Source organism: Chenopodium quinoa, unplaced genomic scaffold, assembly GCF_001683475.1.
Source record: "Chenopodium quinoa cultivar QQ74 unplaced genomic scaffold, ASM168347v1, whole genome shotgun sequence".
Classification (NCBI taxonomy): Eukaryota; Viridiplantae; Streptophyta; class Magnoliopsida; order Caryophyllales; family Amaranthaceae; genus Chenopodium; species Chenopodium quinoa.
In genome coordinates this window covers 1512079-1656257 of record NW_018745286.1, presented here as the reverse complement: position 1 = coordinate 1656257, position 144179 = coordinate 1512079, and the positions used below count along the sequence as shown (strand labels likewise).

Sequence of the window (144179 nt, the reverse complement as noted above, 5' to 3'; positions counted from 1 at the left end):
TAACATAAGCGAGATCGAAGGAGACCTACCGAAGACCCTGAAACTTCAAGCGCAGCGTTAACTATTTAATGGCGAGGATTACGGATATCAATGAGGGCTAGGAAATTGGATCGAGTGTTGCTGCAAATTGACTACAACAAAGAAACTAGGAGATGAAGAGACTCCGACCCCTGACTACAAAGAAACTAGGAGATGAAGAGTAGAACCTCGTATGTATTAGATGTGAGGGTCAAGGGTAATAGTCAGTCAAAAGTAAGAAATTCTTGCTTAAGTTCATTCATATAAAATGAACAAGTTATAAGTATGTCATTTGAGAAATTATAAGTACTTTGGATCTAAATTACGGAGTAAATTTCACGGGGGAACAAAATGAAGAACAAACCCGGCCAAACTTCGATAAAGAAGTTGTCATACTTGAGGAGATGAATGAACGGTGATGGATCTAACTGGTGGTGACAGAGCTAAAAACAGAAACTCGCAACAAATAATAGACTGATATTTATGGTCAGAGTAATGTGTTAATAAACGTGTACAATTAATGTGAGAAGATCATTTTGAAACGGATAGAATATAATTGAAGGAAAGAACAAAACTATTAAATGCATGGCAAATATTCATCTTTCATTAGGAAACATTAGCCAATGATGTGATATAGAAATAGTAGTTAAATCTTGTTTTCTCTTTGATTGGTCATATGTTCAATTCCTAGAAACAACTAGGTTTATTTATAAATTGAAGAGTTGCTCAATCAACAAAAATGGGCATACAATAATTACTAAAGAAATTCTTAATTGTTAAAGCAAATGAACATTTAAAAAAAACCAAAAAAAAAAAAAAAAATCTTATGAAATTTACTAAGAAATGTGAAACATCAAACCATTAAAATAACAGAGAACTTTATAATTATATGGTGAATTGTCAAATTAGTGCTCCCAAGTGTGGCAGAATAATAATTAACAGAGACCTAGGTCGAATAATATTTGTAATAATTTTTCCATGCAAAGTAGCATCATGTCCCATGTATTTGAAAATATTAATATAACCATGAACAAAGAGACATTTTAGAGAATCAACTTATCTTCCCACTCCTTTCAAAAATCTACTTGTATAGTTGGACTGTCGGATATGCGAGAGAGATGTTGGTTGGGTAAGGTACTTATCCTTACCAAAAGAAGAAGAAATCAAGACAGAAAGTTTATAATATGTATCCGAAAACTAAGCTTAAAACAACAATTATTAAAAATGAACAAATGTTATTTAGCAACTATTTTGGGTAAAAATACCCAGGCCACATGGCCCAATCAGAGGGTGACACGTGTCATCTTAGGAGAGGTTCAACATGAACCAATTCCCAGCTGACACGTGGCACTCCGAATCAGCAGGGAAAAAGACGGTCTTCAGGGTCCAATTCTCGAGGAAGCCGTAAAAACAGCGCAACCCACCAAACCTAGGTCATTCTGACCTAGTTAAGGGCACATTTACTAACGACCCTATAAATAGGGAGATTTCCCCCATTTTAGGGACACGTTCAATTTACTACACAATCAATTCTCTCGAAAACAGAGAAAATATTTGATCTCGAAATCCGAGAAGATCTACTTTTACTTTCCTCACTTTTACATCACTCCGAATACTTTCTAACTTGATCGTCGGAGACGGAACTCCGAACACCCGGAGCTTCCGTTGTTTTGCAGGTACATCCGACCGGAAATCAGTCTTGGTGATGTAACTCTCCCGAGGGACAAAAAAACCCCGAAACATTTGGCGCAAGCTGTGGGGAGAGTGTCTTTAAGATGGTTTCTCAAGAGATTGTACCGCCTTTTGAGAATAAGCAGCCTACGGCTGAGGTTTATTCAGACCATGATACGGAACCAGAGGTCGAAACATATACGGCTGCAGATGGATCCCTCATTACAAGGCGCATCCGTTCTAAAGACAACAAGGAACGGGGCGATAGTCAGGCAGGTCCGAGCAAGTCATCCGGCCAGCCCCAGGCGGCAGGACAACCTGCTCACATCACCCGAGATGAGTTCATGAAATTCATGACAAGTTTCAAGGGAGAGATGAAGGACTTGATCTCCAAGAGGACGACTGGTCCTAGCAAGGGTCAGTCGGCCAAGAAGCCCTATCGCTTTGAGAAGGCTAAATCGATCAAGGATAGGGAGCCCACTCCGCACCCAAAGACAAAGGAGGAGACCCGACCTTTGATTGATTGGACCAAGTTTTGCCTACCCGAGTCGGGGAAGAGGAAGGCCATCCGACAAACACAGCCGGATGGCAACAAGAAGACTTACTCTGATGCTCGATTCTTCATTGAGCAGAAGAAAAACCAGCAACTTTCTGACTCGGCTACAACGTCGACGTTCCCAGACAGCTTCAAGAATACCTCGATGAGGTATTCTCAATCTGTTCAGGAGAGCCTGTCAGGAGGCCCGTCCGTCCATACAGGTCCTCAGATTATCGGCTCGGCCCCGTATGTGCCCCAGCAGCCATGCATATCGTATGCCCAGCCTTACATGCAACCTGCTCTCTTCGGGAGTCAGGCGACATATAATGTCTAGCCACTGGATTGGCAGCTCCATCTGCTGAAACTTGGGGAACAACCTTCTGTGTTCTCCAAGTAGATAACCAAGGCGGCACAGCTGGCCAAGGTTAAGAATGTTATGGTGGGTACTTACGATGGTACCACCAACCCAGAAGACCAATTGTTGGCATACACCCACCTCATGTATTTGCAGGTGCTGGATGACACTGCATGGTGCAAGTGTTTTTCAGCTACACTAAAGGGCATTACCCAGAAGTGGTTCGGCAGTTTGCCGGCTAGGTGCATCAACAACTTTAGGACGCTTGCGTTATTGTTTGCCTCAAACTTCTCCATGAACATACCCGGCAAAAAGACAAGCCTTGACTTAGGCGCAGTACAACATGGAGACAGGGAGGGGCTCCGCTCATACGTCAGGCAGTTCAATCTGGTGAGAATCCATATCCGGACTGTTTGACGATGTTGCTTACACAAACTTCTTCAAGGGTCTGAAAGACGGGTCGGCCTTCAAGTTCGACCTCGTCCGGAAGAGAATCTCCACTCTTCATGAAGCGCTAATGGAGGCGTAAGCCTATATACAGGCGACCGAGCTATGCTCCACCAGCAAGTAGTCGGAGTCAAAAAAGTTCGACAAACAAAAAGGGAGTTGGCAAGAATAGTCGGCTCACAAGGCTGAAGAGAGCAAGAAGAGAAAAGAAATCTGGGCGGTTGACGATTCTGATCAGCTGTCTTAGAAGAAAAAGAAAGAGTTTAAACCGTACGTCCCAAAGTATGAGTTTAACAAAGACTGCTACTCCCTCCTCATGGAGATTAAAGATCGGGTGACTATTGAGAAGCCCGCAGCTATGAAAGGTCCGGCCAAAAACCGGAATAAAGACAAGTACTGCCACTTTCATGAGGGTATTGGCCATGACACCAACGACTGCTTTAGCCTTAAGCAGTTTTTGGGATAGATTGGCTGATAAGGGGGTGTTGAAATCTTACATCCTCAAATCTAAGATGACTCTAAAGACGGACCCTAAGCAGCCGTAAAAAAAGCAAGCAAAGCCTGCTAGTAGTTCGGACACCGATAAGGAGTCGATCTACACCATAGCAGGCGGCTTTGCCGGAGGGGGCCCGACAATCAGGGGCACCAAGGACCATGTTAGATGGTTAGATGTCAGCTGCGTCGATGAGGGCCAGGTGTTTAATGACACATTCCCTAAGGTCATCATCACTGAAAAAGACCGAGGCAAAGTCCGCCAGCCGCATGATGACCCCATTGTCATTGAATGAAAGGTGGCTAACTAGAAGGTCGGCCGGATCCTCATTGATACCGACAGCTCGTATGACATTATCAGCTACAAGTGCCTGTCCAAGCTGAAGTACAGGCCCGACAGCATGCATAAGGTCACTCACCCCTTAGTTGGTTTTGGGGGTGGAGTTGTGCACCCAGTCGGCTGCATTGATCTACCCATCCTGCTGGGAGAGAAAGGAGAGGGGCGCCACATGATTGTCCAGTTCTTGGTTGTGGAAGAGCTGACCGCCTATAATCTGATTTCAGGGCCGTTCGACTCTGAACGAATCTAAGACCGTCATCATCCCATCCCTCATGCTGTTGACATTTGAGAAAGATGACGGTTCTGTTGGCTCCCTAAGCGTGGACCAAAAGACGGCTACAGAGTGCTACCTCTCAGACGTAAAGCCCACAGTGTCCGCAGCCGGCCAGGGTGAGGAGCCAATAGATCTTAGCGATGTCAAGGAGCAAGAGCCTGCTCCACCAGCAGTCGGTAAGAAAAGAAAGGCCGACCAGCTAGGGGCTATCAAAAAAGAAAAGCAGTAGCAATCACTGACCGGGGAGCGATCAGATGTCCACCGTCCCCAACTGGCTGGAGAACATGTGGACATCGTTTTGGATGACACACGTCCAGAGCGTACCGTAAAGGTTGGGACGGTTGCTTTTGCAAAACTGGGTGCAGACTTATACCATGTAATGAAAGAATTCAAGGACATTTTTGCCTTTGAAGTGGAAGAGATGCCAGGCATCACCCCGGTTCTCGCTGTCCACAAACTCGTCGTGGATCCAAAAAAGAAGCGTGTTAGGAAAAAGAAAAGAAATCACGGCGAGGAGAGGTCTCAGGTGGCGGCCGGCGAGGTCAAGAAGTTGTTAGACGCCGAGTTCATTCGGCAATGTCACTTCCCAGAGTGGGTTGCGAATGTTGTCCTTGTAAAAAAGCTGAATGGTACCTGGCGCATGTGTGTTGATTACAGTGATCTGAACAAGGCATGTCCGAAGGACAGTTACCCGCTTCCAAAAATCGACAGTCTGGTCGATTGACAGCCGGACATGCTCTGATGAGTTTTATGGATGCCTATTCCGGAATCCATCAGATACCCCTGTGGGATAAAGATCAAGAGAAGACGACATTCGTCAATGATCAGGGGTTATTCTGCTATATTGTGATGCCGTTTGGCTTGAAGAATGCGCTTGCTACTTTCCAACGTATGACTAACTCGGTCTTCATTAATCAGATTGGAAGGAATGTAGAGGCGTACAATAATGACATGATAGTCAAATCCAAGCTACAGATGGACCATCTAGCTGACCTCCGAGAAACCTTCACCACACTCAGGCGGCACAAGGTCATGCTCAATCCCAAGAAATGTGTCTTTGGTGTTGAGTCTGGGAAGTTTCTCGGATTTTTGATTGATCAAAGGGGGATAGAGGCCAACCCAGAGAAGATACAAACGGTCATTGACATGAAGTCTCCCCTCATTGTAAAGGAAGTTCAGAAAATAATCGATTGCCTGGCGGCATTGGGGAGATTCCTTAGCCGGTCAGGTGATAAGTGCCTCTATTTTTTCCAAGCAACTAGAAAGAAGACCACGTTTGAATGGGGGGATGATGCTGAGGCAGCCTTTCAAAAATTAAAAGAGCATTTACGCTCTTTTCCAGGGCTTGTTAGCCCTCTGCCCAAGGAGACGCTTTACATGTACTTAGCCGTCTCAGATCATTCTCTCAGTGCTGTTCTCCTTGCTGAGAGAGACGACAATCAGCTCCCGGTTTATTTCATTAGCCATGTGCTTCAAAATGCAGAACTTCGGTACTCTATGTTTGAAAAATTCGGCCTCGCCTTGTTCATGGCAGTCAAGAAGTTGAAACCTTACTTCTTGACACATCCGCTGGTAGTCTACACAGACCAACCCCTTAAGCGGCCAATGACAACTTTAGAGTAATCCGACTGAATGCTCAAATGGGCTATTGAAATGCAAAGTCTTGAAATCACTTTCGAACCGAGGAAGGCAGTGAAGGGTCAGGCGTTTGCCGACTTCATTGTGGAAATGACAAGGTTGATTGAGCCGAAAAATCTTGATTAGGTTTGGAAAGTGTATGTAGACGAGAGCTTTACTATTAACGGCTGTGGTGCAGGGATTTTATGTCAATCTTCTGAGGTGGACAAGTATGAATATGCACTACAGTTCAAGTTTCAAGCCTCAAACAATGAGGCTGAGTATGAAGCCCTGCTAGCCGGTATACGCATTTGTAAGGCAACAGAGGCAAGAAAAATTGACGCCTGCTCTGATTCTCAGTTGGTTGTTAGCCAATACCATGGTGACTATGAGGCCACCCATCAGGCTATAGTCAAATACTTGCAGGCGGTCAGGACGGAAGCTGGAACACTTAACGAATTCCATTTAAGTCAAGTACCCAGGTCAGAGAACAATCAGGCGGATGCTCTGTCAAAGCTGGCATCATCCGCCTCCTGTGATACGCCTCGGTCCGTCTTCTGGGAAGAGATGGAAAAACGAAGTATTGAAGAAGATCCCATTGCAGTCTTGGACTGAAGCTCAACCAGGATGGATGGAATCCGGGCCTATCTGCTAGACGGCACTTTGCCGGATACATATCTAAAAATGGCTGCAATGAAGAAACGTGCAACCAACTTTGAGATCCACAATGGAGAACTTTTAAAAAAGGGTTTTTTGCAACCTCTTTTGAAATGCATCACCTCAGAAAGGGGGCAAGAGATTCTAGAAGATCTGCACTCGCGCTTTTGTGCCTCACACATAGGCGGGAGGTCTCTAGCAGAAAAGGTCAGGAGGTAAAGCTACTTCTGGCCCACTCTTGAGGTAAACGCCATGGAAATGGTGAAAAGGTGTGACAAGTGTCAAAGATTTGGCAGACTTATACACCGTCGGGCCACGGATCTGACGGCCATTCATAGACCAGTACCATTTTCCAAATGGGGCATGGACAATTAGGGTCTGTATACGCCTGTGCCAGGCGGACAACGGTATATTCTAGTCGCCGTTGATTACTTCACCAAGTGGGTAGAAGCAGAGGCGGTAAAAAACATTAAGACAAAGGATGTCATTTCCTTCATCAGGAAGAATATCATCACCCGGTTCGGGGTACCTATGTATATGGTTTTTCACAATGACCCTCAATTCGAGACGCCTACCCTCGCGAATTGGCTAGGAGACCAAGGGATCTCCCACTGTTTTGCATCAGTCGATCATCCCCAAGCAAACGGCCAGGTTGAAGCCTTCAACAAGCTAATCTTAGACAACATTAAGAAGAAAATTGAAAGGGCTGGCGGTCTATGGGCAGAAGAGTTAACTCACGTTCTATGGACCATCTGAACAACAGCAAAAGGGGCAACAGACGAAACCCCATTTCTCATGGTGTACGGTGCTAAAGCTGTTTTGCCTATTGAACATGATGAGCCGACTCTTCGAGCCATGTTGTATGATGAAGAGGCAAACTGGGAGGTCATGCGGCTGGCATTGGACTCACTTCCAGAACGCAGGGGAAATGCCAAGAGCCTATAAAAAAAGAGTGCACAAACGACCCTTGAAAGTAGGGGACTTTGTGTTACAGAAAATGGAGGCAACCGGTAGAGCCAATGAGCAAGGCAAGTTGACGCCCAATTGGGAAGGTCCCTACCGGATCTATGAGGAAGTAAGAGGCAGCACCTACCGCCTGGAAACTCCAGACGGCTGGAAACTAGCTAGAACTTGGATGTAGACAATCTAAAAATCTATTACTTCTAAGACTTGTAAATTTTTTGTAAATGAAAAGCCTATCAATGAAAAATTGCTTTTTGTTTTCATTTTGATTACTTATGCTTTATTAGATATGTCTCCCAATGGGAACACCGCCTGTGCAATGTGCAGGCGGCTAAATCTAAACCAACCATCTATTCCAACATGAGTACGACATCTGGCGACATCCATACGGGTGACTTCGTCGCAGAGAGCATCTCCCATTTGGGTGGCACATTGCTCTATAAACTCAAAAAACAAGCGGCCAAAATTGATGACCCAATAAGGGCTAACTCATAGCCGTTTGACTAGAACAATCTAAGGTGGAATCTAAACGGCATAATATAATCGCATGTCTTATTGACACCAGCCGGTAACCGATCGTCATTTCAACTTAGATTAAAACATAATGTTTTCATAACTCAAGAAATCCCCCCAATGGGGAAAAAGGATGTAAGAGTATTTTCATTACAGACAACCCAAACGGGGAAGATTGTTTTTCCTAGCTTAGCAAACTAGGTAATCTTTAGCACCGTCTGGGCGCTAAAATTTATACCGCCTGAATCTTGGACGGCTGTGTACTTGGTTTGGGGCAATCACAGTAGTGATTGATTGACTAAGGAAAAACAATATCGAAGCATGATTGACTAACGGCCTTTAGGAACTTGTCATACTCTTAAAAGTATCAAAAGTTCCAAAGCCATCAACATTTTGAAACCAACCACACAGCCGCCTAGGGGCAAAAGGCCAGTCGGTTTCTTAGTTGCCGCATGCAATTAATAAGTTAGGCAATATCGAAGCATGTATATAGAAAAATCAAAATAAAGAATTTTTGCAAGAGAAAAAATTGTCAAAACCGACTCAGTCGGCTACTTCATTAATAACACCCGATCCACATTCGGAGAAGATTGTCATACCGGATCCACATTTAAGAGAGAAAAAAATTGTTGAAAGTACATTCAAATACTTGGCTCACAGGCCGGAAGTACAGACGGCTCAAAGCCGAAAGAGAAATGCTTAACTCTGCTGATTATGTTGAGGTGGGGGCACCGACTGGTCTTGGCAGGGGGGAAGCTCATCTTCAGTTTATCTTGGATGACCTTTGTTAGGGTCAGTCGACACTTAGTCTTCCTGCTGTTCATTGACCTCGTCCTCCTCCCGCTCCTCATCAGACGACTCAATGCCAGCCTATTCATTAAATGGAGCCGACTTTGGCAGGCCTAGGGTCCGGGCATCATATACCTCAGTGGTACACTTATACCTCACACCGAAGTAGTCCTAGTTGGAGTCCGGATAGATGAGGTTCCACGCCATCTTCATGCGCTTGTCGCAATCTTTTTCATTCTCATCCACTAGCCGCTCTTGTTCCGCCTCGAGCTCAGCCTTGTATTCGCCCCGCATTCTGGTTATCTCGTCCTTGAGCCGGCCAACGTTTGCTCGGACCTCGGTATTTTCTTTGTCGGCATCCTCCAAAGCCTTGAGATCCGACTGAGCATTTTTAAGCTCGAGCTCGAGGTCAGAAGTCTTCTTGTTGGCCGTCTTCAGGGCAGCTGTCAGCTCCTTAATGATCTCCTCCTGTTTCATCTCCCTTGCTTTAGACTTAATATCATTCAAGGTAGATCGATATTGAGCAGAGTTAAGGGCTTCAGTCGCCCGTTTATTGGCGTCTCTTACCTCCTCCTGTTTTTTGTTAAATGGGGTTTTGAGCCTGTCTACTATAAGCATTGTCTGCAAAACACAGTCGGCAAAAAGATAACTTAGCTGGCATACTGATGAAAAACAGACATTTGAAAATAGCGAAGTTACCTCAGCTAGCAAGGCGGAGATGCGATCCAGGTTGACTTGATGCAACCCAGGAACAAAGTCCTTCTCTGATCGGGTGAGACACCTCAGCATCCGTTTAGAGTATTGCTGGAGGTCCGGCCATCTTGGAGAGGCATCTGCACCATAAGAAGGATGTGGTGAGATAGCTGCATAGGCGGCACCTATATTGTGTCGACTGCTGGACGAATCCCCTGACTGGGTAGCCTGAGATTTGACTCGCATATGCCCAAGCAGCCACGGGAGTTCAAAGCAGTTAGTCATACCTTGAGATTCTGGCTGAGGGGTCTCGCCACCCCCAGCCGCTGCAGAACCGGATGCAGCGTCGAGTGGCACGCCAATCTTCGGCGTCTTTAGGGACGCCCGACTCTTTGTCGACCAAGTCGGCGTCTAGGCCAAGACCTTTTAGGCTTTTGCCTCCAGAGGTTGGTCGGTCTTGTCCAGATGGCAAGGAAGATGCCGTTTGGGTTGGCTGAGCCTTCCTGACTTTGGAAGCAGTTTTAGCAGATTCCTCAGGCTTCCTCTTGAGCATCTTTGTGATGGACCTTGGAATGTTCTTGCTTCCACCCTGAAAGTGGAACACATGGGTTACAGCCAATGAAATGTCGTTTGAAGACTATGAATATGTTTACATAAGTTGAAGGATACAATCGGAGCTTACCCCATGATTTTTGGCCGCCAGCTGGGCCTTTTTCTTTTCAAGCTGATCTTTCCGAATCAGGGCTGCCGATCTAGCAGGCGTCTTTTCAGTGTCAACCATTTTTAAAGCTTTTTCTACAAAAAGGAACTGATTGGTTAGACACAATACAAATCACAAAACAATAGAGGCGGCATCAAAACGCCGGTTAAGTGGTCAACGTACGTCTCTCAAACATGGTACTAAGACCACATGCCGAGAGGAACGCCTCGTCTTTGAGCCAATCCGGATGAGGTACCCAATTTTTAGGTACAATTATTTCTGTGCCATCATCCAGAGGCATGGAGGTTGTTTTAAAGAACTCCGGCTTCATTATCTGTGACCAAGCCTCCTCAGGGATATGCGGAAGGGCGCACCTCTTCCTCAAGAGAGCCGGCTTCTTATTATACCGGCAGAGGAAATGATTTTGACGTCTGGATGGAGAAGAAACCAAGTAGAACTTTCTCTTCCAGTTGCTCCACTTAGACGGTTTATCCAGCGTCATCATATACTCCAGATGCGCGGTCAAAGTATACCACGCCCTCCAACCGCCTGGGGTACGACTTAAGTAATGCATGTGTGCAAACGCCTCCCAGTTAAAAGTTATGTTTTGCATCTCGTAGGCGGCGATATAGCAAAGAATGTTCACCCACGAATTGGGGGTGAGTTGCCATACTCCTATCTCACAGCCCCTTAAAATGGCTTAAATTCCTTCATGAAGGGGAAAGCGGAGGTCGGCTCTGAATAATGCCTCATAGCAGCCGAAATAATTATCAACATGTTCAATCTCATCCTCCCAACAACTGTTGCCTCTATAAGCGGCACAATTATTTCCCACCTATCCCCAATTGTGCATTTGTCTACAAAGGCGGGAAAGCTTGCTTCCAGGGTAATTCTATCCCTGGCGGACATATGCGCCTCAGTCGGGTTGTTCCTAGATGGCCATGAGGACGCCTTATCCTCTTGAATATCGGCATCTACTTGCAGTGAGATCGATTCCTCTGAGTCGGATCGTTGGACGACCTCTTCAACGTCTTCGTAATCAGATTCATCAAAAATGTCGTCACTCAGAGTGTTGGGTGCACCCGGAGGATGGTCATGTTCTCTATCAGCCGGTGCCTCAGCTGAGTCTTTTGACCTATACTCTAGGTCAGGTACCGTCCACATCGTCCAAGCCATATTGTCCTGCACATTCACAGAGACGGTCGAATTCAGGGAAGAGCAATGGTGGTCCATACAACCATAGACGACACCCACAGTCAGACTTAGCCGTACCAGGAGACTGGCTGAATACTGTTCTAGACTGTGCCGTGTGTGTTTTGGGTGAATCCATTATTAAATGCAATTTATACAAACGGTAAAAAGCTTTAAAGAGGTGAGAAGAGGAAAGATGGTTACCTTGTTGATTGCTGGAACAAAGAGGTCTCAAGCGGTGACCGGCTGTGTCAAACGGAAATAGCAGACGAAAATTTTGTGAAAGCAAAAACAGATGGTTATCAGAGTCTCTCTCTCTAAAAATTTCTCTCTTTCTCTCTCTAGACTTTTCAAAAGGATCAAAGATGAGGGGGAAGAGGGGTAAAACCCTATTTATAGAGGGGTAAAAATCAGGGGCATCTAATATGTTCATTTTATAAAGTGTTTTACCCCCGTTCCTTAGTTATATTTTGGAGTATTTTTGGCTCTACAGAGCCACTTTTATTACTAGTATGCGTTTTCTAGTGTTTTCGTAGTTTTGGTATTGTTTTATAGGAAATTCCGGATTTGGAGTATTTTCCTGGACTTATTTGAGCCACTACGAGCATTAGAGTAGGATTGCATTCATATGACCACATTTTGAAGCCCAAGGCCGCGTTGGAGCAATCAAACTGGTGATTAAGGGCTCGACGAAGAAGAAGAGTTCGAGGCATTGGACTGAGTATTAAATACCCAAAGAGGGAATCCGGATTTGGGCCAAGAAAATAGCCCAAATCGAAAGTCCATGTTGCCCGACCAGGGAGTGTCCTCGCCTTGAATTAAAGCGCGCCCGGCCGGACGAGGCAGATAGGATGTATTAGCACTTCGCCCTGAAGCGCGCCCGACCGGGTGCGAGAAGAGGAAGATGTCAGCTGGAGGCGGGCCCGACCGGACGAGCATTTGCCCGACCGGGCGCGTGTTTTTGAGGGTGTTTTGCGACTTTTAATCTTCGTTTAATTTAGGATTTCTAGCTTGAGTATAAATACGTTTTTCTAAGCAAGTGACAATTACGTCTTCCATTAGTTAATTTCTCAGATTTAGCTTTAAGCTTTAAGCTTTGGATTATTACTATTGTTCTCTCTCTCTACACTTTTAGTTTATGCAATTCATTATTTCCGTTTATTTTGGTAACGATTTCTTCCCCTTTTATTTTTAGTAATTAATTGCTTTGATTAATTATGTCTTGTTTATGTGCTTTGCTTAGTTTAGATTTAAATATGTGTGAGTAGTTTTATTTCTAGGGTTGTGGGGATCAATAAATAATATAAATGGGTAATTTATTATTGTTGATTGTCAATGCTTTGGTTGATTTCCTATTGATTGATTTAATGCTATGCAATTAATTAAACCTGGTTTAATTGTATGAGTTATGCAATATTGATTAGAGATTCGAGAGATGAGAATTGATGTTTAGGCTTAGTTTCAATAGGCAGGTTGATTTATAAATGGTTAAGTCAAGATTCGAGAGATGCGATTTAATCTCGATAGATTAATTCTGTGATTATAATACGTAGCGAAAGCCCTTTATAATCTGGTTAATGCATTGATAATTGATTGTTATGTTTTATCCCGGAGTATTAATTATTGGTGAACCTATGACCCTAGATCTTTTTGTTATTGCTTATTCCCTTATTTTATTTATTGTCATAGTATAATTCTCACAATTCTTCCTTGTTTCTTGATAATTTAGATTATAATAATTTATTAGTAATAAAAGAACATTGTTTCCCTGTGAATTCGACCCTACTTCCCTATCTATTTTAGTTAGTGGTTTTAGGAATTACTTTTGATTAGGTGATACAACTTTAGCCTGTCAAAATTTGGCGTCGTTGCCGGGGAAACAGTTTTATTATTTCTGATTATTTTTGTAGTCTAGATTATTTTCTTTCGTCTCAGAGAACGCAAGTTCTTTGAGACAATTTCTCATATTTGTTTGATTAGTTCAAATTAAGAATTAGAGATGATTGTTCCTCCACCTCGCAAGCTCAGCAATTATTCACAGCCATCCCAGACAGATTTTCCACACCTTGCTCCCACACCAAATCTCGATGAGGAAGTATAATTCGAGATTAAACCCCAGTTTATTACTATGATCGAAAGGAAGCAAGTCAGCGGAGCTAAGGGTGAAGATCCAAATCTTCATATTTTGGATTTTTGTCAATATTGCAATACTATTAGACAAGCTAGGGTCACGCAGGACCAAATCAGGGAGATTCTTTTTCCCTTTTCTTCATGTGGTAAAGCTAAATTGTGGTACAATGGATTGAATAGGACTGCCCTTGGTATTACTGACTGGAGTACTCTTACTAATTTCTATAATAAATATTACCCTACAGAGAGGACCGCTTTATTACGAAGCTCAATCCTTAATTTTTCCCAAGATGCAAACGAGTCTTTATATGAAGTTTGGGAAAGATTTAAGGATTTGCAGAGAGAATGCCCCCATCATGGGCTAGCAAAATGGCAAATAATCCAAGCCTTCTACAACAGGCTTGGATATAATTTAAGAATGATTTTGGACTCTGCAGCTAACGGAAGATTTATGAATTTTGATGAGAATATAGCGAGCAATGTTGTCGAAGAGATGGCTATTCATAATTCCCAATATGGGAATCTTAGAGGATTTGCAAATAAGGGAAAACACCAAGTCAATTCTATATCCTTTTTGCAAGCACAATTAACTTCTATTAGCCATAAACTAGACAATATTAATAATTCTAATTCATCTTCCGTTGCTAATATTTCTGCTATTGGGACTAACTCTGCAATAATTTGTGAAAATTGTGGTCTTATAGGTCATTGGGTGTAGGAATGTAGGATTTCACTTGAGAAGATTAATGCTTTTCAGACCTATAAGCAAATTATTCCATACTCTAACACCTACAATGCAGGGTTGAAAAATAACCAAAATATGTCGTACAATAGTACGAATGTTCTTAACCCTCCACCATAGGTACAACAACCACAACAAAGGTACTACCAACCTCCACATCAGAGACCACAACAGGTTGTTACTCCTCCTTCTGATTCTGGCCTATAAGAAATCAAAACTATGTTAGACAATATGCAGAAGCACATGCATAGTAGGAATGCGCAAATTGATTCGATGCTAGCTCATAATAAAATTATAGATAATCAAATCGCGCAGATATCCTCTACTCTACAAACTCTCCAGCAGGGAGCCCTGCCAGCACAGCCAGTACAACCTACAGATCACGTGAATGCAATTACCCTGAGAAGTGGTTCAATATACGATGGGCCTTCTATGCCCAAAGATGATGAACCTATCATTACAAATACTGCTAATCCTGATTCTGTTATACCAAATATCGTTGTTACTAGCCCTACAGGGCCCCAGAGTAAAACTTACTCTTCTAATAATAAATTGCAGGGTAAAAATCAAGATATGAGCAGAGATGTGCAGAATCCTGCTATCAAACTTCCATTCCAAATAGACATCTTAAGAGTAAGTTAGATAAGCAGTTTGGTAAGTTTTTGGAGGTTGTCAAAAATTTGCAGGTAACGGTTCTTTTCACAGAATTAATTACTCAAGTTCCTGCATATTCTAAATTTATGAAAGAAATTTTGACTAGAAAAAGATCTATTAGTGAGATAGAGACGGTTGCTTTTACTGCAGAATGTAGTTCTATATTACAGAATAAATCTCCACCTAAACTAAAAGATCCGGGTAGTTTTTCTATTCCTTGTCATATTGGTAATCTGATGATTGATAAATTTTATGTGATTTGGGTGCTAGTGTAAGTGTTATGCCATTATATGTAAGCTCTAAATTAAATATGGGTAAATTAAAAACTACCAATATTACTCTGCAAATAGCCGATCGTTCTGTTAAATACCCTTTAGGTATTTTAGAGGATGTTCCTGTTTGAGTAGGTAAATTTTATATACCTGTTGATTTTGTTGTTGCAATAATAGATGTGAAAATTGGTAAACTTACATTATGTGTAGGGGATGATAATATTACTTTTAATCTAAATAATGTCCCTAAAAGCCCCATGTTAGAAGAAAAGTGCTTTAGTATTGGTGTGATCGATGTAAATAATTTTTCTAATAAGCCCCAAGCTCTTGTTAGAGATCCCTTGGAGCCGGTATTTCGTGTTGCATCTTCCGCAGGAAAAAATACTACATGGAAAGATGAAGTGGATGCTATAGAAAGAGCTCTAAACTGTGTAGGCCTTGGGTTTGAAGATGAACAAGTGGAGAAAAATGAGCAAGTTACGAAAATCGAGCCCGTAATGAAAGTCCCACTTGATCAAGTGACATTTGCTCAATCAAGTGAAAAACCGAAGCAAATTAAGGCCAAAAAGGAGTCTCGTGCAAGCAGCAGCGAAGAACCGCCAGTTCGGACCTTGAAGGCGGGCCCGGTCGGGCTAAGCTCGCCCGGTCGGGCGCGGAGCGCGATAGCAAAACTGGTCAACTTCAAAACGCCATAACTTTTGCGTTCCTTAACGAAATTTTGCGTGTGACCTATAGTTGGAAAGATTTTCAAGTCTACTTTCCAATGCAATTAGAATCACTGTATTATCATTTATATAAAAAAAATTATGATCAAAATAGTGAACCTGACTCGTTTTTGCTTCTTTTCCTACTAACATTTTGTTTCTTTCTTGCTCAAAATTGTACCAAAGTGATGAATTGTGATGCTTGGGATGGTGGTGGCTACGAGTTTGATGATGAGGGGTAGTCACTTGGATTACTACCTTCCCTTTAAGCCAATGAGGACATTGTCTGATTTAGCTTGGGGGGGATTTCTTGTATATATAGGTACTCTTTCTTTCGCTTTTATTTTTATTTCTTTTGTGTGCTTAATTTAGTTTGTTTTGCTTTCTTAGTATAGTTTTTATTGCTTTCTTATATTAGATCTAATGCTTTTTTTAAAAAAAAAATTAAAAAAATACAAAAATACGATCCAATGAATGATAAATCATGCTTCCCTATGCTCTATACTTGAAAATTGTTTTGATTCTTGGTATATGATGATGAGTATTGTGGATTGGTCAGCCACGATTTGATGTTTGATTGCTTGGATGCCCTAACATGAGTCAATTTTGTCTAACTATTTGTGGATTTGGTGCTTGACTAGATTTGGTGAGGAATGTGTGTTAATTCCTGGTATGTCATTGAAGTTGAGTTTTGGTTTTTAACTTTGAGTAATGTTTGTATGATTCATTATTATCCACATTGAGGAGGACGAAGGCATTTGTTCTCTTAGGTAGCCTTCAGACGATATTAGATACATTTGTTCCCTTCTTGCTACCCATGTTGTTGCCTTGACTTTTTATTTATTAGCCACATTACAAGCCGATTTTGCCCCATTGGTTACTAGTCTCAAGCTTGGCTTGGGGGAGCTATTAGTGAGTGAGAGGTGAGGGAGTTTGTAGTATGCTTATCATTTATACAATTTGGGTAGTTGAGAAGTTGTGTTGTTCTTTATTGTAGTTTATTTTTGATGATTTTGAAAGTTGAATTTTCTTGAGAAAAAATAAAGCATGATGATATGAAAAAAAAAAAATCAAGAAAAAAAAGAGCAAAATAAAAAAAATTGTTTAGTGTTCAAGTGCTCTAATTGAACGTTGCTCAAGAAAAATTCAAGTTGAAAAGAAAGACTTCAAGGTTTGTTCGATTCACTCAAATTCTACATTATTATATTTATATGAGTAAAATTGTAAGTGTTGAAAAATTTGTGAAATATTGGATTGGTTGTTTGGTGAATTTTTGTAGTGTTGAGTTATGTTGGAGATTTATGGTCATTATTTATTTTTGACCGTGGTTTATTAGGATTGGCTCCCTAAAGCATGGCTTTACTTCACATTTTCCCAAATTTATCCTACCTTTTACCCTAACCTTACGTTATAAGCTTTAAAGACCTTCCGACCTTTGTGCATAGATTGTATGGATGTGAAATGAGTTGTTTATCAATGCAAAGAATGATTGATATATTCCGAGTCGACTACTAGGTTGAGTGCTTGTTCTCTTAAACACACAAGTGTTGTGAGTTTGGGAGAGCATTGTTCACATTAAAGGGGTTGGATGGAGAGCGATCAGATACATCGTATATCCGCCACATAAAGAGTGAAGAGTGCGTGAGCACTAGTTTTGAAATCCATATACACTTGTGGTTGGCTCTACTTGACAACTATTAGGGAGGATGAGTAGTTGGATGGATTTGATTGGTTGATTTTGATGCATATTTGTTGGATTTGCCTTGAATTGATTATGCTTGGTTTTAATTGATTTTTGGGGTGAAGTATGTTTTATTTGTTCATTGATGAGCTCTTTGCTTTGGAACAAACAACATCCCTGTAATTTCCCCAGAAGGTAAACAGTTATAACTATTCACCAATGCCTGAGCGCCAAGTGTCACAGGCGCCAAGTGGCACGCCAAGTCACCCCTGTGAGGGGCAAATGTTTTAGGTCAAAATACCCAGGCCACATGGCCCAATCAGGGGGTGACACGTGTCACCTTAGGAGAGGTTCAACAAGAATCAATCCCCAACTGACATGTGGCACTCCCAATCAGCAGGGAAAAAGACGGCCTTCAGGGCCTAATTCCCGAGGAAGCCGCAAAAACAGCGCAGCCCACCAAACGTCATTCTGACCTAGCTAAGGGCACATTTACTAACGACCCTATAAATAGGGAGATTTCCCCATTTTGGGGACACATTCATTTTATTACACAATCAATTCTCTCGAAAACAGAGAAAACACCTGATCTCGAAATCCGAGAAGATCTACTTTTATTTCCGCACTTTTTCATCACTCAGAACACTTTCTACTTGATCGTCAGAGGTGGAACTCCAAACACCCGGAGCTTCCGTTGTTTTGCAAGTACAGCCGGCGAAAAATCAGTCTTGGTGACATAACTTTCCCGAGGGACAAAAAACCCCGAAACAACAGCCATTAAAAATCAAGATCAAGCTGATGTGAACAAAACCTTGAGGAACTAATGGTATTATGGTAGGGCTTCTTGACAACAATCGAAATCAAAGGTGAATACTAAAACTCTTAACAGATTGACCACTTTCTTAATTATCTTCGATTCACCATTAAAAAAATTACTCCGTAGTCCGCAGCATAGTTGGACCAAAATGAATAGAACTTAGATTATATTAATGCAGCTAAACTGAAATGAAATCCTTAAAAAAATTCGAATGACAAGGCTTAAATGAGCACCATATAAACATTCTAGAGCCACATAAGTAAATAAAATTAGCACCATATAAACATCTATTCAAAACTAACAAATGAGATGATTGAGTAACTGATTAAGGAAATAGTTAAAAATGATAGAGCAACACAAGTTAACAATAATAGAGATTTATCCTTTTAGGAGAATAAAACCCATTCTATAAGAGTACAAATTGTCGGATTGTCAGATTAAAAACCGCACATTGCACGAGCTAACTCTGAAAATATATACAGAGAAGAAGACCAGATTCTGTCAAACAAAAAAAAAAAGAAGACCAGATTCAATTAATCCTTTGTTATTCAAACACATATCTAGAAAGGCAAAATTACGTCCATCACAGCAACAATCTGCTCCTAAGAGAGGAGGGGCAAAGAAGGTAGTCAAAACAGACCTAGATTAGCATAATCATATGATCACACCAATATTTGCAATTATCTTACTAACAAGAAGACCCAACGTACGGTCCCCTAAAGAAATAGGTCAGATGTAAACCCCATAATCATCTTATCACAATAATTAGCAATTATCATACTAACTAGAAGGCCCAAAGTACGATCCCCTAATGAACTAGGTCAGATGTAAACCAGTCGTTTTACAATAATGTGGCCTAGGGCAAAGAATAGCCCCAAAAGCAACAATCATGCAGTCTAGTGCCTGCTCAAAACAACTCTCACTACAATGCCTAAACTACTCCATCAGTTAGATGTAAAACAATGTAAACATTAGGGAGAGGGGCTTCATAATGTATTGAACAAAGGCCGTAACAAAATTCAATCATCGTCTTCTGATTCCAGAAGTGGCAGGATGTTTAGTGCAGTAGAGCCAAGATGTACACCACGAACAAGCCCACCATACGCAACCTTTATCCTGTGACAAAGAAGCAAGATAGAATCCCATAGTGCGGTTCTCCCCTGAAAGTAATAAAAAACTAAAGCTGAGACTTATAAAAGAATTTTAAGACGTGCAATATTCAATGTCCAAAAAAGTAGACTTAGCAGAAGACAAACACAAATGGAACATGCATTACAAGAAGTGTTATAAATAAAGTGTAAGGATTAGGGAATATACCCTACACACACTAAATTTGAATTAACAATATAAATTATGTTGTAGTATTTGTATATGGTGGAGACAAAGGGAGGAGAAAGAAAGGGGAGGGAAGAAAGAGGAGGGAGAAGTGAGCTTGTTTTCCCTCCGAATTCTTCAAACCATTTAGAAGTATTTGAATTCTTTAAAAAAAAAAAAAGACCCTTTCATGTCTCTCCCTTCTCTTCCCACGATTTACATTGAAATCAGGGAAATTAGATCCATTAACCTCCCTGTTGTTTTTCTTCAAGTATTCTCATCTAACACATTGTTAAGGAAGTTTAAAATTTTAACTAATGAAGGCCTTAATTACTACTTCCTCTATTTTTTTTACAGACAACACAACCTTATGGCACACACTTTGAGGTCGAGATTATATACTGTAAACGAACAAATTAATCAACATAATTTTAACACATGGTACCTAACTCTTCCCTGGTGCTAAAATTTTTTGACAAAATCATTCGTTTACCTCCAATAATCACCTCCTAAAAATTACGAGCCTAAAAGTTGTGTTGCAAGTAAAAGAAAACAGAGAAAGTACATTTTTTATTCTATTCACCCTAAAAAGGCCCAATATAAAAAAAAAAACGGCAACTATTTCTCTCCTCCATGAACTTGCTCTTGCTAGTTGCTAAAGTAGTCCACATCTTACATTGTTACAGTATACTCCTTCCGTATTTTATTACTTGCTCCACTTTCCTTTTGTGGCCGTATTTTATTACTTGGTTCGTTTCCTTTTTTGGAAACTTTTAACAATATTTTACTATTTTCCTCCCCGCTAGTGGTCCCTTCATATCATATTCTAATATTTTTCATATTCTCTCTCCTCCCCACTTATACTCAATTTTGCTTTTTCACATTTTTTTTATTATTCAACCAACCCCACTTCCATCATTAATAATACTTTCTACTATTCCTCCTTAAACTCCGTGTCCGGAGAAATGGAGCAAGTAATAAAATACGGAGGGAGTAACTAATTAGCTTATGCAATTGGAGATAAGCATCAACTTGAAATTCGTTGCTGAACAAATCTCTGTCGACCTATCAGTTTGACCAACATCCCCACACCAAAAAGAATTAAGAACCCTAAGTCTGCCAAAAAAATCACGAGGACAATCAAAGAAAAGAATCAATTACACAAGGAACACATCCTTCCCACACACACATATGCAGCCTTAAGCAGAATGAGCACATAAAGCAATTAGGAAATTCTACCAGCCAAGCAAGCTGACTCTGATCCATACGAATCAGCATTGCTTTGATAGGAGAAAACAACCAAGTAAACACGGTACATATAATGGCTTATCTCTTACAAATCCCATAGAGGTTCCTTGACTCAGGATCTCAGAATACCATAAAAGCAAAAGAGAAGAACCAATCAGATCATCTATCAGCCAGCAGATCCATATAGACTGAACTGACATATATAAAGTGCAAACATTACCTGAAGACAGAACTGCAACTTCTTATCCCAATACATCACAAATACTGGAGGGCATTGTCTTCCAATAACTAGGACACAGGATCCAGGATGGAGTATTGAGGGGACAACTGATAATACAGCTACATACTTCTCTGGAAACCTTTCTTTAGGAGGCAGAACTCCCAGGAATAAAGGATTTTTGCTAGACAGAGCTCCAGAATAGGATGATGGATCAACATGTAACATCCATTTTGGATACTCCAGGAAAGCACAAAATAGATATAACAGCAAATGTGAGTCAGATGGAAGCTCAATAGTCCATTTCTTTGCTTTATCAGATGCCTCTTCTTTTCGCATGTACTCGTAATTCCTCAAGCAAGTTCCTTCAGCTAGTTCTGTAAAAATGCCAACAAGTTAAAACTGTTGCCAACAAGTAAAAACTGACAATTAAGGTTTGGATTCCTTCAACATATGATTTAAGATGATCTGTGCAAGGGCATCCATACAAATATTAGATGATAAATATACAAGTACCCTTAATTCTTCGCACTGTATATTCAGCTGGAACACTACTTTGCGGTAGCAAACCTTTGATTAACTCTCCCTTTGTCAAAGCAAGCAGCCTTTGGTGCTCGGTGATGGCATCCACACACTCCTGTATGGTAGGAAGAAATGCATTCTGCTGTGGGATTTGTAGCTGATTGGCAGTACCCACATTCTCTGAAGAAAGTTAGAATAAAACAAAAACAAAAATTGTAATCACCAGCATCAACTTATACGAAGAAATATAAAGATCGATATAGGGTAAATCTGGGGAAGGGGTGCTCACGAGTAGATGAATCTAAAGCTTGCACAAGGTAAGCTCGTAGCTGGTGAAGAAGCCCATCTTCATCTGTAGAAAATGCAGGCTGCCATTCCTTAGCACGATCTAACGGAGACATCCTAGGAGCTTCAGCACCAGAAGAATCACTACCTACTGAAGTCACTGTGATTGATATTCCTAATTTAGCAGCTGCTTGCATTACCTAAAAACAACAGATGCTGTATTAGAAGCCAAATCAGAGACACCAACATCAAGTTCATTTCAAGTCCATGTTTACAAACACAGCACATTCCATTCTTGTTAGACCAAATTGAACAATAAATCAGAATTAAACATATGAATAATACTGGTGAAGTTAGAATTAAGACCATAGACAACTCCAAATGAATCAACTATTACAATCCGTTAGAAAGGAAATATTTATCCATAACTATTAACTTGGATTTTCCATAAAATTCAATGACCACCCACAGTACATTGCTTTCAAACCCACAAGCCTCACATATAGACAACATAGCCCTTTTGAATGTCATCATTATACATATTCGCAAAAACTCATAATTAAATCAGTACGGTATTTCTTATGTGAAGATATTGCCAATATCAGGAAATGTCAAGTTAATTGGAGCAGTACACTTAATGTAGCTTTGTTAACACTGAATGGCATAGACGTACCCCCAAGAAAGACAATTGAAAGCAAGACCGCATGAACACCGGGCATGATGCATACAATCTCTGCAGGAGGGAAATCTCATAAAAGCAGCAATATATGTACATTGAGGAGTGAGCAAGTGAGCACAAACCTTGTTGTGACTATTTTCAATTTTACTCAGTAGAGGGGTTAGTAAAACAGAAGAAAACCATTGCCGCAGATGGTCTCTCCACCCCTCAATCTGCGGATAGATGCCTAGATGCTCAAAAGCTTCAGTCATCTCTTCCATTGATAAAGGAGTAGGTATATCAGCCTCTCCTTTTTTCGGAGGAGTATTAAACTTCTGTGAACTGGGTGACATCCGAACAGGTCTCAAGGGTGTTGTTCTCGTTGTTCCAGATGTATTAGCTGAACCAGAAATTGTACTAGGACTGCTTATACTGAAACCACTCCTAGTAGGAGGAGGAGTTGCCAGTTTTTCGGCTGATTCAGTGATTTTCTTGTCCACGTCTGCTAGAAAGTGTTCAAGTTCGTCTTCAGTTAAAATTTCTCTAGCGGGAGAAGCTCGCTTGTTTGACCAAGGTGTTGAAACCAACTGATCCAAACCAGTTGAAGTCTTAGCTGATGACAGCTGGGGTGAGGAAGGAGAAACAGCATGAGTAGGAGAATTGGATTGCTTTGAAGGGACAACAAAAATTTTACTTTTAAGAGCAGTACTGCTAGACTTTTCAGAACCAACTCGAGATAAACGACTAGAGCTAAACGATGACTGGTGAAGAGGGATGAGTGGATCTAAAGCAGCTCGTGGTTTGGACACAGGTGGTTTTTTGGACTGCTCTGGTACAGCCGTATCCAATTTTTTTACTCCTAAAAGCCGCAATTGATGACCTGAAAGGCAAGTTTCAACCTTGGTCCCATTAGAGGAAGATGTGACTACAACACCAGCTCCAACTTTAGCTGTTGAAAAGGCAATAGCTTTGGCAAGGGCAGCAGAAGCTCCTATGAAAGTTAAACCCATCACAATCTTCGCTAACTTGATTAATAGATCTGAGGCATAAATATATAAAGTTAACACTGTAAGTCTGTAACACAATACAGGATGCCTTATATCAGCCACAATTTGAAAGAAAACATGCAATTCTTATATGACTTACAAGCTATCTCTTCAGAAACATTGCTGACTTTAAATTTGTCAATGACCCTATGTTCCCTTCAGTGGCCACCAAAAGAGAAAAAAGGAAGTGTCAGCTAAACAAGTTAAACACTTATGATAAGGCGATATATATTAATGCATGGCAAGATTTTGTAAGTGCCCTGTGAGTACTTTGCACCTGACAAACAGTGTCTGTGTGTACACGCCCACCCAAAGGGGTGGTGTACAAGTGTGCTGTGTCCTTTTTCTAGGGGAGTGGGATACTTCCATTAAAACAGAAAAACAATGTCACAGCTTCAGAGGATAAGGCATCTTGAATCAACCAACTGCTTAATCAATCAAATAATGTGCCAAACCTCTACCAACAAGACCATTCCTATTTTTATGCCCGGCAAAAAATGTTTACTCATTCTTTACAGCCATAGATAAATATGAATATAACATGTGATAGCAATTGATATATTGGTAACAGTCACAGAAACAGCATCTCAGAGTCATTTAATGTCACTGCTGTCATGGGGGAATTGACAAGTAAAGAAATCAAACAAATTTTTTTATCTATCTAGAACTGATTTTTTTTTTTCTGAAAAACAACTAAAAGAAAAAGGCCTTCTTTTTCTTCTTCTTCTTCTTCTTCTTTTTGAACGCCTTAATCCCATAAGTGGGGTTGGCTATATGAACCAACATGAGGACATCCCAGGAGGTCACCCTTCCTAGTACTACTCTCAATCATTGAGGCTCATGTCAAGCGATGTGACAAATTTTACACTAACTGTCATTGGCCAACTGTAACCGTCCTCCTTTATCCAGGCTTGGGTATGGCAGCGAGAAACCCATTGGCGGAGTTTAATAGAACAAGGCCTAAAGCTCTATTTTTTTTTTTTTTCCTGAAAACAACTAATAGAACAAGGCCTAAAGCTTAGTTTCACGCCGGAAAACAACTGATACATCCAAAGAAGCTTCAAATGATGATAACTTCACTACATAAATTTGTCTACCACCAACTTACCCCATTCCTTTACTTCAGGTTCCACCAAAAGAAAAAAAACTTAATGCTCCATCTTAATTATAAGATGGAATTTTACATTAAGTCGTGTTTCATGCATTCCATAGTTCCATACTTAAAGAAACTTCACATAAATTCTTTAATACATATTTAGTTCTCTCTATCCTTATTTTTTAGGATCCCATAAATTGTTTTGACATGATTGTGGAAAAAGGATTCCAGCCAAAACAGTGTAACCATGATATCGGATAAACTGAAACAGATAGTTTTCTCTTGGATAGCTTGGTTGCTACATTCCAGAAGTGCATTGAAAAACAGCCACAAAATTCATCCTAATTACTCAAACATATCAACAATCAACAATTAAACATTTAAAATAGTGGTACAAATAAAATCAATCAAAAACTTAAATGATGCCAAAGTAACCCTGAAATTTTAGCTTCAATAAACTCTACTCTAGAACAACCATCAAAATTGTTCGAAAATTCACGTTCAACAAAGACATTCAAATTCCTGAACTAAAATCAAATGGAACCCATCCAAATTGAGAAACCAAGCACAGGCAATAGTACAACACAAATAAAAAATCCCTAAAGGCAATTATCCTTAAAAAAAAAAAAAAAAAAAAAAAAAAAAAAAAAAAAAAGCAATAAATTCCCAATTAGAATTGTGAAAATTCAAACAAAACCCTAATTAAACCTCACAAAAGCATTAGAAATCCATAATTAGGGAAGAACAACAACAATCTATCAAATTTGACAAGCAAAAGAGAGAGAAGAAGAGGAGAATACCTAGAAGAGAAGGCGAAGAAAGCAAAGGCGGAAGCAGAGGAGATGAAGAAGAGAGTAAAGAAATAGGAGGAGGAAGGGCGGAGACTGGTGGAAGTAAGGGCGGCGGAAAGAGCTGGATTTTGATATACGGCGAACTTTGCAGGCTTTTGGAGCGGCGGTGATGGCGAAGAGGCGACAGCTCCGCCATTGTTGTTGTCTCTTCTGCTGGTTTCCATGGTGAGGATGATGGTGTTGAGTTTGAAGAGCTCAAATGGCGATTTCCATGGATTCCGACGCCATTGATAGGGGAGTTAAAGAGTTGGAGGTCTCTCGAGTGAGGAAGTAGTAGTATGAGCTATGAAATGTAAACAAGCAAATTATTCCCCTCAGGCCCCAACCGGCAAAATCTCAAAGTGTCTTGGTTTTCAAAATCGACCGGGTTGATACGTAGGAGGTTCCGGTTTCATAGTACTCTGTATTATACTCCCTCTATCCCTTTATTATAAACTAATATAGTATTTTGGGTGTCTCAAAATGTTCCTCTTATTACTAAAAATAACACACAATTATTACTTAATTTTAGCTTTTCCATACAAAATACACACATAACTTACAAATCATTACTTACTTTTTCTCTTTTTCATACAAAATACACACATACTAAAAAAAAAAAGCATTACTTACTTTTTAACTTTCCCATACAATATTCTCTACTTGTACTCTATCCATACTACATTCTTCACTTTTTTATCTTTTCCATACAATATTCCTTTACTTTTTCCATTCTCCTTAAAAACCGTACTTTTTAGGGAAATAGTCCTGTAATAAAGGGACAGAAGGAGTACTTTATTATTTTTTTTTTTGAATAGATACTTTATATTATACTTAAATACACTTTTTATTTTTTTGATACACCACATTTACTATGAATTTTTATATTAATTAATTGATAATACAAAAATTATGAAAATTACATTTTGAAACTTTACATTGACACCAATCCAAAAAATAATAACATAAATATCTAATTCTTACAAAACTTATATGTGCTTGAACATGGCTATTGGCTGGCCATAGTGTGGTCACTTCACTTATAAGATAATTAATTAAGTGATAGAGTCATACAGTCATACTGATGATAAGATGGGTTACCATGAAAGATATGGGGTTGCTCCAATGAAAATGCGGGGTTGCTTATCATATAAATCAATAAAATTATTCTTTTAGTAAACAAATCATAATAATAAGGGTTTACTCGAATGAACAAATGGAGTTTATTTTTAACTATGGCAGCTAATGCGCGTGCCGTAGCTAGTCCCGGGGAGCATTTTTAACTTGGTCTTATGACATAACTTTGATTGTTGCCAGCACTAATAAGGAAAATACATAAATAAATATTTTTAGCATGTGTAAATATGGAGTAAACATATTAGAGTTGATCAAAGGTGGCCTGGCCCCCGCCCAATAATGGGCAGATTTTATCTGCCTAAAATCAGGTCGGGCCTCGATTTTTCAAAAAAATTGGGTGGGCTTGAGAAGACGTTTTAATATTAATTTAGTTGATTTTTTTTTTTTGCCAGACCGGCCCGACCATTTTGGGCATGTTCGGGCACGAACTTTTTGACCTGAAGTTTGGCCCGACCCAAGGCATAGGCTGATTTTTTTGGCCTTGGCCCGCCCCGCCCAATGATCACCTCTACAACATATTAATTTAAGGGGCATAATTGTGTCAACAATATTCATAAAAATTTAACAAATATATTTAATAGTATTGTAGACAGTACACTTGATTGTGTCTCCCCAAAAACGAAACCCAGTGATGAATACCTTTGACGTTTTGATTGATGAGTTTGGTAAAGAGTTGAAGAGTCTCGCAAAGTTTCCTTAAGCCTTGACCATATTCCTAACCTTACCTAAAATGTTTTAACCCAAAATCATTCATTTCGTGTCCTTAGACCCAAAATCATTCATTTCGTGTCCTTAAAACTAAAATCATTCATTTTGTGTCCAAATTATAAAAATGCCCAAACCAGATTATTTTGGTCCTTGTTTTCAGTCCAATTATTGTTTGGATGGATGGGGCTTGAAAAGAGCTTTCCAACGATATATTATATGCCCAAATCCGACTTAAAAAGAATAAGTTATGGCCAAATACTAAACCGAGCCTAGGTCCATCCTTAGCTACGAGCCAATGATTATACAGAGTCCAAATATTTTATTTAGGCCCTATATGATCATATTCCTAATCGTAAATCAGTTAGGAACTTCTAGAATCCTTTAGAAGGTTCTAATCTATCATTTCCGAAAAGATAAAGATCGAAGAAGTTAGAGATTGAATAAAACTTCTCAAACGATAATCCTTGTTCTATTCGAATACAAAGACGTTCAGATATCTTTTACAAACATAATTCCATTAGAAATCAAACTCCGTACAACTTTGTTACCTTCAGAAACTGTCGCATAACGACAGGAATGTCGTTCCACGTCAGCCTTGTTGCGCCGCGACAGAGGCTTACGTGCCGCGATAATCCTATCGTCTCGCGACAGTGAAGTTCTATTTCGTCCAGAACTTCTGATCTTTTTTTTATCGTCTCGACTCACTTTTTCCTTATAAATATAGATCGTTTCCCCATTTTCAAATCAGCTTGAATTAGCCAAAATCAGTCACCACCATCAAGAATTAGCTACAATTAGCATCATCAATTCCCTAGAATTCGAGAGAATTCTTAAACCAACGCTTTAACCTAAACACCCCAAATCATCCACAATACTTCCTTTGCGTGATTCGAATACTCCAAACCATACTCGACGTTTCTTTCGACCTCAACGTGAAAGGTTGATAGTTCTGAGGGTTTGGTCCCAAATCTATATTTCAATTCTTATTTGATTTATTTACTGTATTGATTTAACTTTCTTGAAGTTTACTAACGTGTGTATTGTTTTAATAGCAAGAAGGTTGAGGCATCAAAGTGAGTAATTTAATCACCCTTCTTATTATTGTTTTGATTTTGGAGTAGAAATCATATTTAGGATGTTATTATGATTTCTAGCATCATGTTTAGGATAACGCTTTGATTTTGTTATTAGTGACATGCTAGGATCGTTATTTATCCGTTTAGTATCATGGCTACGATCTTACTACTAACGATGTTTTGATGATGATTGTTTCGGGGTTTTCTGATGTCCTGCGGGAGAGTTACAATTCCGAGACTGGAACCGGACGCCTGTACCTGCAAAACAAACGGATGCTCCGGATGATTGGAGATCCGCCTCCGACGGTCAAGTTAGTACTTGATTAAGGAGTAATTAATGCGGAAACAATCCTGGGCACCGTGTCGTGCCGGGCCGCCGCGGGCCGTGCCTGGCGGGCCACGGGCTGGTTCGTGCCGTGCCGGTCGTGCCGGCGGGCCCAGGATTTCGTGCCGTGCCGTGCCGGTCATTTTCACAGGCCAGCCCACGGCACGGCACGGCCCTCGTGCCTGGCGGGCTCGTGCCGTGCCGGCCACGTGCCGGCCTGCGGGCTGGTGCAGTTTTCAAATAATTTTTATTTTTATTTTTTATGACAACATTATAAATTAATAAGTTTATAATGTATATAAGTTAAAAAATTATAATTATAAGTTTTATAAGGTTATAACTTATAAGTTTATAACTTATAAGTTATAAGTTATTAAGTTATGAATTTTATAATTATAAGTTGAATATTTATGTTTTATAATTTGTATATTCAATATTTATATTTATATATTTACTTTATACTATTACTTTAAAATTTAATGTTTATGATATTATTAGTAATTGGTAAAAATTTTTTTTTTTAATATGAATTTACAAATTGTAACAAAACGGGGAAAAAAGGCAAATTGGACTTTGGATGTGAATAATGCGTACTTTATATTATTATTACTTGAGTTGAGAAAATTGTACAATGATAACAATGATAAAAATCATACAATGATGGTATTAAACAAAAATTGGAAAATGATAAAATTGATATTTTTAAAATCGTACAATATACAATAATTGTCTATTCTTCTTCTCCTTCTTCTTGCTTGTCTTCGTCTTCGTCTTCGCCTTCGCCTTCGCCTTCGCCTTCAAGGTCATCGGCTAGTTGCATAGATTGGGAACTAGCCGAACCCGAACCGGAAGCGGAGGTTCCTTCTTCGTTGTCGTTGTGGTCGTAAGAACGGTCTTGTGAGCGATTTTCCGCATCCAACCAATCTTTGAAACACACGCACATTTCTAGTGTTTCGGGTTTTAGACTTGTTCTTCTATCGTCTAAAACCCTTCCGGATGCGCTGAAATCTCGTTCGGAGGCGACGGAGGAAACTTGGATAGCAAGAATGTCTCGTGCCATTGCCGCCAAAGTTGGATGCTTCGAGCTTTGTTGTTTCCACCATGCAAGGAGGTCGAGGCTGTTTATCTCATCGTCGTCCATGCCTTTGGTGAAGTCGTAACTCAGGTACATCTGCAACTCCGAGACGTCGCTTTGCGTTCTCCTGATTGATGAATCACCTGAAAACCTTGAAATCAAGTTAGTAGCTTGTGAAAATAAATGTTTGGCCTTCTTACTTACGTTTTTGGATGGTTGGGAAGGCCCTGAGCGAGGAACGGTGCCATATTTGGCTTCATAGACTCTATATAAAGCAAAAAACTGATCCTTCACATTAGTCTTATAGTTTTCTACATCATCGTCAAGAAACATGCATTGAAAGTAAATGTCAACTAACATAAATGTGTTTTCATACTTTTGCCTAGGATCTAATATGGAAGCAAAAATATAAATCAAAGGAATCTCACTATAATATTTACGCCACTTTTTTTCCATTGCTGGAAGATACTGATCATAATCACTTTGATGGCGATGATCAGCGAAAAGTTGGGCGAGTAAGCATGCATTAGAAAGAAATTTTTGAGCACAAGGATTGTAAACAGTAGAAAAACAATACGTCATGTTATATAATAACTGTAAAAATTGCATATATCTTTCACAGTTTTTCCAATCATCATCATACAAAGCATTTTGTGGAAATTTTTGGTTGTAAAATAATGTTAACGGGCCCTTGTACTCAATTGCCTTTGTTAACATGTCATAGGTGGAATTCCACCTAGTTGGGCAATCGGTTCTAATTTTTATTACCCTTATCTTTTGTTGTTTTAGAAAACTCTTCCATTCTTGGTATCTCATGTTAGAGCTATTAATAGACATAATAGCATCTCTGATTTTGCTGTAGTATGGGCCAATTGCCCGAACTCCATCCTGTACACATAAGTTAAGTACATGGCAAACACATCTAGTATGAAGAGCTTCACCGTCTAATAGTACATCGGTTAAGTTTTGTTTGATAAGATTAGCTGTGTATGTCATAGAGGTTGCATTATCAAAAGTCATAGACATCATTTTATCTCGAAGGTTGTATTCGTCTATTGCTTGCATTAAATGGTGAGCAATGTTAATGCCGGTGTGTGGGTATTCCAGCATTTTGAAATGTATTATTCTTTTTTGTAACATCCATTGATCATCTACCCAATGGCAAGTCACACATAAATAGTGATATTTATAACCACTATCCCAAGAATCGGCTGTTAAAGATACTCTACAGTTAAGGTTACTCAATTTGGCTTGTAACCGGACTTTGTACTCTAGGAAATTTTTCATTGCGGCGGAACGAACGGTTTTCCTAGAGATTCTTTTATGTTGGGGTTGTAGTGCTTTGTTAATGTAGGTGTTGAATGCGTCACTTTCCGAGAAAAGAAAAGGTTGTTCGGCGTGTACTATCATTTTTCCTAGTTCATCCCTATCCCTCTCATAGTTGTATGTAAAGCCGTATGGATGGAATTGGGAAATTTTGGGCTGGGTTGGATCACTAGCTGGTTTTGCACAAGCTTTCATGTGTCTAGATAAGTGTCCCGTCCCGTTTTTGGTAACTGCCGTGAATACACTATTACATGTTTTACATTTTGCCCATTGTTCACCATCTTTACTTAGGACAAAATAACGCCATACCTTACTCCTTCGGTTTTTCAAAAGTAGCATCTCAGTTTCGGTTAACCATTCATGATGTGTGTGATGGTTAGTAGTGAGACTAGTGGGAGTGGCAGTAGAAGGGGTAGAACCGGAGGGAATTCAGGTACTTTCTTGGCTACCTTGGCTAGAACAATAGTTTTATTGATCACCGATATAATTAGGTGGAAATTGGTATGGTGGTAGTGGAAATTGGTTTAGTGGTGGTGCTGGAAATCCCGACGTATTATATGACTCATAGCCCGGGGGGAAGTAAATGGGGTCATTGGTTTGACTCGTAATTTGGGGGCTCGTTGTATTTGGTGGTTCCCTAGAACTACTACTACGGATAAGTCGGCCTTTCCCCCTAGACCTAGATGATGGGTTGTTCAATGCCATAATTAACAATTAATTTTTTAATAAAAAGTGGTTAACTATAATAATAATAATTAATAACAACAATTTTAACAATAAAAATATCAATAATATTAATTAATAACAACAACTATAACAATAACAATAACAACAAAAATAAATAATAACAACAATTGTAACAATAATAATAATTAATAACAACAATTATAACAACAACAATAACAATTAACAACAATAATAATTAAACAAGATTATTCTAATAATAACAATAAAACAATAATAAATTTAAGATTAGTTTAGATCTTACAACCGTGCTTCAACGCTCCACTAATTACGATTACGAACTTTTTAATTTTTTCCGATATTAGGAAAATAATTAGAGAATTTAAGAGAATAATTAGAGAATTTAAGAAAATAAGGATTATTAGAGATTTAGAGAATATAAGAGATAAGAAGAAGAGATTGTGATTTTTTGATTTGGGAATGAAATGGAGGTGAGTATTTATAGAATTTTTGGGGAGCAAATTGGCAAAAAACTAGCCGTTTTATAGTCGTTTTTTTGGCTTATTAGAGCTAGATGAAACGGTAACATTACCGTTGGCCCGCGGGCCGTGCCTGCGGGCCAGCACGGCGGGCCATGCCCGTGCTCGTGCCGGGCCGTGCCTGGGAATTCTCAACCCTGTCCGTGGCACGGCCCGTGGCACGGGAGTTGAACTTCGTGTCGTGCGGTGCTTGACTTCGGGCCGTGCCGGGCTGCGCCGAACGGCGGGCCGTGCCGGGCGGCACGCGGGCCAACCCGGCCCGTGCCCAGGTTTATGCGGTAATTAAAGTGATTGGGTCTCTCTAGGTGAGAGTGTTTAATGTGTGTAATCTGCGTTTTTAGCGTTATCTCCCTTAATGAGGATTAAGGGAGGTATTTATAACCTCGGGAAACGTGTCAATCTAGGTTTAGGTTAACCTTGGGCTGATTGGGCTTCCCTCGGATGTTGGGCCTAGGTGACCGGTTATCCCAGGTGTCATGGGAAGGACACGTGTCGTGTCGTAATTGGTCCATAGTGGACGAATCATTGCTTGACACGTGGCAGGCTCCTATTGGCCCATGTGACGGACACATGGCGGAACCTGATTGGTCCACTTGTCAGATGGTGATTGGTGGGGAAAAATCCCCTAATCATTTTCCCCTCACAGGTGGCACGTGACTGGTCACGTGTTACCTATGACAGGTATCGTCCTGTAACAGGCGACGACCTGCTACAGGTGTCACTCGGCGAGAGGCCGAGAGATTCTCCCGCCAAAATTTTGAATTCTGGAAGTGACCCTTCGCCTTCTCACTTCGCCTATATAAAGGAGTGTTGACTTCGGTCATTTTCACACTTGAAAACTTTGTGAGAGAACATTCGGACCCCTAAACTTGCTCTGACATTTTGGACCGTTTCTGCCTACCGCCTGCTCTGACAAGCCGACTGCAAAGGATTTTCAGAACTTCATCAATCGTCACTCGTTCAGGTAACCGTCAGTTCTCTTACTCTTAATTTTCTCTTTACTTTATTCTTTTTTGAAATGGCACCACGGAAGCACACGACACGACCTAGGTTAGTGATCAGCCGGTCACCGGGGACGGCTGAATCTAGGACTAGGAGTGCCGCCTGCCCTTTTCTGGATCCATCTTTGCCCTTTATACAAAGTCCGACTGTATCTGTGTCTATGCAGAGCATGATGGCCAGAACAAAAAAGACTGTCAGGATCTCAAACTCAGACGGCTCCTCCTACAGGGTGCCGATTAGTGAAACATCTGACCAGGCGCCAGATGTGGAAGTGAAACAAAGCGGCTTGAAAGCCGGCAGTTCTGAGGGAGGAGTCAAAGTGACCCCTTCCCACTTTACAGTTGACAATTCTACATTCTCTCCTGCTCCTTTTAAAGGAGAGGAGGTGGGCCCCTCCGGGAGAGGGGAGGAGTCGTCCTCTTCGGACTCGTCAGAGGACGATTCCGAGTCTAGCTCTTCTGGCCATGCTTCCCTGGACACAGAAGAGAAAAACAGTCGTCTACAAGAGGCGAGGCTTTCTCACGCAGTTGAGAAGGGGGACGATTGGGCGGAGCCATCCGTCTCTCACCGAGAGCAAAATACCCCCTACTACTGCACGTTACCTCGGGGCCGGATCACGGCCATGCAAGAGAAAGGGGAGAGCTTTATCGCAAACCACACAATGGGCCCCGACTTTTTAGTGTTCGTGCCGGATCAAGAAGACACAGTCGTATGGCCGGCTGGTACCAGTTATGATGGCGCCTGCTTTGGCTGCTACGAGGCGGCCATCAAGGCTGGGCTGCGCTTCCCATTACATCCAGCTGTTCAGCGGATCTTGGATGGGTATGAGTTGGGGTTATGGCAGTTAGCCCCGAACTCCTGGGTCAACGTACTCGGCTATGTGGCCGGGTGCGAACTGCACGGGGTGGAGCCGAGCTTCGAGGCTTTCGCCCACATGAACTACCTCAGCCGGACCCCTAAGGCAGGCGGTACCGGCTGGTATCAATTGACGAGCCACAGGGGCTACCTCATGACGAGAGGTAAAGCAAACAAATGGAAGGACTGGCGGAGCACCTTCCTCATCATTGAGAGTTCAGACACAGAGCTGAACAAGCGCTTTAACAGGTGGAACAGGAATCCGCCCCTTTATGCAGGCGGCCGCAGCATGCCGCCTGTTCCCCCCAAGGCTAAGAAAGAGATCCTAGATAAAGGACTCTTCAAAGTAGAGTCGAAGGTGAACTCTACTTCAGGGGTACGAGAGCAAGTACCCCTGCACTGCGTCCCGAGCTTCAAATGGCTTTACGACGAGTACTTTTTGGCCGCCTGTGGCCTCAGCAGTCGGTGCTCAAGAGGTAGCCGGCCTGTCGAATACTCTGTTGTTCCGTGCATTTCTTGTTATGACTTTTATTAACTTTGCTATTTGTTTTTGCAGCGGACGCCATGAGCAAAATTACCGCCTCCAAGACTGCGCGCGGCCATGTTGCGGGCCTCCATCATGCAACAGTCTTCAACCGACTCCCCCAACAAGGGGGCACCCTTGGTGGGCTTCGAACCTTTCACCCTCTTTTTGGAGTTGTGTTTATGCATATACTGACTCTTTTCTTCTTTTTTAGACGGGCGCTCCAAGAGCTTCTTCTTCCCAACAGCCGGACCCCAAGGCCCGGAGGACGACTGTTGCGAGCTCTCCTGGTTCTGCCAGGAAACATGCGGCGGCTGAGAAACAGCCGGCCACTTCTTCTAAAACTCCAGCTGGGCCACCTAGAAGTATGAAATTGTCCTTGTAAATTTTAGACCTGCTCCCTTCTTTACTAGGTCTAATCCGTTTGTTTATGCTTGATGCAGCCGGCCCTCAGGAGCCTGACTTGGTCGAGGTGGCCAAGTCTATGATCAAGGTCGTTCCTCCAGCTGAAAGGGAGGCGGTCAGGGGTGTCGGCACCCTTGACCTAGACGGGATTGCAGGGGTCCTTGCTGAGGTATACTTAGCATATTTTTGAGTATTTGAATTCCAGGACGCCTGTTTTCTTTTTGTTTGGAAACTGACGCATGTTCCCCTTTTTACTTAGGCCCTGCTCCGAGTGAACAGCCTTCGCAAGCCGCTTGACCGGAAGAACAAAGAGGTAAAGGCTGCAAAAGCTATGGCCGCCTCTGACTGTGATAAGGCAATGTTTCAAATTTCCCAAAATGAAGTTCTGACCATTGATATTCTTTATTATTAGGCGCAGGCTACCGCCGCTATCCGGGCTCAGTTAGAGGCGGCCCAGAAAAGGAATAGCGAGCTGGAGGCGACCATCAACAACCTCAAGGCCGAGCTGAGACCTTTTTGCCAAAAGATGTCCTCATACGAAACCTTGGAGAAATCCTTGGCGAGCGTAAAGGAACGCCTGGTGACCCAGGAGAAGAGTCTTACTCAGGAGCTCTCGGAAAAGGCCGAGCAAGAAAAGAAAGAGCTGGTCCAGGAGATGATGGAAGACTCTGCTCAAATCCAGCGCATGACTTGGGGCCGCCTCTTCCCCAATGCCGACTTTGCCTCATGGGAAAAAACGTACCGCCAGTGTTCTGATAGATATAATCAAGAGATCCTGGCGGCTGCTGAGGAAGAGGCGTTGGAGGAGGAGGAGGAGCCGGTAGTGGCGCTTGTGCCGCTTGGGGGTAATGCATCAAAGAAGGATGCAGCTGAAGCCGAGTCCAGCAAGAAGAGTGCTGACCAGGCGGCAGCTGCTGATATTGAAGATCTGCCCCCTTCTTAAGCTTTATGTCTTCTTCCCACGGCCTGCGTGCCGTTTGTTTGTGTTTACCCGGCTAGGGGGCCGGGGCTCTGAATATTTTGCCGGTCTTTGATGACCGGCTTCTTTTTAATGAATTTTTTTTGTTTTGCTTCAAATTTGTTTAAGTATTGAATATTCTGATATCCAATTGTACACTATACCGACTGTTTTACATGGCCGATAGTTGCAAACAGGTACGGATAGTTAGTCACGCCGCCTATGCCCCTGGACGACTGGTTGTCTGTTTCCAGGCTAGACGATCAGTCGGCCATTTATCCAATCGGTATTCGAACCATTTTAAAGGCTGGATCCCCTTTAGGCAGGCGGTCCTGTCATTTGTAAAATTTAACCAAGCAGAAAAGTTGTTTCCTACTTGTCATGCTTTTAGGCTAGAGACTTTAGGCCGTCTAGGCCAACTGTATGAACACCTTTTTAGTTTCAAATTAAAATTTTTAGGGAGTGACCAAGTAAACATGATTGTTACCTAGTCGCCAAGTAACTGAGTAGTAGAGGTATCAAGCGGTGGATACCGGTTGCTCCCCTTTATTCGCCAATGTTTGTTGGCTTTTAACTCATAAGTTGTTAACCTAGCAAGAGTAGTGGTTGAGAGCCCCTGTTTGCTAAAAACAGGCGGACGACTCATACCTTTTAGGCTCCATACTAAGTTTGAGAGAGTGACTATGAGTTAACTTTGGAGTTACTCAGTCGCCGTCACTCCTGCTTGAGTAGTAAAGGTACCAGGCGGCGGAGGTCGGCTGAACCTTTTGATTCGCCAATGTTTGTTGGCTATGAACTCAAGAGGTACCACCTGCATTTATCCCAAGTAATACAGGCGGTCATCTGACTCAGATGTCAACTGCTACCACTGGTTTGGTTAGTGATAGAGTTATCCTTGTCTCAAAAACGGCTACGTGGTTGCCCTTGGGGACAATCGTATAGGTGCCGTGTAATTAGTTTATAGAGCAATGTTCCACCCAAAAGGGAGCTGCTCTCTGCGACGAATTTCATCCGGAGGGATGCCGCCGGACGCCTGCTATGATGTTGGGACAGGTCGTATTAGTTTTGAAGATTGGATCAGTTGGCTTGGCGCCTGGTCTGATCATTCGGCCTGTGGCCTTGGTTAGTTCTTGGTGAACGTAGGTGCTAAGTAAAAGGAGGGTAGCCGCCTGTTAGGCACAGGGTCGGCCAGGCCCTGATCATTTTTAGTTAAGTATAAGGGGGGTGGCTGTGTGTTTGGAACCAGTCGGCCCTCTTCTATGGAGAGTAGCCGACTATATGTCCAGACGACGTACCCCTATGGTGATAGAGTAAAATATTCAATGGAGAGTAGCCGACTGTAAAGGTACAGGCGGCATGCCCCTCTGAAGATAGAGTAAAATACTCAATGGAGAGTAGCCGACTGTAAAGGTACAGACGGCATGCCCCTCTGAAGATAGAGTAAAATACTCACTCGAGAGTAGCCGACTGTAAATGTATAGGCGGCCTGCCCCTCTTAAGTAAGAATAAAAACTGAGTATGGAGAGTAGCCGACTGTTTGTTAGTAGGCGTGCCCCTCTTAGTACAAAATTGAATATTAAGTATGCAAACTTTTATTAAGTAGCCCTTGACTATTTACATCATTCAAAAGAAATATTTCTTAAGATTATCTACATTCCAAGTTCGAGGCAACGGTTGTCCGTCTGGTGTTCCCAGACGGTAGGTACCGTCCCTGACCTCTTTACAGATTCGGTAGGGTCCTTCCCAGTTGGGAGTTAGTTTGCCAGACTCATTAGCCCTACCAACTGCTTCCATTTTTCTAAGTACAAAGTCCCCCACTTTGAGTGGACGCCTGTGTACTTTTTTGTTGTATGATCTAGTCATTCTCAGGCGGTAAATTTCATGGCGCAAGACAGCATTGCCCCTCCTTTCAGGAAGTGAGTCTAATGCCAGGCGCATGGCTTCCCAGTTTGCCTCTTCGTCATATAGCATTACTCGAAGAGTCGGCTCGTAGTGTTCTATTGGAAGAACAGCTTCCGCACCATAAGTTAGGAGGAATGGAGTTTCTCCAGTCGCCCCTTTTTCAGTCGTCCTAATGGCCCAGAGAACATGTGGTAATTCATCCGCCCATAGGCCGCCTGCTCTTTCAATCTTTTTCTTGAGACCGTCTGAGATGATTTTATTAAAGGCTTCTACCTGGCCGTTTGCTTGTGGACGACCGACAGATGCAAAGTAGTGTGCAATTCCTTGGTCACCCAACCAGCTTTTGAGAACAGACGTCTCAAATTGGGGACCATTATCAAAAACCATAGACATGGGAACCCCGAACCGAGTGATGACATTTTTCCAAATGAATGAAATTACATCCTTCGTCTTGATTCCCTTTACAGCTTCCGCCTCTACCCATTTAGTGAAGTAGTCGACGGCAACAAGTATGTACCTCCTTCCGCCTGTAGCAGGCGTATATGGATCCAGAATATCCATGCCCCACTTAGCAAACGGTAGTGGGCTATGAATGGTAGTGAGGTCAGTAGCCGGACGGTGAATTAGCTTGCCAAACCTTTGGCACTTGTCACATTTTTTCACCATCTCCATTGCATCTGCTTCTAAAGTAGGCCAAAAGTAGCCCTGCCGCCTTGCCCGTTGAGTAAGCGTCCTACCGCCTATATGGGAAGCACAGTAACCAGAGTGAAGATCGTCCAGTATCTCTCGCCCCTTTTCTGGAGTAACACACTTTAAGAAGGGTTGAAGGTACCCCCTTTTGTGAAGTTCTCCCTTTATTATTTCAAAACTGGTTGCTCGTTTTTTCAGTGCTGCCGCCTGTTGATGATCATCCGGCAGGGTGCCGTTTGTCAGATATGCCCTGATTGGATCCATCCAGGTTGAGCTTCTGTCTAAGATTCCAATAGGTTCTTCCTCAATGCTTCTCCTCTCCATTACTTCCCAAAAAACAGTTCGAGGAGTATCACAGGAGGCGGATGATGCTAATTTTGAAAGTGCATCCGCCTGGTTGTTTTCTGATCTCGGCACTTGGGTCAGATGGAAATCCTGAAGGGAGCCGACTGCTTGTCGAACCGCCTGTAAATACTTGATCATGGCCGGATGGGTTGCTTCGTATTCGCCATTGTACTGACTCACTATCAATTGTGAATCGGAACAGGCGTCTATTTTTCTTGCCCCTGCCGCCTTGCACATGCGGATTCCGGCTAGTAAAGCTTCATATTCTGCCTCATTGTTTGAGGCCTGAAAACTGAAGCTGAGAGCATACTCGCACCTGTCGCCCTCTGGCGATTGACATATGACGCCTGCTCCACAACCATTTGAAGTAGAGCTTCCATCCACATATACCTTCCAGACTTGGTCTGGAACTTGAGAGTCAGGAGGACGAGTCATCTCAACAATAAAGTCAGCAAAGGCTTGCCCCTTCACTGCTTTTCTAGGCTCGAAGGTAACTTCGAGGCTCTGTATTTCTGTGGCCCATTTGATCATTCGGCCTGACGACTCCATGATGGTCAGTGGCCGCTTGATAGGTTGGTTTGTATACAGGACGACTGCATGTGCCAAAAAGTAGGGCTTCAATTTTTTTACAGCCATGAAGAGTGCAAGACCAAATTTCTCCACTAAGGGATACCTCAACTCGGCATTTTCAGTACATGACTGACAAAGTAGACCGGGAGCTGACAGCCGTCTCTTTCAGCAAGGAGAACAGCGCTTAAAGCATTATCAGAGACGGCCAGGTACATGTAGAGTACTTCTTTGGGCAAAGGGCTGACCAGCCTCGGCAAGGAATGCAAGTGAACTTTCAATTTCTGGAAGGCCGCCTCAGCATCCGGCCCCCATTCAAACCTTGCCTTTTTCTTAATTGCCTGGAAAAAGTATAGGCATTTGTCGCCTGATCAGCTTAGAAATCTTCCCAAGGCCGCCAGACAACCTGTTAACTTCTGAACCTCTCGGATGGTACGAGGCGACTGCATGTCAATGACCGCCTGCACCTTCTCAGGGTTCGCCTCTATTCCTCTATGATTGATAAGGAATCCGAGAAATTTCCCAGACTCAACTCCAAAGACACATTTCTTGGGATTGAGCATGACATGGTGCCGTCTGAGTGTGGCGAAAGTTTCTCGGAGGTCCGACAGATGATCTTTCGGAAGTTTAGACTTGACAATCATATCATCAATATATACCTCGACATTTCTCCCAATTTGATCAAAGAACACAGTGTTTATCATTCGCTGGAAAGTGGCCGGGGCATTCTTAAGACCAAACGGCATGACTGTGTAACAGTATAACCCCTGATCAGTGACGAAGGCCGTCTTCTCCTGATCTTTCTTCCATAAAGGAATTTGATGGAAACCAGAGTAGGCGTCCATAAAGCTCATCAAAGCATGGCCGGCTGTTGAGTCGACCAGGTTATCAATTTTAGGCAGAGGGTAACTGTCTTTGGGGCACGCCTTGTTTAAGTCTGTGTAGTCTACACACATTCGCCAGGTGCCATTCGGCTTTTTAACAAGCACCACATTTGCAACCCAGTCTGGGAAGTAACATTGCCGAATGAACCCTGCATCAAGTAATTTTTTAACTTCGGCGGCTGCCGCCTGACTTCTTTCTTCGCCATGGTTCCGCTTCTTCTGCCGTACCGGCTTCTTTTTCGAATCCACGACCAGTTTATGTACCGCCAGATCAGGACTAATGCCTGACATTTCATGGACTTCGAATGCAAAGATGTCCTTGTATTCTTTCAATAGTTTGTGAAAGTCGTCACCTAGGTCCCTCAGAGCAGCCGTCCCAACTTTGACTATTCGGTCAGGACGCGAGTCGTCTAAGATCAGGTCCGTATGCTCACCAGCCGGCTGAGGGCGGAATTCATCCGACCGCTCCTCTGCCAATGATTGCTATTTTCTGTCTTTTCTTGCGGCCCCTGTCTGGGATGCCTTTCTCTTCTTGCCGCCTGCTTCTTGAACAGGCGCACTCTCCTTGACATTGTCAAGGTCTATTTTTCCACCACTCGACCCAGTGGCCATAACAGTGGGCTTGACATCCGAGAGATAGCACTCTCGGGCCATCCTCTGATCTCCCCTTAGGGACCCGACTGTTCCATTATCCCTCTCAAACTTGAGCAACATAAGAGATGGGATAATAACAGCCTTGGAATTATTCAGGGTTGGTCGTCCCAGAATCATGTTGTAGGCCGAGAGTTCTTCTACTACCAGGAACCGGACTACCATGTGTTGTCCTTCCCCTTTTTCGCCCAGGCGGATGGGTAAATCCACTCGTTCCACTGGGTGGACGACTCCTCCTCCAAACCCTACTAAAGGGTGGGATGCCGGATGTATGCAATTAGTCTGATATTTTAGTTTTGACAGACATTTGCTACTGATGAGATCTGAGGAGCTTCCGGGTGAGGATTCGGCCAACTCTCTGGTTGGCCACTTTACATTCAATAACGATAGGGTCGTCATGCGGCCCTCTTACCCCTCCTAGATCTTCTGCAGTGATGACAATCTCAGGAAATGAATATTTGGAGGGTCGTTCTTGGTGAACGGAATTTACATCTAACCGCCTGATATTGTCTTTGTTGCCCCTAATAGTGGGGCCGCCTCCTGAGAAGCCGCCTGCAATGGTGTAGACGACTGCATCATCTATATCGGAGTTGTCGGCCTTTTGATTCTTTTTGGTCAACTGCTTTTTTGAGGAAGTGTTCCCCGTAGATTTCTTGACATAAGTGTCAAGATCACCTTGCTCAGCCAGGCGGTCCAGATACCGCATGAGACTGATGCATTCATTGGTGTGATGACCAACATCTTCATGATAATCACAGAATTTTTCTTGGTTCCGATTGTTTGCAGAACCCTTCATGGGGACCGGCTTCTCAATTGAGATCCGTCCCTTGATTTCCTTTAGGATAAATTGGCTATCCTTGTTAAACACATACTTTGGGGAGTATGGTTTGAATTCTTTTTTCTTCTTCTGGGACGGCTGTTTAAAGGAATCAGTTGCCCAGACCTCTTTTCTCTTCTCATCTTTGTTTGACGACTACTTCTGTCGTCCTTCTCTTTTGTCGGACCTTTTCCCGTCTGACTGTTTTACCGTACTACAAAGATCAGTCGCCTGTATATAGGCTTCCGCTTCAATCAAGGCCTCTTGAAGAGTCGCCACCCTCTTTCGGACCAAATCAAATTTGAAGGTCGACCCGTCTTTGAGACCTCTGAAAAAGTCAGTATAGGCTACTTCATCCGGTAACCCTTGAATCTGTATTCTCATCAGGTTGAACCGCCTGATGTAAGAACGAAGCCCCTCCTTCTCGCCCTGCTGAATTGTTCCTAAATCAAGGGTCGTCTTCTTCGCAGGGATGTTCATGGCGAAGTTGGAGGTGAATAAGTAAGCAAGCGTCTTGAAGTTATTTACACAACCAGTCGGCAGGTTGCCGAACCATTGTTGTGCGATTCCTTTGAGAGTCGCTGGGAAAAACTTGCACCAAGTGGGATCATCCAACCCTTGAAGGTACATCAGGTTGTAAATGCCATCAGATGGTCTTCTGGGTTAGTGGTGCCGTCATAGGCACCCACTAATACATTTTTCACTTTGGCCGGCTGAGCGGCTTCAGTAATTTCCTTGGAGAAGGCCGACGGCTGTTCACCAAGTCTAAGCAGCCGTAGCTGCCAGTCCATAGGTTGGACATTTTTTGCTACATGTCCACCAAACGGAGGTGGCTGTAAAAAATACTGTTGTTGCGGTACAAACGGTAAGTTTGGTACCGCCTGGTCGCTATGAAAGCCGGACTGACGGGAGGTGCCGCCTGACTGACTCTCATGATACGACTGAGTATGCCTCATCGAGGTATTTCGCAGACTGTCTTGGAAGTTTGAAGTAGAGGCCGACTCTGACAATCGGTCACTCTTCTTCTGCTCTAGCAGTAGCCGAGCGTCTGTGTATGTTTTCCTCGACCCGTCCGCCTGAATATGACGAACAGGTTTCCTATTTCCTGGAGTAGGAAAACGGTATTTTGTGAAATCAAGGGTTGATCAACTCTTGAATTTCTCCCTTGAAGTCCCTCATGAAGGTCATGAGTTTGTTCCTTGTGATGGGAGCAGACCCATCAGTCGGCTGCTGCCGAACAGGCGGTGCGCCTGTTGGCTCACTTCCAGTTTGAAGATGTTCCCGTTCCCTCCTTTCGGTATGACGGGTACGTCGGGCCCTTAGGGTCCCGTCTGAAGCTGTGTGAGCTTCAACTTCAAATTCATTCTCAGTATCGTGGTCCGACTGAACTTGAGGGTCGTCTAGGGGACGTCTCTCTTCAGGAGCCGGTACAAACGTGGATGCCATCTCAGAAGTACTCTCCCCACAGACGGCGCCAAGATGTTTCGGGGTTTTCTGATGTCCTGCGGGAGAGTTACAATTCCGAGACTGGAACCGGACGTCTGTACCTGCAAAACAAACGGATGCTCCGGATGATTGGAGATCCGCCTCCGACGGTCAAGTTAGTACTTGATTAAGGAGTAATTAATGCGGAAATTAAAGTGATTGGGTCTCTCTAGGTGAGAGTGTTTAATGTGTGTAATCTGCGTTTTTAGCGTTATCTCCCTTAATGAGGATTAAGGGACGTATTTATAACCTCGGGAAACGTGTCAATCTAGGTTTAGGTTAACCTTGGGCTGATTGGGCTTCCCTCGGATGTTGGGCCTAGGTGACCGGTTATCCCAGGTGTCATGGGAAGGGCACGTGTCGTGTCGTAATTGGTCCATAGTGGACGGATCATTTCTTGACACGTGGCAGGCTCCTATTGGCCCATGTGACGGACACATGGCGGAACCTGATTGGTCCACTTGTCAGATGGTGATTGGTGGGGAAAAATCCCCTAATCAATGATTGTTATAATAATCATATATTGCTTGATTATTCATGATTATTGTTATTGCTTGATCACACCCCTTTTTGCAGGTTTAAAGGGAATTTGTACTTGAAATCACGCCTAATAAGATAACTAATAATTTGATTTAGGTTTAATATGATTTTAATTCAAGCGATCACCAATATTAGATTTGATTTTGCATTAATAATCAACCAACGTAGATTAAACTGGTTTAGAGTTAATTTAATGTATGTATGTTGATCGAAAAGCGCGCATGAATATCAATAAGAATCAATTAGAGGCCTATTTAGGGCGAGTTCGGCTTCTCTTAGGTCAAATTCGTACCATCACCCCTGAACATCCAGTTATGGTTGCGGACCACAATGGAGTTAGCAATTTCTGTGATTGTGAATGGGGTGTAACCTTCACAATCGTGAACAGTTTACAAGTTCCTAAAACTTGTTGGTGACTCTTTTTCTCTAGCTTCTTTTCCTTGGAGCGCCACCATGCTTAAAAACATGACCCATAGTAGGGCAGTGAAAAATTCCCTACAAGTATATATGTAAATAAATATTTTAAGGACATAATTGTCTCAACAATATTCATAAAAATTGAACATATATATTTAATTAATAGTAAATATGTAAATAAATATTTTAAGGGACATAATTGTCTCAACACTATTCATTGATGTAACAAATATAAAATAAGGGTAAATATGTAAATAAACATTTTAAGAGGCATAATTGTCTCACCACTATTCATAAGTGTTTAGTCATACTTTTAAAAAAAGTAGGTTTTAATTAATATTACTCGTATAATGAATCTAGGTTACACTTAAGGATTAAGAGTCTAAGAGCATTATTACCAGCATTCGGGAGATTTTATCCCATGGGAAAAAATTAGATAAAAAAAATATTTCAAGCTCCACACTAATGGTCAAAAGCCAAAATGCCCAATGAATAACAATAACAAAGAATGAAATGCAAGCAAACAACGAAATAAGAAAGAGTTTAACGCGGGAACCCGAGTGCCGGGAGAAAACCCACCAATCCACTATGAAGTATCTTGATGATGATGATGATTACAAGCTCTCAAACCACCATGATGTTGGGTTTTTTATGGTGAGCGAACATTGCGCGGAACCAAAACCCGCTCAAGGACCACATGCATAAATTAAAGCGACTAAACTAAAACATGCATATAATTAATAAAACAATAAACACATAATAGAGAGAGAGGAGGGAAAAGACGTTCATACCCTTGAAGCGTGTTTTCCACCTAGCACGAATACGAACCCACAAACGGAGCTAGAGCCTCAAATACAAATCCTCCAACACTACTAGAAATAGGCCGTTTTCCGACGGATTTGTTCCGACGGACTTAAATTCCGTTGGAAAATTCGAATATTCCGACGGAATTTTGGTCTGTCAAAAAATCCGTTAGAAAATATAAGTTGTGACGGACAATCCCTCGGAAATATTCCGACGGATTTTTAATCCCTCGGAATTTACTGCTTCTGACGGAATATTCCCTCGGAAAATTTCTCCCGATGGAAAATTCCGTCGGAAGCTTTAAATTCCGAGGGAAAAAAATCCGTCGGAACATATTAATTTCCTACGGTTTTAAATCCGTAGGAAAAATTCCAACGGATTTTAATTCCGTCGGAAATTTATTAAAAAAAAAAATCAAAAATAAAACCCTAAATGAAATCCGGACCCCCTACCCCCTTCCCTTTTCATTTCTCTTTCTTTCTCCCCGCCCCTTTTCCATCTCCTCCTATTCATTTCTCTTATCTCTCCTCTCCTCCTCTCCTCCTCTCCTCCTCCTCTTTCTCTCTCCTCTCCTCCTCTCCTCCTCTTTCACCACAACCCATACGCAACCCCTCACTCACCGAAGCTTTAACACCCATAAACGGCTCCAGATTTCCGATCCCAACGACTTTTCAGGGGACGATTGAGGTTCGACGTCGAAACGAGGCTTGGAATCGTTGAGCTGGACTCGGTTTCATCAACAACAACCTAAACATCAATTGTAAATCTTGTAATTAGGTTTGTGTTTAGATCTAGTTTTTTTTTTTGAAACATAGATCTAGTTAATTGTATATGTAATTGTAATGTTAATTTATAAAATTTATTAGACAATTCTATATTTATATATTTCTATTAATTTTCCTTGTTTAAGTTTGGTTTTTTGAATTTTTTGGGGTTTTTTTGGGGTTATTTCCGGTTTTTTGGGGTTAATGGTGATGGTGTGGTGGTGTCGGTGGTGGTGGGGTGGGTTGTTGTGGTGGTGTCGGTTTGGTTTGGTGTGGGTGGGCTGTTGTGGTGGTGTCGGTGGTTATGGGGTGGCGTTGTGGTGGTGTCGGTTTGGTTTGGTGTGGGTGGGCTGTTGTGGTGGTGTCAGTGGTTATAGGGTGGGGTTGTGGTGGTGTCGGTTTGGTTTGGTGTGGGTGGGCTGTTGTGGTGGTGTCGGTGGTTATGGGGTGGGGTTGTGGTGGTGTCGGTTTGGTTTGGTGTGGGTGGGCTGTTGTGGTGGTGTCGGTGGTTATGGGGTGGGGTTGTGGTGGTGTCGGTTTGGTTTGGTGTGGGTGGGCTGTTGTGGTGGTGTCGGTGGTGTTGGGATGGGGTTGTGGTGGTGTTGGTTTGGTTTGGTATTGGGGTGGGAATGTGGTGGTGTCGGTGGTGTTAAGGGTTTGGGTTAAGGGTGGGTCTAGGGTTTGGGTGGGTAGGGGGGCAGGGGGTAGGTTGGTGGTGGGGGTGGTGGGTGGGGTTTTTTTTTATTTTTTATTTTTTTCTATTAAATTTTCCGACGTAAATGTCCGTCAGAAGGTAGTATATTCCGACGGAATTTTCCGTCGGAAGAGGTATATTTAGACGGAAAATTCCGTCGGAAGCTTGGCTTGTTGCGACGGAATTTTCTGTCGGAAACTTGCGACGGACTTCCCAATTAAGTCAAACTTGACTCTGACAGAATAAAATCCGTCGGAAATTCCGTCGGAATGGACCTTTCCGACGGAATTTCCCTCGGAATATCGCTAAAATTCCTACAAAGTGTAATGCGACGGTGCTTTCCGACAGAATTCCGTCGAAAATCGGCATTTCCGACGGAATTTCAGGGTTTTTCGACGGATTTTTTCCGTCGTTGATTGGTTGTTTTCTAGTAATGCAACGACATCCACCGTCGCGCCCAAACTTTGGTCAATATTACCGGGTAATATTAACACTACTAACAAGAGGATCTCTTTTTAAGGTTTTCTCAATGGAGATGCCTTTTATAGGGTTCAACTCTTACAATTTATTCCCAAGGTAAGCCTTGGGTATTTATAGGAGAAGCATCTCCATCCCCTTAATATTTCATCAATGTGGGACTTTTGCAAAGTTGAGAAATAATTGCATTTAATTTAATTCTTAAGTAAATTAAAATGCACAAAACAAATAATCAAATAACAAGTGGCAATCACATGGGAGGGTTAGGTGAGGACTACAAGGGAGGACCACTTGCCTCCTTGCTCCCCAAGCCACCAAACCCGCCAATAAGGTGTGACCTAGCTTGCGGCTGCCTTGGGTAACAAGGCCTGCCTCGCTGGCAGCCTTGTGCTCTCGGTTGAGCCAGCTAGCAAGGCCCACGCTGCTGCTCGCCTTGCCAGCAAGCCTCGCACACTTGCGGGCTGCTGTGCGCAGGCTAGCAGGCCTTGCGTGCTAGCACTAACAGCAGCTAGCGTGGCTTAGAAATTTTGCTAGCTATTGGCCTTGCTAGCGCTGCTAGCTTGCTACCGTAGCCCACACTCGGCCAACACCCCAAGCCAGCCCGCGCAAGCGCTTTCTGAGCTTGCGGCATGCACTTGGCTAGCAGCCCTAACTAGTGCGTGCGCGCATCAAGCTAGGCTTGCGGCCAGTGCTTACCTTGCGGTAGTCTATGCTAGCCTAGCCTTCGCATGGTAGCCAATGCGAGGCTAGGGCTACGCACTTTGACTTATTTATTGTTTTTTGACTTATTCGTACGTCTCCTTAATTCCTAGAATTTAAGTTGACATTCGGCTTCGACGCTCTAAGCTCGGAATCCGAAGTCGGAGCACGTATCCTCTTGTTTGACGTATTAAGACCTTTGGCTTAATTTGTTGCCTTAGTTCGGTTGCACGCTTGGGTGTGATCCATTGGGTTCAATTAAAAGGAAAGCTGTGAGATTAATATAATTAATCTCACTAATCGGAGATGCGACTTTTTGATCACTTGACTTCACTGAATAATTAACTCCGTAATTGATTCTGAACCCTCTATAGAAATAATACACTTATTCGAAGGACACCATTCCTTTCAATCTCCCACTTGTCCTTCTGGACAAGTGTGCAATGTGTGTATTGCCCTTTTCCTATGTCACTTAACGTCTCTTCGTGAACTATAAGGTAAGATTTATCATCATCCTTATTACGTTCAGAAGTGTTTCTCGAAATTCTGAGTTCGACTGTCAAGTACAGATGATTTCTAAAATCCATCTGAGCACGGCTATGCATTTTCACACTCAAGCTCTTCGAGAGGCCTTGTAAACAACAAAGACATGTTTCCTATTGTTAATAGGAGGACATTCCCATTCTTGCATTGATAAGTTTCTCTTACTAAGAGATAGTTGCCCAAGTGTCGCCTTTATAATCCCCTTTTACGGCAGACGTTTGACAACATCAAAACAGACTAGTGCTCAAATAAGAGAACTTACAGTACTCATGGTTGAGGAAAGAGGTACTGATAGCAACAATGAGAAAGATACTTATGACGATTTCAAATCTCTTAAAGTATTCTCATAGGTCGATCCGATATAGTTCCAACTAATACCTGTGCAAATGATTTATGGCATTCTTGTCCTTGTAGCACAAGAAACAGTGCTATAAATCATACTACACACTAATCTCGCTCGGTCATTAGTCGTCCAACTTTTAAATGACCTTGATCAGAGATAGTTTTGATATGACATTCAATGTTCACTTAATAGGTGTTTCTTAATTTATCCAAGACATTTTCTTGATAACCTATTTTGAATGTCATCAAATCGAATGGACTCATTATTTAATTCTAAACCACAATAATTAAATAGATATGGAATAATAATTTTTGTATAAAATAAAATTACTCCATATATGAATGGTTAACTTAGTGTTTTACATCAAGATGTCCAAAACTTAATTAAAACACATAAAATAGGAACTTTGAGCCAGTCTCCAATGTGCCTAATTCCCATTGCCTCAATGTGCTTGTTGTGTTTCACTTGAGGCAAAGGTTTAGTAAGTGGATTGGCTATGTTATCGTCCATTCCAACTTTACAAACCTTGACTTCACCTTCGGAAATCTATTCCCTTATGAGGTGAACTCGCTGCTCGACATGTTTGACCTTTTGGTGTTGCCTCGGTTCCTTGGCCTGAGCAATAGCCCCATTATTGCCATAAACAGGTTAATCGGTCTCTTGATTGAAGGCACAACACCAAGTTGACCAATAAAATTTTGAATCCAAATTGCCTCCTTAGCTGCTTCTAAGGCTGCTAAGTACTCGGCTTCAGTTGTAGAATATACAACCGTGCTTTGCTTAGCACTCTTCCAACTAAACGCTCCGCCATTTAGACAGAATATGTATCTAGATTGCGATTTGAAGTTGTCTCTGTCATTCTAGAAGCTTGCATCGGTATAACCTTCAACAATCAAATCCATACTCCCACCATAGACCAGGTTTTTATCCTTGTTCCTTTTCAGTTATTTTAGGATATTCTTGGCCGCATTCCAATACGCCTCTCCCAAGTCTGATTGGTATCGGCTCGTAGCACTCAATGCATACGATACATCTGGCCTTGTACATATCATGGCGTACATGATCGATCCTATTAGCGAAGCATGTGGGATCTGACTCATTCTTTCTCACTCATCAGGTGCCTTTGGACACTGACTCTTGCTGAGAGTTACACCATGAGACGATATAGCATAAGAAACAACAAGCAGCAACACCAACGATAGGCACTAGCAAATCAACGACCAACAGAAAGAACTTGTGCACACAAGGCAAAGCATTGGAAAATTAAGGAACTTTGTTTCCTTTGTAGAGAGAACACAAGCAACATCAGCATCATCCAGACACTAAGAACAGTAGCAGCAATACCAAGAGCAGTAGCAGCAACACCTTCAACTTAAGACCAAAGTTTGAATTCATTGTCGATTTACCAATCTTTAGTAAACTTGAAGTTATGCTTGTTCACTACAGCACTGCCACGATTAAAACAACCCATACAGCCCAAGTAGGAGGTAGGAAGAACAACCCTGGATAAGAATAGGGGTAAATGAACTAATCAATACCCTTAAGGATATAGCAACGGAAATAAAAAAAAAAAAAACAAGCAGCATGTAACTGAATGTTATATAGTGATTTTTTCCATCAATAAACACATGTAATCAAGTGACAATGGCAATAATTTTTAATCAGCTAGCTACAGATGTAGAAAGCGACAATTAAATGTGTAATAGCTCATAGACTAATGATGTAAACGCAATTCCAAAATTCAACATTTTTTGGCAACCTTACATTAGTTTGTCCGTTGAAGCCAATGTAGTGAAATGCTGTTTCCGGGTGATATGGAGGGGCTAGGACTCAGTGTGAAGGAAGTCAATGTGCGGAGTCCTCATGGGCAGTGATTAAAGAAGTGGGTGAGGTGCAGCGAGTTGCTGCTGTTTGGTAGCAACCCAAATCTCGTTTTCTTAGTGTCTTATAGAGCATTAGAAAACTTAGGCCAACTATATTCATAATGATTATTATAAATAACACAATAGGTTAGCTAAATAGATAACTGAACTCACTAATGCAGTGGCAACCTAAAAAAGTCCAGTTGCTTGGTAATTGAGTCTAACTTTGCAGCATCTAAAGTTCATATGACAGCCTTTTTTTCTTTCTGCTACACAAAAATGACATAATAAATAAACAAGTGTAAAAGGTTGTCTTTAAGGCAAAGTAATTTCCCTAATCGATAAGATGCAATTTTACTCTATGCTAAAATTGGACAGGATTGCAGTAAAAACAACCATTATTGCACACCCATGAATCCTCACAAAGAAAGAAAATATTTAAGTTGTTACATTCAGTATTTGAAAGGCTATAAGCAACGTAAGCATTGCAGAGGAGTTGTAGTGGGCAGCTACAACAACAATAGTAAAATAGCAGCAGGCACCAATTGTTGTCGAGTGGAGTAGTGCAGGCAACATAAATTATGGGTGGTGCCTTGGGCAAGACAAAAGTGCAGGGGTAATTCTACCAATTTTGCAAATCTCATTCCCAAATCCCGAGCCACTTTTAATTGATCCTAACATTAATCCTTAAAAAAAATTGTTCAATGGTTGAATTATATGTGCAAAATTAGAATTGTAAGTAATGTTTAGAGCCTTTTCAACCCTTTAGGATGGGACTTAGTTATGCTCCATTCATTCTCTCAAGCAGGACTTGGATAATTTGCCCTGTCACTGTAGGTTAATTAATTAATGGAGCTCATGTAGTATGACATATGTACATAGTTCCTAAAGCTCCTCGTCTTTGTAAAACTATAGAATGGGACACATTATATTGATGAGAGAATGTTCAAGAACCGTAACTAAATATGACATCCTACAAAGTAACAATGAGCAATACATGTTCTGAAGTTTAAGTCATTTACGACTTCATGTATTCATGCCAAATGCTTATTTCATAGATTTCATTCAACAAATGCAATCAGTTGTGAGAACATTCAATATATATCACTCATTACAGAAGGGAACCGCCTCCCCCACCTTTTTCCACCCATCCCTCTAAATCTCGAATCTTGGGTGGTAGATTTCTATACTCCAAACATAAAGTTAAAAATTATCGTGCAATGATGAACACTATCTTAGCGCTTATGATGAAGAAGCTCCAAAAGGATAACAAACAGTATTTAGAAAGCAGTCCAAAACAATTAACTAGTAAAAGAAATTTGGGTTCTAAGAAAATTCAACTATAGTTTTTAATATTTGGTCAAATAATTTCAGCAGAAGAACCAAATTGGAAGTCAGAAATCATGTTTACAAACCTGAGGTAGATTTGAGATTCTTTAGCAACATTGTATACATTGCCTTTTGGACTTCTTGCAAAAGATTGATGAATAATGCATAGCTTCTTACAAATCAGCCAATATTTATTCTGCAACTACAATCATTGCAGGCAAATCCTGTACATAGAGGATAAATATAAGACCACAAAGGAGTTAAACACATGCAAATTAGCCAATATTTAATTGAACATAAATTAAAAAGGCTCTGCAAATTCTTGATATTGGCCAAAATGATGTTTAAACACAAGCATGGAACCTTAAATTGATAGTGGATGATTATCCAGGAATCTATATGCAACTAAGTTCGTTTATATCCACTTACATGTAATCTTGATATATATGAAACAAGAATAAGCATGAGAAATCAAAATAGATATAAAAGGAGTAGCCTATATCAACTCTGTGATAATCATAGTGTCATCATGATCTAGAATAAATCTAGATATATATTCAACGTTAATAGTAGTTTTTTAGAGTGAAAATAATTATTAGGCTATATTTCATATCACATGAATTTGGTGTGGGGATCACCACCTTCCTATCTCTATTTATTGATCTAAAGTTTAGCTAAAAAGAGTTTTTCTCTAAGAATCAAGTGCTAAAAAGTAAGATTGTATATCAATGTGCAATATCTGCTCTAGAAAGCTAGATCATATGGTTGCCTTCCACAAACACATGTAGACTAAGAAGTTTAATAAAGTACTATATAATAGAAATGTAAGTTATGCCGAGAATAATGACAGCATAAATCAACTATGTCAAGATTAATCATAAAAAATCTCTGAATTTGAATCTCACACATCAAATTTCATCCACAAAACATCTATTCTTTCCATATAAGATATAGCCAAAGAGAATATAACAAATAAGAATGTTCAATTTACATAATCACAAAATTGGGAGTAACCCCACAAAATAATTATTGAAATTATTGAAATTTACCTCAATAAGAGAAAAAAATAAGATGTCCAGATCGAATAAAGTGGAGTTTCAATAAACTAAGAACAAAACCAAAGGGGGTACTTGAAAAAAACCGTACCATTACATTATTTCTTCGAAGAAATACCTAATACTAATAAAAATAAATTAAAATCAGAGAATTAGAGAGAGAACCTGTAATTAGAGGAAGGGCGGAGATTAGCAGCAGCGAGAGCTCGTCTTCATATTCGCTCTTAAATCTTAATAGACCAAGAATCACCGTCAACAGAGCAATCGTCGTCGGAAATGAGATTTGCGGTGGCCGGAGTTGTTGGTTGTTGAGAAAGCTCCGCCATAACTTCCGCATGTGGAAGCTTGACTCCAGCAATTTATGGGAATTACTGTAAGATGAATTGGGTTCTCGGGAGGAAGTATTAAATTAATTTGGTAAAAATTGAGTGGAAAAGAAATTGTAATAGCTAATGGCCGTGACATCTAAGGTTGACATTGGGAATGTACTAGTGAGATGAAGAAATGAAATCTGGGGTTAATAATAACTGATTCTTTTAGTGGGAAAATATTGGAGCCAAAAAATTTCACCATTTTTGGTGGTTTAGGAGATGAAAGATAATGAGTTATTTTCACTTTTTTGTGTTTTTTTTATTGGAATTATCTTTTGGAGATAAGTACTACATTTATTTTATAGGTAAATATAAGTCTTCTAAAATTGTCAAGATGATAATTTGGTAAGTATTTTAATAAAAACACAATGTATTTTATATTTTATCAAAAATTTTATTTTTTATAAGGTGTACAATATTAGTAGATTAGTCTCGTGCGATGCATGATTTGAACAAATAAAACATTTTAAATTTGTTACATAACCATTAAATCCAAACTATTTACAACATGCAACGCGTTCAACCCAAACCATTTCAACTTGTGACTCGTAAGACCCAAAATCAAGTCCTTTTATTTACTTTATTTAAGCTCTTATATAATTATATTTACCAATTACTAACAAGTTTACTTCATAAGGTTGCACGGCTAGAGTGACGCCCTATTCACTTCACCTTATTTTTGCTGAACTCAAACTATTTTTATCGAATTAAAATTATTTATGCTGAGCTTAAATTAAATTTACTGAAATGAAATTATTCATTTTAATATATTTTATATTACTTTTTAAAATTACTGATTTTTACTGAAATGAGATTATTTTTACCGAACTAAAGTTATAATTACTGAAATGAAATTATTTCTACTAAACTAAAATCATTTTTACTGAATATTCATTTTTGAGGTGAAGTGAACAGAGCCTAACTGTATGTGGATATGAATCTATCATTAGTTACTATAAGTATTATATCACGTATATAGTTAGTTATAGATATTTTGATAATAATGTGGTTTAAAAATAAAGCTAATACAAAAATTATATGACGAGAAGATGAATAAAAGTTAGCAAAATGATATAAAGAATGGCATATGAATTACTCGATATAATAACTCAATAATGTTAACTCTTTTAGTAAAAATGAGTTTGATCAGCCTAACCCAAATTTAGCCAAACTAGATTGAAAAGATCCAAATAGTAAACACAACCAAATATTGAATCAAAATTAGTCGAATTGGACCTAACCCAACCCAAATTCATTTGATCCATTAATGAATCCAACCCAAACCGATGTGGGTCAAAGGGATATTCTTGACCCATTATAACTTGACTTGTCATTGGTTACACCAGACTCCTTTCGATAAACCGATTTGATATAGTTACTTACACATGGATCTACTTATACATCTTTTCATTTAACCATGTCACTATTATATTTTAATAAATAGCCATTTCAATGTTACTCCTAACTCAAATACATTATAATCTTTTAAACATAGATTATAGTCTTAATTGATAACCTTCTCAATGTCACTTCTTATAAAAATATATTATTTTTATTTAAGCTTGATATCCAAAATTTGTTGTATACATAAAATATGCATATAATATTTCAGCTTACAAACATGTTCATTCATTTTAAGACAACTTACCTATATGAACATCCAATATAAATTATATGCACATAATCATGCATTCTCCCACATATTGTGGATAACATCATAATTTTATGTTGCCTTGTTTTAGTAAATTGTTGTCATAGAGTGCAACATAAATGTTAGTGTTACTATATTAGACAACAATCTTGTTTTCGTTGTTTTTTTTTAAGCAACATTTTTCATAAATGTTGTCTTAGATAATAAAATGGCAACACTTTAAGCAATCATTGTTTTACAAAGTCTACGATAACACTTTTACAAATGTTGCCTTTTAATCTAGTATAAATTGTTTTATTTAAAGTAACAAATATGAATTGTTGCCATAGACTATCATGGATAACGATTTTTCAAGTGTTGCAATTTTATGTGTTGCCTATTCTTCATTTTTTTGTAGTATAGCTCCATTGCCTACCCGAAGTTCAACTTCTCCCTTCGCTAGCTTTCTACTTTTCCTTAGTCCCTGAGAATTGGAACAAAGGTGTGAGCTACATCCGGTATCTAATACCCATGAAGCATTGCTAGCAAAGTTAAGGTCTATAACGTACAAACCTGATTTAGAAGCAACGGTGTCGTTCTTCTTATCCTCCTTGAGCTTGAGGCAGTCCCATTTACAATGCCCTTTCTTCTTGCAATAGAAGCATTTGGAGTCGGACGGAGAATAGGTTACCTTCTTTTGCTTGTCGCCTTTGGTAGCTTTTGGCTTAGGTGGAAAGGTCTTCTTACCCTTCCCCTTATAGCCCTTCTTCTTGCCTAATCTCTTGAATGACTTGCCCTTTTTTACCATAAGCATGTCATGCTTCCCCTCATCTTTGAGCGTTTGCTCGGCCTGCTTCAACATTCCGTGAAGCTCCGTGAGGGTTTTCTCCATGTTGTGCATGTTATAGTTCATCTTGAACTGATCATAACTTTTATGCAGCGAGTGGAGAATAATGTCAATTGCCATCTCATTCGAGTATCCCGCATCAAGCCTCTCCATGTTCTCGAATAATCTAATCATTTTGAGCACATGAGGGTTGACGGGCTCTCCTTTCTTGAGCTTGCTCGTCTCGAACCTTTCAGTCCTAGCCTGCTCTTGAAACATATTCTAAAGTTCAGATATGATCTCAAACGCCATCTCCTTCTCAAACAATGTCTTTTGAAGATCTGGAGACATTGTGGCTAACATGATGCATTTGACATCCCGGTTGGAAACAATCCACCGGTTTAGGGCAGCCTGTGTGACCTCCTCATTTGGAGTGTCAGGCATTTCCTCATCAAAGACATACTCCTTTTGTTCTTGAATAAGAACAATCCTCAAATTCCTTTGCCAATCGAGAAAGTTGGTTCCACTCAATTTCTCCTTGTCGAGAATTGAGTGGAGAAAGAACTGGTTGTTGTTGGTGTTAGTTGCAAACATTGTACTACAAATGAAAAGAATTTGCAATGAATAACCATTCATAAACCAATAAGTTTGAAATTTAAAGCATACTTGCAGCATTCAATCTTATTTACGTTTTATTCACACATTTATGAGTTTGTCCCATTTAGGCGAGAATAAAACGATTCCAAGATCCCAAAAATCAATAAGTAATTAAGCATGCTTTGGCTTTTCTTAACACTTATTATTTTAAGATAAGCAATCCAATTGCTAATAGTTCTAAACTATTCTTGGTTTGATAAGTCATTGCATCCAATGCATTCTTGACACTTATCTAGTTTACCACAATATCTAAGGACTCCTTATCGATATTGTTGAGTTTATCCAAAACTAACGCGTATACCTAGTATACCTTAATTTTCTAGAAAAGTGGTATTGCGTTGCTTTGGCATAGCCCATTACCTACTCTCAAAGTTTCGGTAAGTGTCATTTTGGAATGACAATTTTTTAACTCAATTTTATAAGGACTTAGGGTTTCTATGTTGGTTTGATTAAGTGAAATTAACTAATCATTCAACATTAAAATCCTAAACATGCATCTAAATATCAAAATATATAAGCAATATAAATCGACATATATAAAATGCATAGTGAACTAGCATGACCCTTGAAAGATATCTTGAAGCATCCAATCTTCAATCTTCAAGGTCATCTTGGCACCTTTAGACTCCAACTTTAAAGAAAACACTGTCTTTCTTGACTTCACCATCAAGCATGCAAGAACCAGATAATAAGAGTAATCTAAATTAACTAAGTACAATAATACTTAACGGCACGCAGTCCGTATTTAGATTTACAAAAATACGCAACAGAACGCAATCCGTATTTGCTATCCTAGTTGGGTCATACTAGTCACTTTTGTAAAACCCTGTATAAGAACATTTATAATATTCCATTAACCCATTCACTTCTAAAGTGAATGGCCCATGCAATTTTACAAACAATACAAGCAATAATACAAAACTTGTATCAAAAGGCGCGCACTAGTTACTAACTTAGGTCGTTAATCCGATTTACGTTACTATTTAAAACTAGTCAAGTGTTTATCCAATTATCTGAACTAACGCAATAAGGATAAGCATAATTAAAGCTTAACGAGCTCCAAATCGATTAATGAAGCTCCCACTAAATTCCACATCCAACTTAATTAAATTAATCCAATTAATTTTTAATTAAGCAAAACAAGTCATTTTGTCAAAAATATGCATATACGTGAAAAACCGAGGCCTAGCCTCGTTTTAATCAAAATCGCAAAACCGCACAACCAAGTCAAGTGTCTAGCTCCTAAGCCAAGGGCTAGAGGCTCCTAGGCACCTCAGCAAGGCTTGCGTGCGGGTGATGGCATGCACAGCTAGCAGCGCACCGAGGCACCTTCTAGCACTAATAGCCTCGCAGCATGCTTCGCATGCTTGCACGCTATTGCGCTGGCAGTGTGCTTATGTGCTTGCTAGTGCTCGCATTGTGCGCTGCCTAGCAGCCCTATCCTTACGAGCTACTGCTTGCCGCATTGCATGCCCCTTTGCACCTGCTCGCACACATGCACTCCTCGGCAGCACCTTAATGCGGGCTACGCGAACAGCCCCTACTGGTCGAGTGAGTTTCTCAAGGCTTCAAGCTTCGATATTTTGTGTTCTTTGGGAATTTTAATCCCAAATATTTGTGTGACATTAATTAATTCGAAATTGAATTTTAGAATTAACAATTGAGCAATTTTGAATTAATACCAAGTTTAACTTAATTAATCAAAGTTTAGTGCATAAACCAAAATTATTTCCAAGAACCATTCTTTAATAATTTTAGGTCAATTTGATACAATCAAAATTTAAGGGCTTGCTACATAATTAATTCATCCAGTGATTAAAATTAATTATGAATTTGACAAAACAAGTTGAATAAAGTGAAGGATTTATGTCTTCGTTAAGTGCAATTACTAGATATATCAAGGATCATTATTACGGAGATAATTAGTTCATTCTTTTGGGTCGTCATTGTGTATTGCTAGATATGATAAATGATATTTGGGCTAGTCAAATAGTCCAAAGCCCAATAGAATGGATCCTATAAGGTCACACACAAGGGTGATGGATTGAACAAAAGAAAAAAGCCCATTATTGGGCCTCATGGAGTAGCTGGTCATATGGGATTAAAGAGGGAGTAGTTTGGGCTTGGTTTGGACTCTAATTATACATGTGATGTATAAATAGAGGCCTTGCCTAGGGTTTGCAGATAACACTTAAGCAGTCAATTGAGAATTGACTAGCAAGCAACCAAACCCTAAAGCCTCACGCTCTTACTCTCTCTTCTCCCTTCACGTCTGCACATGCCGGTGGTGCGTGTGGTGCACGGGGATGGTCATGGTTGTTCGTGGATTGGTTTTCTCCTCCCCTCTCCGTAGAAGATGGCTTGAGGTGTTCGTGCTCGACTAACTAGCATTAGTGGAGGTTCAATCCTAGCCAATGGACCAAGTAAAGGAGCAACACTTGGGGCTCTTATCCTCCTAATCGTTCTTAGTCGATCGCTCATGGAAATCACGTATCAAAGGTATGAATTATGTGATTCTTTATGTGTTATGCTTGTAGATCCTTTTTAGATGCGAATGAATATGATTCGTGAAATTCCGCTTATAGCACCTAAAACTCTATAGTGGTATCAGTTAGCCTCTTGCTTTTACGCATATTGATCATAATTCTTTGATGTCCACAATTTTAATTCAATTAAGAGGGAGAATTCTAATTATAGTTCAATCTTTATTTTAAATGGAGATTTAAGGTTTGGAATTTGTTTAAATGCGATTTAAATTGCTCAATTATCCCTAGTAAAATCTGAATCAAGACCTAGCATGATTGAAAATTTCAAAATCGTAAGCCCTAGTTTTTAAAATTTTTTATTAAAATAAACCCTAAATTTTTTATTTTTGTACTTAATTTTGATAATTTTCGAATGTTTCATGCTTCATAAATTTAATTAGATTGCTTTGATACATAAATATGATATAATCAATAATTTGATCTAAGTGTTAGATTAAATTTGAATTAATTTTATGAAGAACCCTAATTGAAATTGAACTATGAATTTGATTCAAAGTTGAATTAGGCATAAATGTTATGTTTTAATTCAAAGGACCTAATTTAATTTAATTTTACAAAAGTTGCTAAATTAGATTAAAACTCATAAAAAAATTAAAAAAAAATGGTTTGAGTGGGAGCAGGCACGGTTGGGTGGCAGAACCCGCCTAGGCGGTACCATGATGGCTACCCCCTGCAGGTCCGAGAGGGAGGGTGGAGGGGCTAGGTGGTTCGGTGGCTGGCAGGGTGCTGGCGGGTGGTGTTTGCAGGAGTAGCAGTAGTGAGCAAGCGTTGCACCACTACTGCCAGTGTTGTGCGTGGGTGCCACGAGGCGCCCAGCCACCATGGCTGGCTTTGACTGGCCACACCAAGATGGCTGGCTGCACAGCAGCCCCAATTTTTTCAAAATAAAAAAAATTATTTTATTATAATTATTTATTTTATTTTAATTTTAGATAAAATCAGATTTTATCTAAGATAATTTCAAATTTTAATATTTGTTTTAATCTTTGAAAAATTTAAGGATTTTGAGCAAGATTCCAAAAAGATAAAGATTGATTTAATAATGTGATTATCCCATAATTATTTTAGGAGATAATTGATTTAAAATTTTGTGATTGGCTAGTAATTATGATAGAATCTCCTAAACTTGTTAGGATGATCTTTAAATATAAATAAGATTTATATTTTAAGATTAAAATAAGATTTGATTCTATCTCATGCCTAAATATAATATATGATATTTTATAAATGGTCATGAATAATATATGATATTATCTAATTACAGATTAAAATATGAGATATTTTGGTACCATGTTTCCTTAATTATGAACATTCGATGTTGTAGTATAGGCAAGCATGTTTACATGATATTTATTATGTGGCAATTTTATAACATATATGATATTATGTTTCTATATAATGACTAATATGGCCCAGTAGATTACTAAATACGATCCGCGCATCGTGATGTATTTTTGTAATCTAAATACGGTCTGCGTACCGATTAAGTATTTTTGTAATTTTATCTATTTTATTTAAGTATTAAATAGATTAGAGTAAAATTACATGTTGCAGTTAATCCAAGAAGTCCATGAAGTGAAGGCCCAAGGTGAATCAGGGATGGTGATCTATGAAGATTCAAGTGGGAGCATTTACTTTATTAGTTTTCTTAGGATTAGGGGCCATACTATGTCTTGTTTATGCATTCAGTAGATTATGCATGCTAATTTTTATTGATGTTGATGATGATGCACTAGAGCTCACTAAATTAATCACAACATATAAATCTAGGTCCCAGAAATATTGAGATTGTTTTTCCAATTAGATACCCAACAACCCTTCGATCGTGAGTGATGGGTCTGCCTCCGCAAGGTGTCACTTGTTATCTTAGGTAATTTGGGGTAGATCACGTTCTACACATTTAATTAGTTGTGCTCAACAAGGTTATGTAAAGCGTTTAGAACTTTGAAGCAAAGGGCAATAAATAAACATGAGATGGTTAATTATTCAACCAAGAGTTGCAGAAGTCGCAATTAGTAAAGAGTTTACTTACCTTAAAAATGTAATGCTTGATGGTAGGGCCTCAGTCGGTCTAATATTACACAAATAAAGGATCTTGGAATCATTTATTCAAATGGGACAATTATTTTGAATAAAGTGTTAAAGTTACCTATGTTTTTAGATTTAGGCGTTTTAAAGATAAACATAGTTGAATTTTGCGTTTATTAAGTAAGTAATATATATATATATATATATATATATATTCTAGTTTTATGATTATATAATCTCCTCGATTAAAAATAAAGTTGAGAAATGTTCTCAAAAGTTTAAAAGATAATCCGTAAACCTATATTCCAATTTTGCTAGGATGGTTCTAAAAGGCAAGTTTTAGAAACCCATGTCACATGTCTAAGGTTGGTTTCCTTCAACTCAAAACTTTTGAGTGAATCGCTAACACCATCTTCATTTTGAAAAGTGTTTCAAGGGTTAATGAGATGTGAGGTACGAACCCTCTAAAAGACAAGTATGGAATTTCAATAAAATCTCTTATTTCAATGTAATTGAATATAAGAAATTGATTGGAAGTCTCTATGATCAAAAGTTGATCAAATGACATTATTCTTCATCCATTTCATATAGAGTTAAATAGTTGATTAAACTCTACTATGAATGATGATTGAATAGATTTAGCAAAATTATGAAAAATGCTTAAAGCAGTTAAGCAAAATATCATTTTGAACCTAAAAGAAATGTTCTAAGTGACTCAAAGGAAGAGGTTTAAGAATATATGGGGATAACATTGAGGAGTTTTACGCTAAGAAATGCAAGCAAGTTGCTACTTCTAGAACGTAAACTACTTATATGCTAAAAGTTGTCATGAACAACAAATGTTTTCAATTGATTAGAAACTATCTTATACAGTTGGAAGGTAAAAGAATGGAAATGTTCCAATTTAAGAAATATATTATAGAAATTAATTTATCATATTACTACTTCTTGGACATATGATGTCACATTTAGTTCACTCATTGAAGAATGTGGTTGAATTAAAAGAAGAAATTTGGCTAAGGGAGAAGTAAATCTACAAATTTAGAAGTAAATGTTGCTACTTCACAAGTAGAATCTACAAGTTTAGAAGCAAAAGTTGTAACTTTACAAGTAGAACTTACATTTCACCTTACCTAGTTATTGGCTAGAATTAAATAAATGTTAATTATTCTTGTTATTATCAAAACACCAATCAATGTTAATAATGACTAAGCATTAAAGATTCAAAACATGGAATAAATGTTATTTAATGCTTATTTGAATCAAAGTGTGCTTTGATAGCTAAATAGGTCAACAGTTCTATGGCAGATATAGATAAACCATTTCTTTATATATAAGTTGTCTCTAAAATGTCAAATGGTTCAAATAAAAATGAACATTGCACACGGAAGATCCAAAGGGATGGACTTTCAATATCATTAGATTGTGAATCTGTTGATACATGTAAATATCATTCTAATTTGAAACTGACAAGATATCGTTTAGAGAAATGATAACATGAACTCGAGGTCCAATACATATCAATGTAATAAAACTTAAGGTTCAAAGGCTAGAGACGGAGAATGAAACTTCATTTGTGATATGATCACTTGTGCTTAGTTGAAGCATAAGTTTGAAAGTTTTGAAAAGTTCAAAAGTCCAGTATGAAGTTCAGAATTAATTTGACAATATAATAAAATACATTACAATATGATTGTAATGGTGAAAGTTTGAGTCAAGAAATTTACTTGGCAAGATATTCAAAGTATTGCGATACGATCGTAATAATGAGAATTTAAGCCAAGACCTTGATAAACATCCAAGAGTTGTGAAATTATTTTACAACTCACTCCGAAAGGAAACCATGTGAAGTGTCTATGAAAGGAGCTATCAATCTATATGAGATATATTGATAATGGATGAAAGTACCCTATCTTCCAACATTATTCAAGGGATATACTTTTAAGATGAGCTACAATACTAGACAAAACTACATACGTCAAATCAAAATGTAGCAAAGGCTTCATACCTGATATGGATAAGAAAAGTTCTTATAAAGTCTTTGTACAAAGCAAGGAATAAAAGTTGTATTAAATCGTTTGATACATGTTCAATTCCTATATAGAGCACGGGGTACTACTACACAGGTTATACTTAGCACAAAATGTTTATTGCTCAAGTAGATGCCCTTGTGGAAAAAATGTCATTTCCAAAAGGTCAAGTGGGAGTAATGTAAATCTCGAAAGAGTTTTGAGAAAAGCAACAAATAAACATGGTTCAAACCATGGTTGATTCACCCCATGCTAATGTGCCTTTTCAAAAAGGCAAGTGGGAGTATATGAATCTTGAAAGAGTTCGAGAGCCTTGAAAGAGCTCAAGAAAAGTTAGTTCGAAAATCTTGAATGAATTCGAGAAGTAATCGAATAAAAGCAACAATATGAGCATGATTCACCTCATGTCACAAATTACAACACGTGGTCTCATTAAAGTGTAATGGGAATAATAAACATGTTTCGAAGGTAGCACATTCCAAGTGCACACCCTCTATTGTTGTTTCTCATTGAAAATTAAACAAAGTTGTTGTATAAGTTTCAATTGTTGCATAAAGACTCACAATGATGACTAGCATATCTAAAACTTAGCCAAAGAAATATAATTTCATATTGACTAAGAGTTCTAAAATATTTATTTTGGAACATAATGATTATGCAAGTAATAAAGATGATTTGACAAGTTATAACTCCAAGTGGTTTAAAACCATGGAAATCTGAAATAGATTCCAAGTCTAAAAGCAAGTGTGTGACACTTGATTAATTTTCCAAATTGGGTAAGACCCATTGTAAACAATAATGGACAAGGAAGAAAAGCATTTTCTAATTAAGCAAAGACTAGTTATTAAAGGAATCAACTAATTCATAGTATGACTATGACTACGATGAAACCTTTACATTAGTCATGTTGCCAAGATCTATTAAAGAGATTTTTAGTGATTTCTACCTTATGAGATTTGGTAGATGGATTTCAAAACGTTTTCTTGAAATGGTTCATGAAAGAAGATTTGTATATGATACAATCATAATGATTTTGAAAATCCAATAATCCGAGGGATGCATAAAAGATCCTTTAATAATGGATTGAAGTTAGCATCATGGAGTTAATGTTTTTAATTGTTGTGAGTTAATCAAATTGTTTGATGTTCTCATAAAATGAAGAAAAGTCTTGTGTATACAAGATGTTTATTGGGAGCTATATAGTTTTCTTGGTCTATTACAAAGAGAGATTATTCCATGCTTGAAGGGTCAAGTGATGGTTAATGCGTTTTGTATGAAAAACCATGAAGAGGAAGATGAGTACATTTGGGAGTCAAGATCCATAGAGATAGGTCTTGAAGGATGTTTTAGCTTAGGTAAGAAACTTATATTGATAAGATTCTTATGAGGTTCAACATCATATTGAAAGGAGTTTCAATCCCATATAACATGGCACATTGCTTAAATATTCAATGCTTTAAGAAAGGTTGATGAAATTAAGGTTTTGAGTGATGCTCCTTGTGCATTTTGCAAAGGATGCATCATGCATGTCATGAACTATACTCGTCTATTGGGTTCACATGTTTTGAGAATATATGGTGATAGGTTTCAATCGAAAAAACCAATGTAACATTGGAATACAATTTAGAAATTCCTAAACTCCTTGCGGAAGGATGAAGGAAGATTCTTGGCGTATGGAGATGAATATTATTATAAATTTTAGAAGTTGCAAAATTCATGTTTATGAGAATGTCTCACGAATTGTATCAACTAAACTATTTCAATAGCCTAAAGACACAAAGGGCTCATTTGAAATAACATGATGGTGGATGGTTTTGATTATATGTTAAGGAGTCACAATTGCAAAATCATCAGCCATGTTGCCTTATGTTTATCAATTGAAACAAAGTTTCAATCTTATTTAATCATGGTTTAGTATTAAATAAAATGTCCAAAATAATTATGAATTGATGGGTTCATCAAATCGATGATTTGATGAATGAAACCCCACAGGTGAACTAAATTCATAAATTATTTAAGTTCCTAGTTCGAAATCATTAAATTGGACATAAATGATTTCAATAAATGGACTAGCATGTAAGATGGATTGGGTAGCGCAGTTTCATGGGCTATAGGGGCATAGAGATGCTCGGTCAACCAACATAGACATGCATGAATGATGCATGATCGAACTATAGACCTACTTTGAAGTTCAAGTATAGAGCTTCCAGATATATTAGTGGATTCCTTTGACATGAGTGGAACATTGATTTCATTCAATGATTGATTTACTGTGGTACATCCAAAAGTCATTCCGTAAAAGAGGACAATAAAAGGTGTTTCCTGGTTACTTCAAAAGTTGAGTGAGAGCTTTGGTTGCCATAAGATTGGATTGAGTCCCTATTTAATTAGGAATGCGTCATGGCCCCTTGAAGAGGGAGAATTCTAAAAAATGCATGGCCGTGCTCAAATGGATTACATTGATTAGACAAACAAGTTAATAATGTTAACGATACCGCCAAAAGAGCTAAGACCATTGAGTTGAATCAAACCTACTTGTGGCGTTGTCGTCTTGGCCATATTAACATCAAAAACATCAAGAAACTTCTTCACGAAGGTATTCTTAACTCATTCGACTTAGAGTGGTTTGAAAATTGCGAAGGATGTCTATTAGGCAAGATGATAAAGCAACCATTCTCGAAGTTAGGAGAAAGAGCTAGTAACTTATTGGGTCTTATACATACGGATGTATGTGGACCAATGAGTACACTTGCAAGGAAAGTTTATCAATATTTCATCACCTTCACCGACGACTATAGTAGATATGGTTATGTCTACCTTATGTCGAACAAATCTGAATCTTTTGAGAAATTCAAAGAGTTTCAGAGTGAAGTGGAAAATCAGCTTGGCAAGAAAATCAAAGCACTTCAATCGGATCTAGGTGGCGAGTATTTGAGCCACGAATTCGACGATCCCTTAAAAGAAAATGGTATTCTTTCAGAGTTATCACCTCCCGGAACTCCACATTGGAACGGAGTGCCCGAAAGGAGGAATCGAACCTTGTTAGACATGGTCCGATCAATGATGGGTCTTAGTGAACTTCCTATCTCTTTCTAGGGACATGCACTTCTAACCGCGACACTAACACTGAACCGAGCTCCGTCAAAAGCTGTCGAAAAGACTCCATATGAATTATGGACAAAGAAAACTCCATGGTTGTCTTTTCTTAAGATTTGGGGTTGCAAAGCATACGTCAAGAGATTAATTTCTGACAAACTTCACCCAAAATCAGACAAGTGTTTCTTTGTGGGATACCCAAAAGAAACCAAAGGGTATTACTTCTACAACAAATCCGAGAACAAAGTGTTTGTTGCTCTTGATGGTATCTTTTTGGAGAAGGAACACCTTTCCAAAATGACAAGTGGGAGGAAAATCGAACTCGATGAAGTTCGAGAGGATGAGCAACAAAGTCAACCTGACAGTCAAAGTGCTTTAGAAGCAGCTGTTGACATTGGTCAGAGTCAAACCGACAATGCAAATCCTCAACCTATTACCCTACGTAGGTCGCAACGGCCAAGATCTCAACCAGACATATACCTCGGTATTGTCTTAACCGAAGATCAAGACATCCTAGTTATGGATGGAGATGAGCTAGCGAAGTACAAACAAGCTATGACGAGCTCCGACTCTGCAAAATGGCAAGAGGCCATGAAATCCGAGATGGACTCCATGTTTGAAAATCAAGTCTGGGACTTGGTTGATTTGCCCTAAGGTTACACACCTATCGGTTGAAAATAGATTTTCAAGTTGAAAACTGACAAAGATGGAAATATATCTATATACAAAGCTAGACTGGTGGCAAAAGGTTACAGACAAATTCACGACGTTGATTATGATGAAACCTTTTCGCCAGTCGCCATGCTTAAGTCCGTCCGGATTATCCTAGCAATTGCCGCATATTATTATTATGAAATATGGCAAATGGATGTCAAAACCGCCTTCCTTAATGGGATTTTGGAAGAAACTTTGTACATGACACAGTCGGAAGGTTTTGTTGATCCAAGCAATGCTGGGAAGGTATGCAAGCTTAAGAAGTCCATTTATGGACTAAAGCAGGCAAGCAGAAGTTGGAATCTGCGATTCGATGAAGTCATTAGTAAGTTTGGTTTTATCAAGAATCTAGATAAGTCTTCTGTTTACAAAAAGGTCAGTGGGAGCGACATCGCATTCCTCGTCTTATATGTTGATGACATATTACTCATTGGAAACAACACTAAACTGTTAGAGTCCGTGAAGGGCTGGCTTGGAAAGTTCTTTTCAATGAAGGACTTGGGAGAGGAACGTTACATATTAGGCATCAAGATCTATAGGGATAGATCTAAAAGGATTATTGAAATGAGCCAAAGTACTTATATTGATAAGGTACTGGCAGGATTCAACATGGAAGGGGCCAAGAGAGGGCACCTACCCATGTCACATGTCATAACTCTCAGCAAGAAGCAGTGTCCGCAGACACCTGATGAGCGAGAGAGGATGAGTCAGATTCCATATGCTTCGCTTATTGGATTGATCATGTATGTCATGATATGTACTAGGCCGGATGTATCGTATGCCTTGAGTGCTACGAGCCAATACCAATCAGACCCAGGAGAGGCGCATTAGACTTCGGCCAAGAATATCCTAAGGTACCTGAAAAGGAACAAGGATAAGTTTCTAGTCTACGGTGGTAGCAATGATTTGGTTGTTGAAGGTTATACCAACGCGAGCTTCCTGACTGATAGAGACGACTTCAAGTCGCAGTCAGGGTACATATTCTGCCTAAATGGAGGAGCGTTTAGTTGGAAGAGTGCTAAGCAAAGCACCACTGCAGATTCTACAACTGAAGCCGAGTACTTGACAGCTTCGGAAGCAGCTAAGGAGGCAGTTTGGATTCGTAAGTTCATTAGTGAACTTGATGTTGTACCCTCCATCAAGGGTCCAATAGACCTCTATTGTGATAACAATGGAGCTATTGCTCAGGCCAGGGAGCCAAGGGAACATCAGAAAGTCAAACATGTCAAGAGGCGATTTCACATGATAAGGGAATGGAAGTCCGAGGGTGAAATTAGAATTTGTAAGATTGGAACGAACGACAATGTAGCCGATCCATTGACTAAACCTTTGCCTCAAGTGAAGCACAACAAGCACGTTGAGGCAATGGGAATCAAGCATGTTGGAGATTGGCTTTGATTTCCATGTATATGTGTTTTAATTAAACTTGATGTCTTAATGTAAAACACTATGTTGAACCATTCGATTTTGGAGCAATTAAAATTTCTGCAAATTTATTATTACCCCATTTCTATTTAATTGTGGTTTAGAATTAAATAATGAGTCCATTCGATTTCTGAGAATATTCAAAACAGGGTATCAAGATCATGTCTTGGATAAAGAAACACCTGTTAAGTGAGCATTGAATATTTCAATCGAAAATTATCCCTAATCAAGGTCATTTAAATGATGGAAGATTAATGACTACTTGAGATTAGTGTGTAGTATGATTTATAGCATCGTTTCTTGTGCTACGAGGACATGATTGTCATAAATCATTTGCATAGGTATTGGTTTGGAATTGTACCAGATCGACCTATGAGAATACTTTAAGAGATTTAAAATCGTCATAAGTATATTTCTCATTATAGCTATCGGAACCTTTTTCCTCGACCATGAGTATTGTAGGTTCTCTTGTTTGAGTACTAGTCCGTTTTGATGTTGTCAAACGTCTGCCGTAAAAGGGGATTATAACGGCAACACTTGGGCGACTAGGTTCTCTTAGTAAGGAAAGCTAACAATACAAGACTGGGAATGTCCCCCTATTAACAATAGGGAACATGTCTTTGTTGTTTACAAGGCCTCTCGAAGAAAGAGACTGTGAAAATTCACGGTCGTGCTCATATGGATTTTAGAAATCATCTACTTATTGACAGTTGAACTCGGAAATTGAGAAACACTTCTGGACGTAATAAGGATGACGAAGAATCTTACCTTATAGTTCATGAAGAGACATTAAGCGACATAGGAAATGGGCTATACACTATTTGCACACTTGTCCGGAAGGACAAATGGGAGATTGAAAGGAACGGTGTCCTTCCAATAAGTGTATTATTCCGATAGAGGGTTCGAAATTATTAGAAAGCTAATTCTTCAGTGAGGTCAAGTGATCGAAATGCTTAGGTGGAGGTCGCTTTCGATCAGTAATATTAATGTATAATTAATATTACAGCTTAATCTTGACTGAACCCTTCGGGTCGCACCCCAATCAAGCAACCGATCCGAGACGATGAATCAATCTGAAGGATTAGATGAGTCATTAGAGTATTACGAACAAAGACGTCGGATATTGAGCTTAGAGCGTCAAAACCGAGCGTTATAAGTCGAGTCGAATTCAGAATTCGACAAGACATGGAATCAAGCAAGTGACAAGTACGAGCCAAGCCGTAGCATCGCATTGGCCTAGCCCTACGAGTGCTAGGCTAGGCGAGGTCCCAAACCGCATGCATGCTGGCGTGCCAAGCATTGCCCAACACTCGCACATCGCACAGCACGAGCATCGCAAGCTGCGTGCCATGCGTGTGTGTGCTGCGGCTATGCGTGCATGGTTGTGCGTGCTTGCTAGCATAGTAGCACCAGCCATCGCAGCATGCTGGGCATCGCAAGATATGTGTGCGTGTGCGTGGTTGTGCGTGCTTGCTAGCGTAGTAGCACCAAACAACAGCTGCTGGGCCTCGCACCTCGCTAACACACGCAACGCAGCAGCAGCAGCCCGCAATGCATGCGTGGCTTGTTTGCTGCGTTCATGCATTGTGCGAGCTGGCAGCCAGCCCAGCCTTGGTGCTAAGCGCCAGCTGGGTAGCCTTGGCAGCCAAGGTGGGTAGCTAGCCAGCTGTGCAAGGGAGGCCAGCTCACGGTTTGTGGAGGGGACCGGTTATAGGGGTTTGCTTGGGGAGCAAGTGTGGTATGGTCCCCCCCCCCTTCCTTCTTCCCCTAAATGGTCCTCACCTAACCTTGCTCACTATTGCCACTTGGCGCTTGTTGATTCATTTTGCATTTTAATTTGTTTTTAGATTAAAATAAATTGGGAAAAATGCAATTCTCCCACATTGAAGGGGAATGGGAAATCAAGGCTCCCTTCCCTATAAATACCCAAGTTTTGGGTTTGGGAAAAAGCACGGGGGGGTTGAACTCATTAAGGCATCTCCTTATAAGTGAGAAAACCTTTAAGTTCGTAATACTCTAGTTTTTCTTTGGTCAAGTCCCGACTAATATTCGGGATAAAGACTGCTCGGGTCGGGTTGAGGTTGCGAGCCGTCGGAGGCCTACGTACTTGCGAGGCTAGAGCTTTCAAGTAAGAGCTCGTAAGCGAGCGAAGCACGCGTCGAGGGTAAGATCATCTTTTCTCTTTCTCTCTCTTTTGTTGTTTAATTATGTGATTGCATGTTTAGTTACCTTAATTAGTGTGCGGGTCTTAGGCGGGTTTCATTCCGCATAGTGTCGGACACTACAAAACCCAACAGTGGGCTTACTCTACAATAGGAACTACTATTTTGGATGGAGGTAAAACTTTTAGGAGGGCTTTTTCGACTTTACATTTAGAATTTCTGCCTTGTGTTCATGCACTAAGATGGATGCTAACGAAGGATTATTGTTTACTCGGATTCGATAACCTTGGTTCAACTCCTTAAAAGAACTACAGGTGCGGAGATTTCCTTAAGATGGCAATACAGGAGATAAGAAGGTTGAGAGCAAATTTCCAGAGTTGCATTATTTGGAAAGTTGGGCGAGAACAAGTTGAAACTGCTCATCGTTTGGCTAATGTATCTAAGGTTAATGGTACAAGTTATAATAGTTTGTAGTCTTGTATTTTCCTCTTGTAAAAAAAAAATAATGATATGACTCAAATCTACATTGACCTGACTAATTTAGGCCTTGTCTTGTTCACCTTATCTTCTAATTTTATTAAAGTTCAAATAAGACAAGTTTAGAAAAGTCAAGTTATGATAAGGGTTAATGAGAGTTATTCAAGTTCAATTTACTCTAAAATTAGCTCTAATGTCTAATAAATTTTGATATATTCAGATAAGATAAAATAATCATTGACAATTAAAATCTGGTGAATAGATAGCGTCCTTAGAGTAGGGTGTAAATTTAGTAGTTTGATTTCAAATCGATTTATAGATAACTGTAAAAAATACTATGTGTATAAATACGATAAAAAAAACTTACTTCTCCGTGTATTAATAAGTGTTACACTTTGGCTGACACATATTTTTAGACAATTTAGTTTTAGACAATATAATTGACTTAGATAAAATAAAAAGTAAGTGGGTAGTTGGAGTATTAAAAAATTGTAAAAGAAAGATAGTATTTGAAAAGTAATGAATGTGAGAGGAAAAAAAATAATAAAAAAAAGTAGTAGCGGGTTTGGGTAGGGACTATAATAGAGAAAGATATAATATTAAAGTGTATCTTTTTGCCAAAAAAAAGTAGTGTAAAACTCATTAAAATACGAATGCATTTAATAAATGTATCACTTATTAAAACACGGAGGGGGTAATGCTACAAAACATTATGAACGAATCAAACACATAAAATTCGGCTTGTTAGGGGTTAATTTTAATACTAAAGTGGTTTTTTTTTTTTTTTTTTTTTTTTTTTTTTTTTTTTTTGGTGAGAAATTGGGCTAGCCCAAGGGTTTAATTCAAGTTTCCCAACTTCCCATCAAGTTCGTGTCAAATTATCGTACCATCCGCGACACCGGCTCTAATTGAGTAGGTCCACAGTCTTCCTACGAGTACTAAATTGGTTTTTTTTTCCCAAATTGAGCTTTATTGGGAAATTATTTACCAAATTGGTCTCGTGGAAAAAGTATTTCCCAAACTAAGCTTCTGGGGTGAAACGATGTCTCGGACAGCGTTTTACACCCAGTTTTTTTAAAAAAAAAATTTAAGAAGTAAAGCGCTGTCTCAGACAGCGTTTATGGTGTTGACCTGTTGGTATGTATTTTGGCAAAATATACTAGTATATTTTGCCAAATTATACTGAAATATGTATATGGGCTTTAAAACGCTGCCTGAGGCAGCGTTTTATGTTAAAGCATAAAACGCTGCCTGAGGCAGCGTTTTTCTGCTTGACTGCATCACCAGCAGCCAGTTGCTGTTTCTGTCCATCTGCTGCTGCCCCTACACATCATCCTCACCCAGCAGCCTCAGCCTCAGCCCCACCATCAACCACCACCCCCACCACCATCAACCACCTCCCCCACCACCACCGGCCGCCACTCTCGACCACCCCTATGCAATACAAAACACCCTAAACAACGCAAGAGCATTCCCACCACCCCCACCGTTAACCACCACCCCCACCACCATCAACCATCTCCCCCACCACTACCGGCCGCCACTCTCGACCACCCATAAACTATCATAAAACACCCTAAACAACGCAAGAGCATTCCCACCACCCCCACCATCAACCACCATCCCCACCACCATCGACCACCTCCCCCACCACCACCGGCCGCCACTCTCGACCACCCATAAACTACCATAAAACACCCTAAACAACGCAAGAGCATTCCCACCACCAGCCCCAACCTTTCCACCACCATCGACCACCACCGACAACCATCAAACACTGGAAACAACCCCAACAACATGATAACCATCGTGAAACAACACTTTAAGTGCAGGAGACCAAATATATGCTGCTTGATATATATAACGGCGATAAAAGATATAGTTTCACTAACAAAAGTCAAATTCGGACAAATAAGGGAAATAAACTTCAAGAACGTATCTCTCGTGATGGTGCTTCGCACGTGAGATTTCAAGTTTGAAGCCAAGTGACGAACACAAAACCTGTGATAGGCTCGGGGTTGAGTGAATCCAATGTTAGGATCATTCATTGCTACAATGATCCCTGCATGTCGATCAGATATAACACATAAGCCATCTCGTTGCGTAACTCTATCCCGTAGGCAGCTCATAAACCAAGACCAGCTGGAAATGTTTTCCCCCTCAACCGACGCAAATGCTAGTGGAAATACTTGGAAGTTTCCATCCACACCTGTAGCAACCAAAAGTGTTCCTTTATACTTCCCGTACAAGTGCGTCCCATCGATACAGATAACAGGCATACAATGTTTGAAACCATCGATACAAGGACCAAATGCCCAAAACACTCGTTCAAATACTTCCATGTTGCTGGTATACCTACCCTCCACTAGAGCTTTGTGTTTCCATATGACTACGGTTCCCTGGTTTGACTGTTGCAGTGCTTGCATGAACTGAGGAAGTCTGCTGTAAGAACTCTCCCAATCCCCAAAAATTTGAGTGATGGCTTTGTCCTTGGCATACCATGCTCTTTTATACGGAACTTCAAAATGGAATTGCTTGGAGATAAGTTCCTGAATGAATTCAACTTTTAGAGTCGGATCTTTCTGCACAAAGGACTTCACAAACTCAGATATTATGGACGAATCCAAGTGTGAGTGATCAGTAGATAGTACTTTGGTAACACAGTTCTCCCGGTGCGGGCCTTTGTATGTGACTATGGTGAAGCCACCCGAGTGCTCACTTGTCCTGGTACCCCTTAGAGACCATCCACATTTCTTCTTGCAACGCAGATGAAGGACACTCTCATTTGAGGTCACTATGGTGTATAATTGATTTCTCTGTATAGAATACATCTTCACCATTTCTTGAAGCGTTTTCTTACTGTCAAAGTACATCCCCTTCTCGAATTCTCCCCCTGGAACAAATGATGTATGACTCCCTGAATTGGCCTAATACTCATCAACTTCATAATTCTCATTTATCTGACTAAACCAGGTACTGCAGTTCTAACCAAGGGCTCATCAATTTCCATCTGCTCATCTTCAAGATCTATGTCATCAAGCCCATCATACTCTTCCCCATTATCGTCCTCATCATCTGTATCCGCATACACATCGTACACCGACAATTCGTTATTCACAATATTATCAAAATGACTTGGGTCTTCTTGAGACGGTGATTCTTGAACCTCATCTCGCATCGGTGACGGAGCCACGGTGTTTGATGTCGAAGGACCGGATTGGCCGAACATTGTCACACAGCCCCCCGCATATGCAGGTGATGCTATATGAGGACTAAACGGCATCTGAAATTGATCGTCATGAAGCAAGCGACTGAAAGTTCCCATCCCATATTCATTCGATGGAATGTGGTTTGAAGGGCCTTGGAAGGACGCGGTGTTGTAATCAGAGACATATGTAGGATGTTGTTCTGCCCAAGTACTTTGTTGGGTACATATAGGCACTGTTTCTACATATATCTCATTGGGAACACCCTTCATTGTAATAATGCTTCTCAAAGCTTTTAAATGTTTGTTTGTGGAGACAGGTAACACTTGAACCCCATGGCCAGTCTCACACCTCATTTTAAGGTTCAGTTCAACATTCATTGGGTTTGAGCCGATACTACTGTGAACCTCATTCATCAGATCATTCACAGTCATGTTCGGTTCAAGTGTTATAAGTTCCATATTCCCTCCACTGTACTCAACATTTGATCCATCGTACATAATTTCACCTCCCCACCGGCATAACAACACTACATTTTGTGAAGCCATATTCTACATAACAACCATAACACATTTAAGGATAATCGAATGCTAAAACAACGTAAAAAAAACCCCTAATTTAACAATGCACAACATACATAGCTTTGATAATGGAAAGTTATATCAAATTTGAAGAACCTACATGTTTAGCTCATATGACAACAACGAGACAAGCCCATTCTCACTATCAACATTTTCATCACCAATTTCATTAACTCTTCGTACTGCATACAACTGTCAACAAACTATTTTCATCACCAACTATCACATTGCAATCAAGAATTTCGTCTACATTGTTCTTCAATAATGTACTATACTATCATCAACAATTATCAACAATTTCTCACATTTTCATTACTAATTAGCAACAAATTAATACACTCTACATCACATTTTGCTACAACATACAAAAACTACCAAATATTCAATGTAAAATGACACTACGAATTTAGGGTTTACCTGGAATTAGAGAGTGAGTGAGTGAGTGAGAGAGTGAGAATAAGAGTTGTAGGGGCGGCGGCGGCGGAAGGGGCGGCGGCAGCGGAGGTGGTTTCGGTGTTTGTGAGAATGAGGGTTGCTTTAGTGAGAGAAAGAGTGTAAAATTCGGTTGTGAGAATGTGAAAAACGCCCAGAAACTGGGTTTATGCCCCGCAAGAAACGCTGTCTCAGGTAGGGCTGGCAAACCCTGACCCGACACGAAAACCCGACCCGAACCCGACCCGAAGTTACTGAGAGAGACCCGAACCCGACCTGAACCGAACCCGAATAACCCGAATTCGACCCGATTTGACCCAAATTTCATATTTCGTAATAATATTAAGTTTTACACTATTTTTAATAGTTTCTAAGTATAACCCGAAATCGACCCGAAATCTGACCCGAACCCGACCTGCTGACCCGATTGCCACCCCTAGTCTCAGGCAGCGTTTATTGTTCAGAAATAAAACGCTGCTTCAGGCTGCGTTTTATTCCTGTACATTAAACGCTGCCTGAGGCAGCGTTTCATTTAAACGTATAAACGCTGCCTGAGGCAGCGCTTTATAGTATTGGGGTATTTTTTTTTTAAATAAATTATGAAATACGAAGTTTGGCCAAAAAAAAAGTCAAACAAGGTAAAACGCTGTATGAGACAGCGTTTTACTTCTTGATTTTTTTTTTAAAAAAACTGGGTGTAAAACGCTGTCCGAGACAGTGTTTCACCCCAGAAACTTAGTTTGGGAAATACTTTTACCACGAGACCAATTTAGTAAATAATTTTCCAATACAACTCAATTTGGGAAAAAATCCTACTAATTCCTCACCCGATTTTGTTTGAACAGCCAACTACTCTTACTCAAATTTGGATTGTGTTGCCACATACACACTCCTTGACGACCCCACTACCGATCTCACTCGCTTTTTCATTGGCTGCCCCACGTAACACCACGTCTAGACTATTCTCTCTCCTCTTACATTACTTCTTACCTCTCTCAATCTCAATTATTCTTCCAATTTCCCCAATTTTTAGGTCAGAATTCCCTCAAATTAACCTAGATCTCCATGTTTTTTGATCTTGTTCTTTTGTAACTTTCGATTATTATCCAGATTTAGGTTTTGATTTTCGTTTTTGATTCTCAGGTTTTGTGTACAGGGAAGATCTCTTTCTTTGGAGGATTAGATCATGGTATTACTTTTAATCTTTTGAATTTAATCTGTTTGTATATTTTTACATGCATTGTTGTATTTCATATTCGCTTTGTTTTTGTTTGTTTTTGCTATGCCTTAAATTTCAAATTTTGATTAGATGCTGTGTTTATAATTGATAGTTTTTCTTCTGCTGGTTTGATTATTTAAACTTTTGTTAATTTAAATAAAATTGGATCCATATTATCTGAACAAAGTTGAATTTGAGTATTTGATCATTTGATGTGAATTGTATGCATTTGAATGTCAAATATCGGGTGTAATTTTCCAGTGTCGATTTGACTTCTTTGGTTGAATTTAGATAAAAACCAATATAATGTTGAGGAGTTTTTTTATGTATGTATTCGAGGATTTAGTGGTTTCGAGATCGTTTCGTTTGGAGATCATTGTTTGCAATTTGAATTCGCAAGTCGGAATTGTGGAAAAAAAATATTAAACAATTGATATGATTGAGTTTAAGTTGATTAAGTCATATGTTCAATTTTTCATGTTGCTAATTTGCTTGTTGTAGAATTTATTATAAACCGATTTGAAGCTCATTAATACCTTTATGGGACGATTACTTTAGGATTACATTATATCAGATTGAAGAAGACACAACTGGTAGTTATGAAATTAATGTAACTTGCAATATTTAACAATTAATCTGAAGTACGAACATAGGTTTTGGTAGTTGTATTAACTTTAATGTTATTCCCTTTTGCAATTGGACATATACTCTTAACAAGATATTACAAGTGATAGGGAGTGTTGAAAGGTTCACTTTACCCAATCCTAGGGGTGAAAGTTCGGTATTCGGTTTGGATTTTACTCCAAACCGAATCCAAACCGAATTATTTCGGTTTCAGATTTTTGAAACCGAATCCAAACCGAATTTGGATTCAATCCAATCCAATCCAAACCGAAATAATTCGGTTTTGAAAAATGAATCCAATCCAAACCGAATTTTTTTGGGCTGTCATTTTGGGCCTTAAATTTGGGCTTTTATTTGGGCCTATTGTTTTAGTCATTTTAAAGGCCTAAATTTTGTACGTTTCCTGAACAAATTTTTAAGAAAAAACTAAAGTCTTTAAGACTAATATTTGTCACATTAAGTAATAGCATAATTATTAAAAAAAAAAACATTCCAGCCATTAGAATAAAATTACAGACATAATAGAAATCTTAAAAATGAAATAACAGTCCAACAGCAGCAAACTTAATTCAATTGGCAGCAGCTTAATGAAACAATGGCAGTAGCTTAATTGGCTGGCAGCTTCAACTCTTCAACCGTTCAATCAAGCTCAACCAAGTCTTGGTTATTTTGACCACCACCAATTGTGTCAAATTTCTCAACTAACAACAGAAACAAAAAAAACAAGTTACATATGAAATATTGAAAAAAAATATCATATAATAATTGTTGTTATTAAAACATATCAAACAGAGGCTATGGGTGAACATCAATTATCACCAAACAATCAATCTATCACCAATTCGAACATCAAATATCACCAAACGATCAATCTATCACCAATTCGAAGTTTTCGAACAAAATAAAGGAAATCTAGGGACAATTGGACAAAGGAAAATTCACCAATTCGAACTATAAAACATCAAATTCACCAATTCACAAAGGAATATTACCATTTCGAACATAACAAAACATCAAATTCGCAAAATCGAAGAGAAGCAGGAAAAGAGAAGTGAAATCTGAAAAGAGAAGGTATTCTTACCTTTGACTGAGTCAGAACGTGGTGGTGACTGGTGAGCGTTGAGCGGCGGTGAGATACCGAAGTACCGGACTGGTGGTGGACGGACGGAGTGAGGTGGTGAGGGAGAGAAGAGAGAAAATCTAGGGTTTTGGTGAGGGAAAGTGAAACTGTGAAAGGGAAATGGGAAAAGAGGGGACGAAAAGATCTAGGGTTTTGGATATATATATGTCATAAAATGGGCTAGTTCGGTGTTCGGTTTTTTGTTTTTTCGAATTCCAAAACCGAATCCACACCGAAATATTTCGGTTTCTATTTTTTCAAACCGATCCAATCCGAAAACCGAAAAAAACCGAACCAAATTGCTTATTCGGTTTGGATTGGTTCGGTTTTCGGTTTTTATCCAAATTACTTTCACCCCTACCCAATCCTACTTTCTTTTTAAATTCTCTTTTATGGATGTTTAGCCAGTGTTATGGCTTTTCAACGAGTTTTGCATGCCAAACTTCTTCTTTTAAGATTAGAAAGTGGTGTGCGGATCAAAGATAGCGAGTTGTTTCGTAGACTATATCGTGGGACAGAACAACGAACAAAGATTTGTTGGTAATCGTAAGACCAAGATTGTATGTAATTCACTTTTGCTGGTTAGCAATTCATTATTAGGTCTGTGTTTATACGTTATTCATCGTTAGTAAGATATAAGATATTTGAGGTTAGCAGTAATGAATCAGATGTAGGCTAATTGTGTCAGCCCATTGTGTGTTGTGAGGGTGATATTCAGGCTATGTGTTGAGGGGCACTAAATATCATTTACGCGTCAAGGCATCAGGAACATGAAGGCATTGGCGATTTTTATAGTTAGTTCATTGTAGTACTAGCTATCTTTTGTTTTATGGTTTTTAAAATTTGCTCCTTCCTTATTCAGTCTGCAAATGCAGCAAGTATGAACTGATCTCTGTGTTTGTGGTTTATTTATTCATCTATGTTCATATTTCTTTTGTTAGCATAGCCTTCTTTCATGACTTCCTAGACTTGTGATGATTGGTGTGAGTTTTGAGATGGGTTTTGCTCATGAACAGGCTGTTAACGAAGTTGAAGCTAAAGGCTTCAATCCAGGCCTCATAGTTCTGTTGGTTATCGGAGGACTTCTACTAACCTTCCTGGTTGGGAATTACGTACTTTACACCTATGCTCAGAAGAACTTGCCACCAAAGAAGAAGAAGCCTGTTTCAAAGAAGAAGATGAAGAGGGAGAGGCTCAAGCAAGGTGTTGCACCTCCCGGAGAGTAAATATTTAGGGTTTGTGAGCAGATCTATCTTCTGTTTCTGTCCGCAGCACTGAATTGCTTCGGGACTTTTATTTTATATTCATGTAACTCTAAATTGAGTTTTGAATATTTTGGTAGTTAGCCACAGCTTAAATTATCATATGAGTGAGTAGTAAGTATTAAGGTCTTATCGAAATTCACATTTCTTCAATGAGCAGGGTCTTTAAAAGCCTACTTGGTTTTTACCAAAAGCAGGTGTAGTTAACCTGCAGGCACCACACCTACAGCGGTAGGCTGATGGCTTTTGTTTGTTGGTGTAAAAATGTGGCGAGTGTTTTATGGGTTTTTTTTTGTTAACTTTGTGCTTAGAATTCATAGTAGCTAATGTCGACCGAAGCTATGACATTTCTGTTAAGATCCATTTATCGATTTAAACAAATTACTATTTGCTAGTGTCATACTATCACTCTTATGTACATGCTGAATTCGGGATAACTGTCTTTTATAATCTTGATCAATGATATACTTGTTCATAAAATTGTAGAAAAGCTGGATGAATTTTGGGAGTCTTAATCAACAATTCTTGTAACTTCTCTAAGTAACCCGAATTGGAAGACAATTACTTGTTTATACTTACGTAAATCTGTTAAGAGTAGAACTTGTTCAATTTTTTTATTTTTTATTTTTTTTTTAAATCATGGTATTGTAGCCAGTATTGATAGGAATGTGGTACACTAATAAGGTTTCAACAAGTATGTTATTTTCTTGTTAAAGTTTTTGAAAACGCTCTTTCTACGTAATTTACTAAGGAGAAATTTGATACTCCTTTCATCCCATATGATATTGTAAAGCTACAATTTGAGATGAATCTAACTGTATTACCATATTTTTTGGGTGTGATTTTTCGAAGGCTTACCAAACATATTCATAATGATATTGATACCCAAAACATTCATGTTGTCACCATATCAATGCTATTTTAAAACCACAGCTCATAGTTTCAGCACAAAATCTAATGATACTCAATCTTTCTTCCACGAGATTGCTTGAATGAGCTGATTCTAAAGAGATTTATAGAAATAAAAGTACTTAATATGCATTAAAAAACCTTGGTGATAACACGATAATTTTATAATAAGAATCTATATAAAAATCTAGGTAGTAAACAATTCTAATCGGATTTAAATTCAGTTTTATAATACGGTCAAACCAACACCCCTTAAAATAAAATGGATAAAGCCTCCAACCCAACCCCACATATCAAATTATCAATTCACACGGGCAACATTGTTAATTGAATTTGAACTTGAATAAGAGCATGTTCATAATTCGGATAGGAACAAATTATTGAATATACATTATACATCGTGGTCATCGTCATATACTCATATGGAGTATTTTACAGGGCCACGCTTTCTCTTCTCAGCAGTGCCATAACAAAACTTTCTGCTCCTTGAATTATTTTATATTTAACGTACTCCATTTTTACACCTTCAACCAGTTGTTTCTCTCTCCTCTTTCAAGATGCAGAGATTCTTCGCAGTTAGAAGAGCTTTATCTTCGTTTTTCATTTCCAGGAATTCAACTCAATCTGCTGCTTTCTCTACCGCTCTTCTCTTTGATGATACTCAAATTCAGGTTCGTCCTCAATTAATTAATCGTCGTAATAGTAGTTCAAATTGCGCTATCAATAGAACTATTAATTTTGACGGGAAGGAGTAAAAATTATAAAATTTCTATTTTTTTAAATAGGTTTCAGTTCTAATTGGAATTTGATTTTAATTGAGGAGTGTTTTTTTAAACCATAAATTTAACATTTATAAGGTTATTGAATTATTTACAGTTCAAGGAAAGTGTTGCCCAATTTGCTCAAGAAAATATTGCTCCCCATGCAGAGAAAATCGATAAAACCAATTACTTTCCTAAGGTATGCCTCCATTTTTTCTGATTTTTCCATTTTTGTTTTGGGAAATTCTCAACGGTGACCCTGACTTCTGCTACGCACCGCACATATGGTCACCTCCTTTTTTTTTTTTGGCTTAATTAGAAAATAACACCTAAAAATGCTCCGATTTTGATAATAACACAACAAAAAAAAAGTTTTATTATAATACCACCAAAAATCCCAAAACTTTGGTTTCATCGCCCACTAACGAATTTTTAGATGGAAACCGTTAGTGGGACACGTGTCAATAAGGCATTGGCTTAAAAAAAAAGATAAATAAAAATAAAAAGTAAAATTAAAAAAAATAAAAGAAAAACCCCTAAACCCTAACCCAGCCACCAGCCCCACCACCGCCAGAGACCCCCATTGTTGCCGAAACCCCTTCCTTCACCGGCAAAATCACCGGCCATCACCCCCACCGACATCAGGCCCCCGCAGATCCCACCAATCACTGGAAACCACCACCACAAACCGGCGAAAACAACCAATTCCGTTCGCCTCCACCGCGAAATGAATAAATCTGGGGCTTCTAAGGTCGATTTTGGCCAGTTTAAAGGTGAGGGGTAATTCCAGGAGTGGTTTTCGGCGAGGGGGCGAAGGAGCTAGGTGGTTTTCGCGGGGGGGCTGTGGTGGGTGGGGGTGATTTTTCGGGGAAAGGGAAGGGGGAAGGGGATTTGCTGGGGGGGTGCTAATGTCGGTGGGGGTGATGGCCGGTGATTCCGCCGGTGAAGGAAGGGTTTTCGGCGGCAGTGGGGTTCTTCGGTGGTAGAGTCACGGCCGCCGGTGGTGGGGCTGGTGGCTGGGTTAGGGTTTAGGGGATGTTCTTTTTTTTTTTTAAATTTTCTTTTTTTTAAACCAATAAACAATTGACACGTGTCCCTAGTGGGTCCCACTAATGATTTCCATCCAAAAATCCATTAGTGGGTGGTGAAACCAAATTTTTGGGATTTTTGGTGGTGTTATAATAAATTTTTTTTTTTTTTTTTTTTTTTGTGTGGTGTTATTATCAAAATCAGGGTCTTTTTTAAGTGTTATTTTCTAATTAAGCCTTTTTTTTATTATACAAAATGATCTTAGTTAAAAATTTCATCTCACTCATAACCTTATTTCATTAAATATTAACTATGGTTAGATTTCTATTTTTTTAATAAAAAAAAAATTAAAAAAAATTAACCCCAACCACCAAGAACCAGTCACCACTTGCCCAGCCACCATCTCCCTTCCGGCGACACTACCCCAGGTTCAATCAATCGATGCCGACACTACCCAGATTCCCCCGACCGCCGGTGACATTGCGCCAACTCCACCTCGACCACCGCCAAGCCAGTTCCCAAATCCCCGCCCACAACCCTCCCTCCCTCTCGTCCTTCTCACCGTCACCACCACTAGGTTGCCGAACTCAGAACCCCCAGACTGCCAAACCCAAACACGATTTGGATTTTGTAGATCGAACTAGGAGTGACGGTCGGGTTTAGACCTGGGCGTAGGAGGTCAGAGGAAAGAGAAAAGGAGGTTCCTGGGTTGTGGTGGGAGGATGAGCAGTGGGTTTGGTCTGGTGGCGGTGCAGTTCTTGGTCCGGTGGGGAATGTCAGGTTGAGGTGAGGAAGAGGGTAGAGGTGGTGGTGGCGGTGAGGAGAGAGAAGGATGGTCTTTGGCGGGTTGGGTATTTGGCTGGGCGGTGGTCGAGGTTGAGCAGCGTCACCGGCGGGGTAAGCTTGGAGCAGTGTCGCCAGCGGGGGGCTCCCCCCGCTTGGCTGGCAAGTGGGGCTGGCTACATCTGGTGGGGATGAGGGTGAAGGTGGTGGTTGGGTTGGTGGTTTTTATTTTTAGTATTTTTTTTAAATAAATAACACTCATTAATGTCATATGTGAGATAAATTTGTTAATTAAGATCATTTTGTATAATAAAAAAAAAAGGGAGGTGACCATTGGTGCATTGCAGAAGTTGGGGGTGGGGGTCACTGTTGATAATTTCCCTTTTGTTTTTTTGTTTTTTGTTTTTTTAAAATTCCCTGTTTTATTTTAATTGCATCTATATGATTATTATGTTAACCGATACACAATTTTGCCCGTTAATATTGGAAAGTTATGGAGTACTTCATATTTGTATTAATTAATTTAAAAACAATTTATATTACAACATCTGTATAAAGTATACATATTTGGTCAGATTTTTACGTGAATGGTATACAAACTGTTGCAATATTAATGAAATAGAGGACGTACTAACAATACTCGGTATTACTGATTCTTTTCTGGTAGGATGTGAATCTATGGAAACTCATGGGGGAATTCAATCTTCACGGAATTACAGTACCAGGTTTATATTTTTATCTTTTTTGTATGTGATTTTATGTTGAGTTTAAAAGAGTTTGAAAATTTTCAATTGTGTTGAACGTTGATTCTAGATGAACTTGTTTACTAAAGTGTTTTGACAGTATAATTAGCAAAGCTAAAGAAAACTACGATGACATGTAAACTAAAAACAATTAGACCCTCTGTTTCGGTTCACATGATGAGATTACCGATGACTAGCTAATTTAGTCATATTCAATGAATTTCACTTAATGATGATTATATGATCTGAATTTTGACTTTCATGCTACATACATGATGACTCAAGATATTCTACCTCCGTTTAATATTATTTGCAACGATTAGACATTTTTTACCCACACTTTATGTTAATCGTTGCAAATAATATGAAACGGAGGTAGTACTATTATTTATAAACTATTGAGCCATCTATCAAAGGATTAGTAATAGTAACATGTATTGGTACTGTAAATAGTCACTCACATGAAATCTCTTGACTAGTTTAAAATCACAACAAATGCAAGAGCCATCCAAGGTGCTGATAACTTATTTTAAAAATACTAGAATCACAGCGCTGAAGTGGAAGTTTTTCTTTGTCAATACATGCCACGATTTAAGCACGGTAGTTTAAGGATAACTGTAGGTCGGTGGATGACATTTATATAAACTCTGTGAGGAGTGAGATGCCACAACCATAGTTGTAATCATAACCACCATTAATTTCTATGTCAGTTTAACATGGTCCATATGTTTTTGCTCATTACATGTTACACCGGAAGGCTTTCAATTGAACTGTACTGACACTAGTGCTTGACTGCTCGTGGGTCTCTTGCTCCAAGCACGAGCATTAATCTTTTTTCCTTGTCGCAATACTATGTTTTGAAGCCTAGAAGGCTTGTGTTGTGCTTCAAATTCTTATGTCTGGGGCTGTGTAATTTTTGCATTCATGTCATTCATACTTCACGTAATTTACCCAACCCTTTTCAATTCCTACATGGCTGCAATGTCCCTGTTCTCTGGCACTTTTTGTTGACTAGAGAGACTCTTATGTCTTATCTATCACTAACCATGGTTTGATTGTAGTTGTGAACTTTTGATCTGTCATATAATACTATTAATGCAGAGCATAGGATTTTGTAGAGCAGTATGGGAAGCAGTAGTAGCTGTACAAAGGGAAGTTAACTTGTAAAAATGCCAAACAAGAAACACAATCTTTATGAAAAGGTGCAATTATAATGAAATGATACGATCATCCAAAATAACTAATGAATACAATCATGCAAATAAATAACTACTACATATATAATATACGAAAAGTTGTACATATCTTAAAAAAGTTGTACATATATAATACTACATACATAAAAATAAGGAAATTTTGCATATAACCACCTTTTAAATCTTGTTTTTTTTTTTTTGCATATAACCACCTTTTAAAAAAAATGTTGCAAAAGGCCACCAATTTTAAAAATTTTGTTGCAACTTACCACATTTTTTAAAAAAAGGTGGTTATATGCAAAAAAAAAAAAAAAAAAAAAAAAAAAAAAAAAAACAAGATTTAAAAGGTGGTTTTATGTAAAATTTCCTAAAAATAAAAATACATTTTCATTAACACGGATATCATCTGTAATAACTATTACTTAAGTAATTACCGCTGACATCATCACGGCCATGTGTCGCTTTCTTATAAATTGACATCATTTTTTATTTTATTTTTAATTTTTGTTTTTCAAGGTAAAGATTATATTTGAAAATGATTGATTAATTATACATTTTTCTAATAGCTTTTATGACTAAATTGACTTTAACTACACAATTTCATATCGAGTGAAAATAATTGACGGTTGGTGTATTTCACATTCTTTTTTTCCTCTTACATAGATTTTCTTAAAAAACAATCTCCTATGTTTTATTAGAGATGTTAGAGTTTAGATTTTCCACTCTTTATTAATTATTCAAATTTTCTATAATGAATAAACGAATGCTAACATTTTAAATTTTTATTATAGCTATAAAGTTAGTTAGAATATTTAATATCATGTCCTTCATTTTAGCTCAATTAATTTTACGAGAAAGATCAAGATTTATTATGTTTTGCTAAAAAAATTTATATTACACACTTGCAAATAAATTTTTTATTATTAAAACCGTGCAGTCGGGACTAATCTAGTTTTTAATAAAATATCCAACAATCCCCCACATTGATGAGGAATTTCTTATTCACAAAAAGCTGAAATCTATCAAACATCTATCTCAACCCTTATTCTATCTTACCATAAATTATTAGCCCTTATCTTATGTTATGTGAACTTACCCGAACTTATAAACTTTATCTTATTTTATTAGAACTGAGCTGAACTTATTAGACATGAAATAAGTGAAATTTAAGTCATATAAGTAATAAGGTATGGTCCAAGGTAGTGGCGGATTCCGGATTTAGGGAGCGGGGGTACGAAATTAAGTTTGGTATAAAAAATTTACAAAATAATATGTGGAGTGCAATAATTTTTTTTCTAACTAAATTTTGAGTTAATAAACCATTTCATTATTATATTAGTATTTTCATGATGATACACTCATCCTCCGACAACAAGGCTTGTAATTGAGTAACTAAAATTGGGTAAAAAAAGAGATTATATAAGAGACTGTTATTTGTGAAAACTGGTCTCTTTGATCGGAAAGTACTAACCTGGCGAGGAAAAAATTAAAAAATTATCACCTAAGAGACCGGTTTTTAAAATAGGCAGTTTTTTTGAATTTGACGCAAAAGGCGGGCTGATTCGTTGCTTTGGCTAACCACATAGCAGCACCTAAGAGACCCGATATTAGATACAGGTAGTCTCTTTTGCTATCAGTTTTTGTTTTTTTTTTTTTTGGGAATGGGGATACAGCTGTGTACCCCCTAGATCCGCCAATGGTCCAAGGGAGCCAACCTCTTACTGGAGAGATAAAGTTTGGTAGCTTGTGTCAGGAACCAGAAATAAGATGGATGTCTATCTTATGTCTTTTTTTGTCAATACACCTTTGCATCAACCAGCTCAACCATCATGATTACTGTCAATATTGTTGCTGATTTCCTGACCTAATCTTTGCACTGTGCTGTACTATCCAAAGAGTTCTCCATGCTATTGCATATGATATGTAGGCTCAACCTTCGTACTCTTTCTGTCCTAAAATAGTAGTCAAGATGTCTTAAAATAATAATCAGGTTTCTGTTAATAATGAATTAAAGCATTTATACATGGTATGTAACTAAATTATCTATTGGTCTATAGTAACTACAATGGTAGGGCCATCACAGTAATGATGCTTTCATTCCCTAACTCTAACATCTATTATGAGACTAATTAGTAAAACTTATTAATTCATTGCATAAATAAAAGTTCTTGACCATTCTTGTAATTGGCTTGTTTGAAGCAAATCCAATTGTGAAGTAATGTCACTCTCATTTCTTTCATGATATTGATAGGGATGACCGTAAATTTTTATGTATTTTTGTTTTTTTAGAGGAATATGGTGGACTTGGCCTTGGATATCTCTACCACTGTATTGCAATGGAAGAAATCAGTCGTGCTTCCGGTTCAGTTGGCCTGTCATATGGAGCCCACTCTAATCTTTGTATAAATCAGCTGGTAAGACCAAGACCGGAGTTTAAATAGTATACTTTCTCTTTGCTATGTTGCTTTGTCAGGAAAGTGTTATGTTTTCAGGCAAGGAATGGGAATCCTGACCAGAAAAAGAAATACTTACCAAAGGTATGACACTTTAAATTGTGCCTTTTATCATCAATGTGCTTACACTTGCTGATTGCTATAATCTGAAATTCTGACTAATTCTTAACCATCAAAATTATGGTTCTGATTTTTTTTTCATTGATTAATATATATGCTTGCTCGCCACTTGAGAGTACAGAGTACATTAAGGAAATTCTAGGTTAATATGCACCCATGTGTTTCTGAGGTTTTGAAGTGTAACTGTGTAAGTGGCGTATGACTTTGTTTGTGCAAAGTCATATGAGCTGTGGCTTCTTCATGTTTTAATTAGCTTGTCATAGCCAAATGACAAGGTCAGGTGGAGACTCTGGGGGAGGAGGAGGAGGGGAAACAGTTCCTATGTCAAAGCAGTATGCAGTTGCATGTTAATGTCTTTGGGTGTGAGAGTGTCATTAACATGCACTTTGGCTTAATTTTCCCCGCTTGGATCACCCAAGCCGATGCCCCATTATTGGCGGTTTAGGGAAATATGGGGCCTCTCCTAACCTACAATCTAAACTGCAAATATTATTAATTAGAATTGCACCTAGTTCATGTTTATGTGAATGTCTTAGGGTCTTATTCTTGGATCTATGTTCTGATAAATTAAACATTTGCTGCACCTGAAGCTTATCAGTGGGGAGCATGTTGGAGCTTTGGCAATGAGTGAACCTAATGGTATAATCTATGCACTCTTTCCTTCCGTTCCTTAGTGATGGGAAAATTTTGCAGTTATCATCATGGTAGTCAGATGGCAGTTTTATCTCTCCTCCATGTTGTCTTTTGCAGCTGGTTCAGATGTTGTTGGTATGAAATGCAGAGCTGATCGTGTTGATGGTGGCTATGTGCTAAACGGGAACAAAATGTGGTGCACAAATGGCCCAACTGCTCAAACCCTGGTGAGCACATTTATTTCATCACCTCATGCAACAACATCAAGTGCAATTTTCCATTTACTCAATTATATTTGTTTTTGTGTGAGCGTGCACATGCCTGCACACATGCTCCTTTTTTTTTTTTGTATGTTTGTGTCAATTGTCACGCATTAGAACTGAATTTCTTTTTCAATTTCTTGAGCCATATACATGCTATGATAATCCATTTACCAATTTTCGGGAATGAAAATTTTGGGATTATAAGTTGAATGTAGAGTAATTCATTTTCATTGAAAAATTGTTCCCGAACGAAAAGTTCATATTTCCTCTGTTTTTGTATAATTGCACCATATGGACTTTTACAATGTTCACATAATCTCCTTTGATCATCTTTTGTGATTTATCCGTAAGGAAAAACATAGTCATGTGTGGGATCTGATTACATTCGTCTCAAAATCTACTTTTCAAACATCATTTTTTTATAATTTTTACAAAAGTATAATTAAACATATTAATAGCCAAAGTACTGCAATGGCGAGTTTGAAGTCACTCATGGTGCAATAAAATAAAAATGGAGGAAGTACAATTTTCCCACTTTCCAAGATGCAATTCCAGGTTTCTGAAGAAAGACAAGGAAATAAAATATAGTAGAGAGGATAAAACTCATCTCAACAATCACTAAATTTGAAGAGAACAAGGTTTCAATCTTTATCTCACAAATTTGATTAAAGTCTGATTAATCACGTAGATTAAGTTTTATTCAACAAAGAAATAATGCTCTTATAGAGTTATAGATGTAATAGGAGAGAGAATCTCATTATTTCACAAGTCATCAAAAGCTGTGCTTGCAATGTATTATTCCCCCTTTTATAGGTGGCTAAAGTTGACCTAATCAACTTCTATTAAGAGACCAACAATTACATTAAATGGTCAAGAATTTTTTATTAATTACAAACATAGAGACTAAAAAATGTACCACCGGGAAATGGTCCCCCAAAATTTGTGCTAACGGTTACTCTTGCATCAGCTCCATTAGAAGTCCATGATCTCCATCATAGATATTGATAAAGTAGCCTTTCATAGACGGTTTCACTTTGTGCAAATTTGGGTCCTTGTCACCATTTCACCACTACATGTTTATGTTAGTGTAAGCGTCGCTCTAAGTGCGCCTATGTAGAGCATGTTGTGAATATGTTTGGCAATCATAGGAAGATGGATTTGACATATAATGATAGGGACAAAAAAGTAGGTAGTCGCCAACAAGTTTTTATGGAACTTGTACACCGTTCATGGATCATTTAAGGGAACCACGAAAAGGGACAAACCGAAAAGCAACAACGATTTGATCCATAAAGGTTACACCTAATTCATAATCAATGAGATTACTAACTCTATAGTGGTCCTGAACCATGATTGCATATTCAGGGATGATGGTACAAAAATTGAGTCATGCCCGTATTGGCCTGTACTCGATTCTTATAGCAAAATGTATTATTGCAACCCAAAAAACTTACAAAAATGATTCAATTCACTAAAAACTAATTAATCTAAGTTGGTTGAATATTTAATCCGCACATAAATCTAATTATTGTGAATATTTTGATTAACAACAAGATTATTTTCCATTAATCTTAGCATGCCTAGACGTATAGACCGTGACTCTAGCTCGTGTGCTCAGGGGAGATCTCTCGACGGGAGGATACTCCTTCGATGCCCGAGGAGGAGGAGGAGGATGAGCTCGAGGCTCCTCGTCCTTGAAGTAAAGGATCGTGGACTTCGCCTCCTTGGGAGTCCAGCCAGGTGTTCTGCCGAGACCGTCGTGTTTCTCATCGGCCTGCCGTAGACCGGATTGATAGCATTTTGCGCCATCATGGTTCTGGTGCCCGGAGATTCTTCTTGGCTTGTATGACCGGGTGATGGCCGATGCGGAGACTCGTGTATTGTGGGAGTCTTGCGGTTTAGGAGAGCCGTCTCAAGTTTCTGCAGCCCTCGTGACACTGGGGCGATCGTAGTTCGAGCATTATAGTATTTTTGGGATACTACTAATACGTTCCACTTTCCTTGGGGTGGGACTAGACTTTTCAATGATCACCGAGCATCTTTTTACAGTGATCTAGAATCCGGGGATCTGAACATCATCGGAGGTTTTAGGGTTGCTTGGCTCGGTGGTGGTGTCTTTGCGGGACCATGTTGTTTTGCGGATCCTAACATTACACCCGAGGTGAGGGTTAGGATCTTCATTCTCATTTTTCTCCGCGGCACGCTTTCTTTTGACCGGGGAAGTCGCGTGTTACTACGGTACACTAACTCCTAAGGACCCCCGTCCGGCGGTAAGTACCGCAGTAACACGCGACTCCCCATGTCAAAAGAAAGCGTGCCACGGAGAAAAATGAGAACGAAGATCCTAACCCTCTCCTCGGGAATAGTGTTAGGATCTGCAAAACAACATGGTCCCCCAAAGACACCACACCTCTGGTGATGTCCAATCGCCGGATCCTGGATCACGGGCCCGTACAGTGAAAAGAAGCTTGGTGATCATCGAAAAGTCTAGGGGGTGATAGTCATCTCACCCCAAGGAAAGTGAAACATGTTAGTAGTATCCCAAAAATACTCTAACAACGCTTGAACTACGATCGCCCCACTGCCACGGGGGCTGTGGAAACCTGATACGGCTCTCCAAAAGTTCATTAAACCACATGACTCCCACAATACACGACTCTCGGCATCGGCCATCACCCGGTCGTACAAGCCAGAATCCCCGGGCGCCAAAACCGTGATGGCGCAAAATGTTATCAACCCACCCTACGGCAGGCCGATGAGAAACACTGCGGTCTCGGTAGAACACCAGCTGGCTGGACTCCTAAGGAGGCGGAGTCCACGATCCTCTACTTGAAGGATGAGGAAACTCGAGCTCATCCTCCTCCTCCTCTCGATGAGCTCCTCTGAGCCGAGCTAGCTTCACAATCTATACCTCTAGGCGTGCTAAGATTAATGGACAGTAATATTGTTGTTAATCGAAGTCATCACAATAATTAGATTTATGTGTGTATTAAATATTCAACCGACTTAAATTATTTAGTTTCGAGCAAATTGAATTGTCTTTTGGTTGCAATTAATACATGTTACTATAAGAATCGAGTAGAGGCCAATACGGGCGGCATTGACTTCATTACTCAATTTACGTACCATCATTCATGAATATCTAGTCATGTAGTTAGTCTTCTCATGGATTATGTATTGGGTGTAACTTTAATGGATCGTAACCCTCGAAAGGCTACGGTATTTATGGAAATGAAATCGGAAAAATATTTTAAATTTGGCTACGGTTTGTTTTAGCTGGTTTTGTACGCGTTTAGGAATCCTAGAAGTTCGTTTCAAACTCGGATTGCTTTGTAAATTGAATAATTATTCAATTGAGCTTAAAAATAAAAAGAAAGAATTAATATAAATGGTTTGGGATTAAGACAAATAAATGGTTTGGGCTTAAGATTGAAATTAATGTGGGCTAGAAAGGTGAAATGGACTGGATTTATGAACAAAATTAAGTACTCCTTTGTTTCAACACTCTACTCGAACTAAATTGCAATGAAAGGCTTTACTCATCATCGGGTTTCTGTTGGGGAGACATTTTTAGGTGTCTACAGTGGTAAGTGTGTATCCAGAATGTTGGTTAGCAAAACTTTTTGGGGCTGTCTCATATTTTTATGTAACAAAGAGACGATATAGTGTGGGATATTGTCTGTTTTTCCTCTTTATAACCAAATCTATTTTAAGTTATCTTATAAATGATCTGATAAAGCATTGTTAAACTGTAATATTATTGGCTACATGGTCTTTTAACTACTATGCCCTAAAGATTTTTGTCATATTTTGAAGCTGAAACTGAATTAGGGATACTGATATGGATATTATCTGAAATAGAAATGTTGTGTAATTGATATAATCAACACGTTTTTAAAATAAAAAAAAATGTGTTACTTTTACATGGCATATGAATTATATTTTGCTAATAGGTGTAGTTCATAAAATAAAAAAAAAAAGCTTCTGTAGCTTTGTTTTTTTCTTACTATGGGCAACATGTGTAACTAAGTCAACAAATCCCACCAAAACTATAATAGAAATGAGACGTGAAGGCAATTTGTGTGGAAACCTAGACTTATATGTTAGCCATTTTGTCCTAGAATTTGAAAATTCATGCCTCACCTTTTGATTTTTTTCCCCATAAATTTTTTTGATAATGAGATATCTTGTTGGAGCAGGTAGTCTATGCAAAAACAGACTTAGCCGCACACTCCAAAGGAATTACAGCATTCATCATCGAAAAAGGAATGCCTGGGTACTAAATTGCAATTAAAGATTTTTTAGTTGGCAATTGTTTCTGTTGCTTTCTTGATGTCATAAAAAAATCTGACTGTATTTAGCATTAATCCAGTCTTCCCAATCTCTTGCAATTACAGCTGATGCTATAAAGAGTGTTTTCTATTATTGTTATTATTATTGTTATTGTTATTGTTATTGTTATTGTTATTGTTATTGTTATTGTTATTGTTATTGTTATTGTTATTGTTATTGTTATTGTTATTGTTATTGTTATTGTTATTGTTATTGTTATTATTATTGTTATTGTTATTATTATTATTATTATTATTATTATTATTATTATTATTATAATTATATGATGCATCTATAATCTTATTGCTCATTAGGTAATTCTGCCTTATCACTTTAAATTTGAAACCGCTAGATTATCACCTGAAGTATCCTCATCTTATTTTATCTCCTTGTTGATCAAGTTGACATGCTTTGATGAGGTGACTATTGATAAAAAAAACATCTTGTCCATTCTCCATTTCTATTTCCTTATAAGTACTTCCTCCGTATTTTATTACTTGCTCAATTTCTCTGAACACGGAGTTTTAGGAGGAACAGTAGAAAATATTATTTTTAGGATGGAAGTGGGGTTGGTTGAAGAATAAAAAGATATGAAAAAACAAAAGTGAGTATAAGTGGGGACGAGAGAGAATATGAAAAATATTAATATATGATATGAGAGGACCACTAGCGGGGAGGAAAATAGTAAAATATTGTTAAAAAGTTTCCAAAAAAGAAAATGGAGCAAGTAATAAAATACGGCTGCAAAAGGAAAGTGGAGCAAGTAATAAAATACGGAGGGAGTACATCTACTTCTATATGCTATTTTGGTACACTCACCGTTCATTTTGACACTACACACTCACACACCCTTTGACCGTCTTTTGTGATTATATATAAGAAAGAAGAGTCATGTGGGATTATGTTATTCTTTTCGAGATGTACTTTCAAACTATCAACTTATTATTAATATTACTTATAGACAACTAAGATATTTATGACCTCAAAGTTGTGTGATGGCCAATGTGAAAGTAAATTGAGTAAACTTAAAAAGGGCGTTGGGGGGGGGGGGGGAGGGATTAGCTGCCAATATAGTCTTCGTAATTTAGCATGCATTAAAGAATGTCGCCAAACACCAAGATAATCAAGGTCATATATGTATTTGAGTTCCATCTTTACACCGCTGATATATAGATATGCCCTTGGGGATTAAACTAATAAATCTGTAGTCAATGTTACTGTATTAGGTATGCAGGTTTGAGTAGTGTGCTATGTTTTGTTACTTATTAAAATATTGAATGCGGTATTGAGGAGATCAGTGGATACTAATTTGATTACATCAAAGAAGGAAAGGGAATCAGGGAGGAAAATGAAGGGAGTTTAGGAGAGACAGAAGTACAGAAGAGCTTCCCTGTATCTACTGATTGACAACAACTTTACTGAGAAATAATAAAAGAATCAATTGGGAGAGGCTAAAAGTAAGCTGTAATTTCCAAAAAATACAATACATATCATAACAATTCTCTAGCCTTTATTACTAGAACAGATCTACAAAACCAGAATAAATCTCCCAAATCCTTAGTATTAGATGCATTTCCTAAATAATTTCTATGTTCTAGTAATTTCGGTATTCATATTCCTGTAAAGATACCCTGCTGAAATCTCATCAAGGTTTCAGAAACATCAAAGCCATGGAACATTTGAAAAAAAGGACTTGATCAACTAGTTTCACGAGTTTGTATTTTTTTGTTTCATTTGTGATGCACTCAATTTGTCTGTCGGTTTTAAGCAAGCTCTATTCTGATGTTTATGCTCTGTTGGGTTTAAAGATAAATACAAAGTCCCTGTAATAGGGAAGGATAATCTTTTCTCAATACCTAATAGGGTTCAGAAATACTTCGTGGATGATAAGCCCATCACATCAGTGAGATTTGTGGGTGAATAGTGTTTGCAAGTGATGTTTCACTAAGGTTTCTCAACCGCTGACACTCTTTTTCACTGGAGTGCATGTTTCCTTAATTCTAGCTCTGGGTAATAGAGTAGTATAATAATAAATAAAAAAACTTCTAAATTGTACAATTTTTGGTCTCATTTATTCCAGAGGTTTATTTATTTATTCTCCCTTTTACATGAACTGCAGATTTAGCACAGCCCAAAAACTGGACAAACTGGGAATGCGAGGAAGCGACACGTATGTGTTCTGTGAACTTTCTGAAAATTCATGATTCAATCTTGTGTATATTGAGGTGCTGATACTTTAGTGTTGGATTGCAAAATACCATGCAGATGTGAACTTGTTTTTGAGAACTGCTTTGTGCCTCAGGAAAATGTTCTCGGGGAGGAAGGAAAAGGTTAGTGTGATGCCCTTTACACCATGGTTCTGTAAAATAGGGTGTATGCAGTTTTCTTACTTTTCACATAGTTGTGAGCAGCTCAAGTCTTTTAAAAAAGCCTGTGAAAGTGTGTATAAACTCTATAAAGTTAAAAAGTACTCCTTCTGTTTCACTACAATGGTTACCCTTGATCATTTTACAACCACCAAGAAAATTTGGAAAGTAGGAGAGATGAATGGAAAAAATGGAATGTTCTCAGAAAAGAAGAATAATGGAATATTTTAAGAAAATTTCAATAACAAAATATAGGTAAAGTGTATTGTAAGAAATGAAGAATTAAAGTTAGGTAAAGTGAAATGTTGTAAGTGGGATAAATGTAGGGTGAGATTCTATTAAATAAGTTGGGTCATGTATCTTAAATTAGAATAAGCAAAGTGTAACCATTATTTTGAATTGGCCAAAATAGGAATGTTAGCCATAATAATGTCACGAAGAGATTAATTTAGTATATTGCATCAAAACAGAAATTGACTCCTCGGCCACTTTTATAATGTTCAAAATCAAACTTCTAGGCCACTTATGTGTTTTCTAATCATATACATTGCACCATTATAAAAGTTCATCATAAAGAAAAAAAATCCAAGTGGATTGTCATAGGGCCACTAAAAGAAGAAGACGTGCCAATAAACACACAACATACAACTCACATTGCATACAATAAATGCACACACGTCAACTTACCACAATATATGGTTCACAAAATAAAGTACTCTTCTGTTTTTTTTTTTTTTGGATGTGTGTGTGTGCGCGTTCTCACGTACACTTTTTGCAGTCTACAATGCACATGTTTGACTATTTATATCTTACATTATATATGATTGGACATTATGGAAAGTTGATATTTAGATACCACACATTAAAGCAAATCTAACAAGATCTTATGTAACAATTTTTGTTTTTATTTTAGTAACAAAATAAAGTCAAAGTTTTCTTAGTTTGACTCGATGCCCCTAGCTCTGCCCCCAGGTTTTCGTGCATGCTGGCTAACACAGCTCTCTGATCTTTTATCCAGGGGTATATGTTATGATGTCAGGGCTGGACTTGGAGAGGCTTGTTTTGTCAGCTGGACCTCTTGGTATCATGCAAGCTTGCCTTGATGTTGTTCTTCCTTATGTTCGGCAGAGGGAACAGTTTAGGCGTCCAATCGGTGAATTTCAGTTCATACAGGTATATATTTTGCATTCTTAAACCTTAAGACGATTTCTGATAGATCTAGGACTTCCAGCTCGAAAGCCTTGTGAATGAAATAATAAGTTAGTTTGCTGATGCAGGGGAAGGTTGCTGACATGTATACTTCCTTGCAATCATCAAGGTAAATTTGTAAGCAAATTGATGATTTTAACATCTGCATAAACAGTGGAAAGAGTCTTGAAGAAATTAATTTGATTGTTCTTGCACCTTGTACAGGTCATATGTGTACTCAGTTGCACGAGATTGTGACGGTGGAAATGTTGACCCAAAGGTGTGTTAATCTATTATGCATCTCGATTTGTTTTCTAATGTTAGTCCACCTGACAGCTCTCTCAAGTTGTTTCCGTTACTCAATTCAATGTCTCATTGAAAGATTTGAATCTATAATCATCAGTCTATGTTTGTCCTCTTGATTGGGAGCCTGATAACATCCCTTAATCAGGATTTGAAGAAGGATTTTATGTATGTCTAGTTGTCTACCACTGTGCTGATTCATGGACTCTTTGGTGAATAATGTAGAAAAGGTTGTAATTGTATAGGTATAGGTACAAAAAAAAAAACAAAAAAAAGGTAAATAGCGACATTTGATGAATCTTTGGATTTAGGGGTATTTTATACGGGAAAGGTATGTAGAGTAAATAATGGCGCAAAAACTTGCGAAATGTTGGGGTGTATGAAAAAGGTAAAGAAGTTGGTGTATATAATAAAACTATTTTAAATAAAAATAGAAATTTTAGAAACAGGCACAACAGTGTGGGACACCAAAAATGGAATACAGCACTATATTATGGGTGGGTTGGAGGGAGTAAATAATAGGAAAAAAATACAAAGAAATCATTGTGAAATGTGAATGAAAGAATTAAGGGCTCTTTTTGTTGATCGAAACTATTATGCTTTTATGGTTTAAAAAAGTAACAAATATTGGGGTCTTGACGGAAAAATATAATTTTGATAGGTTCCATGTTCAAAAATCCGGTAAATTTGACACCCCCAAGTTTCTTATACTGCCCCGCAAAGTAAATTTTTACAATTTGCATTAGAAGATGACAAAAATTATCGAAGGTATTTTAATGTGAAATGCTAGCGTGTTAATGCCTTTGAGAGGCTGAAATACTGAATTAGAAATTTTGTGATTACTTTGCTGTCCTTATTTTTTAGCTAATATGATTTGTAATGCTCTTTGGCTGTTTCCTTCGTGTTGGACTGTCTATGCGTAGATTGAGATTGAAAGGATTTTCCAGAGAACTATTTTTGCCGTCATTTTCCATGATAGTTTTCTGACAGTGATTTATGTTATCTTTTTTCAAATATGATACACATTAGTAATTAATTTGATTAAAAAATATTCACTGGCGCTGAGATTCGTACATCTTCTCTTCATTGTTCAATGTATCTGGGTGCTTCAAGAAAGGCAGTTGGACCTTTGATAATATGTGTGTATGACAGTGTCACGTGAATGCTTTGATGCCATAGGAGTTGAGGAGTGCATCTTCCTAGCCTCTAGATATGCCTATAAAGTTGCAGAGGCATCTTATGTATCTTTTTCTTTTACATGCAATGGCATACCAAGTCATTATTCTGCTACATGTCCAATCAATTGGTTTCTTCTACAAGCGATGACAACTTATAATGTCCGTTTCCTTTGTCATCCTGCATCTGCCACCACCTATTAATTCTTCTCGATTTCTTGCTTACCTATAAATATCTCAGTTTGCTTAATTAGTCAAGCACGTGACAAGCCTCCTCACCCCTCTTCTAAAATGCTTGCAGGACTGCGCTGGAGTTATTCTCTGTGCTGCTGAAAGGGGTACACAAGTTGCACTACAGGTATAAAGCTCTTTTGTGTATTTGTATTTTGAGCATCTAGGTGTCAATTTGATTGTTTGCACATTAACTTAATCTTCATTTTGTGGCCAATTAGGCAAATTGATATAAAAATTACCCTCTTGCCAATTGAAAGATTGGCCGGAGACATAATGGTTAAATTAAAATGTGCCTATATCTTTGGACACATAAATTAAAACTTGGCCCATGTAATAATTTATGTTGTACCTCTTTTGTTTATTATTAGTTGACACACTTCATTTAGGCACACATTTTAAGCCATTAAGGTGTGTCAAAAGATGTTAAAGACATAAGTACCCCTTACCCCCCAAACTACAAACCAATCTAAATTGGTTAAGTAAGGGTAAAATAGGAGTCATACATTAAGAAACTTATCAAAACGAGAAACATGTCAACTAAAAAGAACTTTCTTAAAAAAGTAAGGAAAAATTGTCAAAAATAATACAACCTTTGAGCAATCTGCTAAAGCAAGTCTACCTTTTTGATTATTTCTGAATAATACAACCTTTAGAGAGTATCCCCTTAAAACAAGTAATGACTGGTTAGCAACGTTGTTACATGCTTAATGGGACACGTGTAGTTGTTATTGGTTTGACAATTTAATTTGAATTTTTTTACTTATTTAATGTTTTTAATTTTTTTAGATTTAAAATATTATTATTACTATTACTATCCACAATCCCTACCAGCCAGCCACCCCGTCCTTCCCTGGCGCTCCTCTTCTTCTACAACCCCAGTGTCGGCATTCAACTCCCTTTCCCCGAGCCGGTGACCTCACCTCCTTTCCAGAGCCGGCGACTCCATCACCGGTATCTCATCGCTCGTCGCACCCCGACTCCAACCAACCACAAAACCCCGTAACCCCCTAAAAACCCATCTCCCAACCCGGAAATCCCCAACCGCCCTTCCCCCACCCTCGAAACCCTAGCGGCTAGGGTTTTCGAGGGTAGGGAGATATGTGATTAGGGAGAGTGGCGATTTGTGATTTTGAGGGTGGGGGATGGATTTCTAGGGAGTTTCGTGGGGAGGGAGGAGGGTTTCATGGATGGTTGTTTGGGGGAGAGGGTGGCAATGGCAGGGGTGTGGGAAAGGACGGCAGGCTGGCAGAGGAGGGGGATAGGGGGATTGGCTGGATGCCGGCGGGGCAAGGGGCTAGGCTGGACGCCAGTGGGGGTGGTTGGAGGGAGTCGGGGAAGGTGGGGGAAGGGGGATGGATCTTTTTTTTTCTTAATTATTTTTATTATGTAATAATCATTAATTAACCATAATTAAAGTTTAAATTATTTGTTAATTAAACTGTTATACGCATTTATAACAATAAATAAAATGTTGACCGGTTATCTAGGTTGCAGGCAAAATATCTTGTTTAAATCGGAAACCCCTCAAATGTTGTATTATTTAAAATAATCAAAAGGTTAACTTGTATTTGGCGGACCGCTTAAAGGTTGTAATATTTTTGACAATTTTCCCAAAAAATAATACTTGTCAACTAAAAAACAGAGGAAGTATTATTTATTCCATAAATAAAATGGTCGCTAAAAATTTAAGAAACATGGGGGCGGGGGATTTAGGTAAAAAAAAAAAAAAAAACTCGAAACTATATTGCTTACACTTGCTATGCTTATTTTCTTGATCCAAGACATGGGTTTAAATGACTTCCATCACATGACATTTTAATTTCCTGTAAGAGGGCCAAAGCTTTGTTTGGTAATTTGCCAAGAACTGGTTGCATTTGCTGATTTGACTACCCGGTTGTATTAGATGTTTTGACTAGCTAATTGTATTGGTTGTTTACCATAAATTGTTTGGTAAAATTAGCATTAACTTGTGGCTATTTTCTTACTAGAGCATATGAAATAACAAATAAAGATATTGGTATTTGGGTAGGTAGGGATGTAAATTATAACAAGTTAAGAAAAAAATTGTCGTTCTACAAGAATTTCTCAAAATTCTTAATCACCTAGTCTAAAAGGCTCTATATTCACTTTTTTTTTTTTTTTTTTTTTTTTTTTTTTTTTTTATAAAAGTGTGGATTTAGCTTAATTAGCTCGTCGAAAAAGCACTTTTACCTAAAATATTTTTATTTTATTTTAATTTTTTTTATGTTTGTTTTTAGTAATAAGTCTTCAAAAACAAACAGATTTTGCTTCCTTATCTCTAAGAACTTTGCCTCGTACCCTTTTAGTCCTAGCAAGTAGCAAGTATAGATTTTTTATCCTTTGTATCTGGAAAGATTATGAGTCTGTTTAATAAATGATAATGAATTGTGACAAGTAAGAACGGCTTCAAGCTAGTGAAATCACTTATGATTTTATCCATGATTCATGAACTAAGAAGTGAGTCTCTGAGTAAATTATTGGCTCTAACTATACTTTAGTCTCAAAGACTTCTTAACATGAACAAGATACGCCCTAGTATTTGCAAGTTCCTTTCTTTCTATGTGCTCTACAAAATAGCTGAAGGACATAGTTTTGCTTATTTCACTGATTTGTTTCCTTGGCCTTCTTTTCTATGTTCCTTTCTTTCTATGTGCATAACAAAATAGGTGAGGGTCATGCTCATTTATATCATATTGAGTCAATTAACTGACTAATCACGTTATGTTGGGTCAGTTTAATCATAACATCTATCACTAGGCCAAGTTGAACCCAATATTGATAGTACATATAGTCGATCTTGGGCTTTAACCATTAGTTTAAGCTTTTGGTTGAGTTGGTCTTTTAACATGGTATCAAGAGCTAACGTGACATAAAGGTCACGGGTTCAAATCTCATCCATCCCCATTTTCAAGTGCCCATGCCGCATCCACATTTCTAGTCCAAAGGGCTCTCATGTGAGGGGGCGTGATAGATTATATATAAGGATCATCCTGGCTTCAACCATTAACTAAAAGTTTTGGTTGAGTTGGTCCTTTAACGTGGAGAACAAGGACTTGTGTAATTGATTTTTGAAAAAAGGTGCGACTATTATCAAAACTTGGTATTAGTTTCCATAAGGGAAAATTGAGACGTGAATTTGATAAATGGAATGGAGGAGAGAAATATTTGCTAGTTAAAAATTCTTACCGGTGCTTATACATGGGACATTCCATTTATAACGTTTTACATTAATTTTAATCCCCTTTTTTTAAGGTTATTACTTCATGAGCCATATCAGATGAATTGACTGTAATTGAATGCCTTATTGCATTTTGCAGGCCATACAATGTCTTGGAGGTAATGGTTACGTGAATGAGTATCCAACGGGGCGTTTTCTTCGGGATGCAAAATTATATGAGATAGGGGCAGGAACCAGTGAGATAAGGAGAATGATCATCGGTCGTGAATTGTTCAAGGAGCAATGAGCACTCTGGAATAATTATTGGGTGATTCCTAATCAACTATCCGTGGTTCCTATGCGAGGCTTCATAACAGTGAAGATACTGGGCTCTGCTACACCATGCTTGCTGCTGTAGATTTTCATCCATTGCTCTCTTTCGAGGCATCAGCGCCACCCTGAAACTAATTACACTGTACAGAATCTGTAAAGCAAATAAGTGCAATTATATCGATTTAACATTTTTAGAGCTTTCAAAATGCTCAATTCCTTCGGACCTTCATTTTGAGGCACAATTTATATTGATTTAACTCTGTGAATGCTAAAAATATTCCATGCACCAATAGTTCATGGTTGTTGCCTTATTTGAGGTAGCTATTTACTATTTTGAATTAAATTTTTTTTTTTTGTGGATTTCTAAAATCCTTACCACCCCCCCCCCCCCCTCCCCACCACCAAAAAAAATTGATCATAGGATTTCTTAGGAGGGAAACTTTAATCACCTGAGCTATCCCTTACTCTCTATTAGATGTTATAATTAGGTGTGCTTTGCTGTTATAGTTTCAACAACTTTGCTATATGTTATTTAACCACCTAAGATATTCCTTACTCTATTATATCATGTTGTTTATTCTCATGAGTTAAGAAAATGAATCCTATACAATTTATAAAAGATTAAAATAAAGAGGGACCAACGAATTGGGTGGTAATTTTTATGATCTAACTATGTACAATATTAACTAGAAAATTGGTTCTAATAATCCCAACTTTGAGTAATTTGTTTTTAATAATCCTAATCTTGGATTATTTATTTAATAATTCGGACGTTATAGAGTATTTACTTTTATTGGTCCCAAGTGATCACAGACTAGTAAGGCAGTAACCTGTTAAAGAGGTAATTTTTTTTGTTTAATAAACACGTGCACCACGTGATTGGTAAAAAAAATTAGAAAAAAAAATAAAAATAAAAATAAAAAAACCCACCCACACCATCCTCCCCAGCCAAGCCCCGTTCTTTGGTAGCCCCTTCCCCACACTCTGATAGCCTCCTTCCCATCCCCCAACCGCCAGAAACCCCCCCTCCCACCCACCGAAACAACCCTTGCCCCTGAACCGCACCGATTCCCACCCCTTCCCCTTTCTCCCACCCCGAAAACCACCCCTCTCCCCTTCCCCACAACATTTTAGGGGCGGTTCGGCATTGGGGAAAGGGAGAGGGGTGGTTTTCGGGGTGGGGGAAAAGGGAGGGGATAGTTTTCGAGATGATTTTTGGGGGTGGGGGTGGGAATCAGGTCGGTTCAGGGCAAGGGGGTTGTTTCGGTGGGTTGGAGGGGTTTTCAGCGTTTGGGGGGTAGGGAAGGAGGCTACCGAAGTACCGAGTGTGTGGGTTGAGGAAGGAACTGCCGGAGGGTAGGGCTTGGCGTGGCGTGGGGTTGGGTTGGTTTTTTTTATTTATTTTTATTTAATATTCTAGTTTTCTTTCAACAATCACATAGTAACACGTGTTCAATAACCTATTATAACAGGTTGGTGACCGATTGAGACCAATAAAAGCAAAAAACTTCGGATTATCAAATGATAATCCAAAGATGGGATTATTAAAATCGAATAGCTCAAAGTTGGGATTATAAAAACCAACTATTTTTCCTATTAACTATTTTTGTTTATTAATTTGGACCAAATAAGCGTTGACATTAACTAATTTCTTTCATGTGCTTAATTCATTAATTGTTTATCTTCACTTTGGATATGATAAATTAAACTGTACTAGGTAGCCATTGCAATTTGCTAAATAACTTGTTAAGCAAATTTTTGGTTTGAACAATTACGTCTTTGTTTTCTATGTCATACAATAATGTTTCTTTTGCTTAATAGTCAATTGTTGTTGAACTACTTTCTATCATGCAATAAAATACTACCTCTGTTTCTTTTTAATTGCAATAAAGGGGTATTATTTGTCAGAAATAAAAAATTACTTTGTTGCAAGTAAAAGAAACAGACATAGTATATGATACGGAATATGTACTTGAATAACTGTATCACTTATTTAAATGATCACATTTGAATAATAAGAGCATCTTTAATGGCAAGCTACAATATATTGTAGCTTGTCTTGCTACATCAAACTTTTAAACTACAAAGGTTTCAAGCTACAAAGTTACACATTGAATGGCTACAACACCTTGTAGCTTGCCTCATCAAACATATGTTCAATTTTTCTTTTTTTATGTGTACTATTTTATTAAAATTATTGGATAGTATAATGGATTTTTATTTACTATTCGTAAATCATAGATGATTGTGGATATTTTTTATAATGATATGCTTACATTTTAGTCAACAAATAATACCAAAAAAAAAAAAAAATTATGATTAAGAAAAATTAAAATGTTTAAAAAGAGTGTGATTGAGATGGACCTCCCCAAAAAAACTGATGCAAATCATACATATTAGGATGATTTGTGTAAAAGGACCTTTTAAGTAGTCGATTTTGTTTAAAAGGACCTTTTTAAAAGTTGTGAAAAAGGACCTTTTAGGTTTTATTATATTGTGAGAGGGTACTAGGTTGGGTTTTCCGAATGGTCAATAGCGGAGCTCCGGCGTTGACTCTCACGTGGGGGTCACGTGACTTCTAAAAAAAAAGCCCACACGTTTTTTTTCGCCCCTTTCCCCCAAATTTCCCTCCTTTTCGAACTACCCCTTTCATTTTTCCCCCTTTCATACTTCCTAAAAAAACGTGTGGGCTTTTTTTTTTAAAAGTCACGTGACTCCCATGTGAGAGTCAACGCCGGAGCTTCGCCGTTGACCATCCGGAAAACTCAACCTATTACCCCCTCACTAATACAATTTAAAAGGTCATTTTTCACAAATTTTCACTTAAAAGGTCCTTTTAAACAAAATCGGTCACTTAAAAGGTTCTTTTACACAAATTTTCCTACATATTAAGTGTTGTATATTTTATCTATCTATTCCGTAGCATTTTGCAAGCCAAACTATTTTACACACAGTAGTATTCCAATTAATGAAAATTAATTTGCATTATTTTTTAAATTAAAAAAAATAAAATTGTATTTGCTGAATTTTCAAGCAATGTTGTTCAAGTGAGCAGTGTTGCTCATTGAAGCAGGTCTGCCAATGTTGTTCCAATGGCCAAGCTACTGTTTTGATACTTTTTAAATTTGCAAGCAAGTCCCGATAATAAACCATTGGAGATGCTCTAAGTGCTTCACTTTTTATATACAAGTAGATATATTATTATATATTTTATTAATGTTTTTCCTTTCAATAACTCCACTTACTCCCTCCGTGTTTTAAGAAGTGTTACACTTACCCAATGCGGCCGTGTTTTAATAAGTGTTAAATTTGTTCTTTTTTTTTAAATTTTTTTTTACAAAAAACTACATTTTAATATTTTATCTTTCTCCTCTCATGGTCTCCATCCAAATCCAATACTACTTTTTTTTTTAATTATTATTTTTTCAATAAACTATTAACCCCATTATCTTTCTTTTACAATTTATTTAATACTCTAATTACTCTAGTTACCTCTTATTTAATTTAATTCAATTAATTGCCTAAAACTATATGCCGGTCAAAGTATACCATTTACTAAAACACGGAGGGAATATTACTTTTCATTATTTCTCTCGCGTCTCATAATTCTCACACATACTTACATTATCAAATAGAGGGAGTAGGTTTTTTTTTTGGGTTTTTTTTTTTCTTTTTTTTTATTTTTTTTTATAATATTTTTAATGAGTCCAACACAATCAAACAAAGAGAGTAAAACATATTCATCCGTCCAAGAACAATTGACATGCTTGACTTTTTTTTCACTATTCATATACTAAGTTTGACCACAATTTTTTAATCACCAATAAACTTTACGAAGTATATACAAATATGCTCTTAAATAAAACTAGATATTAATATAAAAATTCATAATATCTAACCCCCCCCTTTTTTTTTTTAATATTTAATTATACATACATACTTACATATAACGTTAAATTAATATATAGCATATGTACCCATTGGTTGTTGGTGCAGTGATAATTGAGACTGCACTTGGTAGGGAGGACTGCATGTTCGATCTCCCGCAACAACAATTGGGGGGGGGGGGCTGGAACCTAAACACCCAAAACTGATCCCCTAATCAGGATTAACCCAAAGGGTGAACCGAGTTTCCATCGGTGTTTTAACTGGTGGTAAGCCCCAAAACTTTTTTAATTGCTTTCAATAAAGGGATCCTATCTTTAACACAGTGGTTATTTTATTAGGCTTAATTTCTTTTTTTGTTCGTATGCCGAATATTGAAAATTTAGGGTTTTATAATTTGCGGAAGTATCTAGAAGACCATAGTATTTTCACTCAAATAACTATTCATTACTGGATTTCAAGCCGAATTACTACCAACTCACATATTGTATTGCTTCATTTGAAGTTTTTATTAAGGCAATCGTTAATCGAATTTGCGATGTAACTAGTTATAAGGTGATTTGTACATGTATTGAAATTTTAGATTTCGTAAGTGCCGTTTGACAATCTATTATTAATGAAATCCTTTTTCTTCTAGTTAAAAAAATAAAAAAATAAATAAAAAATAAAAAAAATAAGAAGCAAACTATAGCAAAGAGCGTTCTTTCTCCTTCTTCTTTCCCCAAAATTGAAGATCAAAATTGAAAGGCAGGATCTAGGGCTTGATCAAACTTTTCCTGAAATTCAACTCTATCATTCTCTAGGTAACTTATCGTTCTCTGTAATTCTTTCATTGCTTAATTCTTGCATTTTAATTTTTTAATCTTTTCATTTTGCAAAAATTGTTGTTCACTATAAGATTCAGCTGAATTAGCATAATTTCAATGCTTACACTCAATCATGTTATTTTAATATTGGTGTATATTGGGTTGTTTTTGAATTAATTTATTTTTATATGGTTAATTTGTTAATTCTATGGAAAATGTGGGTAAATTATTTGCTGCCATTATTTTGTACTGATTGTCGAAGCCGTTTTTTTATCGTATGATTAATTTTTTAGTTATGAGGTCATATAATTTGGTGACAGTATCACAACTTCACAAGAGAGGAATTGATGGTGCATTTTTTTTGGGTATAATTTGTCTTTTTAATTGGATTAGAAAGAGGTTTTGTGTCTGATTTAGGCATAACATATGTGGTCTAATAATTGTGTGGTTAGCTTTGAGATTGGGGAACTTGTTTCCGTTGTATTTGTTTCGATTTTGCTGTGAACTGGTATTGCTATGTCATTATTGCATATGAGTAATCTCTATCTTTCGCCTTTGGCTGTGGCGTTTTTAATTATGTTCGTATTCCATGACCAAAGCTGGCTTGATCAGTGTTCTAACCCCAACCTAACTTCCAATATATCCACCACCATCATCACCAACGTTCCCCACCACCCTGCTGTGAAAATAAGTCGATGATGCAATGAGCATGGTGCTGGCAAAGGAGGTGATGGAGGTCAGCAATAGGTGGTGATTGCCTGATTGGTGAACATGGTCGGATATTGGCATGTTAAAAGTTACGATGCACAGAGATTACATATAGCGTGGAGGGGTGGTAGAGATAATAGATCAACAAGGGAAGGTCGGAGGGGTTTGTTTATACGTCTCCTTTATTCTAACCAAACACCATGGAGGCTTTTTTTTTTTTGGGTTGGGGGGGGGGGGGGAGGGAAGGGGCTGGTTTCCTGTTTGGGTTTTTTTTTTTTTTTTTTTTTTTTTTTTTTTTTTTTTTTTTTGTGGGAAAACATCCCTTAAGTGTATTTTTGTAACTTAATTGCATCCCGGATTCCTGGTTCCTTCAAGGTGTCTTCAGATTCTCGTATTTCTTCTTGTAACCGCATGCTGCACTTATGCTACGGATGTTTCTTTTGAGAATCAAGGGAGGAGTGGCAACGCCTTCCTACCTAACACCCTAGAGGCAAGAGATTAATCCTCACTGAGTAACGAGGCTCTTTTTTTTTTTTTTTTTTTTTTTTTTTTTTTTTTTTTTGGGGGGGGGGGGGGGGCGGGGGTGGTTTGGTGTGTGCTGTTCATGAGTTGATAGGCCCAGGCAAAGGCATGAATACTGTATGAAGGAATTCCACTTTTATGCCGTAATATGTCTTCTTCAATCTGAGGCATTGAGTATTGCACATATATTTGCTTTTTTATCTTATTTTTCCTTTTCTTTTCTCAGTTCGTTATGCGTGAGCTATCATTTCTTACTTGGGTTTCCATATATTTTGGAGCATGCTTGTTGATGTAAGCCTTTTGTTGTCATGAATGGAACACAGGGACTAAGTACTCCTTCAGAAAGCCTTTTACTGTTTAGGAAACTGTCAGTAGTTGTGTCTTGAAAATAAGTTGTGTACTGAAAGCATTCAACCATGGCGAGTTCAGATCCTGAAAAGCTGATGGCCAAAGCTGACAAGATTACTAAGCTAAGTTTTACTAGATGGAATGCTGATTGGAAGAATGCAGCGGTGCTATATGAACAAGCTGCTATTGCATACAGGCTTGCTAAACAAAACGAAAAAGCAAAGATAGCTTTTGAGAAAGCATCCAAGGGACAGGAGATGCTCTCTTCGCCTTGGGATGCAGCCAGATTTATGGAATCTGCTGCTGCGATGGCTAAGGAACTAGGAAGCTGGAATGAGGTTGCCGATTTCTACAGAAGGGCTTCAGAGTTGTATATTGAATGTGGAAGATCACAGCCTGCATCAGATGCTCTTGCTAAAGGTGCTCGTGCTTTGGAAGAGTCTATGCCCGAGGAAGCTGCTCGTTTATATGTAAGTGCTTGTGAAATTCTTGAAGAGGATGAAAAGGAGCAGATGGCCTTTGACTTGTATCGAGCTGCTGCTAGTGTTTATATAAAACTTGAGAAGTATGAAGATGCTGCGGCTACCTTACTTAGGTTGGGCTTGGCAGCTGATAAGAGCAATGCCAAAAACAGCCAATGCAAGGCTTACCTAAGTGCCATCATTGTTTACCTCTATACTCATGACTTCAAACAAGCAGAGAAGTGTTACAATGACTGTCTACAAACTGATGCTTTTATGGATAGTGATCAATTTCGTCTGGCTAGTAAACTTCTTTCTGCGTACAGAGAAGGGGACATTGAAGAAATTAAACGTGTGGCACAATCTAGCACCATATCAAACTTGGAACATGTGATAATCAGGCTTGCTAGAAAACTGCCAACTGGGGAACTGAATGCAATTCGGGCTGAAGTTGCTGGGGAAGATGGTGATGAACTCGATGAAGATAACCTTGTTTAGTTCCAGACTAAGTTATGACATGACTGATCCCAGAAAGAAATTTTATATCTTCTCTGAGGTTTTTGAGGTATTTTGAATGTGATGGAAGTTCTTACCATGTAAAAAGTTGTTTGAGGGAGACTTGTTTGTGTTTTGTACCTTGGTATTCCCTTGGATTTGTTGAAAGTTGTGTGGGATACGAATAGTAATATGAATTGGTTGTATCTTATAATGTACTCTCTTTGTCCCTGAATACTTTTTATACTCTTTTTTTTTTTTTTTTTCCGTCTACTCTTAAATATATCTTCATTCCCATTTCCTAATACTAAAACGTTAGGTTCTTTGCCCTTGTTCCATTCTGTGAAAGAAAATAATTACTTACCAAAAAAATCTGTTTTTTTTTTTCTCTTCTTTCTAAATCCTCCTAAGGCTGAAGCTCCAGCCATTTGCTCTGTCGTGACTGGCTGTATGGAACTCTATCGCGTGTGACGGTGTGAGTTTCCTCAAAGTGCTCATTTATATCAGAGCTCTATGTAAATGCTACTCTGTATGTTAGAGCTATACAGATTCCAACTTGTTTATGTTACACCCATTCATCCTGTGGACTTTGAAGCTTTCATGAGAATGTACCTAAGAACTACTCGTCCTTGGACCTTGGTATTTAATGATAATAGATACCCATACCACAGTTGTAGGGCTACATCGTAACCTAGGTCGTTCACCTTCATTGTCTTACTGCTAGGCTGGTCTCTAGCGGTGTCAATTCAGGCGTCCGTTTGAGTCATGATAATTTTTTGTGTCCTTGCAAGTCGAAATTAGAATCGGTTATTTTTCGGATCGATGTTGAATCGAGGCGGTTCGAGTGTGGTTTTGACACCTCTACTAGTGTTCTCACTCCACAATCCTTGTTATAAATGCTTAACAGCTTAATCGTCCTAGGTTGAGACTTGTTGATTACTATTACTCTATTGGACATTGCCATATAAACAGACCTAAATATAGTAACATGTGAGATCCTTCCTGTAACATCTTTTAACAATATGGTGTGGTGTTGATTAAAAAAGTTGCAAGTTGAGACCATCACAACATGAATTCAAAAAAGCTACTAAAATTGTAGTTTGTGATTTATATATAAGGTAAAATATATATAATTATGCACGATTTTGTTAGATTGTTGTTAATGTGTAACCTTTTTTTTTTTGTTATTATTTTTTATAAGTGTATAATTAAATACATTAATAATTAATGAAATGTATTGGCAAGAGTGTTTTAATGAAATTAGTCATCAATATAACTATATAAGACCATGTGAGTATATGACGTATGTGTTTAGTACTAAAATTGATATGTACGAACATATCCATCATTACATTAATGTTAAATGGTTTAAATATTTAACTTTTTATGATTATATATATATTCTTATAATATTTACTAATGTATAATTAATTATTCCTCCACCCACAACATATATGCATACTATAATAATAACAAAAAAGTATTTTACATTTTTTTTCAACAAGTTTTGCATGTCCCTGATTTACAATAAAATATTGTAAATCCGGCGGCATGACACGTGTGTGAGCATTTACTTTTTTTTTTTTAATTCCGCAAAAAAAAAAAAAAAACACGTAAAAATCGACCTCAAAATCGCAGAACAAAAATGGAGGAGAGAGAAAGTGAAAACATGCAGAGAGAAATCGCGAAAACGAGTACCTTAGGGCTTCGATCATCAATGGAGAATTCATCAGCGAATTTCAATACCTCAAATTGTAGTAATCTGATCCACGAATTTCTACAAAAATAGAGGCAAATTGAAACTCCATTGTTAGGTGATTTCGACCTAAATCGCACAATCATAGAAGATGAAACATAGAATTTTGAAGATGAAATTGCTCGAATTAATGATGATAACATGTTTGGGGAAAAACAAATTTAAGCGCCATTAATGAACGAGGAGAGAGAAAGTATAAGCATGAATCAAGTTGTTCCTCAAACATTAGAATGTGGCACCGCACAATCATGAAGGCAACCTTATACTTAATAGAAAATTTTGTAGAAGATGAAACAGAGAATTTTGTAGATGAAATTGCTCGAATTTTGTAGAAGGTAACCTTATCATTTGTTGGTGTGGTAATGTACCTTTTTCATGCAAAAAGGTTACCCTTTGTTAGTACAAATTAAAGGTGGGCAGCCTGCCGTGCCGGGCTGTCATGGGCCGTGCTTGGCGGGCCAGGGCCTCCGGCGTGCCATGCCGTGCCGTGCCACTAAATCACGCAGGTCAGCCCATGGCACAGCACGGCCCACGTGCATGGCAGGTTTGAGCTTTGACTTTGTTCTATTTTTTTTAAATTAAAAATGATTATATTATTTTTTTTAAATAAATTAAGTTTAATATTTATATAATTTTTTTTATATATAAATATATATATTTTTATATTTATATGTAAATATATATATTTATATATAAATATATAAGTGTGTGTGTGTATATATATATATATATATATAAACGGGGCGTGCTTGGCGGGCTGGCACGCGAGCCAAGAGCGGGCTGGCACGCGGGCCAAGGGGCAGGCTCGTGCCGTGGCGTGCTGGAAAATTGCAACTGCTGTCCGTGGCACGGCCCATGGCACGCCAGGCGACCACCGTGCCAGGCCGGGCCAGCTGACGAGCCGTGCCGTGCCGGGTCGCCTGCAGGCCAACCCGGCCAGTACCCACCTTTAATACAAATGTTACCCTTTTTATGCATAAAAGTGACCCATATAAAACATAGTATTACTATGATTGTGTTTTTCCCCAAACATGCTGTTATCCTTTGTTACCTTTTGTATGTAAAAACGTTACCCTTTATATGCACAAATGTTACCCTTTTTATGCATAAAAGTGACCTATATAAAACATAGTATTACTATGATTGTGTTTTTCCCCAAACATGCTGTTATCCTTTGGTATGAATGTTGTGTGAATATTATGCTAAAACATATACTTATTATATTTAATTACAAATGGTAGTCCAATTGATGCTTCTGGTTTAGATCTTAGAGGATCATTTGTTGGTGTGGTAAGAGAAACTTTTGAAGAAATTTTGGAATTGTATGAAAAACATGTTGCTATATTGGGGTTTTCAATAAGAAAGCATACAACAAGATACTTCACACACACAAAGATAGTCCTAAAGAAAAATCCACTAGTAGAAAAAGTCAAATGAGCACCGCAAAATGCACACTGGTTTTTAAAAATCGGTGCAAAAAAAAATAGGCGGGATTGAGGGAAAGAGTAATCGCACCGGTTCAAACCAAACCGGTGCGAAAATGAGTTAATCGCATCGGTTCGAACCGGTGCGAATGTTAATGTTAAAAAAAAAATCTTGCCCTGTTATCTTCTTTCTTTCTCTTTCCTTGATCTCTTTCCCTTTCCTTTTCTCTCTCCTTCTTCACCGCCGGCCACCTACTATGTCAATGTTAATTCAATTGACACCACCGCCGGCTAGATCTCGAAGCCACCGCAGGCCAGATCCCTCAGCCACCGCCGCTTTCCCTTTCCTTTTCTCTCTCCTTCGATCTCCTTCTCTATAACTGCACCGCAAGGAACGCCGCTCTCCTTCTCCTTCTCAGTTCGAAAGTCAGCCTGGTTTCTGCTCTTGATTATTGGTATGTATATACTTTCCTTTTTTTGATTGTTAATTTGATTTATTTTTCAATTTCTAGGGTTTTTGTTGTTTGTAAATGTTTGTTTAATTTGCTTAGGGGTGGAAATTTGGGTATCGTCAAGGTTTGTGGGTATCGTTCTTAAAAACTTGACCTTTCTCTCTCCTCTGCTCAAGTAGATTCATGAATTATTTGCTTTATTTTGATGAAATTTGCGATTTTTGTTGATGAATGTTGTTGAAATTTACGTTTTTTGTTGATGAATATTGATGAATGAAGTGAGGTTTTTGTTGATGAATTTCGGTTTTTGTTGAGGAATGATGACGAAAACCAAGATCTCAGTTCGCCAGGGTTCGTTTCCGAGGTTGTAACTGAACCACCAAAGAATTCCCAGAATGTAGCTCTGGTGCCTGTGGGTCAGTGAAACGCACCACAGGTTTTACTAACCCCAGTTCACGAAAGGTCCTGAAAAATGCTCCAACTGAGTCTCCCTATTCGAAATGAACTTGCTAAATTTATTTTAATTCTATACTTAGAAACATGTTTAAGTGGCGGATGAACGATTCATGTTGTATACCAGCATACATTGTTGGCGGGCTGGATTATTGTTGCTGGTTATTGTTGCTAGATTATTGTTGCTGGATTATTGTTGTTGGTTTTTGTTGATGAATTTTGGTTTTTGTTGAGGAATGATGATGAATTTTGCGAATTTTTGAATTAACTTTACTCATAACATATATGAATTAGTTTCGGGTTTGGCTTTTTTTGATGAATTCATTTCGATTTTGGCCTTAATTATGGATTATTCTTCTGATTTTGATCCAAGTGGTTGATGAATTGTCCCTTTAAATGCATACATTCTTTGAATTTCAAAGATGTGTGTCCCATCCTAATTGTAGATAACTCTAATTTGAATGCTTCATGGATAAAGCAGAAATTAGGGTGCTCCTTTGATTAGGTAACTTGATTTCCCTTTTATATGTCGTCCCTTGAATTTATTGGATTATGTCCCTTGATGTTGTTGATGAAATTTCTGATTTTATTGTTGACTAAGATGGAGGATTGTGTGTTGCTTGTTGATAAATGGTTGCTAGCAACTGTGATTTGTTGCTGGCCAGGGGATGTATGATTGTGATATGTTGTTGTTATTGATGTTGGTGTGTCTGTGATATGTGCCTGAGTTTCTTGGATTATGTCCCTTTTTAATGTCCCTTGATTAATGTTATTTGGAATATGTCCCTTAATTATATCCATTGTTTAATGTTGCTTGGAATATGTTCCTTGATTATGTCCCTTGATCAATGTTGCTTGGAATATACTCCTTGACTATGTCCCTTTTTAACTGACCCCAATATAACAAACCAATGCTTGTCCCTGTTTCACCCCAATGTCTGTCCATATGTCTGTCCCTGTTTTACCCCATTGACTATCGATATGTTTGTCCCTGTTGTCAATGATGAAACCTTTGCTTGAGAGAGCCCAAATTCTGGTGAAGTGATGAATAATATTTGCCATTGACCTTTCATGAACCATTTGTGTTCTGGGATTGTAGTCTTTAGGCATAATTGGTAGTCATGGAAGAAGGTGGGTTGTAATTTACCAAAAAAAAAGGTGGGTTGTTAGTGATAGTTATGGGGGAACTGAGACTCTTAAACGGCCTCCCCTTTTTTTTTTTCTCCTATCCATTTGTCTATGATGAAAGTCCAATATATGAGATAGTATACCCAAATGATAATCATCACCTATTTTCCATTAGATTCCAGTCAATACATTTTATGTTTGATTTGTTGAGACGTTTGGGCAGATTTGTGAACTGAATTATGGGTTTATTATTAATGATGCATAGGGAAATCTGAGACCTTTATATGTGCACATTGTTCTCATACATAATTTCTTACATTAGTTAGTAAATATCTGGGCTGTGAGCTAGTCACCCTGAATAAGGTTTTATTAGGCTGATTTGAATTTGAAGGATATTTATGCAAGAGTGAATTATTGTTATTGCTTATGAGGATATGTAAATTGAGGATTGGAAAGTAATAATCTAGCTGTTTGTAATAGATTATCTCCTTGGGAAGTAATATGAAAAGGAATTCTTCTTGGCGTTTCAGCACTTAGTTTGAGAGATAAGTGTGCTCTATTCTAAAGAAAATATCTTATTGAATTTTTTTAGTGTTTAATTGCTCTCAAGTGTTCAAATTTGAATTTCTGGAATGAATGTTGTACACTCTTTTTCATTTACTTGTATACTTCTGAATCATACAAGAGTACTATGTGAAGGTGTTTGAATATGTTGGTTTTGTACAGGAGAACCAGACCAAAAAAAAAAGCGTTGCAGTGTTTTTTAGCATCGGTTAACCGGTGCCAAAAGTATTAATTCGCACCGGTTAACCGGTTTAAAACTAAAAATTGCCACCAGTTATTTTCCATGCTTGTGTTCCATATTGGAATATTAAATTTTGTTTGCTTGTTTAGCATGTCAGCCATATATTTCTATTGCTTGGTCAATTAGGTCAAAGGCGTTGATGGAAAGGACAGGGTTGTGGTTACTTTTGATGGGAAGTATTTGCCATACACTGAGTAGGTCAGTTGGATTTATCATATTCACTTTGTTTATGATTATAAAAAGTTCCATTGAAAGTTTGAAACATTCAAATACCTTTCTTGTTGTAGCCTGATAAATTTAGTTCTTTTTTTTTTTTTTTTTGTTTGTTTGTTTGTTTAGATGGAAAGACTAATTATGTACAAATAGGGGTTTAAATGGTTATAAACTTGCAAATTTGGCCACTGTCATTAGTTTCATACTATTACACTAATTGTTTTTGTTGCCATTCCCTGATACAGAGCATATTATTACCTTACTCCAAACATACTATCTCTATTCCAGTTTGCTTGAATTATTTTCATTTATATGTTGTTTGACGTCTACTCGAAATTAACATGTTTGCATTTTCTCTCACTGCCAGAAGTCTGAGCACATGCTATCAAGACCAAGAAATTGAGGATAATGAAGAATCCTTGTACAAAATTGTTCTGCCCTGACATTTGATGTAAATGAAGTCATATCATCAAGAACGTTTCAAGTTCTGAGAGTACTCAATTGTTGTACCAAAATTGTAATATTACAGCCTTTTTTTTAATTAAAATATGTAACTTTATATATATGTTAGTGTTTATATATCAATTTAAGTGTAAAAATGCAAAAAAAAAAAAAATTAATTTTTTTGGGGCATTAAGGGCACCGGTTTTGGCACCGAACCGATGCCAATTGTTTTTTATTTTTTTATTTTTTTGGGGCATTAAGGGCACCGGTTTTGAACCGAACCGGTGCCCATTGTAATTAAATACCAAAAAAAAAACGTGGCAATGTTTTTTAGCACCGGTTAACCGGTGCCAAAAATATTAATTAGCACCGGTTAACCGGTGCTAAAACTAACAATTGCCACTGGTTTTGAATCGGTGCTAAAATTTTTTTGCATCCCTGAAATCTAAATCGGTTCAAAGCTGGTGCGAAAGGGGGGGTTTTGAACAGGTGTACATTTCATATTTTCTACTAGTGATTATGTGTGTTCTACAGAAGGAAAGAGAAATTCGGGTGACAAAGAAAACAAAATTAGTTGAAATGGTTGATGAAGAGAATGTAAATGTGAAAACAAGAAAGCCAAGACAAGTAGCCATTACACGATCTGATTGCAAGGCATGCATAAGAGCGAAGTAAATAAAGGACAGTTTGAGGAGGTGGCACATGTATTACAACATAACCACGAGCTAACAAAGTCACAATGGCATTATTTGCATCGTTCTGAAAGAAAAATGAAAGAAGAAAAAGCTAAAGCAATCAAAATAATGAAACCTTCAGGTCTAACTACAATGGACACTTACGATTACATGGCTACAGAAGCTAGAGGAGAATAGAGTGTAGGACACAATGTTGTAGATCACCTGAATTTCTGCTCAAGGTTAAGAATGGAGCAAATTAAGGCTGGAGATGCTCAAACTTTAGTGAACATTTTAAATCAGGAACAATAAGAGGATCCAAACTTCTTTTTTAGAGTGAAGTTAGACAATGAAGGAAGAATTTCCAATATTTTTTGGTGAGATTCAATGATGCTAGAAGACTATAGGATATATGGAGATGTGCTTGTCTTTGATACAACATATAGAACTAACCGATATAATCTTATATGTGCTCCATTTGTTGGCATAAACAATCACTGGCATAATTGTATGTTTGCATGTACTTTTATTAGGGATGAAAAAACAGAATCGTTTGTGTGGCTACTAGAAACTTTCAAGAAAGCTATGGAGGATAAAACACCAACTTCAATATTCACTAACCAGGACCAAGCAATGGCAAATGCAATTGAGCGGGTAAAAAGTTTATATTTACATGTTACCCTAACTAAAAAGTTTTGACAACATACAATATTTGACCATCAAAGCACACGTTACCCTTTCTAGTGCATAAAGTGACCATTTTAACTCCATAAAGTGACCCTTTTTAGTGTATGAAGTGACCCTTTTATTTTGAATGTAGGTGCTTCCTAATACAAGGCATAGACTTTGTATCTGGCATTTGGAACAAAATGCAATAACCAGATTTGGGGCTCTAAAAAAAGATAAAGAGTTTAAGTATGCATTCAACCAGTGCTTAAAGGGGTGTGTGACAGAACAAGAATTTGAAGAAAAGTGGCAGGCAATGATGCAGAAATATGACTTAACAACACACTCTTGGTACAAAAGAGTGTACGAATTGAAAGAGAAATGGTGTCCCGCCCTTAGTAGAGATTTCTTTTCAGCACGAATTTTGTCGTCACAAAGGAGTGAAAGCACTAATCATGCTATAGGGTTCAAAGCAAGTAAAGCAACTACCTTGATAGAATTTAATACCACATTTAAGAAGACAACCAATCGTTGGAGAAGCACAAAGAAATATGATGAGTTTACCTGTAGCAAGTTAATAGCATTCACTTCATTGCCACTGTCCGGAATGCTAAAGCATGCTGCACAGGTAAAAGGTTATACTCAAAAGTACATAAATAACACAAAATATATAGCAACTTAATTGTACCTACATGATTTTGGTGCACAAGTTTTCACTTTGTCACTCTTCAGAGATTTTGAAGAGGAGTTTGGATACTCTATGGCAACAACTATTCAAATGATAGGGAGAACTGAAGAATGTGTATTTTATCAAGTATCCCTAGAAGACAAGCCATGGTCTGCACATCAAGTAAACTATATACATGAGAGCCAATGTGTATGGTGTACTTGCAAACATTTTGAAGCATCTGGATGGCTACGTTATCATTGCATCAGAATTATACATCTACATTCAGTAACAAGAATACTAGACAAGTATGTTACAAAAAGATGGACTAAGTTTGCAAAAATAGAGGCATGGAATAGGTTGAAGAATCAAGATCCTACACAACCATATATGCCATGGAGTCAAACAATGATGAAGAATTACTACAATTTAATCTTAAAAAGTCAAGAAAATAAAGAGACAAGAGCATTTATGGAAGAAAGCTTCAGAAATAGTCCAAAACTGGTGGAAGACTTACTTGATACTGCTGCTCAAAGAGAAGAAGGTGCTGAAGTTGCTTCTGACATTCCCGATGTGGCAGACAACACTCAGAGCAATAATGATGTTTCTTCAGCATCCAGTACAAGCATAAATGTACCAACTATACTTGATCCTAAAAGAGCTGTAACTAAAGGAAGAAGCAAGAGAGCAAAAGGAGGGCTTTAAAAAGGCAAGAGAAAAAAGAAACCAGCACTGCCACCTCCACATTCAGAATTTGGATCAAAGACACCTAACATACGACTCTTTTAAGAATTTTTTACTACCAAAGTTAGAACATTTTTTTTATCATTATTATTATACTTTGTATGGTTATACTATTTTTTCTTTTTTTACTCTATGAATAGTTTGGTTAAAATTTAAATGATACTCTTATTAGCACATGTTGTTATAGTGGAAACATGAACAAAGTAAATGCATACCCTTTTGTGCACAAAGGTTACACTTTTGTGAACATAAGTTACTCTTTTTATGCACATAAGTTACTCTTTTTATGCATAAAAGTTACCCTTTCTACCCACAAAAGGTACCCTTTTTATGCACAAAAGTTACCCATTTTATGCACAAAAGTTATCCTTTTTATGCACAAAAGTGACTCCATAAGAAAACTGAAGTGACCCTTTTAACTGAATGAAGCGACCCTTTTACCTGCATGAAGTGACCCTTTTTAGTGCATGAAATGAAGCTATTTCGTGCACAATTATAAAGAAAGATATATACAAAATAAAATTTCAATACTTGATGTATGCACATACATTCAATTTAAAAAAAAAACCACCAAAAATTACATTCAGTTTTAAAAAAAAACCACCAAAAACTATACCATAGAAAATTTAATTACATCATTATACTTGATGTATGCACATACATCAAGTTTTCAAAATATACTACTACACCTAATCACTAACAAGTCAGTTCACTCTTTAGAAGGAGTGTACTTCTTTGTTTGCTTTATTGTCCTTTTTTCTTTGGGGTTTTCTTCTGCTGCATTTGCCTTTTCCTTTTCCTTTGCTTCTTTCTTTTTCTTCTCAGCAATTGCAGCCTTTCTTCTTTCTTCAATTGCCTTGACATAATCATCATTTTTCTTCCTCTCATTGAATTTGACTAATTCTGCCAAGACGTCAGCCCTGGATTCATTCATATCACACAATACAAGTGTGGTATAGATCTGTCCACGCAGAAATTTTCTTCCAACAACCTCACAACAGAAAAAAAAACTTATCAATATGAAAGAACTTAAACAACAGAAAGGGAAAACCAAAAGACAAATAGATGAATACTTACTGTTTTGAGTTCATTTAATATGAACGATTCACCAACAAAATGGAGCATGTGATACATGACAAACACTCCACAGTCCATGTTGTCAACCTTAGTCTTTCTCCATTCCAAATCAACAACTTCAAACTTATAGGAAGGTAGCTGAGTACTCTTTGGATGATTTCTTTTGCCAAGAAAAACACCCAACTGAACACATTGATAAAAAATATAAAAGTTTATAATCCATTGAATACAACAAAAAAATTAAGCTGAAACAATAAACTTCTGTATACACAAAGCATATCACTTTTCAATAACAGGAACATACCAGATGAGAAGACAACTCTCTAAAGTAGTTAAGAGTAGAATCACGCCAAATTGTATTGTCAAGTTAATAAATCAACTCTTTTGCTTGACCAACAACAAACAAAACGTAGTGATCCTCAACAAGAATAGGAACATAGATCTGAAATAGTAAAATTAAAAGTGGTTTAGACAGAGCATTTCACAAACATAACTCTTTTTAAGGGTATGATATTAGTTTAGCATGAAATATACTAGTTCAGAATCCATTATATCACATTCAGGATTCTCGTAGCAGACCCACACTTCCCATATACCGTGCAAATCGTTAACAACATTAGAATTGTCACCTTGCTCAAGCTCACAAACATGCAACAATGCAAACTATTAAAGTATATAAAAATATAAATATAAAGTCAATGTATTTAAATATAAAATATCAAGTTACTTACACTTTGCCTCACACCAAAAAAGAATCTTCGAGGACCAGAAGACTCAAAACATGCTACCTCATTCAAATACAGAGCATTGCAATCAACAATGCACCATCGAATCTTATGTGGAATAGTAATGGACACCATATCTTCTCTTGGAACTAGAAAATTCAACCCAAAATTCACAAGGTTATCACTGCAACGATAAAAAAATAAGATAAGCATTAAAAAAAATCTAGTAAAAAAAAAAATGGATAAAAGAATATTTATGACAGAAAATGACACTTAACTTTTTATGCATTGATTCATCCTTCAACAAAGAATGATCAAGAACTTCCAAATGTAACCGAGGCAAACTGTCGAAAATCTGAACATTACCCCTCATAAAAAGAGTAACAAAAGGCACCTTGTGACCTACTAGCCACAGTCTAGTGAACATAAAGATTTATTGGATCTGATAATACGTCCAGGAACATTTTCATTAGCTCTAGGAACATTTTCATTAGGTCCAGGAACATCTTCATTATAACCAGACTCAGAAACATCTTCATTATTACGACGTTCAAGACCATCTTCTTCACGAAACTGAAAAAGCTCATGTGCAGACTTCATCTTCAAACACTCCGCAATTATGCCATCTAAAAGCTTATGATAATGAGGATCAGAGAGTAACTGTTCAGTTTGAGAAACTGCTACAAGATCCTCATAAGACAATGAAATAGTTCTTTTAGAAAGAATATTGGTAACCAAATTACTCAAAGTTTTAAAACCCTTTGACTGAACGCTTGAAAAAACATCCATATTTCTTTTAAGCAAAAGAAATGATTCATGAACAACCTACAAACAGAGAAACAAACAAAAAACTAAACAAATGTAACAAAGAAAAATAATGAAAAAGTTACTTAGACTGAACATTTAGGGTAACTTTAGTTCACATAAAGGGTAACTTTAGTGAACATAAAGGGTAACTTTTGTGCACATAAAGGGTAAGTACTAAACATATAAAAAAACACTTACATCAGTTGAAATTTATTTGATTTCATCATCAGTCATGACACCATCTGGAAGCTCAAATTGAACAAAGTGGCCAATTGTACCACTTGAAGAAGCACCACCAACTAAACCACACTGATCAGATCCCAAAGTAAGAGGTTTCTTAATATCAGTTTGGCTAATTGCAGATTGTGACAAAGGATATGTAGATGTATCCAATGGTCCCTACCGAAAACCACCAACTTTAACCTCTAAATTAATCCGACTCTTAACCTTAGCATCTGTCCAATGTTGAATCAAAGGAAGGCTACAACTTTCCTTTTCTCCTTGAAAGTTTAAACGGTGAAAATACAGAATTTGCAAAACCAATAAACATCCACTAACACTTTGAACAGTTAGATCATTGTTATACTTATCAAAAGACTTTTTAAACTTCCTCAAAACATAAGAACACCAATCAAAAGTTTTTATTTCATCAACTTCTTCAGCAGCCTTTAGTTACTTCAAAGAAACTATCCTATTAGGAGTAGGAGCTAAAAAGCTACACATAGCATGAACCACAAAAAACCTCTTAAATTATACCCCTCCATCAACCAACTCCTGCATCCGAGACTCTAATTTTGACAAAGGAATAAATTGCTTATTAGAAACATCAAAATCAGATCTCCATACCTGAATAATACAGTTGTCTACACTTGCAACTTCAGCATTTTTCTTGAGTTCAGGAACAGGAATATCACCCATAGGCAAGCAAAACACATCACATACATCATTCCTAGTAACTACAAATTCTTTGCCACTAGAAACAGTAAACATGCAGCTACCAGCATCAAAGTTTTCAACAAGCCAAGGTAGCATTTTACGACAGAGAGTTTTTAGTTTTAAATGTATCAAACCGCCAAAACCAACTTCAACAACACCTTGTTTTTGTTTATCACTAAAGTTCCGCATCAAATTTTCGAAGGTATGTGGTCTATACCTTGTAATCAAACGTCTATAGTCCCTAAATAATTAAAAAAATAAAGTAACTAAAACAATATAGACCACAAACAAAATGTAATAAAAAAATGCAAATCAAGAATAATTGAAAACATGTTCTCTTATGCTGAAGTATCAGAATTAGAATTAGAAGCCAATTCCAATTGAGAACTCCTCTTTCTCTTCTTTACATTAGGTACTGGTTTGACATTCTTAGGTACTGTTTTGACCTTAGCAGACTTTCCAGGCACTGTCTTGGCCTTCCTAGGTACTATTTTACCCTTAGCAAACTCTTCAGGAACTGTTTTGGCCTTCTTAGGTACTATTTTGGCCTTCTTAGGTACTATTTTAGCCTTAGCAGACTCTTCAGGCACTATTTTGGCCTTCTTAGGTATTGTTTTGGCCTTATCAGACTCTTTAGGCATTGCTTTCCTCTTTGAGGGCAATTTATAATGATATCCACCTATAGAACCACCTAAGTTATGCATAATGATTAATACAGAGAAATTACCACAAATTACTCTTGGGAAAATTCAGGTTGTATGCAAAAAAGTTACCCTTTGTATGCACAAATGTTACCCTTTTTATGCATATAAGTGACCTATATACCACATAGTATTACTCCCCTTTACTTTGATTTCTAAACACAATGACATGCTGCCTATAAATTCTCATACACTACATAAAAAACACATTTATTTCAAAATTGAATTCCAATTATCATAATCTTCTAAAAAAAAGCAAAAAATCAAAGAGCAAATTCTGAAAAATAACATGCAAAAGTTGTTTGACATATAACAACACATGTATAAGCAATTTTTATGAAATTAACTACAATAAATGAAAATTTAAATCAAAATTTAACATATTAACTTCAAAATTCAATTCTAATTACCATAATTTGCATAAAAAATAAGCAAAAAATTCAAGTGCAAACTCTAAAAATAACATGCACTAGTAATTCGACATATAACAACACATTTATAAGTGAAAATTGAGTTGAAAATTCTGAAAAAATCATAAAAATTATGAAAACACACCTTCAACATCCGACGACTTCTTTGTACTCTTCTTCTTCACCATTGCAGAATCTAACAGTACAAAAACGAAACCAAAAACAAAAAAAATAAAAAAAACCTAAAAATCGAAGAATCAAAACAACTAAAACTAACAAAAATCTCAAAAAATTAAGTAAACAAACCTAAATTTAGCAAATAACAACTTCGCAAGTGAAAGAGAAAAGAGAAAAGGCTCGAAAATCGCCGATTGAGAAGAGAGAAAATCGACAGTTGAAGAGAGAGAAAATCGCAAGAGAAATGAGGAAGAAGAGAGAGAAAGTGGTTGTCTGAATAATAAGGAAGAGATAGAAGTTTTTGCCAAATCAGTTGGCACATGCGAATCAAATAAGGAGGAAAATTGTTTTCTTTTGCAGCACAGAATTTACAATAAATTAGTGTAAATCGGGTGTTTTTGAACATTTTTGTTTTTCTTTTTTACCTTACTCCTTACGATAATTTTAAAAAGTTTTCAAATATCATGCAATTACTTATCACATCATAAACTTTAAAATTTTCTCATATACAAAAAATCTTGGAAAATAACAGCCCAAGATATTGCCTGGGATACATAGTAGTTATGTAATATATCTTATATATGGGATATAATCGTCAACAATAATTTATTGGGATCCAAAGGTATGTAAGAGATACTTGATGCATTACTTTTCATAGGAAATGCTCTTTTTTTTTTAAATTTAATTTATTTTTTTGTAAAATTCAATTTGTGTATTAATCACTACCATAAATTAATTATAGTTTAAGTATAATTTATTAATTATAAATCTTAAGGCAAATTAAATACACTTAAATACCTCTGTGATATAATCAAAATTTATATCCAACGGGATAACATAAATCAATTCACTATTCATGTCAATCATCTTTCAATCAATAAGCTATAAATAAGTACTCCCTCCGTCCCCTAATACAAAGCCTCTTTTGGTTTTTGCACGGGAATCAAGAAATTTGTAAATTCTGTAAAACTAATGATTAAAAGTACATATGTGCATGTGGGGTTAGAGAGAGATAGAGAGAAAGAAAAAGTAGTTGAGAATAATTGAAGAGATAGAGAGAGAAAGTGTTGGAAATTGATGTTAAAAGTACAAAAAAGTAAAGGAAAAAAAGATGACAACTATCAAAAAGAGGGTAATACTACAGTTTTTAAATAGAAAGAGGCATTGTATTTTGATTTACCCAAAAAGAAAATAAGGCTTTGTATGGAGGGATCGCGAAGTAGCAATTTTCAATAGTTTAAATCCAATTTCCTCATCAATGATAATAATCACTCAAAAGACAATCTCGCATGTTCTTCTTATCCTTCTCTTATATACGATAATGTGCGATATGCTATTTAAGTTAAATAAATAGTAATATTTTACAATTGGTTGGTTTAATTTTATCTATTGTTTTAATTTAAACTTTTCAACATACTTGATCATCTTTATTCTTAATATATAAAATTTGATATTTAAATATATTTAAGACTAGTGATGTAAATTATGTGATTTAATGTGTAATACACGCATCGCGTGCATAGAGAGGCTAGTTATGTAATATTGTTGGAATTGAAGTGGAATATAGCAGATTAATATTTATCAACCATGACCTTAAATGAAATAAAATAAAGCAATATCTAGTTAATAATATATCCACAACATTTTAAGTGAAAAGAGTAACCATTTAAAGTCATTATATGGGCATGAAAATGAGGGATAATATAGCTCAAATGATTAGAGCTTCTCTCCCAATTTAAGGGGATCATGGGAACGTATCTTATCACCCATCCTTGTGGCTCTTTAAACATACACCTAAAAACGTTTATATGGGCGTTAATAAACTAATAATTAGTGCAGTACAAAATTTGTTTTTTTAGAGTTTGGATTTGACCAGACCGATTCTCTTTGATTATGTTTGACCTAGTTCTCTTTTTGAAAACCCCTAAATATATGATATTTTTATTAAATTTTGATGGGGTCTTATATCAACATATATATTAATCATTTTGAGATTGATTAAGCATCAATCTAAACTATATGTTTTTAATTTATTCATAATAATTAACATGTTCACTTTATCATGTACCCCATTTGTTCTTTCACTTCTTTGAAGTTCTCTTAGGGTACCCAAAAAAAAAAAAAAAAAAAAAAAATTAGGAGGTAGTTGGACAAGTAGTTCACTGGATAGATATAGAATTTGATTCAAAATCAAAAGTTTTATTTTTTATTTTTATTTTTATATTGAACTAGTCGTTGGAGCACGCGCGATGCGCGTGCCCCCTAACAGTAAGATAAATGAAATTCGTGGTTGTGTTCAGTTATTGTGATATTCGTGGTTGTGTTCGAGTTTTGTAATAACAATGATACATGAATTTGTAAGTACTAAGAAGGAGTAGTAATAAAGTTTCTATGGGGAAATATCTATGGAAAAACAATTGTTATAAGTGAAGTTATCTAGAATTTGTTCTAATTTAAAGATTTTTGAAAAAATTGTACTATTGTTTTGTATATTATTTTAGAACGCAATATGGTTTCTTATTGTGTACCTAAATAAGTTTCGAATAGCTTCGTTTTAAAATGATTGTGATAATAAGGAGTGGTAATAGGAAATGCAATACTAAAGGTTATAGTTATGTAAAATGGATTAAATGTAAAATATATGAAAGAATCGTATATTTTTTTGTTAGACTTTTTTAAGTAGAAAATTTCCGAGTGGTTCTTCTATTGAAAATTATAGTAGTTAGAGTTTGTAATCGATACAGAATGTATAAAATGAATGAGAAATTTCATATGTGTATGTATTAAAGTTTATTTGCTGGCTATTTATCTATAAATTATTCTATGTACGATTTTTGGATAATATGGTTGGAGGGAATATCTTTACACTTTTTATATTTATTAAGTTTATAGTCGTTGGAGCAAGCACTACGCGCGTCCCCCCCTCCCCCCCCCCCCCCGGTCAAGATATGTAAGATTCGTGGTTGTGATTGTGTTTCGTAGTTTGGGGAATTATTAACATGATGATTAGGGGATCTTATTTGTTTGGTAGTTACTAACTTGTTTTTAAGTTCTTCCTATCTCTTCTTCCTTCATAATATACCCTCTCTCTTATATTTCTCCTCGTCTTATCTCATTTCCCTTTTTCTATTCATCCTTGCTTTCTTTCACCTTCTTGTTCCTTTTTCTCCTTCCTATCCACTCTTCTTGTATAGTTTGAGCGGTTTAGTAAGCCTCCCTCCCTCTCTATTTCTCTCCTGACTTTTCTGTTTCCCGACTCATCTCTCTCTTTATCACTCTATCTCACCTCCCTGCCCCTCTTTCTCTTAATTATTTCTCTATTTCTTTCTCTTCTGACCCTTATCTCTCTCTTTTTCTCCCAGCCTCTCTTTCTCTCTCCCTCTCCTCCTAGCTCATCTCTCTCTCTCTCTCTCTATCCTGACCTTTCTCTCTCTCTTTCTCACCCCTCTCTCTAGATCCATCTCTCTCTCTTGTCCTACTCACTTCCTCTTTACCTCTCTCTATCTCTCTCTCCTCCTCCTACTCCCTCCCTCTTTTTCCTCTATCACTTTTTCCTCCTCCCACTCCTTCCCTTTTTTCCTCACTCTCTCCTCCTCCTCCTCCCACTCCCTTCTTCTCTTCCTTTCTTCTCTCCCTCCATCCTCCTTCCATTCTCTCTCTTAAAAGCTATCTATTACTATGTTTACATAAACATTTTAAAAAAAAACATTTACTTGTGAATCTAGCACGATTATACTATAAGGTTGAACATTTTATTCTAAAAGTGCTACAAACAGTTAAAATTTCCATAATTGTCTTCTCTATATACATTTTATTCTAAAAGTGCTACAAATTAGTGCTGCAAATAAGTTAACATTTCCTCTCAACATTGCCTTCTCTATTTATCTATATATCTCCTACTCCCTCCGATCCCTTTTCCTCTCTCGACCCTTCTCTCCTAGCCCTTTTCTTTCCTGGCACCCTCTTTTTCTCTCTCGACCCCTCTATTCCTTTCTTATCCCCCTCTTTTTTTTTCTCTCCCTCACCTCCTATTTCTCATTCTCTATCTATATCTCTTTCTCTCCTCTCTCAATCTCTCCCACTCCTCCTTCTCCCCCTCGACGTTACGATGATGTAGTTGTTTGATTAATTTGTTGCTTTTTTTAACTATGATGATTGTTTTGTGTTTTATAAGGTTACTTTTTTTTTTTGGTATGTACTATTAGGAGTTGTATAGGTTAAATGAAGTGTACGCATGAAATTTAAACATATAGTTTATGAAAGGTTGCCTTGTTTTCCCTAGAAAAAATGAGTGAAATGAATAGGTTCTTCTCTGTGGAAGTTGAAGGGTATTTGATAGTTTAAATAGGTTGCTAGTCAGTGTGTAAAATGGTACGTGGTTTTCGTTCTTTTATTGGCCAAAACTCTTTCTCTCATTTTCTTTCCTTCTTTCCTAATTTTTCTTGTCCGTATTCCTTATTTAAAAAGGCTTTGAAAATTATAGGTTGCAATTGCTCTCTCTTCTGTTCTAGCCCCTCATTCTCTCTCTCCCCCCGGCCTCTTTATCTTTCCTAACTTTTTTCTATATATCTTTTTCTTTTAGCCTCCTTCTCTCTTTTTCTCTGCCAGCCTTTCCCATTCTTTATCACACACACTCTCTCCCTTTACTGGCCCTCTTTCTTTTTATTCTTTCTCTCTCTTTTCTCTCTCGGGCCCTCTTTTCTATCTTCTCCTAACTCCTTTCTCCAGGCCCCAATTTCTTTCACTCTCTCATAGTATTCGTCTCTCTCGTCCTCCCTTTTGATCTTTCTCTCGGCTCGCTTTGTCTATTTTTCGGCCTACCTTCTCTCTCACGAGAGTCTCGACTCTTCTTTTTCCCGGTTCCTTACCCCTCTCTCTCTCTCTATAATCTTTTTCTCTCCCTTCCTCCTTCCCTCATATCTCATTTTCTCCCTCTCCTTTTTTTTTTCCTTCCTCTCACACTCTCTCCCTTTCTATCACTCCATCCTCCATATCTTTTTAAAGCTAGCTAATACTATGGTTGTACAAACAAAACAAAAATATATATATATATATATATATATATATATATATATATATATATATACATGTGTATATATATATATGTGTGTGTGTGTATATATATATGTATATATATATATATATATATGTATATATATATATATGTATATATATATATATATATATATATATATATATATATATATATATGTATATATATATATATATATATATATATATATATATATATATATATATATTTTGATGAATCTAGCACGATTTTTCCAGAATGATTTAATTTTTTTTAGCTCCTTGTAGCTCCTTTTGGTACTCTTTTTCTCAAAATTAGAGTTGAAATTATTCGATAATATTTACAAGATATTTCACCCCTATTATTGAACCTAAGAGTTTTCTATTTTCTTTTAAAAAGAGTTTTCTCTCTTTTTGTTTGATGTTGAAGCCCTTCACATTCCAGTAATCGATAGAAGAATTCGACGTATGAGGTATTTCTTAGCACACAAACTGAAGTTTTTTGTTAATTTTATGCCAATTTTGACTAAAATTAAACTCTTGACAGCTAATATGATTCTCAAACTCTTTACCATTATATATATATATATATATATATATATATATATATATATATATATATATATATATATATTTGACGTGTAATCAAAATAATTTTCAAACACGTAAACTGAGGGATAATTAATAAGCAAAGATTTTCATCTAAATCCACACCTTCTAGTTCCTTCTTTCTCCTTCCCATCAACTTTTCTTAAAATTAATTTAGTAAGCTTCCCTCTTACTCTTTCTCTTCTTTTTTCTCTCTCTCTCAACCCATCCCTCTATTTATAACTCTATCTATCTCTTTCTCACTTCCAACCCCTTTTTCCCTTACTTCTCGATTTCTTTCTCTTCCGACCCTTATCTCTTTCTTTTTCTCCCAACCCCCTTTCTCTCTTCTCATGGTTCTACTCTATGGGTCCTTTTTTCTCTCACTCTCTTTCTCTCTCTATTCTCCTGGCTCTTCTCTATGGGTCCCTTTTATCTCACTTTCTTTCTTTCTTCTCCAAGATCATCTCTGTGGGTCCCTTTTTCTCCTTGCTCTTCTCTATGGCTCCTGTTTTCTCCCACTCTCTCTCTTCTCCTAGCTCCTCTATATCTATCCTTTTTTCTCTATCTCTCTCACCCAACCCCTCTTTCTATTTCTTTCTCCTCTCCCGACATGCCCTCTCTTCTCCTAACCTACCCTCTCTCTTTTTGAGCTTTCCCTTCATCACTCACTCGACCCCACAACCTCCCCTAGCCCCTTTTTCTTTCTTGACTCCTTTTTCCTTCTTGCCCCCCTCTCTTTTTCATGACCTTTCTCTTATCCTCTCTCTCTTAATGCATCTCTATCTCCTAGCCCCTCTTTCTTTACCTAGACCCCCCTCTCTCTCTCTCACTCACTCTCACTCTCTTTTTCTCTCTATTTCCCTATCCCTTATGCCTTTATCATTCTCTCTCTCTCTCTCCCACTCCCCGACCTGTATCCCTCCCCCCTAGTTATTTCTAAATTTATCTATTACTATGGTTGTATAATCCAAAAAAAAAAAAACTCATGAATCTAGCACAATAATCCAACCATAATGTAGAAAATTTCATACTTAAGGTGCTACTAATAAGTTGACTTTCTCATGCATAAGTCTCATAAAACCACGTTGGTTAAGTAACAATAATTTATTGATTATTGCAAGAAGCTTGTCAAAATATACTCTCCCTTCTTGTTCACTTTGTTTTATCATCCCTTTAGCTTATTCTGTTTTTTACTCATCTATTATGATTTTGAGGTTTTATAAAGTTTTTTTTTAAAGTATAGTCATCTCCAACTCAATTACACTCTAAAAAGTATTCTCCTTCCTTCCATTATTTCCCAAAACTCTACTTCTCTTTGCTGTTTTTTAGTAAATTCATAGCTTTAAGCTCTCTCTCTCTCTTTCTCTCTCTATCATGGTCAAGAAACCCCAAAAAATTATTTAAGTTAATCAATTTCCTAGCTACAATAATTAGGAAAAATTGTCAAGAATATTATGACCTTTCAACCATCTTCCATAAATAAGATGACCTTTGGTTTATTTCGCAATAATATGACCTTTGACCCCCATCTTCCATGAATAGGACATTTTACTGGTAACCGGCTAAAACTTGATCTAGTGGTCAATGTTAAGGCTTGACCTTAGTTTTCCCTCCTAAAGTAGCCTACGTGGCATTTATTACCCAACTACCCAAAGACCCCCCTCTGCTACACTCAATTATTTTTCTCTCTCCTTATTTCTTCCTCTCTGCAAACTCCATTAAAGAAGCTCAACTGCATTTGCGAGCTTATTCAATTTCGCCTCCTACCTGAGTGAAAGTGAAAAGGACAGAAGTGGGTGCTTTAGAAAACAGTGCAAGCTGAAGTTTAAGCTAAATTGGGATTGTTAAGGTATGTAATTTAGCTTAATTTTTGCGGTAATGTGTCAAATTGTTGCATGTGTATTATTCCAATAGAGGGTTCGGAATTAATTAGAAAGCTAATTATTCAGTGAGGTCAAGTGATCGGAATGCCTAGCTAAAGGCCGCTTCCGATCAATAATATTAATGAATAATTAATATTACAGCTTAATCTTGACTGAACCCTTGGGGTCACATCGTGTAACCGAATCGAAGCAACGAATTAATCCGAAGGATTAAATGAGTCAATAGTGTTTTATAAATAAAGACGTCGGATTACGAACTTAGAGCGTCGAAACCGAGCATCGTGCGTCGAGTCGATTTTAGGAATCGACAAAGACGAGAAAATAATCAAATAATATATCGTGCTAAAAATTACGAGGATAGCACGAGCCCTAGCCACGCCTCAGATCGAAGGCAAGTGGCTAGGGGCCGCAAGCAACAAGACACCAAGCCATCGCAGCCCTCGCAAGGCCCAGCTAGGCTGGCGATGGCGTGCGGGGCTAGCTGGGGTTGTTTTGTGGGCCTGCGCGCCACAACACCCCAAGCCGGGATGCCCAGCAAGACCAGGAAGCAAGTAGAGCTTGCGAGGCTGCTGCTGCTCGCTTGCGCATGCCGTTGCTGGGCCTGCGTATGTGACTTGGCTTGCGGCCAAGGGCTAGCAGGCCAAGCCTTGTGGCGCAAGGCTGCCTTGCTGCCTAAGGCCGGGCAGTTGCGCGGGCTGACCGAGTAGGTGGGGGCAAGCCTTGCCTTGCTCTCTAAGGCCAAGGTGGTCCTCCCACCTACTCCCTCTTTGTGTGATAAACTCGTCATTTAATTATTGTTTCATAGCTATTTAATTTAATTTAGAATTAAATTAAATTCTATTTTGCCTTTTTACCAACTATCCCACATTGAAAGATGATGAGATTTCAAGGGCTCTATTCCCTATAAATGTTAATCATTTGGCATTGGGAAAGGGCACTTGAGTTGGTGAACTTTAAGGGATCTCCAAGAAGAGAACCTTTGTTCTAATAACTCTAAGTTATTTTTGGTCTAGCCCTGACTAAGCTTCGGGGTAGGGACCGGTGTGGTTTGGTAGCGAGGGTGTAAGCCGTCGGAGGTTCTCTCACTTGCGGAACTTGAAGCTTTCAAGTCCGAGCTCGAGGTTGAGCGAAGCACGCTACAAGGGTGAACATTCTCTCTCTTCTCTTATGTTTATGTCTATTTTGCATGCTTTTATTTATGTTGTAATTATTATGCATGCGATTCGGTTATCGGGTTTTTGTTTCCGCACGATGTTGGACACCGCAAAACCCAACAACGGTATAAGAGCCTCTTGCATTCAATTTTTACAACTAAAAATTAATTAAGGTGATTTAAAATGGATTTAAATTTCTTGTTTAGCGTCCTAGTTAGATTAGGAGCTCGTTTTCAATTGGACTAAAATTGTATTTATGCTGATTTTGGATTACGAACTCCGATTTTGACTTAAAAATAGTGAATTTTGGGTGCAATTGATGTTCTAAATCAAACTTTACCCACTTTGTGTTTAAAAACGGTATTCTAGAAGCCAAAATCCACCCAGAAAGTGGTTTTTCGAGGGGTTTTTCGTTTTTGATGAAAAATTTAAAATCTTTAATCCTTGAGTAATTATGACATGCAATTGTTGGATTATGTGTTTGATTATACCATTAATCTTCTGCAATTTTAACCCTTATTAGGCATGTTTATGAAATTATAATTGGTGCTCAATTTGGTTAGCTCTTATTTTCACATAAACTTGCAATTTCACATTTTTGCAAATTAATTGCTTGGAGTGTGGATGTTTACGGTGAAAATGTATTTTTGAAGCCCCAAAAATGTTAAAGATTCAATCTTTAGTTGTTTATTTGGTTGGATCTTAACTTTCTAAATTCCATAATGACTAATTTTTGGTTTCTATCATTTTTGAGTTGATTAAAGTCTTAAATGTTCAAACTTGTGATTGAAATTTGATTACTTTTCATGTTGGAAGAATGTAATTTTTCCAAATTTACACAAGTTAGTGTTGGAGAAATTTTTCATTGAATGATTGTGTTTATTTTTCCAACTCCTTTTGCCAAACCTCATTGTTAATTTATGTTGGTTAAATTAATTGTGAGAATAGCCCTCAAATTTGTAGCATCAAGTTGAGCAAAAAAATAATTTAAAGAATGGTTCTTGAATTAATTTTGGTTTGTGCACTAAAATTGAATATAATTAAGTTGGACTTGTTTTATTTTCACATTGCTCAATATTGGTTCTAAAAAAATAATTTACAATTAATTTTTATGTCACAAAAAAATCGGAATAAAATTCTGAGGCACAAGCATGAAAATCGAGGCACGAAGCCTCGAGCATAATTCTCGGCCAGCTAGGCTGCTTGCGCAGCCCGCATGTGATTGTCCAGAGTACGCGGCGTGCTAGTGCATTGGTGTGTGCGAGCAGCTCCTTTGGTGCAGCAGCTTGGTGTGAAGTAGGCTTGCGTGTGGTGAGGTATGCGGCTGCTAGGCAGCATGAGCCCGCATAGCAGTATGGCCTTTGAGGCCACCACTTGTGTGCGTTGCAAGCACGCTGCTAGGGCGAGCATAACGCGCGAGCGATGCTGTCAGCCGCTAGCACGTGGCTTGGCGCAACAATGGCTGTGCGGGGCAGCACCCACGCATCGCAGCCCAAGGCTTGATGCCTAGCAAGTCGAGCCTCGTGGCTTGGATGCTAGGCACTCAGCCGTAAGGGGCTATTAATTTTGAGATTTTGCGTTTTTTTCGTTTTAATTAAAACGAGGCTAGGTCTCGGTTTTTCCCGGCCCTTGCAAGATTTTGGCAAAATTTTGGGTTTACCGGCTTAATTAATTTTAATTGGATTAATTTTAATTAAGTTGGATGTGAAATTTAGTGGGAACTTCGTTAAACGTTTTGAGCTATTATTATTGCGTTAATTCATATAATCGGATAACAACTTTGACTAGTTTTAATTAGGTGCGTTAATTGGATTAACCATCTAAGTTAGTAACTAGTTTTGCGCTCGTTTGGAATTGTTGCTTGAATTATTCGAAATGCATGGGCCATTCACGTTAGTGAATGGAAGAATGAAATAGATATTCTAATGCAGGTTTTACAAAATGGCAACTAGTGGGGCCTGACTAGGATAGCAAATATGGACTGCGTTTCGTTTTGTATTTTTGTAAATCTAATTACGGACTGCGTGCTGTTGAGTATATTTGTACCTTAATATTTAGATTAGTCATAGTCTTATTAGTAGTTGCATAATTAGTGGTGATGTCTTGAAGACGGCGTTTCTAAGAAGACGAAGCCAAGAGTATGCAACGAAGGTCCTTGAAAATTTAATTTGAAGACTCAAGTTCAAGGGGTCATGCTAGTTGCCAAATGCATCTTTAATTATGCTTTAAATATTTTTCTTATATAATTGCGATATTAGATGCATGTTTAGGATTTCGAATGTTGAATGATTAGTTTAGTTCACTTAAATCAACCAACATAGAAACCCTAAGTCCCAAAGAAAATTGAGTTAAATCTGTCATTCCAAAATGACACTTATGGAACTAATGAGAATTGTAATGGGCTATGCTAAAGAAAGCATTACTACTTTCCTAGGGAAGTAAGGTATGTTGGCGCGCTTTCCAAAGCAAGGCATCACATACACGTTAGTTTTGGTTAGACTCAACGATATCAGTAAGGAGTCCTTAGATGTCGTGGCAATGGAGATAAAAGTCAAGAAAGCATTAGATGCGACGTTTTATCGAACCAAGAGTGGCTTAGAGCTATTAGCAATTGGATTGCTTACCTTAAAATATTAAGTGTTAAGACAAGCCAAAGCATGTGACAGGATAAAGTCGTATCTCCTAATCAAAAGAATTACCTAAGTCCTCTAACTAAAGTAGGTAGGGAAGTAGGGTCGAATCCACAGGGAAACAAGTCTTTCTATTCCTAAATAATTAATTTAATCTAAACTATTAAGTACCGAATTATTTATGTGAGAATTAAACTAAGGGGAATAAATAAACTAAAGTAAATTAAACTAGGGAGAAATCAATAAATCAAAGCCTAGGGTATAGGTTCACCAATAATAATATTCTAGGGTTAAACACAACAATCAATATCAATGCATCAAATAAATAGATCATAAAGGGCTTTCGCTACGTATTACAATCACAGAATTAATCTACCGGTATTAAATCGCATCTCTCGAATCTTGACTTAACCATTTATTAATTAACCTGCCTATTGAAACTAAGCCTAAACATCAATTCTCATTTATCGAATCTCAAATCAATATTGCATAACTCATACGATTAAAACAGGCCTAATCTAATTGCATAACATTAAATCAATCAATAGGAAATCAACCAAAGCATTGAAAATAAACAATAATAAATCACCCATTCATATTATTTATGGATCCCCACAACCCTAGAAACAAACTACTAGCACATATTTAAATTTAAACTAAGCAAAACAAATAAACAAAACATGATTAATCAAAGAAATTAAATTATTGAAAATAAAAGGGAAAGGAATCGTTACCAAAATAAACGGAAAAGCATAAACCAAAAGTGTTGAGAGACAAGAGTATCAACCAAAAGCTTAAAACTAAAACCTGGAAATTAACTAATGAAAGACGTCCTCGTCACTTTCTTAGAAAGCGTATTTATACTTGACCTAGATATCCTAAATTTAAACGAAGACTAAATACGCTAATCGCCCCTAAAAAACACGTACCCGGTCGGGCGCCATTTCGCCCGGCCAGGCCCGCCTTCGGCTGATGGCTTCCTCTTCTCGCGCCCGATAGGGCGCGCTTCAGGGCGAAGTGCTAATCTCCTATCTGCCCCGCCTAGCCGGGCGCGCCTCTTGGCGAGGGCACTCCCCGGTTGGGCAAGCAATTGGGCAACATGGACTTTCGATTGGGCTATTTTTCTAGGTCTAATCCGCATTTCCTCTTTGGGTCTTTATAACTCGGTCCAATGCCTCGAACTCTTCTTTTTCACCGAGCCCTTAATCACCCATTTGATTGCTCTAACGCGGCCTTGGGCTTCAGAATGTGGTCATATGAATGCGATCCTACTCTAGTGCTCGTAGTGGCTCGAATAAGTCCGGGAAAATGCTCCAAATCCGCAATTTCCTACAAAACAATACCAAAACTTTAAATACACTAGAAAACGCATAATAGTAATGAAGTGGCTCTGTAGAACCAAAAATACTCCAAAATATGACTAAGGGACGCTGGTAAATCACTATACAAAATAGGCATATCAGCATGCTTAATTACTTTTTTTTTATTTTTGGGGTCTTGGAATTGTTTTATTCTCGCCTAAAAGGGGCAATTTTAAATGTGTGGATAAAACGCTTAATAAGATTGAAAATTTGCATGTATGCTTTAAATTTCAAACTTATAGGTTTTATGAATGGTTTTCCATTACAAATTCTATCAATTGTAGAATCATGTCTGCAATTGATACCAACAACAACCAATTGTCACTCCGTTCTATTCTCGATAAAGAGAAGTTGAATGGGACAAACTTCCTTGATTGGCAAAGGAACTTGCGTATAGTACTCATGCAAGAGCAAAAGGAATACGTCCTTGATGAGGAAATGCCCGACACTATGAGGAGGTCACTCAGGCTTCCCTCAACCGATGGCACTATAATACCCCGTATTTTTAAAACGTATTTTCTAATTAATTAATTAATTTTACTATTTGAATTATTTTACTATTTGAATTTTGGAGCCAAAATGATATTTGAATTTTGGCGCCAAAAACATTTTAAAACTCAATTGTTATTTTGGATAAGATTTATTATCCATTTATTTTATTTAAAAAACCGGATTATTTATATATATTTCAGATATTTTAATTAAGCAAAATTATATATTTTTTTCATTAAATTTAAAAGGGCCAAATTTCCCTAATTAATTAGCTAGGATTTCGAATTTTCTAAGTGTAGAAAATCTGATTTCTTAGTTAAAGTAATTAGTGAATAATTGGTATTTTTCTAATTAATTATTTTAATAATACAAAATATATTATTTACACAATCATTTTTATTCCTTAAAATCTAGCAAAACAATTGCCTAAATATTTAAAGGGAGGTCCGAAATATGAGCTTAGGAAAGCTCAAATTTTCGGCCTCTACATTGTATTTTAAGCAAAATTATTTTGGTAATTTTTGTATTTTAATTATTTTCCTCAATTCTATTATTTTCCTTAATTCTTATTTTTCATCTCCTAAATACTTGATCATCTTATTTTCCTACCTTAAATCATTCTTGGTTATTCCCCAAGCAAAGTCATTTACCATTTAATATTTCATGACTACATACTTACCTTATTTTTTCATTACTTAATCACCATAACCTAGACTTTCCATAATTTTTAGCTCTCTTCTCCAAGTAATTTCCTTAAACCAATTTACCATAATTGTTCCTACATTCTCCTACCATAATTCTTGCATGAGCTACCCTATAAATACCCCCTCATACCTCTCATATTCTTCACACCAAAAACTCAATTCTCTTCTTCTCTCTTACTCTTCTTTTCCCTCAACCTTTTCCTACTTTTCTTCTCTTCTTTTCTAAAAGAAAGTCAGCCCGTTCTTTAGAGCCAATTTTCAGGCACTTTTGTTCATTTTTGGGGTTTTTCTATCAAAAACTCCTTGAGGTTAGGCTCAAGAATCACCCAATTCGGAGTTATATTAAAGTAGTTATGGCCTCTGCAAGTTCTTATTCTTATCCAATGCAAATCCAATTCTCTTTAATCCTATTCCTTTATTTTCTTAATGGTTAGTTTTCTAATATATAAATACCTATTTCAAAGCTATAATTATATTAAAGTATTATTTTTAAAAAAAGTTTTATAATCCATGCACATTAGATTTGGGTTTATGTCTAAAGATGTTGTGATAACCTTATGGTTATGTTAATTGCAAGGTGTATTCGTGATTAAACTTTAAAAGTGCGAAGTGTTGATTGATATTTGGAATCAAGGTACGTTAGGTGGCTAGATACCTTTGAAATTGATTGGATTGAATAAGCATGTTTTACATGATTTTTATGATGATTGAATTAAATTGAATTAAATTATGATTTATATGTAATAAAACATGTTTTAAAAATTAATTTTGATAAATGAATTGGAGGTTTGATTTTATATCATGTTTTGAACGATTTGAATTACTTATCATGTTTGAATAAAGAAGTTGATTTGAAAAGTTTGATGAATTAAATAAAAGGTTTTTCAAAGGAAGAGTTATTGATTTTGAAAAGTTATTTATATGACATTTAATTCTCAAGTATTTATTAAAAGGTTGATTTTGAAAGTATGTTGAATTAAATAAAAAGGAGTTTTGAGTTAACCTATTTTAAAGGTTGATTTTTATTCAAAGAGGAATTTTATGAGTATTTATTCAATTATTTATTAAAAAGCTTTACAAGCATGATTATTATATTAATCCCACTATGCGGATTCATTGAAGACTATGGACTTTGTATGACCTAGTCTTTCCTCAAGAATAGCCTTCAAATAGTAGGAGACTAGCTTGGGGGGTGTGCACACTTAAAGAGGAGATTGATGTAATACCCTGTATTTTTATACGTATTTTAACTTAAATAAGTATTTCTTAAATTATTTAAATAATTTGAAATGAATTATTTATGGTGTTTCATTAATTTAAAAAGAATTATTTTAATTAAAAGTTTATTTTTGATTATGTAACACTACACGAAAAGAGCAAATTGGCAACGGTTCAAACCCCCCCAAAGGCAACGGTTTTGAACCGTTGCGTATTTGAGGGTTGCCAAATCCCAAAATAATTGGCAACGGTTCAAAACCATTGCCAACTCAAGCAATTGGCAACGGTTAACCGTTGCCATTGACCATGTCGCCCTTTTTTTTTTTTGGTTTTTAAAAATAATTGGCAAGCCCTTTTTTTTTTTTAGATATTGGCAACGGTTAACCGTTGCCATTGACCTGTTTTTTTTTTTTTTTTTTTTTTTTTTTTTGGCTGCAATATTGACCTGTATTTTTTTTTGGCTGCAATATTATTAATATTATAATATTAATATTAATAATAATAATTAATATTATTATAATATTAATATTAATAATAATAATTATTATTATAGTATTAATATTAATAATAATAATTATTAATATTATAATAGTAATAATAATAATTATTATGATAATAGTAACAATAATTAGTATTATTAATAACAAAACATAAATAATAATAACAATCGCAAGAGATGATATAAATTAGAAAAATATTTCATGTTACCTACAAACAATTTTAATTAGTTATAATAATGTATAGTACATAATTAGTAAGCTAAGGCTAGGATTGATGAAGTAGCTAGCTAGTAAACGATATTTACAAATGAAATGTGATGTAGGTCGCCAACATCTCTCGAATTACATGGAGTTCCTCGCTCGTGTATGGCTGTCCCGTTTGCCCCTTGCAAAACTTAGAATACACAAAACTTGAGTTAGTAGAAGTGAATTAATAATAATTGGGGTTAGTTAAATGTGACTAAGGAATGAAATTACAAGAAAATAGCAATATGAGGGTTTAGGTCGCATTTTCGATCAAAATAGCCCAAGTAAGGCCATTTTGGCTTCTATGATGCTTATTTTCTATAATTCTTGTCTATTGAACTCATAACTAGTTAAAACATGACATTATTACTTATTTAAATGTGACTAAGGAATGAAATTACAAGAAAATAGCAATATGAGGGTTTAGGTCGCATTTTCGATCAAAATAGCCCAAGTAAGGCCATTTTGGCTTCTATGATGCCTATTTTCTATAATTCTTGTCTATTGAACTCATAACTAGTTAAAACATGACATTTTACTTAGTTATATGTGACTAAGGAATGAAATTACAAGAAAAGAGCAAGTAAGTGATTTTGGGACGCAATTTCAACCAAAATGGCTCAACTAAGGCCATTTTTGGCTACTAGGATGCCTATTTTCTATATTTCTTGTCTATTGAAATCATAACTAATTAAAATATGTCATTATCACTTAGTTATAGGTGACTAATGCTTGAGATTACAAGAAAAGAACAAGTAAGAGGTTTTGGGACGCAATTTCAACCAAAATGGCTCAAGTAAGGCCATTTTGGCTACTAGGATGCCTATTTTCTATATTTCTTGTCTATTGAACTCATAACTAGTTAAAACATGTCTCAATCACTTATTTATAGGTGACTAATGCTTGAGATTACAAGAAAAGAGCAAGTAAGTGGTTTTGGGACGCAATTTCAACCAAAATGGCTCAAGTAAGGCCATTTTGGCTACTAGGATGCCTATTTTCTATATTTCTTGTCTATTGAACTCATAATCTAGTTAAAACATGTCATAATAACTTAGTTATAGGTTTCTAATGCTTGAGATTACAAGAAAAGAGCAAGTAAGAGGTATTGGGACGCAATTTCAACCAAAATGGCTCAACTAAGGCCATTTTGGCTAGTAGGATGCCTTTTTTCTATATTTCTTGTCTATTGATATTATAACTAGTTAAAACATGTCATAATCACTTGTTTATAGGTGACTAATGCTTGATATTACAAGAAAAGAGCAAGTAAGTTGTTTTGGGACGCAATTTCAACCAAAATGGCTCAACTAAGGCCATTTTGGCTACTAGGATGCCTATTTTCTATATTTCTTGTCTATTGAACTCATAAATAGTTAAAACATGTCATAATCACTTAGTTATAGGTGCCTAATGCTTGAGATTACAAGAAAAGAGTAAGTAAGAGGTTTTGGGACGCAATTTCAACCAAAATGGCATACCTCTTCAAGCTGACGTGTGTCTGTACAATGAATCATCACTATGTCATACATGATTCTCATCATGTATACGCCACAGTCAACTCCGTTTTCCTGTTGTGCGCACTAGCATGAGGAACAAAGCACATGAATCAAAATGCATAGCAAATAAGAAACATATTAAGCATTGTAAAGTAAGAAAAACACAACATCATGGGTGAATTATCTTGGGTGCTTTCCATGTAGGACCTCGAGGAGATCGAGGATTTATCTTCTTCATGGTACTACAAAAAATCAAAGTAATAAGTTCAAATTTGACTACTATAATCAATAAATACGAGTTAAGATATGAAAATGAATAACAAGAAGTGAAACAAACTAGATGCTTATTACTTTTGCAGTATGGACCTCACGAGACGCTTTCTTACTTGAGGTAACCGAGCAGAATCAAAGTAGAATATTGTGTTACTGGAAACACAAATCACAAGTAGGGTCCAATGATAACTACACACGAGACAAACAAATCAATAGTTAGCCTATTACAACAAATAAACTGGGAAAACAAATGAACTTGACTAGCATAATCAGACGTACTCCTCATAGTATGGGACGAATATAAACTTGTCTCTCGCACTCACTGATTTCCTGATACTCTGTTCAGCATAGTACAACACGTCAGCGGAGTTGCCTAAGATTCTAGCAGTGGACATCTGCTCAGGGCACAACCACCCAACTTGACAAGGAGATTCAAGCTCCCATATTTGCTCCTGGAGTGCTCTGCATGCATGATAACAAAATATTAATCGAAAACCAAACGACAAACACCACTAAACTGAATAACATAAATTGAGTACCAGTTGAATTACCCCATGGATATTTGAATGAGGGAAATGTTAAGCATTGCACCACTTAGAAATTCCTTCACATCTTCTTTGAATAGCAATGCCGTTGCATCATCATCGTAGTGGAACATTTCCTTAGGAAGTTGAATTTGGATGGGGCTGTCATTAGGTAACACGCAAACACGGTTGTGCAAATAAGCTAACTCCTGAGATAGCGATTGAAGCACCGTGTCTTCAACTAATGGAGTAGCTTGCGTAGCTGAACCTCGTGAAGGGCTCTTCATCGACGCTTTTCCACTTACCGAGCCATGTTCACTCCTCTGCTTTGGCCCCTCCACCCTCTTATTTGGAGTTTGGCTTTTCCTCGATGGCTAATAAGACAAATCACACAAATGGTTAGAAAAGATTTCCATCCAACTCTTGGGAAGAAAATATTAAAGCGTGAAATCTAAATCTTAATTACCTGGTTCATCAACCGTATCCAAGCAGATGACCATTGCACAAAACTACCTTTTGCTGCCCAGAGTGTAGTGAACTCATCCTCCTCCACGGGCACAGGTATTAAGATGTCCTCGAACCCGGGAACCACAGAATGGATCCCGACAGAATAATGCTCAGGCTGAAGAGGTCGAAGATGGACCGTACCTTGTTCGGCCGGTTGTGCACTACCATAGGTAACAACATTCAAAGGTCCATCATATGATTCGCCCGGGTGAAGAAGTTCACAATGGGTCTCTTCCTGTACCAATTAGGAAGATACTTCATTTAAATATTCATAACTAAATATCTTATGTGTAATATAGGAGTTAATTCAAGCATTGAGCTAAAATCATGAAAAATGGGCAAGTTAGAAGTCATTTTGCCCATTTTGAACCATAAATACTCTAAATGAACCTAAAACTTGTAAATTTTCTTTTTTATGTTGTTTCAAGCCACAAATATTCATAACTAAGTATCTTAGGGGTAATATAGGAGTTAATTCAAGCATTTAGCTAAAATCATGAAAAATGGGCAAGTTAGAAGTCATTTTGCCCATTTTGAACCATAAATACTCTAAACGAACCTAAAACTTGTAAATTTTCTTTTTTTATGTTGTTTCAAGCCATAAATATTCATAACTAAGTATCTTAGGGGTAATATAGGAGTTAATTCAAGAATTGAGCTAAAATCATGAAAAATGGGTAAGTTAGAAGTCATTTTGCCCATTTTGAACCATAAATACTCTAAATGAACCTAAAACTTGTAAATTTGTTTTTTTTATGTTGTTTCAAGCCATAAATATTCATAACTAAGTATCTTAGGTTCAAAAAAAAAGAAAAAAACCAAAACGAGTGCAAAAAAAAAAAAAAAAAAAAACCGGGCGGGAAGGGCAGCAGCTGCACCGCTGTTGCAGTGCTGCACCGCTGCTGCAGTGCTGCACCGCTGCTGCAGTGCAGCTGCAGCCTACCTTCTCGGCTTCCCAATGAGAAAGATAAGGAGAAGGAGAAGGAGAAGGAGAAGGAGAAGGAGAAGAAGAAAGAAAAGGAGAAGGAGAAGAAAGAGGAGAAGGAGGAGAAGGAGAAAGAGAAGGAGAAGGAGAAAGAGAAGGAGAAGGAGAAGAAAGAGAAGGAGGAGGAGGAGGAAGAGGAGGAGGAGGAGGAGAAGGATAAGGAGAAGGAGAAGGAGGAGGAGAAGGAGAAGGAGGAGAAGGAGAAGGAGAAGGAGGAGGAGAATGAAGAGAAGGAGAAGGACAAGCAAACAACAACAACACATCACATCAACAAAGCAACACCAACAACACAACATAGCGAACTTGACCATTTCACAGCCAACTTAACCATTTCACAACACAATCCAAAAACCAATATCATTATCCAAACAAGTAAGTAAAAAATCACCTGTAGAATAGGAAAGTGATGAGGTGTCGGAGTATCAAGCCCCCTTGAGTTCGCATGTGAAGGAGTACCAATCTGCAATAGTGTATTGATAGTGAAACATTAATTAGAACCGTACCCACGTAACTCAACATATCAAAACTTATAGAGTTAAATTCTAATCACGTACCTCCTCGCATGCATTTATCTCCTGTTCTCCTTCTCTTCGTGGGTGGCTACTTGAGTCGAGGAAAAGGGCATGGTCGGCAAATTCATTTGCTTCGCCCATGCATTGAACTCTTCGCGCATCTCATTGCGCACTTGTTCTTTAATTGATGCCACTATGGCATCGAAGTTCTGTGGCGAGTTCAGACTTGCTCGGGATCTTCCAGATTTGGTATATTCGGGACCCATTACCTTCTCCCATCCTAGCAAGCTCCCCCCAACACCTAATACCCGTCCCGGATGGTAGGGCTTTCCCATAGCCAAGGTGAAGGGGTCCTTCTCTACCGTCGGGACGAGCTTGCCTTCAACAAGCTCTCCAGTGTACTCAAGCTGTAGCAAAAACAAAATGGCAACATGAAGTAAGTGTTAATATAAAGTGATATACATGCAAATGAATAATGTAGTTCACTAGTTCATAGTTGCTTACTAGCTTATCTGTCATTTCTTTGGTTTCCGGAGCCTTGATGGACCATTTTCCGGTTTTCTTGTCCCGCGAATGCATAGAGCAAAAGAAATCCCCAGCACGACTCACCAAAGTACTGGTCGTGGAGTCAGACGGCGCTGTGGAGGACCCTAGAAGCGCAGTGGGGTATACTCCTTCACTCACCCACGTATCCCTCCATTCATCATACGTCATTGCTCCCATATGATGGTGGTATTTCTTTTGCAATGCATTCTTGGAATTCTGCTCCCTCATTTCCTACATAAAAATACATGTTAGTTTCATTTCTAATAAAAAAGACGATAAATTACAACACAATTTTCATCAGAGTTCTTTAAACTTACAATTTCTTCTTTTTTACATTTTTGAAGAACGAAAGCTTCCCAATCATCCTTCGATATGCTAGGCCATATTTGCCATGGGAGTTTCTCTTCATCGATGACATCATTATCACTGCCACCTCCTTTCTTGTTCTTTGGTTTCCTCACAAGTTTCTTTGTGATAAACCGACGAACTAAGTTACACTTGAAGCTTTTGAATCTTGCCGCAAGTAAGGATTCAAACACCCTTCGCTTGGCGTACTCATTTGGAATGTTAAATAGACTCTGCAAGCACAAATAACAAACATTATTAGTTTGCCCATAACATAACAATAAATTGAAATTGTTTATAAATAATGTGGAATCCATAAAACTTACCCTGTTAT

General features: G+C 37.7%; 7 protein-coding genes and 1 long non-coding RNA gene across 9 annotated transcripts; 4 read left to right on the top strand and 4 right to left on the bottom strand.

The window, feature by feature from the left end:
• Positions 1 to 18786: 18786 nt before the first annotated feature.
• On the bottom strand, positions 18787 to 25844 carry LOC110711845 (transmembrane protein 209-like). 2 transcript variants are annotated; one of them, XM_021890283.1, is made up of 8 exons: positions 25445 to 25844; positions 23649 to 23704; positions 22646 to 23541; positions 22518 to 22577; positions 21849 to 22044; positions 21554 to 21739; positions 21041 to 21414; positions 18787 to 19418 (listed from the first exon to the last, which is right to left on the bottom strand). In XM_021890283.1, exons 1-8 carry the CDS (start codon positions 25657 to 25659, stop codon positions 19278 to 19280), a joined length of 2124 nt encoding a protein of 707 aa, XP_021745975.1. In that variant the 5' UTR covers positions 25660 to 25844; the 3' UTR covers positions 18787 to 19277. The 2 variants fall into 2 exon arrangements, with proteins under 2 accessions (XP_021745975.1, XP_021745976.1); XM_021890284.1 differs by lacking the exon at positions 22518 to 22577 and having other exon boundaries at positions 25445 to 25841.
• A 23019-nt stretch (positions 25845 to 48863) lies between these two features.
• Positions 48864 to 53676, bottom strand: LOC110712014. The gene is made up of 3 exons (XR_002509489.1): positions 53121 to 53676; positions 51987 to 52124; positions 48864 to 50211 (listed from the first exon to the last, which is right to left on the bottom strand). It is a non-coding gene; the product is annotated as an uncharacterized LOC110712014 (long non-coding RNA).
• A 1747-nt stretch (positions 53677 to 55423) lies between these two features.
• On the bottom strand, positions 55424 to 55857 carry LOC110711925. Its single transcript, XM_021890361.1, has 2 exons — positions 55530 to 55857; positions 55424 to 55440 (listed from the first exon to the last, which is right to left on the bottom strand). Exons 1-2 carry the CDS (start codon positions 55855 to 55857, stop codon positions 55424 to 55426), a joined length of 345 nt encoding a protein of 114 aa, XP_021746053.1.
• Positions 55858 to 56064: 207 nt separating this feature from the next.
• Positions 56065 to 73757, bottom strand: LOC110711924. The gene is made up of 2 exons (XM_021890359.1): positions 72919 to 73757; positions 56065 to 56281 (listed from the first exon to the last, which is right to left on the bottom strand). Exons 1-2 carry the CDS (start codon positions 73755 to 73757, stop codon positions 56065 to 56067), a joined length of 1056 nt encoding a protein of 351 aa, XP_021746051.1.
• A 2261-nt stretch (positions 73758 to 76018) lies between these two features.
• Positions 76019 to 79761, top strand: LOC110711877 (DNA-binding protein S1FA). Its single transcript, XM_021890321.1, has 3 exons — positions 76019 to 76169; positions 76280 to 76325; positions 79116 to 79761. The coding sequence occupies exons 2-3, from the start codon at positions 76323 to 76325 to the stop codon at positions 79323 to 79325; spliced, it is 213 nt and encodes a 70-aa protein (XP_021746013.1). The 5' UTR covers positions 76019 to 76169; positions 76280 to 76322; the 3' UTR covers positions 79326 to 79761.
• Positions 79762 to 80605: 844 nt separating this feature from the next.
• LOC110712033 (isovaleryl-CoA dehydrogenase, mitochondrial) lies at positions 80606 to 101703 on the top strand. The gene is made up of 15 exons (XM_021890458.1): positions 80606 to 80941; positions 81147 to 81230; positions 83511 to 83568; positions 87072 to 87196; positions 87275 to 87319; positions 87946 to 87994; positions 88106 to 88215; positions 92451 to 92527; positions 94703 to 94753; positions 94849 to 94913; positions 95968 to 96122; positions 96227 to 96267; positions 96363 to 96417; positions 97917 to 97973; positions 101188 to 101703. Exons 1-15 carry the CDS (start codon positions 80828 to 80830, stop codon positions 101332 to 101334), a joined length of 1233 nt encoding a protein of 410 aa, XP_021746150.1. The 5' UTR covers positions 80606 to 80827; the 3' UTR covers positions 101335 to 101703.
• Positions 101704 to 105835: 4132 nt separating this feature from the next.
• Positions 105836 to 108844, top strand: LOC110711885 (gamma-soluble NSF attachment protein-like). The gene is made up of 2 exons (XM_021890325.1): positions 105836 to 106048; positions 107605 to 108844. The coding sequence occupies exon 2, from the start codon at positions 107698 to 107700 to the stop codon at positions 108586 to 108588; it is 891 nt and encodes a 296-aa protein (XP_021746017.1). The 5' UTR covers positions 105836 to 106048; positions 107605 to 107697; the 3' UTR covers positions 108589 to 108844.
• Positions 108845 to 116321: 7477 nt separating this feature from the next.
• Positions 116322 to 117972, top strand: LOC110711923 (protein FAR1-RELATED SEQUENCE 5-like). Its single transcript, XM_021890358.1, has 3 exons — positions 116322 to 116588; positions 116755 to 117248; positions 117333 to 117972. The coding sequence occupies exons 1-3, from the start codon at positions 116322 to 116324 to the stop codon at positions 117970 to 117972; spliced, it is 1401 nt and encodes a 466-aa protein (XP_021746050.1).
• Positions 117973 to 144179: the final 26207 nt, after the last annotated feature.

Bases quoted from the DNA above. Each gene is read 5' to 3' on its own strand.
- LOC110712033 (XM_021890458.1), top strand. From the start codon at position 80,828: ATGCAGAGATTCTTCGCAGTTAGAAGAGCTTTATCTTCGTTTTTCATT. The intron at 83,569-87,071 runs GTTTATATTTTT...TTGTTTTTTTAG, and splicing joins TCACGGAATTACAGTACCAG to AGGAATATGGTGGACTTGGC. The intron at 96,268-96,362 runs GTAAATTTGTAA...CACCTTGTACAG, and splicing joins ACTTCCTTGCAATCATCAAG to GTCATATGTGTACTCAGTTG.
- LOC110711925 (XM_021890361.1), bottom strand. From the start codon at position 55,857: ATGCACAACATGGAGAAAACCCTCACGGAGCTTCACGGAATGTTGAAG.
- LOC110711885 (XM_021890325.1), top strand. From the start codon at position 107,698: ATGGCGAGTTCAGATCCTGAAAAGCTGATGGCCAAAGCTGACAAGATT.
- LOC110711845 (XM_021890283.1), bottom strand. From the start codon at position 25,659: ATGGAAACCAGCAGAAGAGACAACAACAATGGCGGAGCTGTCGCCTCT. The intron at 22,045-22,517 runs GTACGTCTATGC...TGTTGTTTTTAG, and splicing joins TTCAATTGTCTTTCTTGGGG to GTAATGCAAGCAGCTGCTAA. The intron at 21,740-21,848 runs GTGAGCACCCCT...AACTTTCTTCAG, and splicing joins AGCTTTAGATTCATCTACTC to AGAATGTGGGTACTGCCAAT.
- LOC110711924 (XM_021890359.1), bottom strand. From the start codon at position 73,757: ATGGTGAAGATGTATTCTATACAGAGAAATCAATTATACACCATAGTG. The intron at 56,282-72,918 runs GTTTTGTGTTCG...CGATTGGCAAAG, and splicing joins CAACCCCGAGCCTATCACAG to GAATTTGAGGATTGTTCTTA.
- LOC110711923 (XM_021890358.1), top strand. From the start codon at position 116,322: ATGATGCTAGAAGACTATAGGATATATGGAGATGTGCTTGTCTTTGAT. The intron at 116,589-116,754 runs GTAAAAAGTTTA...TTTTGAATGTAG, and splicing joins TGGCAAATGCAATTGAGCGG to GTGCTTCCTAATACAAGGCA. The intron at 117,249-117,332 runs GTACATAAATAA...GTCACTCTTCAG, and splicing joins GTAAAAGGTTATACTCAAAA to AGATTTTGAAGAGGAGTTTG.